Source organism: Fringilla coelebs (assembly GCF_963513975.1).
Source record: "Fringilla coelebs genome assembly, chromosome: 20".
Taxonomy (NCBI): Eukaryota; Metazoa; Chordata; class Aves; order Passeriformes; family Fringillidae; genus Fringilla; species Fringilla coelebs.
Window position 1 is genome coordinate 1,760,896 of NC_140046.1, and position 112,132 is coordinate 1,873,027.

General features: G+C 49.6%; 8 protein-coding genes across 15 annotated transcripts; 2 read left to right on the forward strand and 6 right to left on the reverse strand.

The window, feature by feature from the left end:
* Window positions 1–10,230: 10,230 nt before the first annotated feature.
* On the reverse strand, window positions 10,231–16,460 carry MRM1 (mitochondrial rRNA methyltransferase 1). The gene is made up of 5 exons (XM_084219026.1): window positions 15,740–16,460; window positions 15,239–15,332; window positions 14,594–14,714; window positions 11,079–11,198; window positions 10,231–10,936 (listed from the first exon to the last, which is right to left on the reverse strand). Exons 1-5 carry the CDS (start codon window positions 16,411–16,413, stop codon window positions 10,887–10,889), a joined length of 1,059 nt encoding a protein of 352 aa, XP_084075152.1. The 5' UTR covers window positions 16,414–16,460; the 3' UTR covers window positions 10,231–10,886.
* A 751-nt stretch (window positions 16,461–17,211) lies between these two features.
* Window positions 17,212–36,202, reverse strand: DHRS11 (dehydrogenase/reductase 11). 2 transcript variants are annotated; one of them, XM_084219029.1, is made up of 7 exons: window positions 36,011–36,202; window positions 27,305–27,511; window positions 23,074–23,168; window positions 22,219–22,348; window positions 21,525–21,617; window positions 20,922–20,987; window positions 17,212–19,763 (listed from the first exon to the last, which is right to left on the reverse strand). In XM_084219029.1, the coding sequence occupies exons 1-7, from the start codon at window positions 36,140–36,142 to the stop codon at window positions 19,722–19,724; spliced, it is 765 nt and encodes a 254-aa protein (XP_084075155.1). In that variant the 5' UTR covers window positions 36,143–36,202; the 3' UTR covers window positions 17,212–19,721. The 2 variants fall into 2 exon arrangements, with proteins under 2 accessions (XP_084075155.1, XP_084075154.1); XM_084219028.1 differs by having other exon boundaries at window positions 27,305–27,514.
* Window positions 36,203–36,975: 773 nt separating this feature from the next.
* On the reverse strand, window positions 36,976–54,233 carry GGNBP2 (gametogenetin binding protein 2). Of its 3 annotated transcripts, none has more exons than XM_084219009.1 (14): window positions 54,151–54,233; window positions 53,298–53,425; window positions 49,457–49,537; window positions 47,525–47,778; window positions 46,812–46,910; window positions 44,195–44,308; window positions 42,448–42,651; window positions 41,300–41,474; window positions 40,199–40,393; window positions 39,533–39,683; window positions 39,166–39,291; window positions 38,933–39,084; window positions 38,299–38,547; window positions 36,976–37,626 (listed from the first exon to the last, which is right to left on the reverse strand). In XM_084219009.1, the coding sequence occupies exons 2-14, from the start codon at window positions 53,388–53,390 to the stop codon at window positions 37,423–37,425; spliced, it is 2,097 nt and encodes a 698-aa protein (XP_084075135.1). In that variant the 5' UTR covers window positions 53,391–53,425; window positions 54,151–54,233; the 3' UTR covers window positions 36,976–37,422. The 3 variants fall into 3 exon arrangements, with proteins under 3 accessions (XP_084075135.1, XP_084075133.1, XP_084075134.1); XM_084219007.1 differs by having other exon boundaries at window positions 42,442–42,651; XM_084219008.1 differs by lacking the exon at window positions 54,151–54,233 and adding an exon at window positions 54,030–54,068 and having other exon boundaries at window positions 42,442–42,651.
* Window positions 54,234–58,303: 4,070 nt separating this feature from the next.
* Window positions 58,304–60,429, reverse strand: PIGW (phosphatidylinositol glycan anchor biosynthesis class W; the record flags this gene model as incomplete). 2 transcript variants are annotated; one of them, XM_084219015.1, is made up of 2 exons in its annotated part: window positions 60,311–60,429; window positions 58,304–59,838 (listed from the first exon to the last, which is right to left on the reverse strand). In XM_084219015.1, the coding sequence occupies exon 2, from the start codon at window positions 59,822–59,824 to the stop codon at window positions 58,304–58,306; it is 1,521 nt and encodes a 506-aa protein (XP_084075141.1). In that variant the 5' UTR covers window positions 59,825–59,838; window positions 60,311–60,429. The 2 variants fall into 2 exon arrangements, with proteins under 2 accessions (XP_084075141.1, XP_084075140.1); XM_084219014.1 differs by lacking the exon at window positions 60,311–60,429 and adding an exon at window positions 60,129–60,261.
* A 37-nt stretch (window positions 60,430–60,466) lies between these two features.
* On the forward strand, window positions 60,467–78,334 carry MYO19 (myosin XIX). 4 transcript variants are annotated; one of them, XR_014616649.1, is made up of 26 exons: window positions 60,467–60,627; window positions 61,678–61,768; window positions 63,328–63,472; window positions 63,744–63,892; window positions 64,125–64,238; window positions 64,956–65,088; window positions 65,308–65,377; window positions 65,755–65,857; window positions 66,070–66,166; window positions 66,617–66,693; window positions 67,049–67,139; window positions 68,430–68,601; window positions 68,798–68,871; window positions 68,965–69,086; window positions 70,715–70,828; window positions 71,197–71,373; window positions 72,231–72,377; window positions 72,590–72,697; window positions 73,230–73,300; window positions 73,659–73,768; window positions 75,519–75,679; window positions 76,230–76,359; window positions 76,514–76,599; window positions 76,901–77,185; window positions 77,341–77,536; window positions 77,676–78,334. XR_014616649.1 is itself a non-coding variant. In XM_084219004.1 (25 exons), the coding sequence occupies exons 2-25, from the start codon at window positions 61,757–61,759 to the stop codon at window positions 77,720–77,722; spliced, it is 2,877 nt and encodes a 958-aa protein (XP_084075130.1). In that variant the 5' UTR covers window positions 60,467–60,627; window positions 61,678–61,756; the 3' UTR covers window positions 77,723–78,334. The 4 variants fall into 4 exon arrangements, 3 of the variants coding, with proteins under 3 accessions (XP_084075130.1, XP_084075131.1, XP_084075132.1); XM_084219004.1 differs by lacking the exon at window positions 77,341–77,536 and having other exon boundaries at window positions 77,594–78,334; XM_084219005.1 differs by having other exon boundaries at window positions 77,341–77,716.
* A 96-nt stretch (window positions 78,335–78,430) lies between these two features.
* ZNHIT3 (zinc finger HIT-type containing 3) lies at window positions 78,431–80,129 on the reverse strand. The gene is made up of 4 exons (XM_084219039.1): window positions 80,014–80,129; window positions 79,887–79,918; window positions 79,660–79,809; window positions 78,431–78,871 (listed from the first exon to the last, which is right to left on the reverse strand). Exons 1-4 carry the CDS (start codon window positions 80,091–80,093, stop codon window positions 78,678–78,680), a joined length of 456 nt encoding a protein of 151 aa, XP_084075165.1. The 5' UTR covers window positions 80,094–80,129; the 3' UTR covers window positions 78,431–78,677.
* Window positions 80,130–81,666: 1,537 nt separating this feature from the next.
* LOC311161453 (lysophosphatidic acid receptor 1-B-like) lies at window positions 81,667–82,864 on the reverse strand (the record flags this gene model as incomplete). The annotated part of the gene is made up of 1 exon (XM_084219031.1): window positions 81,667–82,864. Exon 1 carries the CDS (start codon window positions 82,750–82,752, stop codon window positions 81,667–81,669), a length of 1,086 nt encoding a protein of 361 aa, XP_084075157.1. The 5' UTR covers window positions 82,753–82,864.
* A 5,234-nt stretch (window positions 82,865–88,098) lies between these two features.
* Window positions 88,099–102,598, forward strand: CA4 (carbonic anhydrase 4). The gene is made up of 8 exons (XM_084219027.1): window positions 88,099–88,412; window positions 96,602–96,652; window positions 97,077–97,247; window positions 99,103–99,263; window positions 99,402–99,494; window positions 99,785–99,848; window positions 99,946–100,109; window positions 101,040–102,598. Exons 1-8 carry the CDS (start codon window positions 88,355–88,357, stop codon window positions 101,226–101,228), a joined length of 951 nt encoding a protein of 316 aa, XP_084075153.1. The 5' UTR covers window positions 88,099–88,354; the 3' UTR covers window positions 101,229–102,598.
* Window positions 102,599–112,132: the final 9,534 nt, after the last annotated feature.

Sequence of the window (112,132 nt, forward strand, 5' to 3'; positions counted from 1 at the left end):
GCTGCCAGGGGGAGCCAGCAGCAATTTAAAAATCTCCCTAATGTCATAAGCCAAACTGCAGCCCTGGTGCAAACCAGGGGGCTCTGGGCTGTAGCCCCTTGTGCCAGGCTGTGCTGGGCTGGCAGGGAGGCTGGGCTGAGCTCAGCAGAGATTGATCTGCTCCTGTGCCATGTCACCGCTCACAGGCAGCTCTGGGTGAGGAGCACAGTGTGAACATTGCACTGCTGTTCTTGCCTTTCAATGCAAAAAGATAAGAGTGGAAATCTGGCAGACAGGGGAGGTGGCACCGGGGCTGGCCGTGGATGCTCCTCCTCATCCTCCTCCTCCTCCTCCTCTCTCTGCCCTCCCCAGCTCCATGGGGACAATTCCACTGCCCAAATGTGCTCTGATCCTCCTCCAGAAATAAATCCAACACCCCTCATGGTCCAACATCCCTGCAGCCACAAACAGCCTGTCCCCAACTGCTGGCCAGCCCCACGGAACTTATTAACACCTAGTCAAGATTAATCAAGCAGGGAAAGCTAAAGCAGGGCCCTAATTAGTTGCTGATGATAACTATATTTGTCATCCTCCCCCCAATTAGTCTACTGTACGTTTCAGAGTTTAATTGCACCTTGTTCTTCATTTAAATGTCATCATGTGCATATATTCTCCTCCTTCTTTAGCAAATTTGAGAAAAATTTGACATTAAATATAGATTATCTTTAGATTTTCATAATTAACACAACTGAACTGCCATGAGCCTAAATACATCTCCTCTGCTATAAATCTGGCCTCTCTTGGGTGGGTGCTCCGAGGGCTGTGGGTGTGGGATGCCCCCCTGGCACTGGGGGCACTGGGGGCATGTCTGGGTGGCACGGGTGGCCATGCCCAGGACATGGCCTCGGAGGGAAGGGATGGAGCAATCTTTGGGGTTTTCTCTCTCTGGGGTTTCTTTTCCTGCTTGTCACAGCTGATAATGTCTGGGACCGTGGTGAGCAGGCACTGGGTCAGATGGTGCCCGGGGAAGGATGAGGGTGAGGAGACTGCCCCATGTCCCCCAGCCCAGGGACAGCCCTGCCCTGCCTCAGCAGGGCCAGCACAGGGAGCTGTGGCTGTCCCCAGGCACAGGGAGCTCTGGCTGTCCCCAGGCACAGGGAGCTCTGGCTGTCCCCAGGCACAGGGAGCTCTGGCTGTCCCCAGGCACAGGGAGCTGTGGCTGTCCCCAGGCACAGGGAGCTCTGGCTGTCCCCAGGCACAGGGAGCTCTGGCTGTCCCCAGCTCCTCCCCAGTGCCCCTGATGCACATGAGCAGATATTCAATATATTCAATTTATCGATGGACAAGAGAGAGCTGCAGGGAGCGACCTGTGCCTCTGCATCCAGCGCCTTTAACCCTTCAGCTGCTGCCCACAGCTCACACAGGACCCTGTGGCAGCCAGCAGAGCTGTCCCCAGAGCTGGGGACACCCAGCCACCCGGGGGAATGGTTGATCCTGAGCCATTCCCTGCTGCCACCAGGGAGCCTGGAGCTCCTCTCCTGACACACCTGGTGCTGCCCAGCCCCAGCCAGGCCCTGCTGTGCCCCCTGAGCCCCCAGCCCAGCCAGGGCCAGACTCATTCTGAGCCACCCCTGTGCTCCTGCTGGCCAGTGCCCACCCAGCACCCTGCCCACCCTCCTGAGCACCCAGCCAGCTGATGTGGCCAGGGCTGGCACTGAAAACACCAGAGGAGGGGAAGGGGAAAAGCAATGCAGGAGCTGCACGGTCCTACCTGTCCCTCAAGAGGAGGCTCAGCACACAGATCATCCCCAAAAGAGCCAGGACAGCCCCTCTGCTCCCTGCTCTCCTCTGCTCCAGGGTGTCCAGCACAGGGAATGCAGCACTCACTCTCTGGGAGGAGCTGCTGCTGTGTGAGGTGAGGAGAAAGGAAATGTGAAGGAAAAAATTAAAAAAAAAAAAAAAAAAAAGGAGAAGAAAATCAAGGAGTAGTCCAAAAGTGTATTAGAAGCAAATTTGGAAGGAAATCAATGGCATGTAATTAGGTTTGATTTTTCTGCCTGCTCTGTGTGCTGGGGTGGTGTGGGGTCCCCCTGTGAGCACAGGGATTAGCACAGAACAGGTGCTGGAGCAGCAGCCCCTGGCCACCAAAGTGTGACAGCAGGAAGGTGCAAATACAGACAGGGAACCAGGCAGGAATCTGCTTCTGCAGTGCTCTGCCCCCTGCCCAGGCACAAAGCCACCCTGGCAGGGCAGGGACTGCCCCCAGAGCTTCTCCTCCTTCCATGGGGGACCCAGACCAGTCCTGCCTGGTGGAAATGTCCCCAAACCTCTGGGGAGGGACTCCTCTGTCCCCACAGCAGGGATGCTCCTCCCCTCCCTGCATCCCCAGGCACGGATGGTGGGCAGTGGGAAAAGAGGAGAGAGCTCCTGTCCCGGTCCATCCTGCACTGCACACAGCAGCAGCCCCTGCCTGGAAATCCTGGCCTTGGTTCTCCTGCCCTGGACAGGAGAGATCCTCGAGGTGCTCGGGAAGCAGAGCCCAGCCCCTGCCCGCAGGGATGCTCCAGGGACACTCCTTGGGAAAACACAGCCAAAGCTGAGGCAGGAGTGGGCAAAGCCACGCTGATGGTAAACCTCAGCCCTTCCCACAGCCAGCAGCAGGAGCAGAAGCTGCTTTTATGTTATTTTATGTGGTTTCTGCACCTGCTTCATGAGGAACCTTCCCACAGCTGGAGAGTCCAGCTCCACGTCACATTTTCCAGCAAAGCTTGGGAACGGGCCCAGTCTGAAAGGAAAGAGGGTGGGAAGCACTCAGGGGTCTGTGGGGCCCTGTGGGAGCATTCACAAGCACACACAGAGCTTTGGGTGCCTCAGATTAAAACACATTTATCTATAACCAGATTTATTTATCTGTTCATCCCTCCCTGCAGCTCCCACTGTTGAGTTTCCAGCCGTCTCTCCTCGCCTTCCAAAGTTGTTTGGGCTTTTTTTTTTTTTTTTTCCCCTTTAACCTTGAAAATTAACCTAAAACACAGGGTGCTGTACACATGACTTGCTCAAATAAATTGCATCCTTAATTATGAACACCCTGGGCTCCGCTGTGCTCCAGGCCACGCTGCCCCAGCGGACACCCCCCTCCTGATGAGTGGTTATTGAACACGGGAACAACAATCAACACTAATTAAATACTCAGCTGTTGAGAGGAGACAATGTTTATCAAAAAATGCAAGAGGAGGGGAGCCCATCCTCTGTTTGCTATAATTAGTTAGCGCTGCTCCCCAGGCGCTCTCGGAAATCGAACTCGGCTTTGCTCACATCTGCTTGGCACGGGCACACAAAGGCCAGCGCGGCCCTGTCCCCGTGTGTCCCCCCCAGAGTGACACCCCACCCTCCTCAGCCCCTCCCTGGGACATCCCTAGGAGCCCTGCTGGCTGCAGGATGCCAGGCTGGGCACTCCGAGGGATGCGGGCAGGGGGTCCCCGTCCCCAGAGCCAAACCCGGGCACAGGAGCTGCTGGGGTTCAGAGAGGGGGAGAGGGAGGGACAGGGCACGAGGTGCCTGCACAGCGCCCTGCAGCCCCCCCAGCTGAGCCCCTCGCCAGCAGGAGCATCTTTGAATGCAAATTTGAACCTTTTTAAGGCTTGCTGGGAGTTCTGCAGTGGTTCTCAGCCGGGGAAGGGGCAGGACAGGGCCATTCCTTTCCCTCTGTCTCACATCATTACCAGCTGAGGATCTACTCATCAGCAGAGGACAAGAGTTAAAGTTTCCCTGAAGGAGGGAGTCAGGAGATCACTGGGGCTGGGGTGTTGGAGCCTGGGACAGCTCCAGATCAGCAAACCCCAGTTCCAGCTTGTCCACGAATGAAGAGCAGGAAGAAAACCCCTCTCCCTGCCCCTCCCTGTCCCATCCATGCACATCCCAGCACCCCAAGGGTCCCTGTCCCATCCATGCACATCCCAGCACTCCGAGGGTCCCTGTCCCATCCATGCACATCCCAGCACTCCGAGGGTCCCTGTCCTGTCCATGCACATCCCAGCACCCCGAGGGTCCCTGTCCCATCCATGCACAGCCACATTCCCTCCCTGTGTGCTGCTGGGGACACACGAGCTCGTGGGGAAACCCTCACTATTCTTTTCCCAATATCCAGCCTGTACCTTCCCTGCCTTGAGGCTGTGTCCTCTCCTGGAATTAGTCCAGCCTGCCTCCCCAGGAGCCAGAGAAGGACTGGCAGCCTCTGCTGAGGATGGCTGGCAGGGGGTGACACCAGGACAGGGCCACAGCAGAAGCTGCTGCTGCTGTTGATGCCCTTCCCAGCCCAGCTGTGGCCTCAGCACTCCAGGTTAAATAAGCTGGCTCAGGAATCAGAGCATTGCCCTTAGCCTCCCATCCACCCTAAATACCTACAACATTTCTGGTAGCAAACAATCTCCAAGACTCATTTCTTGGAGCAGCAGCAGATGGTCAAGAGCATTTCCTGAAATTGAATATTGTAATGAATTTAGGATCGAGAAAATTTACATAATAATCTGGTTTAGATTCTGATAGTGAAGAGACCTACATAGAAACTGCTTCTTTTCAGCTATTTGAATTAAAGTATAAATCTCCAAGTATTTTAATTATAAACAAACTTTTTGCTCTTCTGGATCCTTGGAAGAAATTGAAAAATTAGCTACCAGGGAGGCTGAAGGCCACACATGAGGTTCAGTTCAGGTTTGCCTCCCATGACCCAGGGGCTGGAGGGGGATGTTTGGGAGCCTGGTGTGCCAGAGGAGACTCAGATTGGGCTGATCCTGTTGATCCCTCCTCAGACTGCACCCCAGACTGGGAACTGTGGAGCTGCTGTGGAGCTCCCCATGGGGAGATGGGGAGATGGGGATGGGGTGATGCCTCCCAGGGAATCAGCCTTTCCCAGATGCCAGTGGAGGATCCAGGATCCCCAGCTCAGGCCCATGCTGGGTGCACACATCCCCTGCCCACCCTGCTCAGGGCACACACAAGGCACAGGCTGAGGCTGGGAGCTCCCTTTTGGGGCCACCTCATCCTCACCACTGGCACAGCCCCGTGCCAATCCCATTCCCAGGACACCAGCACAGCCAGGGCTCCCTCCATCCTCATCCTCCCTCTGGACCACAGGAGAATTCCCCTTCCCAGCCTCGTGCCAGGAGATGCAGAGAGCCCTTTTCTCTTAGAAAAGCAAATATTTAGTCTAGATAAAACCCCCCCGAGCGTTTTCCCCAGGTAATACTGGTAACTAAAATAATCACATTCACTTTGCTGGTTTAATTTTATATTTCCATTCCTACCTTATCTTTTTTCTGCAAGCATCATTAAACCACACCATAACAAAAATACATGAACTGTTATTCTTTCCAGAGAAGCCATAAACCACCTCAAAGCTTTTCAAGTTTATTCTTATCTCGTACATCTTCCTCTGGTTGGGGTTTTTTTTTCCCCTTCATGCATTTCAGAAAGGTAGTTTTCCCTAATGTTAAGAATAGTTGCATTGAAAATGAGATGCTGCCTCTGAAAAGCCCCTCTGGAGGATTAAATAAGTAAAATATAGCCAGAAAATAAACTGGAACCTCATTAAAATAATTTTGCAAGGAGAAATCCTACTCTACAATAGGTTTTCAATATCACTTAGAAAATTCTTCGAGTCATATATATATGTTCTTAATTCAGGACCTTCCATTAAAAAAGACATTACAGAGGGAAGTGAAAGGCCATTTAGTACCCTTGTTTATATAAAAATGCATATTAGGCACAGATGCAATCTGCAGCAGAGGGTTGGGATGCAGCTGGAATGAGCTGTGCCTGGCTGGGAGGTGCTAATGAGGGCTGGCAGAGCTGGGAGGCAGCACCAACACCTCCTCCTTCTGCCAGGGCATTCAGCCACTCCTGCATCCCCCTCTTCTTTACCTGTCCCCACTCCCTGGCCTCCCTGGGCTCTCAGGTGCCCACCCCCAGGTGGGTTTGTGGCACCAGCCTGCTCCATCCTCGGCAGGCAGGGATGAGGCTGTGCCAGGGCTTGGAGCAGGGATGAAAACTGCCCAGTTCACCCCAAAATGCTGCCCTGGGAATGATCCTCAGGGAAAAGGGTGACTGACCCTGCTGTGACTCCTGCCAGGAGTCCCAAACCTGCCTGGGGACAGGGGGCACCCAGGGGATGGGCACATCACTGCTCAGCCCCTAAACCAGGCCAGGTTTCACTCCCCATCGATTCCCAGCACTTTGTTACAGATTTAAAGGGTAAAACTCCTGACCAGGAGCGAGGCACCACTGCTGCTCTGCTCAGAGAAGTGCCCAGGAGCCAGCACTGACCTGGCAGGGAAACGTTCCTGAGGAGGCTCCTCTGAGTGAGGGCCCAGGGCTGGAGCTCTCCAGGTCAGGGTCGAGGTAAAATCATGGAAATTGCCCAGCTGGGAACAGTTTTGGATGTTCTACTTAACAAGAAAGTGTTAATACAGGTAATACAGGTGACCCACAGAGGTACCCACAGTGTACTGAGAAATATTTAATCTCCAAAGGCTCCAAAAAACATCATTAGTGCAATTACTGCTCCCTGCCCGCTGAAAACATGAGAACTTCAAGCTTCCATCATGGTGACCTGGGCCTTGACACAGCTGTAATAATTAGAGGGTTATTAGATTGGTATGATTATTTCTAATCTATAGATATTTGATTATTAATAGCTGCCATTTAGATGGGATGTTGGGAAGGTGGTGACCCTGGCACAGGTGCCCAGAGCAGCTGTGGCTGCCCCTGGATCCCTGGCAGTGCCCAAGGCCAGGCTGGAGCAGCCTGGGACAGTGGGAGGTGGAATGAGATGTCTCTGAGCTCCCTTCCCTACCCAAACCATTCCAGGATTATTTAGGGTGGATAACCCTGAGGCTGAGCCCCGAGGAGGTTAAAGGATCCTGCAGGAACTCCTCTGCACTGACCACCAGATCCCACACAGCATTTGGGCAGGCAGTTTTGTAGAGAATAAATATCACACTTCAATTTCATGGTAACTTAGGAGGGTTTACTGGCAAATACCATGGCTTTTACATGGTTCTACCAATTACTGAGCAATTACATGTAACCTAGATCTGGAGGACACACGGCAGCCTTGTAATATATTCCTCTCTCCTAGAAAAGAAGAAGGCAGTTAATAGAAAACACTCTTTCTTTTTTTATTATTTTAAACTATAAACCCCTCCACAATATTCCTGGGTGACATTATTAAAACTCCACGTCGATATCAAACCCCAAGCAAAGGCTGCCATCCCATTAACACATCAGTTGTGGGATGATCGATAAAAATTTACTTTAAACTGCACCATATGTTGCTCCCCACAAAGTTTTATTATTCAGATTCATCAGTTTGTACCTCAACCCCCGTGCAATTAAATCCCATTTAGCAGCACTGACCTTCTGATTTGAACCCGGCATTCCTGCAGCTGGTTTGGAGTTTTAACAGCACTTTTAAATAAGGAAAATGTAAAATATCTGTGAATTGATGGAGGGCTGGGGGGAGCATTCCATGGGGCAATCCCTCCCGTGCACAGCTCCTGTGCTGGAGCAGGGAGGGAAAAAGAATAAAGGGAAAAAAACCCCCAAAGAGTGCCAGCCCATTTTCCCGTGCTGTAGCGTATTTGTAAACATCGTTAATCACGGATTAGCAGATGGTGATGTTAATTGCACCTGTGGAAGCAACAAGACCTCAAGGTTGATTACATTTACAAACCGGGATCGGGGCTGCGCCTTCCGGAGGTGCCCCGTGGGCAGCAATCCCAGCTCCAGCAGCAATCCCATCTTCAGCATCAATCCAGCTCCTGCAGCAATCCCAGCCCCAGCAGCACCCCAGGCTGCTCCCTTCCCCTGCCACCAGCCTGGCCTTTGCAGAGGGAAAGGTGTCCCCTGTCCCAGAGCCATTCCAGCCTCCAAAACATCACTGGGACCCAGCAGCAAATTGGGTGGAATGGGATTTCTCCAGTAGGATTGGGTGGAATGGGATTTCTCCAGTAGGATTGGGTGGAATGGGATTTCTCCAGTAGGATTGGGTGGAATGGGATTTCTCCAGTAGGATTGGGTGGAATGGGATTTCCCCAGTAGGATTGGGTGGAATGGGATTTCTCCAGTAGGATTGGGTGGACTGGGATTTCTCCAGTAGGATTGGGTGGAATGGCATTTCTCCAGTGGTGGGGATACCCTGGGCACAACAGGGAGCTGAGCTGCTCTCCCAGCCAGAGCTCCCAGGGGAGGATTTTGGGAGATGGGAGATTGGTGCATTCCCCTGGCTGAAGATGAGGCAGTGCTGGTGCTGAACTCATCTTGTGAATCAAGGAGGACAAATATTTTGCCACTGTGCTTAGAGACACTTTGATTACTGAGAAATCATTCTGGAAGGGCAATTAGTAAATTTTAAAATCAATTTGGTAAATAAGCCTCTGAAAGGAATCCATGACAAGCAGCAGGGAGGGAAGAATTGACTTTCAAATTACACACACACACTTTATTCATATCTAAATATCAAAGAGACTCTATGTACAAACAGAAGTAATCAGGAAACGTGTTTTGATCTTGCTGATGTACACAAAAAATGACAATTAATGTCCCCCTTTATGATATAAAGCTGGAAGTTTTTTACAGTTACATTACAGGGATGATTATAGTCAAGCTTAAGGCTAAAAATAATGAAATACTATAAAAACTACATTTTAACATTTAAAAATATCCAGGAAATTAACTGGAGAAGTAGGCAATGATCCAATTAATGGATTGCATTTATTAGATCAGGGGCAAATGGCACAGCACAAAGCTCCAGCACCAAAGGTGGGAGAGTGCAGAGGTCCCCTTGCTCCTCAGAGCCTCAGGATGGGGCTGGGGCAGGAGGACAAAGCATCAACCCCATCCAAAAGTCACTGCAGGTGGATCCCAGTGGGAAAAAGCAGGGCTAAAACTGACCACGGAGGGAAATGGGATCAGAGGGAACAGCAGGGCCATCCAGAGTGGGATTCCGTGCCCTCACAAGCAGAAAAGTCCAACTTATGGACTCAAATCCTAAAATTCAAGCTCAAGCAAGTCCCAAAAAGCCTTGTCTGATGCTCCAAGGATAAAGGAGTGGGGAATTCACAGGAGAGTGGTGATGGCCAAGCAGGAGCTTCTCCTCCCACTCCAGTGCACACAGAGGTTCCAAAGCTTTTTGGGAGCCTTCCAGAAGTAAAGGAGCTGCTGAGGGCTCCTCAGCTGCCTCCTCCTTCGAGGGGCTGAGCAGATGGGCAAGCACAGCCTGACAGAGCCCAGCTTTCCCAGCCACACAAAGCCAGGAAGGGCCTCCCCACTGCTGAGACAAACTTAAAAAAATGGAAACAAAAAGGGAGAAACAGCAGTTCCTATGAGATGGGAGATAAATGTACTTAGCTGTAGGTGGAGGATGAAGAAATGGCTTTACCCTGATCCCTGCTGCTCCAGAGGAAGGATTCAGTTAGCCACGTGCTGAATCCTGGAATCTTTCCTCTGGAAAATGAGCAAGTCTGAGCCACGGGCACCCTCTGCTGGGGCACCCTGGGCTGCTGAGCAGCTCCACAGGGCTGCCAGAGGCCTCAGGGCCTGCAGCCTTTCCCCCTCAGCTTTAAACCAGAAAAAAGGGCAAATTCAGCTCCCAAAATGCACCAGCTCTCAGTGCACAGGGCAGCAGCCCAGGGTCCTCCAGCTCCCGTGGATTTGGGTCACACAGCCCTGTTTGTGTGATGGTGACACTTCAGAGGGATTTGGGATTTGTCCTTTTCCAGGACACAGCTCAGGGGATGTGTCCCCACCCCAGGCACCCTCCTCTCCATCACAGCCACAGAAGGGAGCCCTGGACACCTTTCAGGAGCTCCATGCCCTGTCCCACGTCCCAGGCACCTGGAGTGTCCCCAGTGCCACCAGGGACACACAGGGAACACCCCCACACCCACAGACCAGGGCTTACAGACTTCATTTAGCTCAAAGGAAAGTCCTAATTAGTCACTCAGAGTGATTACTTATTCATTTGGAAGTGGGGAGGGGGCAGACTGAACAGAATTGTTTGAAATTATCCCTAAAGGGCACTGTAAATTAAGTGTTAATGAGGAATCCTATGCAAAGGGCCACGGTAGCTAAATAAAATAATTAAGGTGCTAAGTGATAACATTCTTTTGGCTCTCAATAATTTAGCCAGCCTGGTTTGTCAAGCAGGAGAGCTGCAAAGCCAGTGCCACCAGCAGGACAGTGGTCCTGGGGCACCTCAGCTGCCAGCAGGATCAGCCCAGCTTGGAAAGGAAACTTCCCCAGAAGGAAATGAGCTCTAGATCCCTCTTCCCACCTGAAGGACTAATTGCACTCTGGATTTATATGACACAAAATGGATTAATTTGAGTCTACAACCAATCTTTACAAAAGCTTTATTTCCATTTTCCCCCCACTCCAGATGTTTGCCAGCCCTTGGCAGGGCTGCACACCTGGTTTACAACCAAATAAAAAAAAAAAAAAGAGAAATAAGAGAAACCAGCTCCAGTGGTTCCCAGGCACAGCTGGCACTCAGCAGCTGCTGCCCAGGGGGAGGGCACAGGACACTTTCACCCACAGCCCAAACTGCCCCCACAGTTCAAGTGATGCACAAAGTCCCCAGTGCACAAGTGCTGGCAGCCATCCCTGGGTGTTCTCCTGCCAAAACTGCTCCCAGACCTGCCTGCCTTCCCACAGCTGCTCTCCCAGGTGTTACCCACAACATCGGGGGTCTGCCTTGGGTGTTAAGTCAGGGATCTGGTGGCTTCTGCAGCAGCCAAACTGCAGCTCAGCTCTCTGGGGCTCTCCCTGGAAGTCACAGTGATGCTGGGGACCCTGGGAAGAGCATTTCCATATCCACACTGAGCAGCTTCCTCCACCACATAAAGAGGATTTCAATCTCCCTGCCTCCGTTTCTGGCTGCAGATGGAGTGCAGGAGGATACCTGCAGGAAAGCAAAAATAAATACATATTAAGGGATTTTATTTATTTTTTCAAAACACCATAAAACCATTCAGTGGGCCTGGATGTTTGATGGTTGAATGCAGAAGCTGGGGTTGGTGCCTGGTGCCCAGAACTGCTCTCACCTGCAGCCACAGAGACGTTGAGGGAGTCGATGCCGGGGTGCAGCGCCCTGCCGGGGGGGATGGCCAGCATCCGCTGGCACTGCAGCTGGGTCTCCAGGGAAAGGCCCTCCCCTTCACTGCCTGCAGGACAGACACACTGCTCAGCTCAGCTCAGCTCCCAGCACTGCCACCTCCTTTGCCCCTCCTCAGCGCAGTTCTTGCTGGTGCTCTGTCCCTGTGACACTCTCTCCCCCAGCTCAGCCCCCTCACCAGCTCCAACACAGCAACTGAGCCCAGAGGGGAGCCTGGCACCTTCCTCCCTGCCCTCCCTGCCCTCCCTGGATCTGTTCCCCAGCATCTGAAGCGGTTTTGAGGACTATCCATGCAACACAGCTGCACAGAGACCCCACGGGGAGCAGCCACTGTGCCAGCAGAGAGCTCCCCGTGGGCACAGGCTGCTGGCACGGGGACAAGGCAGCCAAGGGGCCACAGAGCAGCTCTGCTCCAGCAAATCCCACATCCCTGCTGCCAGGGACAGCTCCAGCCTTCCCAGCACACACACACACACCCCACGGGCTGGGTGCAACTTGTGCATGCAGACAGTTTAACCAGAGGCTTCAATTGATTAGTTGTTAAACCAGGCAGCAGCCCTGATATGTTTGGGCTGATACACTGGTGAAACAGAGTTGAAATCTATCCCAGGTCATTAGTAGTTGTTTGACTCACACTGTCACAAAGGGAAATGGAAAGGGAGAGGCTTTAAACAATGCTGTGTGCAGACAGGTGAGAATGCAGAGGGCCCTGGACCTCCCAGCCTGCCTGGCTCCCCAGAGAATTCTTCCACATCGTTATTTAGAGCAGCACAGGCAGCTCCAGGGATGCAAGGATGGCCAGCTCATCCCAAACACCTCTGGCAAACAGGCCCCAGCATGTGGCACCCCTCCAACAGCCGTGCCCTGGCCTGGCTGAGCCCCACACCAGTGTGGGATGGCACTGCCAGGGCACCCTGATCCCTCTGAACACACAGGGATGGGAACTGCCATCATTCCCAGGTGGTTTTTTCTCCCTCATGTTTTACTGGGCTGCACTTTGGGTAAGGAAGAGGATGCTTTGGGTAATGCATCCTGCATCCCCTTCCCAGATGAAATCAGACATGGCAAAAGCCCTCTGGCTGGGGTCAGTGAGCCCTCAGAAGCCCCTAACCCCATCCTGACCAATCTTTCCCTCCTGCTGGGAGCCAGCAGTGCACACAAGGCCTGGGGGACTTATGCAAGGTCACAGGGTGACACCAGCAATCAAAGCCAGGCCTCCCATGGCCCTGCCTGTCTCCTCACCACTACCCCAGCAATGCTCAGGAAACCCAGGAACAGTATCCTGGAAAGGTTTTACACCTTACAGTGGTATTTGCCTCCTGAGCCTCTCAAACCACACTCCCACAGGACTCTCCAGCTGGGACAGCAGCAATGGCTCCTGGAGAAATCCTCTCCTGCTCCTGGTAAGTCTTACAATTCCCAATAAAGGCACCAATTTTGCCTCCAGCTTTTACAAAGCTTTTTATGGCCCTGGCTGCTTAAAATAATTAGGAGAGATAAATTCAGGGCAAAAAGACTTGCACAGTGTGACACCAGGGAGGGAGTATTGACTAAATCAGATTAAATCCTCGTTTAGACTGGTGAACAAAACACTTCCCACTTCAGATCTTTAACTTCCACCTCTCAGCTTCGTCCCTCACTGACGGAGCTCAAAGACCAGAGCTTGGAGAAATGACAAAACACATCTCCTGCCCCATTTACAATTTACACCACTCACAACTGCAGTTCCCAGTGCAGGAAATTCAGATCCAGCAGCAGGAAAATATGCAAAATGAGCATCTCCATAAAACCACCAGCTCTGTGAAGAGCCTTAAACCCCCAGCTAAAGACTGAAGGTCTAAGAAGAACAAATTACCCAGAAACTCTTCTTACTCAGCCATCTAAGTGCTCCCAATCTGTTCCTGTGTGCACCAGGCTCCCAGTCTGGGCTGTCTGTCGCCTCCAGCAATGACTCCAGTGCAGACAACATTAAGCTGGACTGTCCAAATCACTCTCTGCCAAGCCAGCGAGGATGCCAGGAGGGGGAACTGCAGCCTGCAAATGCTTAACTTACAAGACAATCTGTGTGGTGCCAGGGAGCTCAATCCCAGGCTGAATTATCTCTGCTGCTCCCTGCAGCTGCAGGAATGCTCCATATTCACATCCAGGACGTTTCTCCCAACAAGCCCAGCATCAGGCGACCGTAATGTTCAATTTTCTTTTCAGCCAAGAGTTAGTGCTCAGCAGAGAGTTGAAATCATTACTGCTGCAAGGTCCAGGAGCTCTCCTCATGCATCTACCAATCAGCCTCCAATCTCCCCTGACAAAAGGATATTTGGACTTTTTCCTGGAGAAATCTCTCATAACTCAAGGTAACGACACTGCTGCCGCTCCCAGCCCCTGCCTCTCTCCGGGTGCTGTCGCCGTTTGTGGGATGCATTTCTTTGTGGGCAATCAGCAGAGCTGCCAGCCTCCCTGCTCCCCCTGGAATACAGCTCCACACATCTTGTAGAGATGCCAGATTTGCAGCGTTGTCTTGTCAGTGTTTCCAGGAGTTCAATAAACATTTTAATTAAAGGAATATCCTCCGAGCCAAGCCAGCCCCAGCACGGGGCAGGATGACAGCCCCTCCCTGGCTCGTGGCCAGCAGGACTCTACTTCCAAGTGTAAAAGCTCCAGCCAGCTCCTGTGCCAGGTGACAGGGAGTGGGGGACATGGCACGGCCACACACAGGTGCCTGGAGCTGCATTCCTGGGGGAGTTTATTTCTCCAGCTGCCACAAAGCTGCTGCTCCCCTTCCCTTCACCTTCTGGGAGGCTGCACAAGTCCAGACTCTGCCTACAAAAGGTGAGAGAGTGGGCAGAATTCCCTGCAGGAATTGCCCAGTTCAGTGCTTAGGGAAGTGGCAGCCACTGCTCCAACAGGGAGGAGATTCATCTGCTCCTGCTCCACAGCCAGCACCTCCTGCCCTCTCCCAGGTGTGCCCTGAGTGCTCCCAGGGGTGACTGCCAAGCCCAGCCTTGTATCCAGACCATGCCCAGCAACAGCCCCTGCTGGTTCTTCCCAGACCAGACATTCCTGGTTTTTAAGGGGAAATGTGGCACAGCTCTCCCTGAGCAGCTCCGTGCAGAAAGAGCAAACACCTCCAGGGCTCTCCCTCAGCTTGGGGCTCACCACCACAGAAAAACCTGGGGCTCCAGCACAGATCAAAACACAGAACACAATGCAAACGCCAGCCTGTGACTGCCCTGGCACCAAAACTGCCCCCCAGACCCTCCACAGCTGCTGAACTCTGCCTGCATCCACAAACTGTTCCTGCTGGGAGCCCCCTCAGCTCCCCCCGTTCCTCCCAGTCCCTGCTTCATTCACAGCCACACCATTCCATCATTCCCTCTCAGCTTTTCTTTTCCAGACCTGGAAAAACCCCTGGAGTGAAGCATCCCCCAGCTCTGGAAATGGCAGTACCTATCACTACAATAAGGGGTTTGTCCCACCGGAATTCCGAGCAGCTGATGACAGGAACATCTTCCACATCCTCAGGCCTGCTGGCTGTGCCCACCACTTCCCAGCCTTCTGCACTTTTAGCCTAGAAAAGGAAAGAAATCAAGAATTGCCAAATACTTAAGCTTAAAAAAAACCTCATGTATGCAAGCACTCTATTTTTTACATTTTCAGTTAAGCTGTCTAGGGGTTTTTTTGGCATGCCTTAAATTTTTACCTGCAAAGATCTCCCTCTCACACCTCACTGCATAGGGAAAAAAGATTCCCAGCAGCTCCCCCCAGCCCTGGTTCCTCCTCCATTCCCTGCTCCAAAGGCTGCCCAATGCTGCCATCGTGTGCCTGGGCCCCGGGATGCTGCTCTGCCACACATCCCGAGGAGAAGGGAGACAAAGCCCGGCATCCCCAGAGCTGCAGGATTATCCTGGCTCCTCCAGCTCCCAGAAGAAACAGCCACCCTCTCCCCCTACCCGCTGGAATGGGGCTGGGGGTGTCCCAGCACAGACACTGCAAATAACTCAGGGCTCCCCCTGTGCCTCCCCTCCGTGTCATACCTGCAGTGTTGGAGTTTTCTTGAAAAAAGGAAAAAAAAATTAAAGTGTCTCACTGTACCTTCAGAAAGCCCTGCAGATCATCTGTGCTGTACACATCAAAGACCTCCATGGCTCCAGCACTGGCTTTGCTCACTACGGGAGTCAAGGGGCAGCTGCAAGGGGAAAAGAATGGACAAGTGTCACACGAGAGAAGTGCAGGTGAATTTTTAGATCCCACTCACTACATGGATGTGGTTTCCTATGGAGGATAGGAGGGCTCAGGAATTAACCCAGGAAACAGCTCACAGGCGGGACAACAGAAACACAAAATGGGTTAAACAAGGAGAGTCCAGGCAGAGCCTGGAACCCCACATCCCACAGCCTGCCTGCGGAGCAGCAACATCCCAAATCCTACTCCAGAATCAGCCCCAGAAAAATCCCTAAACAACAAACAGCTGAGTGAGGCAGGCTGGAAACGTGTCTGGGAGGAAAGGGGGGCCGGAGGAGCCCGTCCCCGTTTCTGCGGCCCGTACCTGTCTGTGTGTCTCTCTGTCTCGTTTCCTGTCTGTGTGGCTCGTACCTGTTGCTGTGGGTCGCCACCACTCTGTCCACCCCCAGGAAGTACGCGGAGCGCAGCAGGGCCCCCAGGTTCATGGGGTCCTGGATGTGCTCCAGCGCCAGCCACAGCAGCTGCCGGCCCCCGCTCTCTCCATCGCCCGGCCGCGGCTCCTCAGCGTCCCGCAGGCTCCTGAAGGGCAGCGGGGCTGCCTCCAGACACACGCCTTGGTGGGGCCGGCCCCGGCACAGCGTGTCCAGCGCCCGGCCCGGGACGTGCAGCACCGGCACCCCGCGGGCCGCGGCCTGCAGGGCGAGCTCGGCCCTCAGGGGCCGCCCGGGGCCGCCGCGCTGCTCCTTCAGGAAGAGCCGGAACAGCGCCCGGCGCGCCCGGGCCAGCGCCAGCCAGCACGGGGCCACCCCGAACAGGATCTCCGAGCCTTTGGTTCTCTCCAGGGCCGGCGCCTTTCGCTCCAGCCCCTTCCCCTTGCCGGCCCGGGGCGAGTCCTGCTGTGCCCGCCACAGCTCCCGCCCGGTGCGCGACCCCTGCCCGGCCCCCGGGCTCTGCGGGAGGGACGCGGGGGCATCGCGGCCCCGGGGCGCTCCTTGCTCAGCCTCGCGGCTGGAGCGGAACCGGAGCCCGGCCCGGCACAGCCGCAGGGCCCGCGGGCACAGGCGGGGCAGCAGCGCCCGCTCCATGCCGTGGGGGGAACAGACGGTCCCGGTGCGCAGCCGGGGCACGGGCGGGGCCGGGCGGGGATCCCGGCGGGGCACCGGAGCCGCGGGCACGCGCGCGGGCCCCGCTCCCGTTCCGGCGGCGCCGGCACGCCCCGCGCGGCAGCGCCCCCTGGCGGCCGGCGGGGACACCGGGAGCGGGAGCGGAGCGTCCCAGAGCCCCCGGACAGACACCGGGAACGGGAACGGGGAACCCCAGTGACCCCGGACAGACACCGGGAACGGGGAACCCCAGTGACCCCGGACAGACGCCGGAAACGGGAGCGGAGCATCCCAGAGCCCCCGGACAGACACCGGGAACGGGGAACCCCAGTGACCCCCGGTACCGGGAAATGGGGCACCCCAAAGCCCCTGGACAGAGCCTGGGAACGGGGAACCCCAGTGACCCCGGACAGAGCCCGGGAACGGGAGCGGAGCATCCCAGAGGCCCCGAACAGAGCCCGGGCAGACCCCGGGCACCGGGAATAGGGAGCCCCAGTGACCCCGGACACACCCCAGGAACCGGGAACCGCAGTGGCCCCGGGTACCGGGAGCAGCCCAGGAACGGAGCATCCCAGAGCTGCCCCCCCCAGGTCACCCCAGACCCCCCCAGGTCACCCCCAACACAACTGGATGCTGTCCAGCACTGGAAAGAAATTCCCCAAAGAGACCCCAAAAGAGAAGGATTCTGTTTGGATCATTCCCCAAACAAAATTTGGGGTGCAAGCAGCCAAAAGGCTGTTCAGTTTTCACACAAAAATAACAAAACACACCACGACGAGCCACAGTGTGCCTCTCTTTTTATTCTTTATTTTACAGTTCACAATAGAAACCTACTGATAAATTACACAGGTGACCGATCCTGGCGTTTGAGGGGTTTCACTGCCTCGGAGTGGGGTCCCATCTCATCCCGGGAAGGTGGCAGGAGGTGCCACCAAGGCCACCCGAGGAGCCCTCCGTATGGGGGAGGCTAACAGGCAGCAGGGACGATCCCCTAAAACCACACTTCAAATGGAAAAATATACTGCACATCGTCTCCAGGTGACTTCAGAGACTTACACATGTTCTTGGGGGAAAAAAAAAAATAAACAAAACAACTTCCAGGGCTGCAGGGCTGCCAGGCTGTATTTGCAGGGAGCAACTACCCGGACGAGCCCTTTGTCGAGGTTCTGCATCTTGAACAATTCTCTCCAAATGCTCCTTGTTCAGCACAGGGAGATGTAAAGGCCCTCCTCAGCCACACATTTCAACATCTGTGAACTCTGCACACAGTTGCTGCCACAATTCCACGTTTCACCACTGCTGCCCACGTCCCTGCTCAGAAGTTCCTAATTTCTAATTTTTTTCCCTTTTTTTGGCCTCTTTAGTAGTTCAGCCACCTTTTCCTGAAGATGGCACACACTGCCCAGGGCACCTGCTGGGAATCCACACAAAGGCACCACGGGCAGTGCAAGGCTTCCCACGGGGCAGGGATTTCACTCACCATAAATTAAAAACCCAAATCCAGGTGCACTTGTCAGTAAAAACTGGTGAGTGGGCAGAGTGGACAGAACACACCGTGTGTTAATAAAGGGGGAAAAAAGGGGGCAAATTGCCTTTTGCTTTTGCCATCATGAAAGGAACATTTTGCCAGTTTCCTCCTTGTATCCTCCTACAGCTGCTCACCTTTGGCACAAGGAATTCTAGGTTTAATCACGAGGTTTAATTTATAACAATACTTCAATATCAACACTCAGCACTTACACAGCGCCTGTCAAAGTGCTTTACAAAAGCTTGTGAGTCCTCACAACACCCCTGTGAGGTAGGTGAGTGTTATCCCCATTCTCCAGACGGGGAAACTGAGGCAGAGAGGTAAAGTGACTTGCCCAAGGCTGTACAGGGAGCTGAACTCGTGTCTGCAGGGCTAACACAGATGGACTCCCAGGCCTCTCCTGGTGTAAGCCAAACAATCCAACCCCAATTTCCCAGGCTCTCTGTCCTCTGCCCTGACCATCCCTGACCTCCTGGAGCCCAGCAGGAGCTGGACAGGGTCTGCAGTCTTAAGGCAACGTGCCCAAGAGCTCCACGGAGAGCTGGACACACACAGACCTCCCTGCAGAGAGTCTCCAGACAACTCCAGCTCTGCTCTGGGGCCAATTCTCTTCTCCCTCAACTCAGAGTAAACCCAGAGCCAAACACTGGGGCTGCACCAGCACGAGATCTCAGCCAGACCCTTCCCCTGCTGCTTTCTGTGGCCAAAATGCCCCTGCAAATCCCTCCTCAATCCAGACACCTTCGGCACAGCTCCTTCCACTCTCTCTCTCTCTCCCTCTCTCTCTCAGAGTTTGTGTCTCTACATAAAAATAAACTTCCACCATTTCCAGCTCCTCAGCACCAGCATTTCAACAGCACCAGAGCAATCCACATTTCCAGAAAAGTGTCAATGCATGCAAATATCACATACAGAACATCGAGAGTGCTGGGAGATGATACCAAGGATAGAGGTGGTCACAAGACAGCACACGTTTAGTTTTTATTAAAAATACCAAACAACTCACTCTTACTGCAACTATGCCACTGAGATTATCATCCTAACCTGCACAGGGACAGGTGCTTTTCCTCCAACTATTTACCTAGCTAGAAAAAAAAGAGAAATATCAAGCACACACATTTATACTTCCTCAAACTTGGCAGGCATGAGTCATGTGAAGGGGAAAGGAGGGCTGGGGGAGGTTGTACACTGGGGTTAGGGCAGTGGAGTACAAAAGAAATGGAAAATATCACATGCATCACCACCATCAGTAATCAACCTGATGGAAATAAACTCAGAATTTTAGATGGATTCATGTGTGACATCCACTGAAAATCTCACACCCTAAGCACACTGAAGCTGGCAAACATCTTGTGCCACTTCACCTAGGTCCACACACAGCATCAGCAACTGAGATCAAACAAACCTTGAAAAGAAAGCAAAATGAAGAATAAACCAGCCTGGAGACCAACAAACAATCTTCCACAAACCACTTCCCTGCATTATTTTCAAACACATTTGTACTCCTAAGCAGTTTCAGAAAGGAGTTGGGGAGAAAGAGACCCACTACGAGTTTGTGGTTCTTTCTTTTTTTTTCAAACTGGCTCAGCACCAGCACCAGCTCAGAGAGAGGGAGAGAAAAATAATTCTTCAGACATGATCCTTGGTACTTGATTAAAACGCTGCCAGCCAGCTGAGGGAAGCCTGGGCTGCCAGAGGGCTCCAGGTGGAGTGGGCACGGTGCTGCTCATGGTGCTCCTCATCCTCCTCATCCTCTGCCCTGCTACGAGATCTGCTCCGTGGGCCTCATCTGTATATCCCCAATCTGCAAGAGACCAGCATGGGATGGAACAGGAATGCTGCACTGGAGCCCTGGAATGCTGCACTGGAGCCCTGGAATCCTGCACTGGAGCCCTGGAATCCTGCACTGGGCACTTCTCTGCTGCCCCAGGCTGTGACCAGGGATGAGCCTGATGGCCTGAGCTGGGAGGAAAGCAGAGGTGAAGGGACCTGCTCTGCCTTTAGCAGGCAGCAAAAGCTCAGATATACAGAGGGAAGGCGCAGGATGGAGCTGGGTACCGTGCCCAGGGCTCAAGGCTGCAGTTTGGTCTGGCTCACAGAGCTGCCACAGGCAGGGCTTTGATCTTTCTAAGGCAAGGAAAAAAAGCCAGTTGTCCCCAGGGGTGCAGTGTCAGGGCACACGTCCTGCTCCAGGGAGCAGAGTCCACCCCAGACTCTGAGGAAGCTCAAAGTCTGCTCTCACACCAGGAACTCTGCTCCTGCTCCTCCTGCCTGCAGCCCAAAGCTGGCCAATATTCCTGCTTTCTCAGGAGGAGAGTGCCTCTGGCAGCTCACACTGGGGGAACAGGTCCAACACATCACCTGGCAACTGGCAGAAGCCAAGGCTCCCAGCAAACCCCAGATAGCACCAGCCAAAAGGGCAGAGTGCCCCTGTCCCTCACATCCCCCTGCCCTGCACAGCCCTGTTCTGGGATCATGGAAGCACAGAGCCTCCCAAGTTGGAAAGGATGATCATCCAGTCCAGCTCCTGGACTGGATGATCCCAAAATCCCACCCTGAGAGCATTGTCCAAACACTCCTGGAGCTGTGGCAGCCTTGGGAATGTGCCCATTCCCTGGGGAGCCTGGGCAGTGCCCCAGCGTTGTCTGGGGAAAGAATCAGAGCCAGCTCAGCTTTGCTGGATGCACAGGGATGTGAAAAGCCCCAGCAGTGCCATCCCAGAGCCATCCCATACCCTGAGCAGTGCCAGAGCCATCACACACCCTGAATAGTGCCATCCCAGAGCCATCCCACACCCTGAGCAGTGCCAGAGCCCCAGCAGTGCCATCCCAGAGCTGGAAGTGTAAACAAACGTGATCCCTGATAATCCCCAGCACAGGCTCCCTAAGCTCCCAGCTGATCCAGCAGCAGATCAGCCAGGCCAGGGCACCCCTGAGCCCCCCCAGCCCCAGCCCCAGCCTACCTGGACGTGAGGAGGGGCACTGAGGACATAGATGACAGCATTGGCCATGTCTTCAGCCTTGAGACACTGCAACGACAGCAGAGGGGCTCTTGGACCAAGGGCACCCCCAGAGCTCCCCAGGAGATCCCTCCCCTCCTGCCCATCCTTGGTGAGGTCTGGCAGTGTCACTGGGGCATGTCCAGGAGGTGCAAGCAAGCAGGAGATACCCAGTGCAGTGGAAATGTAACACAGGACGTGTCTGGAGCTGATAATCTGCTGTGGGTAATCTCACTGCTGGCACAGGGATTCTGCCAGGTCAGGAATTCCCAAGGAATCCCTTCCCACCTGCAAAACACTTCTCCTTGTGCTGGCACCTCTGCCTGTCCCACCTTCTCTGCCTGCAGAATGGCAAAGGTGACTGACACTTATTTACAGAAGCATCAAAATAAAAGGAAAAATGGGAGCTGGAAACTGAACCCACATGGAAACCTACACAGTGTGTAAATACCAGTGGAAAATCTGAGGTTTGGAGAGCACTGGGCACTCTCTGGAACCATTAGCCAGGAGAAATGTTCAGCCATAACCAGAGCCACTTCCCTCTGCCTCCACTCCTCCAAGGCCTACCCGAATGCTCTCATAGGTGGCAGCAGCTCTCTCAGGGTCGTTATCATGGAGTTTAAAAGCAAATCCTGTTTCCACCAGTCCTGGAGATATACACTGGAAAAAAAGCAGAGCACATCCTAATAGGATTTGTAATTCCCCTTCAGTAAAAGAATTTAAAAAAAAAAATTCTTCTGTTATTCTCCTTTCCCACCCATTTTTAAGGGACCAGTTGAAGTGAGCAGGTCTTACTGATTGTTGTGGCAGGTACCTCTGGTGGGACTTCCCTGCTCACAGCCCAGAGGGACAGAGAAGCAAAGAAAAACACAGAAAAGCTCTGACTGAGCACCCACAGCCCAGCTGAGTGCCTCCCTCTGTAGATATGACCCCCCCAACAAGCAACTTCCCAATCTGCACCTCAAAAATCCCTTCCTGGACCTTCCATGCCCCAGCCTGCTGGGGACAGTTTTCCCCAGGATTTCCTGACCATTCCCAGGGTGCTGAGCCCCATTTCTGCATCCCCTTGGCTGTTCCCCGTGGCTGGCACAGGGCAGGAGCCCTGGCGCTCACCACGGCTCGGATGTGGGTCCTGCCCTTTCACAGCTCCTGATGCTGCCTGGGCCAGTTCCCCCCAGGATTTCCTGACCATTCCCAGGGTGCTGAGCCCCATTTCTGCATGCCCTGGCTGCTCCCCACAGGCAGGGGCCCTGGCACTCACCGTGGCTCGGATGTGGGTCCTGGCCTCGCGCAGCTCCTGCCGCAGCCCCTCGGTCAGCGCCGTCACCGCGTACTTGGTGGCACTGTAGAAGTGCACCACGGACTGGGGCACCACGCTGTGCCCGTTCATGCTGGGGACAGAGCACAGGGCACGCTGCTGGCAGCTGGGGGGGACTCAGGGCACCACAGTGAACCCACTGGGGGCTGGCACGGGGCTGCAGCGGGGCACAGGCACCACCTCTGACACGGCCACACCGCCCTGAGCAGCTCCGGAAACCAAACGTCAGCCCTGCCCCATCAGCAGGGGCTGGCACCATCTTTTCTCCCTGGTTTGGGGCATCCTTATCTCCCTGGTTTGGGGTACCCTTTTCTCCCTGGTTTGGGGCATCCTTATCTCCCTGGTTTGGAGCATCCTTATCTCCCTGGTTTGGAGCATCCTTATCTCCCTGGTTTGGGGTATCCCTTTCTCCCTGGTTTGGGGCACCCTTTTCTCCCTGGTTTGGGGCATCCCTATCTCCCTGGTTTGGGGCATCCCTTTCTCCCTCTTTCGAGGTATCCTTATCTCCCTCTTTCAAGGTATCCTTATCTCCCTCTTTTGGGGCACCCTTTTCTCCCTGGTTTGGTCTTCCTCCCTTTGGACCAGCGAAGATTAAGTTTGAAGCATCAACCCCCACAATCCTCAGGAAACCCCATCAGCACCACAGCAAGCTCGAAGCTCCAGTGCTGGAACCCTTCCTGTAAGGCAGGGAGGAGGAGACAGCCCCAAGGCTGACCCCAGCCGGTGTTTAAATCCTCTCTGTGCTGCAGGGAGGAGCGGGAAGGCCCCCAGGCCGATCCCACAGCCCGCTTTGTTCACCTGTTAATGTTAATTATGTGCCCATCGTCGATGTTTCTCTCCTTCATGGACTGATAGGCCTCCCGGGTGCAGATGCTCACGGCCATCACATTGACCTGAGGGGGGAGAAAAGAAGAAATGAAGGCCAGCAGCCCTGCCTGGCACCCCAAAATCGGGGATATCAGCTCCAGTCCCTGTCCCCAGCAATTCCCAGAAAAACCCAAAGAGGGGATGGCTCATCCTCACACCCCAGGGCTGCAGCCATGGGGGCAGGGGGTGCACAGACACCCAGAGGGAGCAGAAATAAATGGAACTGGTTGTTTGAGGGGCAGGAGTGAGGGTAAATCCCACGGAAGGGAGAGCAAAGCCCTCCCCACAGCAGCACTGCAGGCAGGAGCCCGTGGCTCACTGAGCACTCCGGGCTTGGGGCAGCTGGCAGGGCACTCACAGCAGGTAATTAGGTCAGCTTGTTAACGAGGAAATCCCCAGATCCTGCCTGTCAGAGCCCAGCAGCTCACAGCAGGCACCAGGAGAGATCCCAGGCTCAGGAAGCAAAGCTCACCTGGTGCCACAGGGAAGCCCAGAGTGGGCAACTCAGCCTAGGGCTGTGGGAGCCACCGACCTGTCACTGTCACTGTCACTGCCTGCTGACACTGCCCCAGCCCTGCAGGACCCAGAGCATCCCAGGCTGCTGCTCTCTGCACCAGCACTGCCCTGGCTTGGTTAAACTCAGTCCTGCCCCTCCACAAGCATTAATGCACAGCACTCCTGTCCTGGCCATAAACACAGAGCCAAAGCTGCTGGCAGATGAAGATGAGGAAATTCTCCCAGCTGGAATGCAAAGGGCCCAGAGGTGCTGCAGCAGTCTCAGCAGCAGTGCTAATTGCCCAGGGGGCTCAGATTTGGAAGGGGTTTTGCTGAAGGGCTCCAGAAAGGATGTGAGCATGCCCTGGCAGGTCCTGTGTGACAGCATGTCACTGTGCCAACTAAATGAGCAGCCCAGAAGGGTCTGAACACACTGCAGAGGGTGCAGTCTCCAGGAAGAAGGGATTTTCTGATGAATCAGAAGGCAGGTGGAGCAGCAGGAATGAGGACAGCGAGGGATGGAGATGGGAGAGGGCTGGGGACCACCCCTGGGAAAATAAAGAGCAAGAACGGGGCAGAATAACTGGACTTGCTGGCACAAAAGGACAGGCAGGAGAGGGGCACTTTGGAAAGGGATGGAGCTGGGACAGGCAATTACTGAGCAGCACAAAGAGGAGCAGGGTCAGATCCTTGTCACTGCTTTTGTCTGGTCCTTATTCCCCACTCACTGCCAGAGGCCATCCCTGAGGGGCTTGTCTTAGAGATGAACAGAGATAAAGAGGGCTTTAATCTGAGCCTGGGAGCAGCCAGGCAGCACCAGTGGAGCCATCACCCCCAGCCCAGTGCACTTTGGTCAGGCAGAGGCACTGCTGCTACCTCCCCATCACACCTGGGGCTGCAGAGATAAATCTTTAACCTGGGAATCCACCTGGGCTGTGCCAGGAGGAAAAGGAGCAGAGGAGGCAGCACAAGGGCCCCTCAGCCCTGCAGTGGAGCCCAGAGCAGGGGCAGGACTGGGGATCCCACAGCAAGGTGCTCAGGGAAAGCAGGAGTCACCCTGCAGCCTGACCCAGGGTGTTGGGACAGGGATCCCATGTAAAACCCTCCATGGCAAACAAATCCCTGCCTCCCCCAGCCCACCAGGCAGCTGCTTTGTGGAGCAGCCACTCCCAAGGGCCTCTCCAAAGGCCACTAGAGGGTAACATCATCCCAAAGTGACTGACAGAGCAGCCATCCCCAGCCTGGGCAAGGGTACAGCACTCTGACAGGTCCCAGTCAACAGCTCTGGGATAAAACCCCAGGGTACAACAAAACAGCTGGCTGGAAGGCAGCTGAGCTGGGATGGCCTTTCCCACCAGCACAGACTGGGTTTTGGGGTGAAATCCCATTTCAAAAGGTGCAGCAGGCACTGAGGAGCCCACGAGGAAAATGAGCAGGTCTGTGTGACCCCGAGGCTGTTGGCACAGATACCCACACCAGACATTTCTCTGCCTCCTCCTTATTTTAGGGAGAAAGGGCTGAGAGGTGCCAGCACTCCTGGGCCCAGCTGAGTGCAGAGCACAGCTCAGTGACAGCCACCACGGTGCCACACTGCCCAGCAGGTCAGAGAACACCACAGACCCTGCTCCTAGCTCAGCATTTCCCTTTTCCAGAACCAGCCTCTCCCACGGCGTGCCAGCCCCAGAGCACGTGTGGAAGCAGACACAGCCCTGTCAGATGGCCTGGAGGAGCAAGAAGAGCAGAGCCTGGCTTGTCAGTGAACAATGCCAAGAATCAAACCCACTCCCTGTCCAGAGGAGTCAGAGCAGGTGTGCTGCAGCCCTCGATGCCCTGGGCAGGGAAGATGGGAAGTCCAGCTTGAATTCCTGGCTGGAAAGGTCAGTGGGTAAGAAGGGAAGCAGCCCCAGAGGCTCAGAGTGTGCACAGCAGCTCCTCCTGCACATCAGGACTTTGCTCCAGCCTCAGAAACCAGGGAGAAAATGGGGGAAGCTGGGAGCCAAGGGAGGATGGGCTCAGAACCTGCCTGAGGTGACACCTTCCCTCCTGCACCCAGAGCAGATCTTGGCAGGGCTCTTACAGCAGCACATCCCTCACTCCAAACAGCCTGGGGAGGAATAAATACCAGACAATAAAGGACCAGAACATTAGAAAGGGAGAGGAATAAGTAAATTATACCATGGTTTTGACTGTTAGATGTATAGCAAGAAGGAGGATACTGAGAGGGGAATCTGGAAGGACACAGAGCCTCAAAGCTCATAAAAAATGCATGGAAGCAAAAATCAATTTACCAAAACGGAAAAAAAAAAAAAAAAGCCTTTAATTTAAGGCCCTAATGCCTCCTGAATCAATGGGTTGATGGCTGTTGGGAAACTTTTCCCATCCTGAAGCCCAGAGGTGCAGGGGGGGTTGGCCCTGCAGAGCCCCCAGCCCTGCCACGGCGCCGGGACACAGGGACACTGCCAGGGGACACTGCCAGGGGACACTGCCAGGGCGGGGACCAGGACAGGGAGCTTCCAAGGCCCAGGTGACCCCCAGGGCCTGGCAGTGCCCTGCTGGACAGCAGCTCAGCTCAGCTCAGCTCAGCTCAGCTCATTTTCTTTAAAGCCTCCATGGCAACGGGGCCGGGAGCTGCAGTGACCGGGCTGGGAGCCCACAAAAGCCTCCCTGGGCACACAAAGCTGGGCTCAGCTGGCCTTGGCTGCAGCCACAGCAGCCAGCAGGCAGGCCAAAATCCTAACAAGAACTTAATTAGGCAGGATATGGCAGCTCTTGGCCAGGCAGCAGGAGCCTGAAGTCTCAGTGTGCTTCTCTTTTACACAGAGCACAGGAACAGCCAGGGGAGCTGACACCTCCCAGCTGACTCCACTGCTGGCCCTGAGCCCTCAAACAGCTTCTCAGACATCTCCTTCCCTTCACCAGGACAAGCTCCCAGAGCTGCTGGAGGGGCCACAAGGGCTCCCAGCCATGAGTCCCACTCCTGCTCCCGTGAGGAAAACGTTCCCGTGCACAAGGGAAGGGGGCACAGGAGGGGAAATCACCCCCAAATTCAGCACCTCACTGGCCACAGACATGGCAGGGACACCCAAAGCACCCTGAGGTCCCACTGCTGCGTGCAGAAAAGGCCCCCACATCATGACAAAAAATGGTGAAGCCACAGAAGATGCCCAGCAACACCAGGAGCCAGGGAGAAGCTGTAAATGGGATGGGCCACGTGCACAGCTCCCATTCCAGCACACCAAATACCCTCATTCACACCCAGCCCTAACCAGATTATGGGCAGAAAATTAAGCTATGAAGACAAAAAGCATTACAGCTTTTTAAGCCAAAAAGGATCTGCCCATTTCTACAAACCACTGCCACAACTAACAGGATTAGCTGCAAACCCCAGCGCCTGGCATTTGATTTCCTACTTTATCAAAGGAAAAAAAAATAAAAAATAAAAAATAAATAAATAAAAAGGGAGGCTCTTCACCTTTCAGAAAGAGCCAGTGGGCTAAAGGAAAAATGCTGCTGTGGCTCCATCCTCCAAGGTGAGGGCTCAGCATGTCCTTCCACACCCCAAGCAGCACAACTGGGCTTTGTCAGAGCAGGCTGGGGAGCAAATCCTCAGCTCTGGATGAGGAGATGGTGGCCAGAAGAGACAGAAAAGTGGCCCAGCAATACTCACATCTATCATGGTCCTCCAGCCCTCTGTCTTCCCCGAGAGCAGGGGCTCGGGCCGGGCCAGCCCAGCGTTGTTGATGCAGACATCCACGCCCTGGTGAAGGGTCTTGATGGCAGAGAACATGGACAGGATCTCCTCCTCGTTGGACAGGTCACACTTGTAGGGGATCAGCGTGCCTGGGTAGCCAGCACTCTGGCACTCAGCTGCCAGCTTCTAGGGAGACAGAGGCAGGGGGGAAAAAACAGCCATCAGGAAGGGGAAAAACAGCCAGCAGAGAGGGGAAAACAGCCATCAGGAGGGGGAAAAACAGCCAGCAGAGAGGGGAAAAACAGCCAGCAGAGAGGGGAAAATACAGCCAGAAGGAAGGGGAAAAACAGCCAGCAGGAAGGGGAAAAACAGCCAGCAAGAAGGGGGAAATATAGCCAGCAGAGAGGGAAAATACAGCCAGAAGGAAGGATAGAAAGAGCCATCAGCCCCCTCTCCCCACAGAGCAGCTTCTCCAGGCACTTCCTGAAGCCACACCTCAGGGCTAACACAGCCTGGGAAGCAGGCACTGGGGAAGAATCACTGTGATGCTAATTAAGAAAAAGGAGCCATCAATATCCAGGAGAAGCTGAGAGCTTCAGCCTCTCAGTTATTGAATTTGAGGACATGCCCAGTGCCCATCCATCACCCTGGGCAGTCCTGCTCAAGGTGAGCAGCGCTGGCAAAAAAATACAAATCAAAAATACGAATCAAAAATACAAATCAAAAATACAAATCAAAAATACGAATCAAAAATACAAATCCAAAATACAAATCAAAAATACAAATCAATGCTGCCCTGGCAGCAGGCTGAGAGTCTGCCACACTGGCAAAGGACAATTCCTCGTCAGCCATGGCCAAGGATGACTCCAGCCAGCCCAACCTTTTGTCAGGCTGGGCGATGCACAGCCAGGGAAGGGCCAGGAGCTGCTGCCAGCTGCCAGCACATCCCCGAGGATGCCCTTTACCCCTGACACTAATGGGAAGCAGCATCTCCTCCCTGATGTGTCACAGCAGTGACAGTGACAGTGACAGCTCCCAGTGCCAGCAGGAGCCACATGATGTCTGGCTCCTGAGGGCAGACGGGCTCTGGCTACAAACGCCCCCCAAGTCCCCGGGACACGCGGCCGTGTCACCCACGGTGACATTTCAGAGGGCACACACAGCCCTGCTCCCGCTGCCCCCAGCCCCTCCTGCAGCCCAGCACTGCAATTCCCAGCCTGTCAGGAAAGGAGGAGCGAGGGCCAGCGCAGGAATCTCCTGGAAGTGATGGAGGCAGCTCCGAGCTCCTGCCAGCCCTCCCCACGGTCACTTGGAGCACTCTGGGGCTGTCTGCTGAATTATTTTCAGCCTTTCCCAGCAGCTGAGCTCACAGAGCTGGACCAAGGCCCTGAGCAGGGAGCTGCAGCTTTGCTGCTTTACCTTCCCCAGCCCCCAGCAGCTTTCATGGACCACAAGGCAGAAGCAGCCCAGGGCAGAGCTGTGGTGCAGGAGCTGCTCTCCTGCCTGGTGCCCAGCTCAGGGAAGGCCCTGCAGAACACAGAATGATTATTATTGCTCTCACAGCACAGGCAGGGACGTGCTGAGCTGAGCTGGAATCCATCCCTGCCGGCAGCACCCCCTGAGAGCCCTGCTGGGGCTGGCTGACAGCATCCCTGCTGAACAAAGGTGTCCCTGGCACTGAGTGCCACCTCTGTGTGCCCTCCTGGGCTGCCTGCACCTCGCCATGCAGGTCACCTCGCTGGGGATGTGCTGGTAGGAGTGGCAGAATATATTTGTTCCTTTTCACCACCGGAGCACACGCTTGAAAAAACAGCCGAGGGGAGGGGAACCTGCAAGAGCAGCATTTGGGAAATTCACAGCAGCAGGAAGGGCTGCTGGAAGGTTCTAAACTGCTCCAGGGATGGAGCCTTGCTCCTGGAAATTACAGGAGGGAGAAAGGGGCAAAAGGACCATGGACTGGTGCGAGAGTGAGAACCCAGCAAGGCCAAAGATGTCCAAAAATGAGAAACACGAGCACAGGGGGTTGGGAGGAACCTCCCAGAGCAGGAGCTGTGCCAGGAGAGCTGGCTGGAGGGAACAGGGACCCACCAACACGGACAGGAAAGGACAGACAAGCCCCCTGCCAGCCCAGAGGGACACAGGCTGTGTTTCACTGCTCTGTCTCCATGCCCAGCTCCTCTCCCTGCTCAGGGCAGAGCCAGGTGAAGGAGCAGAGGGAACAAGGGTGGGATTTGCTCTGGGATGAGCCTGCTGGAGCAGGGAGCTTGTACCACATGCCCCACTGGGTCCCTCCAAGCTGAGCATTCTGGCTGGAGCTGCCCCTCCTCTGCTCCCAGCCAGCCCCCAGCTACAGCAGGAGAAAGGATTTTCACCCTGGGAGAAAAGCTTCTCTGCCACAACTGACCAGGGAAATCAAATCTCTCTCAAAACCTTTCTCTCCCTGTCTGGTGTCTGGCTGCCTCCAACACAGATCCTTTCATCTCTCAGGCTGCACTCGTGCTAACAAATTCTCTTTGAAAAGCAAGTGCTGAACACTGCTGACACCCAGGCAGGGCTGGATTGTGCTCCAACCATCTACAGATAAAGAGTCATCACAGGCTCTTCAAAGAAACATCAACTGCAGGCAAGTTTGCAAGAGACTTTTGAAAAGCAACTCTGAGCTACCGAGCTGGTGGAGTTTTGTTTTTTTTTCCAGAGCATCCATTAAGTCACTCAAGTGATGCTCATTCCACTTTGAGCACACCACATGCAGAGGGGGAAAGAAGAAAAGAGAAAAAAGCTGGGTTTTCAGATTTCATCAACAATTTGAGAGTGACCAGGTGATGCAACAGCAACACAGTGCAAGTCCAGCAGGTGGAGATGGAAATCTGAAATAAGAATTGTTTGGGCAGAAAGGGACCTTAAAGATCATTCAGTTCCCAGGCCCTGCCACGGGCAGGGACACCTTCCACTCTCCCAGGTTGCTCCAAAGCCTGGGACACTTCCAGCATCTCTGCAGCACACCATCACCTCTGGGTGCCTGGAAAGGGACAGCCAGTCTGAAAAGCTGCCTCTCACCATGGGATGGGTTTGCTGTGTTCAGACACCTCCAGTTCTCCCCTGAAAGGGTTAATGCTCTGTGGGCACAGGGGCACGGTGCCCTGCACCCACATTCAGCCCTGGTAAAATGGTTTCACAGAGCCAATTGATATAAAAATGTTAGGGGGCTCTAAAGAGGGGGGAAAGGAAGGAAGGAGTCAAGGGGGGCTTTCTTTGGCAAAGCCTCCCATCAACCCCAGACACGGTTAGCCCAGAGAGATGAAAGCCAGAAGGAGCCACGGGGTGATTTCTAATCTCACCTGCCATTCACCACAGGAACTTGTGTCCTACTGACTGAGCTCCTGCCTGAACACAGGACTGCACCAAAATCACCAAAATCCCTTTTGCTCCCTGAAGGAAATGAAGGAGAAAAACTGTAACAAACAGCAGCAGAGCTGTGACAGCAAACTGGGGGCACACAAACCCTTCCATCCCACTGACTGGCAAGTGTGAAGCTGCTTTTCATTAAGATTGAATACCAGAACAACAGCATAATAGAGATGTACAGCGAATAAAGCACCAGGGGGAGGTTTGTTTGTTTGTTTGTTTGTTTGTTTGTTTGTTTCCACAGTGCTCTGTGACCACGAGTGAGATTCAGAGCTGTGTCCCCACTGTCACACAGAGAGAATCACACTCAGACCCGTGGGTACCTTTTGGCCCATATGATCCAAGGATAAACATCACTGCACATCCCTTCCCAGGCACTGCTGAGCTGGGTCTGGCTGAGCCAGGGCTGGCAGCTGTGCTGCTCCAGAGCCACGCTGCTCCTTCCCAAGCCTTCTCTGCTCCCTGCACTTTCCCAGCAGTTAAACATCCCAGGAGATGCTCCTCCTTGGCTCACCCAATTTTCAATTTCCATGGTCACAGATGAGCCAAAGGCCCTGGAGGTCCCAGGCACTCACCCAGCCCCTCCTCACCCATGGCAAGGCACTCTGAGTTTGTCACTGCTTGCTCCGGGCTGGCGTGGGGGAGGAGGTGACACTGCTGTCACCGTGACAGCTCATTAGAGCAATATCCCTGCCTCCCTCTGAGCCCTGCCTGCCCTAAACCCAGCCCTGCAGAGCCCAGCCTGTCCTAAACCCAGCCCAGCCTGCCCTAAACCCAGCCCTGCAGAGCCCAGCCTGCCCTAAACCCAGCCCAGCCTGCCCTAAACCCAGCCCTGCAGAGCCTGCCTGCCCTGAGCTCAGCCTGCCCAGGACAGGCTCTCCTGCTTCCCTTCCCTTCCCCAGCAGCCCCAGCACTGCCCAGGGCTGAAGGATTCCATAATTCTGTTAACCCTGGCTGTGATGCTCTGGCATCACCGGGGCACTGCTGGGACTGGGATCAGTGTCAGGATTGGGATCAGTGTCAGGATTGGGATCAGTGTCAGGTTATTGTTTATTTCTGGGGCTCTCAGCACGGTGCTGCTGCTCTATTGCAAACCCCAGGGAGGAGAAGAGAAGAGCAGCAGAGAAGGGGGGCTGCTGCAGAGTCACAATCTTAAAGCACATTTTGGGGCAGAAAGAGGAGGAATCCAAGCTGGTTTAAACCCCCTGAGTTTCAAGGCTGAGGGAATCCATGAGGAGTATTTGTTCCCCCCACTCTGACAGCAATTATGGGATCTGTGCTGTTTATCAGGAGGATCTGGTCAGGGACAAGTGGCAATAAAAGCACTCCAGAGGCCTTGAGCCCACCATCCCCAAACACAGAACAATCCCTGCCAGGGGCCAAGGAGATGCTGAAGGTCACTCACACATCCTGCCCCAGGATGGGGGAAACCTGTGGGAACAGCCCAGGAAACCCAGCCCAGCTGCTGGGCAGAGGGACAGACCCACCAGGGACAGACAAAATGCCAAAATGGAACCAGGTGGCCTCTAAACCATCAACCTGATCTGCCTGCAGGGAATTAAACACCACACTTAGCAATCAGCTGTTAATTACCCTGTTAATCACCCTCCGGGGTCCAGAGCCCCCCTTGCACCTGAGGGTTCATGGAAGTGACCAAAAAGCCCAAAAATGGATGCTCAGATCCCACGAGGAAGACTCAGCTCCTTCCTCCTCCTCCCAACAGCCTCCTCGGAGCCTGGGCCACTCCAAGCTGCAATCAATGGCTCAGCTTATCAAAGGCTGTTTCCTGAGCCAGATCTAACCTTGACAAAGCAGGCCCTGGTTATAAATGTTACCTTTGATCAATACCTGTCACAAATGTATTGGAATTAATTGGTTAAACCTTGTCTCTTAAGTCACATTTATTGCTTCCTGCACGGCTCTGCTCTCAGCACGCCTGCAAAGACAGGGGAAAAATGGATTTCTTTAGGAGCACGGCATCCATGGTGTCCCTGGGCACACCAGAGCAAGGCAGCCAAGCTGCTGGAAGATTCCCAGTGACCTGGAGCAGGTGGGAGTGTCCCACCTGGAGCATCTCCCAGCAGTGGCAGCCCCAGCCACGCTGCAGCTCCAGGACTCTGACACCACGGATGGACGGAGAGCACCTGCCATTCTCTAGAAATAGAAAATAAATCCATTTTAATTATAAAAAAGCATAGTACCAGCATCACTGCAAACCCCTTGGAGACAGCTCCCTGTCTCCTGCTTTCCTGTGCTGCAAGAGGAAAGCTGCAGAGTCCCTCTGAGCCAGGAAAACCCTCCCAAGTCTTCCCCACGCTGGGGAAAAACCCTGCAAAATAAAACTCACATATCTCCCTGAATGAAAGACCAGAGAGGGCTTTGCCAGCCGGGAGGGCAGGAACATTTTGTCCCATGCATGTGCAAATTCTCCCCTTTTTTGTGCTGCTGCAAGGAGCCAGGCACCAAACACAAATTCCTGGAAAACACCAGGAGGAGCAGGGGGAGGCTGAGGAGCACCCGAGTGCTGTGGCTGTAAATCTCTGCACCCTGGGGACCCCAGGAGCAGCAAGGGGGTCACTGGGAGGGTGATCATCTCCCAAGGAGCATTTTCCCCCAAAAAAGCTGCTCTTCCAAGCTGCTAAAAACACTTGGCTGCCTCAAGAGAGCTGCTGGCTTGGAAGGCGCGGCGGTGTCTGGAGAGCAGCAGCGCTCTCTGAGCACACGCCAGGAAGTCCTTGACAGCTGTTAGTACCTCCAGGCTCTGCATTTAAAACAAGCCTTCAACCTGAATTACCTCCTGGCATGCAGAAGGAAAATACAGCCAGTTTAATTATATTTTATTCCTCGATGTCTGACCGTTTGAGCTCCTGTCTGATGACCCACGTGAAGAGTCTGCAGCAGGAGCGGAGAGCACGGGGCTGCTCGGGAGCAGAGAGGGGAACGTGGCCAGTGGAACCACTGGAAGGAAAAGAAAAAAAGATCCTTCTGCAGTTTTGGGTTTTTTGGGGCTTTTTTTGTGAGCCATTAACATTTTTAGTTCAAAAGGCAAATAAAGACCACTGGAGTTGTGACAGGGGTTTAATGCCAAACACGCAACTTTGCAAATCCTTCGTTATCTTGCCTCAAGCCCTTATCTGATTTTCCAAGAGATTAAGAAATCTTGACATAGCATTTATTGCCCGAGCTAAATCCCCACTAGACAACCTGCTCTTTCAGTTAGCTGGAGGTTACAAAACCACCTTACACAAGGCTTCCAGCATTTCACCTTAAAACCGGTGACCTTCGTGAACTTTGATGACATATGATGTTGTGCTGCAGAGTGAGCTCTGTATTTCAGGTTTTACACCCTGCTGTTTGCCCTCTTTCCATGTCAAGCTTCCTTGGAGCCCCCTGGGATAGTGGAAGGTGTCCCTGCCCACTGGGGTTGGAATGGGATGGTTTATACCCAAACCAGCTGGGATTCCATCATTCTGTTAACTATGGCTGTGATGCTCTGGCACCACCAAACCCTCAGCTCCATCACATTCCCCTTCCCTCCTCCCTCCATCACTGTCTTCCAGCCCTCAGAGCATCCCTCAAATCCCCCCCGGTCAAATCCCCAGCTCAGCACTTCCAAGTCTGGATATCTTCCTATTTTGTTTTAAATTTTTTTTTAAAGGACAAGCCTCAAGGTGAATCTCCTGGAGGACAGCTCCATGAACAGCCCTGCTCTGAAGCACGGCAGGATTGGGCACAAAGTTCTCACAGCATCCCTGGCAGCCAGGAGGTGACAGAGCTGTTCCCACAGTGACCCTGGATCCCCCCACGCTCCAGCACCGCCGGGATTTTCTTCCTCGTTAAGGAAACATGCTCGACAATAAATAAACCCAGAATAGCAGCGGAGCAAAACACAGTCCAGACACCCAGCAAAACAAATGACAGCCCTGCAGACACACTGGGCTCCCAGCGAGGGGACAAACATCAGCTGCTGGGGGAACACGTGTCTGACACAGCACAGGACACCGGGGAGCAGCCCGGCACATCTGCCAACCCAATCAATCAATCAATCAATCAATTAATCGATCATCAATACAGGAGCGATCACCCAGGTGCACATTCAAATGAAAGCACAAAGCCTCACAGCACTGCTGGCTTTTAAAGCCACGCTGCATTTTGGCCAGGAAAGGTCGGGAAAGGAAGGAATCTCACGTGAACACCGAAGGAAAACACAAGTTGCATTGATTTCTTTCCCAAATGAAAAGACTCCAGAACAAAATCCAAGATAAGGGCGCTACTGGAAACAGCAATATTGGAAACAACTTTCTGCAGGGGAATGGGAAGCAACAGCATCCTTTGCAGCATCCTTTGCCAGGCTCCCCGAGGCTGCAGCAGCTCTGGGAAAGCCTTTGGAGAGCTCAGCGCTCCCTGCAAAGGCAGCCCCACAACGCTGGCGACTCAAAACCAGCGGCGGCCCCAAGGACGGGTCACTGAGTCACGCTGGGGCTCGCTGCTCCCTGCAAGCGGAGCCTCCGTGATGCGCAATGGAAAAAGGGAAAAGTTTGGCTTTTCCCGAGCATTTCTTTATCAACCCCGCTCAGCAACGCCACCGATGCCAAGCCTTGGTTTCCATCAGTTTTGGACCATTTACTCCCCGTGCAGTCAGCTGTGCACAGCCCTTATCACCTCGGCTAGGGAAACGCAACCCTGGACACTGCACAGGTCTCCTTTAGCTCCCAACAGCCAGGATGGCAATATTTAAGATGACCAAAACTTATTTCCTCCCTCAGAGGAAACTTCCTAAATGGCAAATAAGCCCCTGCGAGGCACAGCTGACCGACGCACAACAAGGATCCCGAGAAAACACTTCTTTTGAGCATCTTTATTCTCAAGCCAGCGCCATCAGGTTTCTGACGGGGCTGTGGAGATGCTCCTGGCAGGACCGGAGCCGGTTTGAACACCAACACACCAACTCCCAGGCACGCCCTGCCTCCCGAGCAGCCGCATCCCCGAGCGCCCGCAGCCCCATCCCGCTCCCGGGGAGGGAGATGCTATTTTTAACCTCGATAAGAAGCGGCTCCAAAAAAAAAAAAAAAAAAACCAAAAAAAAAACCACAAACCAAAACCGACCCCGCTCCTCGCTCGGGCACCTTCCCCCGCTCCAGGGGCTCGGTGGCCAGGAGCGGCCGGGGCCGGGCATCCCCCGGGCGGTGTCAGCGCCCGGCCGGGCCGGGAGCGGCCCCGCTCCGCCGCGGCCTCGTGGGGAGGCGGCCCCCGCCCCGCCGCCGGTACCGCCGGTACCTCGATCTTGTCGACGCTGCGGGCGCATCCCACCACCTTCATGCCGTGCTGCACCAGCGCCCGCGCCACGGCCGCGCCGATGCCCACGGAGGCGCCGGTGACCAGCGCGACGCGGCCGGTCCAGCGCTCCATGGCCCCGGCCCGGCCCCGCCGCCGCCGCCGCGCACAAAGCGCCGCCCGCCCGCCGGCCACGCCCCGCGGCCACGCCCAGGGACACGCCCAGGACACGCCCCTGGCCCCCGGGGACACGGCGCGCCCACGGGGACACGCCCTCCGTGCGCGGAGTCAGGGGCTCGGCTCCGGGTGGGAGCGCGGTTTGGGGGTGTCACAGCCCAGCGTGGAAAGGCACGGGAGGGACGCGTGGAGCAGGATCCAGCAGCCAAGCAGGGTTTGGAGAGGGGTGAAATGGGGAGAGCAGAGGGGGAGCAGAGCGGGGAAGGGGGTGTTATCCCCCTACCCAGGGCCAAGATGCTCAAATAATTCCCAGAAATGTGTGAGGAAATGGATTAATTGGAACAGAAGAGGCAGAAGGACGGGTAATGAATTGGTGAAAGAAAAGGGTGGGATTTAACAATGCCCCCAAAAAGGCCCAAGTTGCACCCTCCAAATCCAACCCCCTCCCCAAAACGTGCTGCCCTTGGGCACAGCCCTCAGGCCACGAGTTCCAGAGCAGAGCCCCAGCCAGCTCCGTGGCCATCCCTTATCCCAGCTCCTGGAAGCAGAACAGGCACCTGATGCCGAGCAGTGCCAGGTTGGGACTGTGCCACCGACAGAGCTGGGCCCTCTCGGTCCCTGCTGGGCTGGCAGCAACTCCACATCCCCAAACCATCCCTGGAGGAGCAGAGCCTGGTTTTCAAGGCTCTGTCCTTTCCCAGACCAGCCTTCCTCACCTTACCCCCACCTCCACCCACCTGAACCGCAGGAATCGAGCACTCCAAGTACAAACATAGACACTCACCTTTACTATGCATATTAATAAATATTCTTTATTTAAATTTTTGCACATTGCGCTTTAACATATTACATCCAAAACATTTTGCAAATGGATGTCTACTTTGTAAAATCTTATATTCAGCTCCTTGTCATTCTGTACAGAATTATAGGTACAACATTACTTTGCCACTAGTTTGCTTCTTTGTAAGTCTCACAGGAAGAGAAACATTGAATGAAAAGAGATGGCTTAAATTAGAAGAGAGGCTTGCACAGCTACTCAACTAAAGATACAAGCCTGGAGAAAGAACAAAATTAAGGAAATCACCTCCACCAGCCTCCCCCTGAAAAAAAAAAAGAAAAAAAAAAAAGAATCACATTAATTTAAGATAAAATTTTGCCGTAAGTCACTAAATTAAGTTTGGAAGGAGAAGGCGCAGTAGTCATCTCGAGTTTCAGTGACAGACAGAGTTGGATTGGGTTCAGTTGGCTCCAGCTGTTGCCAGCCAGCTGTTGCAGACGGGCCCCTTGTGGTCGTTGAGGCGACAGTACTTGTTGAACTTCTCCTTCAGGTGCTGCCGGTACTGCTCCCGGTTGCTGTAGAAAGACTTGTTGTTTGCCATGAATGATTGGATTTCATCCTGGGAGATGAACAGTTCCTCATCAGAAGTGCACTCTGACTCATCCTGCAATGAGAAGGGACATTTCAGAGCTCCAGCACTGCCCTCCTGTGCAGCACATCTGACCCCGGCCCAAAGCCCGGCTGAGCCGGACACCCTGCTCACACAGGGTGGTTTGGGGTGAGAAGCAGCCAATTCAGTCATTAAATGAATCCAAATCTGCTTCAGTCTTAGCACATTCCCATGGGAAGAAGATGGATTTTATTGGAGGGTTTTGGGAAAAAGGTGGGGAAAGAAAAGGGAAAAAAAGGAGGGCGGCGAGAGAGAAAATTGAGGGGAGGGAAGATGAAAAGAAAGGAAAGGAAAAAGCAGGGAATGAGAACAAAGTATCTAAATAAGTGGAAGGAGGAGGAAAGGAAAGGAGAGAGATGAAAGCTGCCCGAGGAGCCTGCAGTGGGAAGCCACATTTGAGGCCTGAAGGCAGCAATAATGCCCACTTCACGTTACGGAATAATGCAATCCCTGACAATGAGCACTTGCAACACAAGTTCTGTCACCACATTCCAGCGACCATTTCTCCTCCTCTGCAAAGCATTCAATTATAAACTTCTCAGGGAACAATGCACGAGGAACTGAACTGAACACTGGGACTCAACTCCTCACTGGGAGTTGAGTTCTCAGCACCAAAGATTAAAGCGAGATGCTACAACCCAAAACTCAAATGCAGCAGTTACTTACAAGGAGTTCCACTAAGCTTTTGGCACCTTTTCCAGTATCAGGGACAAGTGACATTTCTGTAGGTTCTGCAAACTGTGACACATTTTTCATATGCTCAAACCAAGGCAACTGCTGGCCGCTTTTGTCTGCGCTACAGCAGCTCTCAGCGTGTGTGTCTTTGGTCTTGTCGCGGTGAAACTCTGTGTGCGTGAGATTTCCTGAGCTCTCTCTGCTACCTGCATCTGCCAGACAGCTCCCAAGTTTCTGAATCTGCAATGGAAAAGAGCCTGCAATCAACTGCCAGCAGTGTTTCATGTGGAATATTCCAGCTTGAGACGGAAGCAGAGGAAAAAGAGGAAGGTTCAAAGGTGAGCGTGGGTAGATATTTACACTTAAACACGTGTCTGGGGAGCTGGGGGGTGGCACATTCACTGAGAGTGAGTAAAAGTGCACGTGCTTAGGAACACAGAAGAGACTCCACCATGACCTACTCTAGAGGAAGGATCTCAATTCCAAAACTTGGGATGACAAGGGAACAGGAGATCCCTGCTGTTCCCATTTTCAGCATAAGTCTCAATCAGAATTTAAAATCCTCCTGTAACTACTTTCAAAAGTAAGCACTTAGAGAAGCATCTGGTAGAGCCATGTTCCTTACGTGGTCATTCTCACACTTCAAAGCTTTACTTTTCTTTTTCTTCTTTTTGTTTTTGCCTTTTGTGTTACTCTCCTCTGCATTAGCCCAGCACTCCACACAGCTGTCTCCATCCTCCTCCTTGTCGTCGCAGCGATGGACGCAGGCATCATCCCCTGCAAGACACAGCCAAGTTTCTTTTGAGATGCTGCAGCTCTGGGGATACCAAAGCATCATTATCTTCTTCCCAAACCTACCATTTTCATCATGGTTGCAGATGCCCTCAGTGCAGGCCACGTCCGAGCCCTCCCGGGACCCCGTTTCGCTGCCCTCCATGCTCGAGGAATAGCCACAGTCGCTGCCAGTACAGTGTGGAGATAAACCTGAGACAGAGGCCAAAATTACTGCCATCTGTAGGAACTGCTGCACATTCTTTAGTTATGCCTCTAACAAGAGAGAATTCAGAGAACCCCAAACAGGTTTGGGTTGGAAGTGTCCTTAAAAATCCCCTCATTCCACCTCCCTGCCACGGGCAGGGACTCCTTTTTAAAAACAGGTGACCACTGTTCATCCCATAAATGGCAAATGCTTTTTAAAACTGAAAAATACTGACATTTAACATACCTTTCTTGATTTTAGGTGAGCCTAATAGGGTACCACTACTAGGACAAGTGCAAGAAGTGCTTTCATTAGTAACAATTACTTCTACACAGTTGTTGGCTTCTTCGGTGCTACCACAGGCTTTGCAGCTGCTTTCCGTGAAGTTTGAGTTCTCCTTCAAACAGAAACAAAAAACATTGCAGGCACTGAAGGCAGCTCAGCCAGCACTTTTGCAAGGGATACTCTTTCCATGAGAAAAACCAGCTGCCACTGACTGATAACAGCATTGCTTAGAACTCTTCATGAGTACAACACAACTAAACAAAACCACAAGCAATTTACCTTGACCCACAGTCACAGTCACAGCCCATTAAGGCCAGCCAAGAGGTCCTGAATAATAATTGCACTTAAAGATTCCCCCCCTCTCCAAAAATCCAGTGGTAATTGTCTGCAAGCAGCATTTGAATCCCCAGGTCCTGAGTGACTGGCATAACCTGAACCTCTGATTTATGATTTAAAAAACTCACAAGCTGAGGAGTCCCAGGTAATTACTTTACAAAGACTCTGCTCATCTGAAAGAGCATAAAATTCCACCAAGGACCAAAATACAAGAAAATCCCTCACTAATTCTACCATGGAACAATGAGCTGATGGATGAAGCCCCAAAAAGCCCCAGCTACCCATGTTTACCTTTGCCTGATTGATTTCCTTGTCTTCTGCTGCCTGCAGAGGAGCAGGGATCTCACACACACATTTATTTTTCCTTCTGTTCTTCCGCTTTTGGCGTTTCTTCTCTTGTTTAAGCTCTCTCACTCTCTCTTCTTCTGAAAACTCTTCACAGAGCTGCTCCAATCGACTGATGCCCTGCACCTTTTCCACAGCCATCTGTTTACAAGAAGTTAGATCCAGTTACAGAAGTCATCACAGTTCAAGCTTTTTCATTTATAAAACAGGAGGAGGAAAACAGCCAGGAATGAAACCCCAGTAGCAGAACTATTGACTACAGGAGAAAAATGCCCACCAAGATGCAGCCACTTGGTTTAGACTGCTGAAAACTCATATGTGTGGGGGAGCTCTGGCTTGCACCTACGGCCCAGATTCACATTTCTCAGTGAAGACCTGAAGATTTTAATGCATTGTTGGATCTGTGATCTCTGATCCTGTGAGAGTAAAAAAATTCCAAGAACTGACCAGCTCAAGGTTCCACTATGATCTTTCCCAAACTGATTCTTCTCCTCCTTCTTTGGTGTCTTAGAGGTTTTTAGAGATAACAGCTATTATGAATGAAAGATGAACATAAGAAAGATATCCATGTCATATAGACTGGTGATTAATATTAAGTATTGGTATATGTTACAGGAGTTCTGTCTGAAGCTCAGGATCTCACAGGATCAGACTGCATTCGGAACAAGCTGAACACAAAAGTTTGCACTTTTGTAATTCAAAATCACATCCTCCATTTTTACTCATAAACCAACCAAAAACTGTTGTGGCCTGAGCTACTTTAAATACAATCAGGTAGAAAAACAAAATTAGTAACATAGAAGGTTCAGTGTACTGGAAGGGGCAGCTTGAAAGTAAAAGCAAGCCTCAATCTTTTCTATTCCAGTTGATTCCACATGGGAACACACTCCAGTAGTGCTGTGCATGGATGCCACACAACTCAACCAGGGATTGACTGCAACACCCTTGACACTCCTTCCAGCCCAGTGCTGAAAAGCAGAAAATGAATTACAGTGACAACAGGCCCAGCACCTCAGACACAAGTTGGACAAAACTGGATGTTTTTACCTCAAAGCTCTTGCGTAAAGCATCAACCCCCAGGTAAAAGAGCATCTGCCACGTCTGCTCCTCAGCCCGCAGCTTCTGCCAGATCCGGTGCAACCTCTCGTAGAGGTGGATGCCCAGGCAGGTGAGAACCTCCTCCTGGGCTATGTCTATTGTCTTGGCGTGCCTCTCTCTCCGTCTGGGGGAAAGGGGAACCAAAGCATTGTTAGAGCAGCTAGAAGCCAACCAAGGGATCAAAGCAGGGCTGACGTGTTCTCTGGAGGCACAGCTGCAGCTGTGTTTGCAGGAGCAGCCTGGCAGGGCTCTGCTGTGCTGCATGCAGATGCAAAATAGAAAGGAACAGGTCAAAGCCACCACTGTGAAGCAGCACCGTGCCTTTTCACTATGCCACCTCTGGCTTCAGGTGCCATATCCTGCCCTTCCTAGGAGGGATCAAGAGTTTAAAGGCCAGAGAGGCATTCTTTTTGTCCTAAAATTTCCTGGAGTTCACAGCAATTATTTCACCATCAGTTATCTGAAGCTGAATAAACACGCAGGGAATTTTGTACATTACTTACCGTGCAGAGTAACAACATTTCAGTATTAATCTGTTCATTATCCATCTATAACCTATCAATCTGGTCAATCTGTTAAGAAGAAACTCCTATGAAAGGATTTACCCTCCTCATTAAACAGTTATTCCTGAGCTTTAAAGGTACTGAGGTTGGAACTAGATGATCTTTATTGTCACTTCCAACTCATTCTATGATTCTCCAATACTGAGCTCAGAAATTTCACTGGATGGTTTTAAGACGCTTTAAAAAAGGCTCAGAAATACACAAATGGCAACAAAACTAACTTGAATACTTGGCATTTGGCAAAACTCAACCGAGGCTCTCTTTCTATTTCGCATATTTGAACACCTCAGTGGACAAGCAGGCAGCTCTAGGGAGCGAACAACCAACTGGAAGACATTTGGTCACTCCTTCCTTCCAAAGCACAGCCGAAACCTTCCAAGCGCTCTCTCCGAGCCTACACCGCTACAGATATCCACAACCACGAGTTCATCACACAGCAAAGAGGCAAAAAGCCACTTTGGGCAAAGACATTGGAGAGTCAAATAAAGAAGCAAAGCGCTAGATAGCCCACTCTAGCCAATTACATACTCATACCCTCCTGCGAACTCGGGCTCGGCCCGGCCCAAGAGGTGCGCGATGAAGTCGGTCTCGCAGCACACGTGGATGTGGCGCTCGTGGGGGCAGCAGCGCAGCCCCTCGTACAGGGCAGCACAGTAGCCCTTCTCCTTGCTGCAGTCCAGCTCCCCGATCAGGATGTTGTAGGCACGCAGCACTTTGTTCTTGCAGTCGGTGCAAAATCTGGGGGGGAAAGCGCAGGGTCAGGCTGGGATCGCGGTGATGTGTCGGAGCTGGGCTGTGGGAGGGCTGTGCTGCTTCAAAAATGTAATGATTGTAGTATCCTTATAATAGTAACTAGTGTAGTATGTTCTGGCTATGATCCACCTAAATTGACCATGAATTACCCCATCTACTCTACATTACCAACCTGGATATCAAATTCTGTCCTCCAATCCACGGAGCTGAACCCACCCAGCAAATCCTTGATTTGAAGAAATTCCCATACAGAATTCAACTCAGAGATCAGAAATCTCAGCAGTGAGCAAGTACTGCAAACCAGGGCAAAATCCCTCTCTCAAGTAACACATACCACATCACCTTCTAGCAATTCTTTCAAGTGTACTCAAGTGAGTGATAAGAAACGAGGCAAAGTATCCTCTGGTGCCTGCTGTACAAGAGTGATCCTTGTTTCCACTACAAACATATTCTGAATTATTAGATTGCTGTGCTGATGGCCAAATGAGGGTTATTTATAACACAACGTACTCATTTTAAACATGTGACAGCTCATGTGTGACAGGAGTATACTTATAATTAAAATACAAGCAAATTAAGCTTATTCTGTGTCATAAGAGGAGTAACCTTCAAGAGGCTACAAGATCTCTTGCTGGATGACTCTAAAAATGCAAGTCAGACAAGCTGCTCACATTTCAGCTCAAAGCTGGCTCCCCATGCCAGCTCTGGATGGTGTTTTTCCCTTTCCTAGTGTCTCCAGCCATTTGACAGCATTAAATCAAACATATTTTGCTGTTAGACCTACAATACCTGTCTGCTTTCTGTGGTGGAAGGAGAGAAAACAGCAGTATTATTGCAGGTTAGCACCAGGAAGGCAGCCAAGGCAGTGTTTAATGTCACAGGAGATTAAAGTTATTTTGTTTCCAAAGTGTTATTTCCACAGCACCGCCACCCCCGCGCCCATCTGTGCCCCCACAGTTGATATCAGAACCTTGAGACTGCTGGAAATTAAAACTTTTCAATCTGCACGGCAGGTCCTGTGCACATGCAACTATAATTTAATGGTTTATTTCTGCCCTGCAAGAGAGATTTAACAGCACCAGGCACAAACAAGTGGTTTAAAACAGTGCTTTAAGGGCAACACCGAGCCTAAACTCTGCTTGCACTAGTGCAGCTCACAGGATTCTGAAATGGCACACACTCCCTGAAAGCCTAAAAACAGGCAGAGCCCAAGAGCAGTGAAAGAGTGAATGAGAACACACAGTTTTTAAACATTAAACTGTAAATCATCATTTAATCCTAGTTAAAAAAAAAAAAAAAGACAAGCAGCCATGATTTAATCAGAGGTCTCCACGTCTTCCCTTTCATTGAACACCAAGAATATTCCCCCACCACCTTTGTCTCATCAGCCACATGGCAAAGTCCTAAAGTCCTCCAGCAGCACCCAGCTGAGATGCTCAGTTTGACAAGAACAAGCCCTCTGCATGTGGAACACTGGCCTGACACAGCCATGTGTTTCCCCCAGGAGGGCTGTGCTCCCCTCACGTACCTGTGTTTCCGTAGGTAGGTTTCTAAGGTTTCTAGGAGGCAGCTGGAGTCGATCAGAACCACTTCATCCCTGCACTCCTGGGACATCAGCTCCCACACGTCCATCCAGCAACCCCTGCAAGGAAATGACACCAAACTCTCCCTCACCCTGCTGGGGGGCAGCAAAGAAGCCCAGCAGAGCCTCATTCTTTACCTGACTGCTCCCTGGGAAGGTCCATAGCAGAAAATGATGCTACACTTGTTCTCTTTCCTCTTCCTGTCTTCTCTACTTTTCTTAACTGCTCTTAATTTCTTTGAACTGAGTCTGCTACTGCTCCTTTCACTGTCACATAGTATTACCAAACATTTTTCAGACCTATAACATATATATTATCAGCTAGTTATTCTTCCTAAACAAATCCTATGGAAAATGCTGCTCTGTTCCTTAATTTTATTTGAATTCTTTATAGGTTAAGCCTTAATATCTATGAAAGTTTGGGTCACAACTGAGGTGCAAATTTTGTTGTCCGTGTTTATAACCAAGACTCACCAGGATTTCTAATGTTACAGCTGCAAACCAGTTGTGATTTTCAGAATATTACTTTAAATATAAACAAATACAAGTTTTAATACTTGTCAGATGAAGACAATTTGGTAAAATAACAAAAGAAAAAAGCAAAACAAAAAGACCCAAACAACTGTCACCATAAAACATCCTACCTCAAATTTCAAAAATGTGTTAGAATATCAAAATAACTTTACAACTCACATTTGGATGTGCTAAAAGTGACAAAAAATGGACTTTAAATAACAAGCCATGGTTACTTACAGGCTTGTCTACACTTGACACTTTGTCAGAATGGTCATTTCTGTCTTATGGACACAACAGAGCAGGCAAATGGGAAGAAGCAGCCCTGTTTCCTAATTAGAGGAGCTCTTGTGCCATTTCCCAGTTTGCCAGGTCACAGGGCTTGCATGTAGGAGAGTTTCAAATGCTCCTGAGCCCCAAAGAGAGCTGAGGAGCCAAAAGCCAGGCACAGACTGAGGACATCAAGTAACCCTCGAGTGGCATTAGCTGCTTACATAACTCCTCTAATTAAACACACAGCTCCAGCTCAAAGCCTTTTTTGTGTGGAGGAAATGCCCAACAGATGCAACTCATCTGAAGGAGTTTCTTGTGAAGATGTGGAGCAGGAGCTCTGTGCTGGTAAATGAAGTTTGTTCTGTGACAGCTGGGTGCCTCCAGCCAGAGCCTGTGTCCACTGCAGGCAGAATTATCTGAATTTATATCAATGCTGATACACTTTGGGTTTTAGCTCAGGAGGGGAGTGCAAGTCCTGCTTCTTTAGCAAACTGCTCTGCTTGCCCACAGGCCATGTTCTCTGATAACCCCAAGGTTTTACCTGCAGAGTATAAAATATTGCTCTTCCTCATATTCCCTATAAACCTGCCAACATCCAAAGGGAGCTTATTCCAGCATGAATTGGGGAAATAAAAGCAGCATTTTCCTCTCTGTTCATTCAGCTTCAGAATGGTTCTACCTTGCCCAAGTGCTAACTGCAGGTTCCACAGCATCTGTTCTCACACAGAAAAGATTAAGCTTACTAAATATAAAAAAACCCCAAAACCCACTTTCATGATGCTATGAATTTGCTTTATTTAAAAAAGAAATATATATATCTACACCCCTATATTCTCAGGATCTTGTGTAACACAAGCTTTAAACTAATTTTGTGAAAGGTCTGTAACCAAAATATAATAGAAGATAATGATTAGTTCCCAGTATCCTCAAGCAGCACAAGCAAAAATCAAGTGTCAAATTCCACATGCCTGGTATCCCAGGGGATTTAACTAAACCCAGAGAGACTCCAATCTGCATAGAAAAATACATGTCCTGTAACTGGAAACCATGAGCAAGCTTTCACAGGTTGGAGGCTTAAGCAGCAGCAGAACACAGCTGAGTAAAAAAGGTCCAGACACTCCCATTAAGCCCAAGAGACCAATTTACTGGTCATCATACTAAAAAAAAAAAATAAAATAAAAGGAGCCACCCCACAAACAAGAAACCTCCCCAAAATCCACAACAGATTTACAGGGAGTGTTTTTCTGCTTAACCAGCTGGAATAAATCATTTCAACTTCAAGACAGAGGCATATATGCATATTGTTCAGTGGTGTATTCAAAACATGCTGTCACTTTTGAGAAAATACATTTTATGGGGTTCCAGTTTTAACCCTGCATCCAACCACAATAAAGCCCTTGGTTAACAGTTGTGCAAGGCATTTGCTTGGGATTTTAATAATCCCAAGCAAAATGATGTATATTTATTTAGCATGTACCCTTTGACCTTAATGTGAGAAAATCTGCTGAGCAACCATTTTGGTCTAGAGCACAGAAACCAGTTTGTCTTTCTAATAGCATTGTTTATATCACAGTGCAGAAGCCATCCATGCCCTGAGCATGCCCAAAACTCCTGGGGCTTCTCTTCCTCTCCCCAACAACTACTCAGGTCTGCTACAATCTAACTGCTACTCTGGCAAGCAGAGCATAAAAATTGATCTGAATGCTTAAAAATAAATTAGTCTCAATACTTTGCCTCCTTAAAATATTCCAATTGTGCATGTTAAACACATACTTACCCCAAAGGTTTTGGTTTGTGTGTGTCCAGGGAGTGTAGCTGACACCTCTTGTTCTTCTTACTTTTGGGAATTGCATCAATCATGTCATTCAGTTTGGACCTATGGGGAAAAAAAAAAGTGAGGAACTTTGTATTCTGAAAACCACTGGATCAGGTTACACTACCTCACTCTCCCCATCTCAATCTCAACTCTGCACTAACCTTCCCTACTCTTCCTGCTAACTGGAGCAAGAAGAACAAGCTGAAGCCAACTGGAAGGCCAAGACACACTGTGCTGAGCACTCACTGTTTGCTCTGCTGACAGCTCAGGAACTAATGGCACTGGGCTATTTATTGTGCTCACCAAGCCCAGAAGGTTTCACTTTCTCAGTGTTACCTTTCTACCCAAGAGCAGCAAACTCTGGTGGAAAAAATTAACACTGGTATTTTATTTTTTTACATGCCAGCTAGTGAGGCAAACACTCTTTCTTCCAGAGACCACGAAAACCCCACAGCGCCTGCATCAGGTTAAGGACCAAACATTAAATGCTGGCATCTTCCAACTGCAACCATGGCACTGCAACTGGTGCTATCAAAGATTAGGTTTGCTTCTCCCCCAGTTTAGGCAACAAGCAGCTGTAATTATGGATGTTGAAGAGGAGAATGTGCTGTGAGAGATTAGCATCACCACAAGGGCGACGCAGAGAGCGGGGCGAGCAGCGAGCAGACACTGACCCATGCACGTAGAAGAGCGTGTAAAGCTTCTTGGCATCAGTCATGCAGCTGCGGGTGACTGAGAGCACCCCCTTGGGCCCCACGGTGAGGGGCTCCAGGGCAGGGTTCCCTGACTCCACCAGCTGGGAGAAGAGGCGCTCCACGCTGCGCCGGCAGCCCACGCACGGCACCAGCTGCGACAGCGCGCTCAGCACCTCCCGCGACGTCACCATCATGGCAATGTTCAGGTCCTGCTGCTTCAGCATGCTGTGTCTCTGCAAAAAAAAACCACCTCAAAAATCAAATCATTCAAGGTTTATTCTATGGTTTTTTCTCCTCTTTGCTGCCTCCTTTCACTGCAAATGCTACCTCAGAAAAACCGTCCCGAGAACGGGATGGTCCCAGAATAACCACCCCGTCCCAGTTGGGAAATTCTTTGTCTCCACCTCAGCACAGATGTTGTAGAAAAGGTCTCACACACACCAACTGCAAGTTCTCATCTTCTACTCACACTCATTTTGTCTTTGGCACATGGAAAGGAAATTCACAAAGGCTCATTGGCATTTATGGAAATCTCATTTACAACCAGCTCGTTCTGCTCGGACCATGACAATTTAGCAGTATTTTTCCTGGAAGGCTAAAAGTCATTTCCCGTTACAATCCTACAAGCTGGAATTAAAGAAAGCACACATTACTACTCAGGGTGAAGCCTCTGACTTCAGGAGTGAACATCCAATGTGTGCTATGAATAGAACATTAATGAGAACACCTTCTAATATTGCTTACGTCAATAAACAATTGTAGATGTGTCTCCTGGCCCCTGTGTCAAACACATCCAGGCACACATCCTCACAAAAAGCACACACCCTTCTAGTCCTCACTGGGGAATTACAGCCTTGGCTTTCAGCAGCACTGGAGTGCCACCAGCAGAGCTGTGCAGAGCAGAGAGTCCCTTCCTCACACCCCAACACACAAACCCACACCTGAGCTGTATTTGCACAGGGAATGTCACACCACCAGAGAATTCTCAGTTTTATTGTCACATAACACCACTCAAACACTCCCCATGCACAAAGGACTTGCCACAACTTCTGGGGAAAGGAAGAGGACCACACAACACAGCAGAACTCGCATCCACTGAAAAGAGAAAGCGCTCTCAGCTCCTTCTATGCAATATGGAGAGCAGAGGTACCATCAGGTAACATTTAAGGTTTGTGCTCTTAGAGGAAGGCCCATTAAATCACCTGCCAAGCACTATCACTCTGCAATAACCCTGTTACCTGTAATTAATTGCAGGAGCCACAGCAAAGCAGGAACGAGCTATTTTCACAACCCAGCTGCACTTGGCATGCAGCACGTGTCTGCACTGCTGCTGTCAGCCCTGAGAGAGGCAACCCTGCAACTGCAGAGCAGCAACCTCTGCCCCTCTGGACATCAAGCGGCACCACTCTGCAGCTGCTACAGGTGCCACAGGGCTATTTGTATTTATTTGGCAGAATTTGGCAGGTCAGTTTCTAGGATTAAAGGTTCTAGGGTACCACAAAACCAATTCTCACTACTTATCTCTACAAAATCTACAAATTGGCACACAAATTCTGCCCTGGTATGGGCACTAATCATAAGAACCCAACCTCGAGCAATCCACACTTCCATTTTAAAGGGTGGTTCAAAACTGCTCAGAAAAATAAAAATCAGGATGTATTTAGAAGCTGTAGCTCCCACTGTGAGTTCTGAGCTCTCAGACATGCAGCAATTGCCTCCTGACAAGACAACGTGCAATAACTGCTGAGGAATCCAGAGCACAACTGAGCCCAGTGCACTTTGGTACCAACGTGTGATTGCTCCCAGGTGCTGACGTGTCTGAGGCATTCCAGGAGTCACAACCTCCTGGAGAAGCAAAAAACACAAACCTGAGGAAAGCAAAAATCTCACTTCTTAGGAAACATGATTTACCTGGATGAACTGTTTCAATTGTGTGCTGTTATTCTGATGTCCATCGAGGTTCAGCACATTATCAGGAAATTCCATCACCATCTACACAAGAGAAGAAAAACAATTTAAAGAGGAGCTTTCAGACAAAACAAACAAATGGAAAAAAAAAAGCCAAACAGAGCATTAGTTGTTTTACTTTCTTGGGGGAAATAAAACTGAAATTATGTTAAATGTGCATTCTTTTCACATAATTACTGGAGCTTGGGAAAGGATAAAAGTAACTGTTTCAGATAGTGAATGCCTCAGCAAAGCAATAAATGCTTCATTAATATAATGTTCTAGGGGCAGTTTATAAATGACAACTCTTAAATAGCTGCTAGAAAGCAAAAGTTGCTAAATGGACCATCAGCGTTTATCATCTACATGACTTGAGACCCTGCCTCAGTTTAAAAAAAAAAAACCAAAAACACTTCAACACACTGAGAACCAAATGGACCCAACAGCTTAACTCAATTTATTAAGCTCTGAGGAAACAGTCACAACAGTTTAATGACAGAGTCGACTCCTCCAAAGGCTAATTTCAAACCATATTAACCCAACAAGGTACTCCAAGGCATAGTTTGCTTTGTGTGATTGCAGCTGCAACTCTCAAGAGGCTCAAAGCAAAATGTTAAGCCTACAGAACAATGTGATTACTTGTAAGTAATTAATAACATTTCTTATCAAATTACTGAGAAACAAAGAGGGCAATTTCTTGGGAGGAGGCAGAAATCAGGAAAGCAACTTTCAGTCAAAAATTCAACTGTGCAACCATGGAATAAAATGAAAGCAACTAGAAAAATGTAAAGCCTGGCTGAGTTCTCTTCTCTGTCCAGACTGAGAAACAGGGCATGTGTCAATATGAATACTGAAAGTTCACTTTAAAATCTGAAAGGCAAAATAACAACCTTGGTTAATAACCCAAATGCAAATGAACACCAAATAAAACTGTCTGATTCACCCCTTCTCCTCCTTCCACCTCCCCTCAGCTGTCTAGGGAAGGCAGAATTCCCTGCTGCCTGCCTGATTACCAACACTACCTCCAGAGCACTCACACACTCGCTTCTCCAGGCACTGAGCACCACTCCAAAATAAACAGCATTTCTCTGAGAACAAGGCACTGTTTTGCTGTCCCGTGTGCCCCAATCTGAGCGTTGGCACAGCTGCCTTATCTCTGTGCAGAGCAGGGCCAATCCCAACCCCAGCTCCCTCTCCAGCCTCCCTCACCCCTGAGCCATCCACACCAGTTTCTGCTGCAGATCTGCAGGTTCCCTACACCACTGATGTGGTGTTTCTGAGGGCCAAGAGCTACAAGCAAGAGTAAAAGCTCTATCTGCTAATAACAGGGACAAGAGATAAATCTGCCTATTTCTCCCCCCCTCACCTTCATCTCCCACTATCAGACAACACCCTGAGGTATTTTGTACAACAGAGCAAAAGAATCAAAGACTAAATTAATTCATGTGTCTGATGAGATTTTATTAAGTGGTTAAACATCAACCACCATCACACCCTGAATTGGAAGGAAAAAAAAAAATCCTGTAATACCACATCAAATGGAATGCCTTCTAGAAACCATAAAAGCTGCTTAAGAAATGAAAAGGGTTCAATACTGAAACCTCCTTTAATTTCTGGCTGAGCCAGGAGGAACAGGGAAGTGAGGAGGGGAAGAATCCACCCAGGGCAGCAGCATCTCCCTGCACCTGAGCTGCTTCCCGGGCTACTACAAAGCAACATTCCAGATGAGGAGCACATGGGCCATTCACTCCTAATTTGCAATCACTAATCACTGATTCCACATTTAAGGCACAGATTAACTCTTTCAGCTGACTGGTCCCACTATTTTTAAAATTTGAGTTTTCAAAGAGGTAACAGAAGCCAGTCACTATCAATAACCACCATTAGTTTTTAAAGATAGTGCTGCAGATGTAAAATTCTGTTTCAAAGACAGCTGCATGTCTTGTAATAGCTCTCATTAAGTATTTAAAAAATAAATTATAGATGACAGACAAGGAAGCTCAGAGTTCATTCACTTGCTGCTGCAGAATTTTTTTAGTAAAAGCCTCCAGAAACCACCTAGAAATCCAAATGCTTTGTAACAACAGCAACAGAAGGACAAAAATAAAAAAAATGGACACAAGGTAAGATTTCTTCATGGTGAGGATGACTTGCACTTGCATAAATGCCTTTTCTCCAGATGGATATAAAACTGATTTACAGCCAGAGGACTCTTTCAATCATGAGGATGGTGTAAAAAGCAGAAGGGCAGCAACAACACAGTGCAATTACACAAAGTTTGGGCCTGGTATTAAATTCTGGGACTAAACCACAAATGGCATTTTAGGTTTGCTGAAGTCATCCACCTGGTAGAGCTGAGTTTTCACTCTCAACCTATTACACACAACAAAAATAACAAGAGCATGGCAAGTTTACATGACACAAACTAATGGGTAATTTTTATATGGAGTCCAGGATGGATTAAAAAAAAAATTAAAAAAAAAAAAAAAAGAGAGAAATCCAAAAAACCACATGGAAAATGAATGAGCAAAACAACTTTCAAGGTGTGGCCAAAAACACCAAAAAACTCAAACTTGCACTATTCGTGCACAGTGCTGGGTTTTCCAGGTCATCAGCCCCCTAGGAGAGGCAGATCCTGCTTTGGACAGCTTGAGGAGAAACTCTGCCTAACACCTGAACACAGCTAACCAGAGAGAAGCCAAAACCAGGGATCATATTTGGTAAATTAATACTATGCCACCATTCACATTGATCAAAACAAAAATACAGCAGTAGGATTTCCTTCAAATGCAGCAAAACCAGATGGGGCCTGTCTGAGGACATTCAACTTTTGTTCTGGAAGGTGGAAGAATGGTTTGGGTTGGAAGGGACCTTGAAGATCATCCAGTTCCAACCCCCTGCTATGTGCAGGGACACCTTCCTTAGCTGATAAAACTCAGGGATTCTCCCATCCTAAACATTAGATTAGGAATTTAAATCACTTAAATTTCACATCACTTAAAGTAACAACAGCTACTCTTCCACTATCGTGAGAAATCAAATATGAATCATTAAGATACCATAATAACACTAAGTGCAATATTATTTTCAACGCATTTTCCTGCTTTAAGAATTAAAACAAAGACAAACTGGCTAGTTAGAGAATTTTCTTCCATTTGCTCCGTGTCCTCCTCCAACGCAATTTTTGTGTTCTCCTCCAATGCAATTTTTGAACCTTCCTCTAAACTCACAAGGAGAAGGACCAGAGAACCCCCGAGCTGCATTTAGTTGATTTTTCCACTGAACCTTCTGGAAACGGCCAAACCACGTTTTCCAACTCCCAGCAACACCCTGAAATGGGAACTCTCAGATTTGTTACATTTCTTCAGGCTCGATAAGCCTGACTTCACGCCAAAGCTCTCGGAAACGCCTTTAGCCTTTTCTTGCACATTTGAGAGCAGAACAATCAGCCGAGTTTAAGCCGGGTTTAACGTTAACATGGCTCCCTTCCTTCCCAGCAGAAAAATGGCTTTGCTCCACCCTTGAGCACCGAGCCACGCTCGTGGCTCCGGCACAACTTGTGCACAGGCCCCGGCACGGCGATAACTCCCTCATTACGCGGTTCGCCCGCTTTCAGAGCCGGCCATCAGATAAAAAAAGTTGCCACATTCAGCTCTGGTAACCCCAAGTGTTGCAAAGTCCCAAAGATTAACGCTGCGGGAGCCCGAGGAGGAGCCAGCGAGGCCCGGCGAGGAGGAAAGGCCCGGCCCGGGAATTGCAACACGCGGGAGGCGCGGGCACGGCGGGACGGGCGGCGGGGACTCACCGTGAGGGTGTCATCGATGTAGAGGGGGATCTGCCTCTTCTCGAAGGGGAACTCCTCCTCGCCGTCCCGGCACACCGCCACCAGCCGCGCCATCGCTGCTGCTGCTGCCGCTTCCTCCCCGCTCCAGCCTGCGGGCGGCCCCGGCCGGAGGTAAACACCCGCCGCGCTTCCCCGCCACACTTTCACCAGCAGCCGGCACCCAGCCTGCGCTCCCCATCGCCTGATTCACCACGCCGAGCCCGGCCCACCCACCCCGCCGGGAGGGACCCGCGCGGGCCGGCAACGGGCCGGGAATGCGGCAGCACACGGGCGGGCGGCGAGCGGGCGCGGCGCGGGGGGAGCGCGGGCAGAGCCGCGGGGCTACGGAGAGCCCCCGGGGAGAGGGGGGTTTGGAGACCCGAGCGGGGAGATGGAGCCCCGGGCGGGGACGGAGATGGAGCGCTGGGAGGGGAGATGGAGCCCGCGGGGGAAAATGGAGCCGCCACGGGGAGATGGAGCCGCCACCCCCCGCCCGCCACCGGCCCAGCGCGGCCGCCGGGACCCGCCCAGCCCGGCGCGGCTCTGCGGCTCCGCCGTCGCCCCCGGCCCGCGCGGGGGGAGCCGCCGCCTGCCCGGCGCTGCCCCGGGCGCCCCGCGGAGCGGCCCCAGCGCCCGCCCCGCCGCCTCTCCGCGGGCTGCAGCCCGGCTGCCCCGGCAGACCCACCCCTTCCTCCCGTTGCTGCGCGGCCTCACCCGGCTCCCCACGCGGGGCTGCGCTGGCGGGGAGCCGCCCGGCGCGGCGGGGGGAGCCCCACGCTGCCGCCCCTACCCTGGCCCCCCTGGGAGCGCTGCCCCGCGGCCGGCAGGCCCTTACCGGCTGCTGGCGGCGCTGGGCGGCCCGGGCGCTGTGACAGGCGGGCGGCACCGCGGGTCCCGGAGCCGCCTCCTCCCTGCCCGCCCCGGGGCCGCCCCGCCCCGCTCTCGCGAGAGCCGCGGGCACCGCCCGGCCCGCCCCGGGCACCGGCCTGGCCTCGAGGCCGCGGGGCGCAGCGGCCGCTCCGGGCGGCCGGGAGGGACGCGGGGCTCTGCCCGGGGGCGTCGGGAACGGCTCCCGGCAGTGCCAGGAACGGCCCCCGGGCCGGCGGTTGGGCCGGGAGCGGGTGCCGGCCCCGGGGCGTTGGGGGTTACAACGAGCGGGGCCGGGCCGGGCGTTACCGCGGGTGCGAACGGCCCCGCCGGGAGCGCGGGCTGATAAAACCGCGCCGAGCTCAACGCTCTGAGGCACGGGCAGGGGGAAATTTGGGGTGTCCTGGGCAGGGATAAGCGCGGGCCTCGGTGTCCTTGGGGCTCGCTAAATTCTCCTCCGCCTCAGACGCTGCCCCGGCATCAAACGCGGCTCAGCCCTCGCTGCGCTGGTGGCGGGCCAGGCAGGGCAGGATTTAACAGCTCTGCTTGGCGCCTGCAGCACCCCAGTGCAGCCAGCCCGAAATCCTGTGGCTGCCTAAATTAAGCAGCCAAAAAAAAAAAAAAAAAGAAATTACAAAAACAACAACGAACCCAAAGTCTTTCTTGAACTACTGAATAATACAGCTGACCTGTTCATTCTTGTTGTGTATGGATATAGGCAGTAAAGCCCTCACAAGAAAATGCAGGTAATAAAGGAGCAGGATTCTTGTGTCTGCATAAAAGGGATGTTCAGTGGAGGAGCTCATTTACTGGAGCTCCTCGTGCTGTAACGGGAACAGCAGTCGGTGTGCTCATGGTTTTCTGCAGCAGGAAAGCTGGGGGTTTGTCACGAGGGAGAATTTCTCACACCAGAGCACTCTGACCACGATGAATTTAGGTATTTGCAGGGATATGCTTTCCTGTGTCACTCCTCCCTCCCACATCAACAGCAGCATTGTCCCAGGTTCTGTATTCTTGGGGTGCACATGGATACAAAAAGCACCATTACATTAATACCATTTTTATTCATGGATTTTTAACGTTTTTTTTAAGTCGCTGGAACACGTGGCTTGTTTTGTTATCTCCAAGGCGGTGGAAAGGCAGCCAGCCCCTTCCTGTGCTCATTTGCATGGGCGTCTTTGCCTGGAAGAAATACCTGTTCTCTGGGACAGTGTGGCTTTGAAATAGGATACTGCCTGGAATCTTCGGGGTAACTTCTGACTTCAAAAGAGACATCACTGCAGCCGGCAGAGGAGGCACACTGGAGTTGATCCTTAAAAATAACGTGTTAAGGAGTTAGTGGTGTTTCATAAAAAGTTAAGGATAAATGTAATCAGCTCCACTCTCCCACCATATCCCAGTATTTTTCTACCCTGCAGCGCTACAAAAAGGTCATTTGGTGGAATTATGGCAGCGAAGGCAAAATAATTTGTTTTCCTCTGCTTTACTGTTGCTGAAGTAGGTGACACATGGTTGAACCATCAGTCTTCCTACTTAAAATATCTTGAATTTTACTCATTCTGCAACAACTAAATAAAAGTTTCTGATTTTAAAAATTATACCTTTAATCTGTACAAAGGGTTCTTTGTCTAGAACTGCCCAGAGTGAAGTGAAATGCAGAGTTCCTGTTCCTTCAGCTGTGGAGCTGTGTGGAGAGCAGTGGTGTCCTGGTGTTGTTCCCTTTCCACATCTTTTCAAACCCAAGCAGAGCTGTTTGCTCCTCCTGTGATCAGAGGATGCTCGCTTGCATCTCTGGGCTCTTTCAGAGGCCTGGGCAATTCTCTTGTGTTCACGGGCTGAACACTCAGCATTCAGAACTGCACCAGTGGCTTCAGGGCAGAGCTCACTGCATTTGTTATCCACAGCAGGCAATGAGAGTTGTCTCTCATTAATTCACTGGTGAACAGCCCACAGAATCCCAGAATCATTTAGGTTGGAAAAGATCTCTGAGACCATCAAGCCAAACCTTTGATCCACACTTTGTGAACCAGCCCAGAGCACTGAGTGCCACATCCAGTCATTGCCTGGACACCTTCCAGTGCCTGACCACGCTTCCCATGGAGAAATTCCTCCCGATGTCCAACCTGGACCTCCCCTGGTGCAGCTTGAGGCCATGTCCTCTGCTTGTGTCACCTGCTGCCTGGGAGAAGAGATCAAAGCCACCCGGCTACAGCCTCCAACTTACTCCTCAGGCCAGGAGAAGTCTCAGGATGAGAAGCTGCCCTTGGTGAGGGGCTGCTCTCACTCAGGTGCACACCATTCCCCAGGCTCGCTGCCAGCCACAGCCCTGAACTGGCACCACCAGCCCGTGTGGAGCTCGCCCACCCGGCCTCCCACGTCCTCCCTGCTCCAGCCAGTGCAGCTGGCACCTGGATGCCCTGTGCTTGTCCAGACACAGCTCTGCCTGTCACACCCAACCCGTTCTGAATCACACCACAGGCTTGTGCTCACAGGCAGAACTCGCTGCAGGTCCCGGGCTTTAAATATTTCAAAAATAAATATCCATGAGTAATTTTGCATAAATGAGTAGTGCCAGTTGGTTCACGAGGGAGACCTTTCTTCCCTAGGCAAGTCTAGGAAGTGTTTTAAAATAAACACATCCACCAGTTACCAGAAAACTCTGCTATAAACTGACAACTGTTTCTAAGAGGTTCTTGCCAGTTCTTGCATCTGTCCCCAGGATAATACAGGCTGCTTTGCTTTCATTCTCAAGACTACATGGTTTTAAGTTGGAAGCAAACAAGCATGAACTCAGTGTGGCCACAGCCTGCAATCCTCAGACTTCACCTTGCTGCTGGCCAGGGGCTTGGAGAACTTAATAAATTTATGACTCTTCCACAGCATGTCTGTCTTGAGGAATCTGATTTAGAAGCTTATTCTCCAAAGGTTTGATGATTCATCACTTGTGATAGACAAGGAGAAATATGAAATATGGCCCATGTGTACTGCTGTAACTCCACTGACACTGGACATCTATCATCAACTACCACTGGTATTCTATTCCTAAAGTATTTATATCCCATTATTGAATTCCTCACAATCTTTAAGTGTATTTCTCTTCCCAATGACTTGATGAGGTCAGGATGAACTGTCACAGTCAGGAAAGGGAACACAGAGGGTGTTCTGCTCTGGCCTTGCAAGGAAGATTGACAAACTGAGCAGTTCCCTTCTCAAGCCATTGCCAGAACCCTGACCCAGTGCACTGCACTTCTTTCCATCTGCAGCCTGTTTGTTTGCTAATAAAAATTGATACCAAATGTCCCCCCTTGGAGACATCTCAGCTGGCAAAATACGCTATTCAGTGTGCTGGTCTGCAGGTTGGAGCTGAATCCATTTGCTATCTTTGTATTTTCTTACGAAGTGTTGCTCTTATTATCTGCACCACAACCTCCAACAACTGCTTTATGAATTCATCTGCAGTTGAGTTTATCCTTCAGAGCATCACACTTTATCTCAGGTCTTCATTTATATTCATCAGTGGGGACGGAAGTAAAATTTAGCTTTAATTCAAAGGCTAATTTAGGTTTCAGTATATGATTAACATTCCACAATTACTACCATCAAAGTCAAGCATATGCATAAATCTCTGCAGGACTGGGGCCAAAACATTTTCAAGTATCCACTTATTCAATACATTTTATATAAAGAACTATTCTTATCTATTATTTATGCAAGGGCCTTAACTAGGTAAATCTTGACACAGCTAGGCCTCTCTCTCCATATAATTACTCCTCATCTTACTTTTCATCTGGTTTCTGCTCTACCTTGTTATCTAATTCCTGGGGTATGAGCACAGTTCACTAACTGTAAATAGAATTTACTCTCAGGAGCAGCAGGAATATTCAGCAATATCCAAACCTAAGTTTTCAGGATAATGTGTAACAACTCCCAACAGGTAAGATCATCAACTGTATAATTTGGTAAAATGAAGCATTAAAGAGCAATCAACACTAAATAATAAAAAGCTCTGCTAAATTATAAATTATTGCAACACATCCAGGAAAAGCACTAATTTCTCCATTAAATACCATCATTCAACTACAGCAAACAAAGTCCAGCTAGTCCACTCAGCCAAAGTGGAATCACCAAAACTTTAATACTATATTTCTGGCATGTAATATATACATAATTAAACAGTTAAAAAACATGTACAAGTGCAGTATGCATAATGTAAAGGCAGCCTTGCTGTGGATTGTGTCTATCAGGATGTTCACAGCACCAGTCATAACATTTGCTAGCAAGAAAAACAGTAATTGATTTTTGTTAATAGCACTAATCAGGCATAGCTGTGACAGCTTGTCCTGCCTTCCCACCGGCACGGCCTCCATTCCGTGCTTTCTCCTGGAACCAGGGGGCTGCACAACCTTCCAGCAGCAGGGCACGCTGGACCCCTTGACCATCAGCTTTGTGAACACCAGGATGAGGTCAGTGAGCACAAAGAAGCCCAGCAGCAGCAGGCAGTGGGCGAGCACCCAGGCGCAGAAGGGCAGGTTGGCCACGCGGCGGGACACGGGCTCCGTGCACGCCTGGCACAGCCGCAGCAGCACCGACAGCGCCAGCACGGCCAGGGCCAGCCCCCCGAGGGCTCCCAGCCAGCCCCTCACCGAGCTCCTGCGCTGCTGCAGCCACAGCCCCACCTGCACGCTCGCCAGGTAGATGGCCAGGTAGCCAAAGAGCGAGAAGAGCCCTTCCCGGTTGGCATTGAGGAAGCCGAGCCGGGAGCCCCTGCCGTCGCTCCCGTGCAGGATGAACATCTTCAGAGAGGTCGTGCTGAGGAGCAGCTGGTAGAGCACAGCCACAGCCAGAGCCACAAGCCAAGCCTTATGTTTGGGGAATATGGCTAAAAGCAGAGAGGCCGCAAGTCTCACCAGTGCCAAGGTAAAGAAGAAGTTCCAGTGCACGCCGTACTCCGAGGTGTGCTCGTGGTACTCGATGGATTTAATGCTCAGCAGCCGCCCGACGCCGAGGGCAACCAGCGGCCACACGGAAAACACCTGCCTGGCCAGACCGGAGAACCTGGGCTGTGTCCTCTGAGGCTTCTGCCGAACCTCAGGGCAAACGAGAGCGTTTCCAAAGATGAAGGCTCCCACCCCCAAATCCATGGCTCCGGTGCCGTAGGTCTCGGCCTTGGCGTATCGCCGGGGGTACTGCGGGAAATCCACGGCCAAAATGCTGATGGATGTCAGCACGTTGACGTAAACACGGAACACAGTTATTGCTGGAATGCACTCGGGGTCCAAGCATGCCTTCTGGAATTCTTTTACAATTTGCCCAAAGGGCACTCTGGCCTCCCGTTTTGTCTGGCTGTATATTTTGGAAAATATTCCGGCACAGAAGGCAGCAAGGATAACTGGTATGAAAAAGATGATTGGAGACAAGACAGTGCAGGAGAACACGAGAGGAGACACCAGCACCAGGAAGTCCAGCAGCAGGCTGTACTTCCTTGAGCTTACAGGTTTTCCATGGTGCAGGTAGTAGAGGATCAGGAGGAGCCCTCTGCAGAGCAGGCACAGCGGAGGCAGGGACAAGCCTGCAGAAATTTCCAGCAAACTCGTTCCGTTCAGGTTGCTGATAAAGGCTTCTTTCAGCTGCTTTTGGGACATTCTTCTCCTCTCCTCTGAAAACACAAAACGTGAACTTGAGGTAGCTTTGTAAAACGGGTCTCCGAACTCCTTAAAACTGAATCAGTTCATTAAAACAACATTGATTTCAGAAGTTATTGAGTTGCTTTTCAATTTAAAGAACACTGGAGCTGGCCTGGGAAGCCAAGGACAGGCACAGGCTTGAGGAAGCTCCAGCATTTGGAACACAAGATGCTTCCTACATGTCTGAGGGAGATCTCTAAAACGTCAAATACTCCACTGACTATTCACATGGTTAATAATCTTACTGCTCTGCAGAACATACTTTGCCGTATCCTCTGTGGTCCAAATGGCACAGATATGTAACAACGTGATCCTAGAAAACTTTGTGCTCCCTGGTCAGTACCACCAGCAGCTGCAGCCCCCAGGCGCCTTTTTACAGCAGGAGAGCCCTGCGGGATGGAAAAGGCGTGAATTAGTCCGGGGTTCCCGGGAGCGGGCGCTTACCGGGAGCGGGGGCACGGACGGCGCCGAGGGGCCGGAGCGGCGGGGCCCGCGGCCGCTGGGGCCGGCCCGGGGCCGTGAGGGCGGGACAGGCGGCCGCGGGTGAAGGCGGGCCCGGCAAAGCGGGGCCGCGGTAAAGCCGGGCCCGGGCAGAGCGGGGCCGGGGTGGAGCCGGGCTCGGTAAAGCCGGGCCGCGTTCCCCGCCCGCACTTTCGCCGCTTCCGCAGCGCCCGAGCCCCTCCCCGGTTCCGCCTCCCCGGCCCGCCCGCCCCGCTCCCGCTCCCGCTCCCGGCCCCGCTCCGGCCCCGCTGCCGCCCGCGGTAAGTCCCGAGCCCGCCCTGCCCTCCCGTCCTGCCCGGCAGCCCCGGCACCGCGCGGCCCTGAGGGGACACCGCGGCCGCCGCCCCGCGGAGCGGCACCGCCCGCCCGGTCCGCGTGTGCCCGCGTGTCCTCTGTGCCCGCGTGTCCTCTGTGCCCGCGTGTCCTCGGTGTCCCTCGTGTCCTCTGTGTCCCTCGTGTCCTCTGTGTCCCGCGTGTCCTCTGTGTCCCTCGTGTCCGCTCTGTCCCCCGGGATCTGCCCGCACAAAAGGCTCTGCAGGGATGGATCTGACGGGAGTTTGGGGATGGGATCGCGCCCGGACTCCGAACTGACTCCAAGTGGTGTTTTCATGCCGGGTTAGGAAGGAAATTAGGGATGGAAAAGGAATAACAATGGAAGAGGAACTGAATAGGAATGGAGTGGAATTAGAATAGAATAGAATTAAAACAGTTAGAGTATAATAGAACAAAATTAGAATAGAATTAGAATGGAATAGAATAGAATTAGAATAGAAAAGAATGGAAGTAATGGCAGCCTCAGCTGCAGGAAGGACAGAATTCCTGGCGGCGTGACTGGAACCTCAGCGTTTATCACAGAAATTCAAAGGGCCTGACTCACCTTGGGCTGGCTCCCAGAGATTTTCGGAGGAAACAGGAAGGGGACAACACAAACTTCTCCAAGTCACTCCCCTTCCCAAAGCTCTGGCTTCTCTGGCACTGTCAGACCCTCAGATCTGCCCTGTTTCCCCAAACAGGAGGAATTTGACAAGTAGTTGCAGTTTCTTGCCAATAAAACTTGCTTTGTTAAAGAAAAGCAAAGCATTTTATTCCTGATGGAAGGGAAGATACACAATTCCCTCCAAAAAAGCTTGATTTGCAGGGCAGCAGCACATGACCATCACTCTGGGTAGGATTTCCAGCTCCCATGTTACTTGTGCTCCTCTGGGATCAGTAATTCTGTCTGAAGTCTTTGGGATTTGCTTGTGGAACCCTCTGGAGAATAACATGCCCAGATATTTTTATCTAAATTCCTTTTTATTTTCTTTATTTAGGCATTCTCCAGTGTGATTTGAATGAAGTACCCTAAAGTAAAGGCCCTCTCCAGTGTTCCCATCCACAGGTCTGGACAAGATGCCAAAGCAGGTAAAAAGAAAAGCAGGAATTGTGTGTGCTAATTAAATGTTACTGCCAGGAGAGAATTCTTGGCTTATTTCCACGCAGTCCAGATTAGGTAACTGCTAATGAATATTCACCCCTGCTTCATTAATTGACTGGACCTATTTACTGTGGGCTTCAGCTGGATTAGAGACAGCAGGCAGTGATTTTTGCTGTGCCCTGGGCTCTAGCAGGGCAGGTGTTCATGCAGGCAGCAAGCACATTCTAAGGGTGTTTGTTCAGGAAGCTGAATGGACACAAGATTGGGATTTATTGTCAAATATTCTTTTACTTTTGGCTGAGCAATCATCATCTCAGCTGAGCAGGGCAGCAGAACCAAGCCCTTCCTCAGGCCTTGCAGTCTCACAGTGGGTTTAACTTGCCTGGTGTGACACAGGGGCACGGGGAGAAAGGGGAATGGGCAGGAACTCCTCAGTCCATGCAGTGTTTCCTAATTGTGGTGTCTGTTCTCTGACAGCAGCAAGCTGCTTAATGCTCATTCAGAGGAAAATAACAGAAATCGCTTGGATGGCAGGGCTTTACTGCATTGCTAAGCTTTTTTTTTCCCCTTACTGTGTAAAATTCTGTATGACTGGAAATGAAGTATTTATGCTGTCTGCAAAAGATAAAAATGCTCCTAAATGAGTAGCTTTTTTTTTTTTTTTAGGAACATGCTAAGTGGGGTTTGCAGTGCATTTCCCCTGTATTAATAAGCTCAGCTCATATAGTGGGAATGCTGCTGACTAAATTTAGCATTTTCTGTATAAACAAGGTGATGCTGTCCATGGGTTATCTTGTGGTACAGGAGATAACAAGAGGAGTGTACAGAGTGCAGAAATCAGGACTGGCATCTTTTCCATTCTTCATTTTCTCTTCTAGCCTCTCCTTTCCCCAGCAATGGCAAACAGGTCCTGGAATCTCTCTTCTGGCTGGTTTTCCATTACATACAACAAGTGTGTCCTTCCAAATAATGTTTTCAAGGACATGGGAGCCCAGAGGCTGAGATTTGAATATTTTAAGTGATTCAAAGGGGACCAAACTTCAGCTAAGGCGGGGCAGCTCCTCTGCCAGCACCATTCCTGTGCCCTGGCTGTGATGTGTGCACTCTGCAGCTTTCACCCTGAAAATGAGAGTGTCTGTTAGAAAAGCTGCATTTGTTTTAGCCTGCAGGGGCTTCCAGCTGTACCTGCAGCCAGCCCTTCCTGCCTCCCTGAGCCCAGGGCACTGCTTGGATTGAATGCATGACATGCAGAGGCTTAGAAATGAGCCAGTTGCAAGAGCATGGTGTGTGTGTGTGTATGTGCAGAGCTGCAGTGTGAGCCCAAAGCCACGTTCTCTGAGTGCCTTTGCTCACAGCCAGAACCCTTTTCTAACATCAGAACAGGAGGAGGGCAGCTGGGAGGAGGAGTAGCTCTGACATCCTGGGGTCTGGCTCCTGCTGAGACTGAAATTCAGTGACAGGGAAGCAGCAGAAGAGCTGGAGCAGGGGATGAGGTGAAAGTCCAGCTCTTCACCTTTCACTGGTGCTGATCTGACATCCCCTCCAGGAAAATGGCCAAAGGGAAGATTCTCTCATCCAGAATGACCTCAGTGAATCATTTGAAGAAGAAGTTAGAGCCTTCCTCGGTGATGAAGAGAAACTGCATCTTTTTGATGACCTCACCAAGGTGAACCCGGTAACAACCAGGACAGGTGAGCAGCCAGGCAGTGTCTGCTGAGGGATCCCTTCCCTGCTGACTCCTGACAGCTCCTGCTGCCACTGCTTGAGCACCATCAGCACAGGAGTTGTGTGTATTACACCTGCAGCATGCATACAGTCATGTGTTACACCCACAGCACTCTCTTGGTCACCTCATTCTCTGTTAACCCTGATAGGTAACACACCTGAGACTCTTGGTACCAACAGGCACAGCAAGGGTCAAACACTTTGCAAAAGATGCTGACAGAAGGTGTTGCTTTTCAGTTCTGAAATGTCTTCAAGCAAGATACAGAGTCAACCTGTTCTATACAAATGCTGGCTGCAGCCTGGTGGCTTTAAATCCTTTCCAGCCTTTCTCCTGCCTCTACTCACCTGAGCTCATGAGGGAGTACCACGTTGCACTTTGTCCTCAGGTAACCCTTGTGTTTGAGATCACTGTCCTTCTGCAGAGCCAGTTGTCAAACTGCTCCAAATTTATCTGAGCAAAATACTCCCACAGGATAAACCCCATTTCTTGTGAAATATTAGTTCTGTTAAAAGAGCAGTGCTGTTTTCAGGTGAATGTGAGATGACCCTTGCTATCCATTGCTGTTGAACTCTGTGGTTACTGTATTCTTAAATAGGAATATTCTCTTTCACTGCCAGGATTTAAAACCTCACATCTTTGCAGTGGCTGAGCAAACCTACAGGAATGTCCAAAAGCAGATGGACCCTGTGAACCAGTCCATCATTGTGAGTGGAGAAAGTGGTGCTGGGAAGGTAAGGAAATGTTCTTCTGTGACATTGCTCTCAAGTTTTGAGCGCTGCCAGTGATTTGTAGTGCAGAGTAGTGCAGTGAATGAGCAAAGATGAATTAAACCCCCTCTGACACAGCACGTAGCCAATCTGCCCAGCACGACTCTCTTGAAATGTGTGTGAAGCATTAAGTGATTGCTGCAGTTAAACACACTCTGCTTAATATAGCAGCTCTTCAGGTGACATCTGTCATTTCTGGAGGGCTGGGTTTGAATCATTCAGCAGGAATTGCACCTGAGTTCATGCCTCAGCCTCGTCTGTCAGGGGGCTCTGAGTCTCAGCAAACTCTCTGTACAGACCTAAAGCAGTGGCTTCAGCTCCTGCCCTGGCCCTCCTGTGATGGTCCATCCCTGCTAGGACAATGCTGAGGGGATTTTTGAGCCCAAGAACAAGATGCTTTGCTGAATGTTAATGACTCCAAATCCATTCACATTCATGCTGTTCATTCTGGCTGAGCTTCCAGATGGTGACACCTCAGTGGAGCACTCCCACTGCAGCAGCACTGAAATGTGTGTCTGTGGCACAGAGTTCCACTGAGCCAGAGCTCTGAACGTGACACAGTTCCTCTCTTGAGCCTCCCCTGCACCTGCACACTGAGTTTCCAGAAGGCAGCGGTGCTCCACTGCCACAACTGACAACATGTTAAAGACAAAGAGCTACTGTCACACCTCTCCCTTGCAGACCTGGACCTCTCGCTGCCTTATGAAGTTCTATGCCTCTGTTGCTGCCTCAGTTATCTCCCCAAAAGGCAATGAAACTGTGGAAAGGATAGAGAAGAGAGTGCTGGATTCCAACCCTGTTATGGAGGCTTTTGGTAAATGCGGCTTTTTTAACAACAAACTAAAGTAACGGCCACTGTGGGAATTTCCTTTGTTCCCACACGAGTTTAAGCTATCTCTTGGTCCTCTCCTTACAAACAAACAAACTCTTCAAATACTGGAGCTGTTTACAGAGCACCCTAAATACCTGTTTGTGCTGCCTGGCAGAGTGGGACCACTCTGATTGTCTGTGTCTGCCACTGGCAATTTCACAGGGAACGCCTGCACGCTGCGGAACAACAACAGCAGCAGGTTTGGGAAATACATCCAGCTCCAGCTAGACAGGTAAGAATTACTGGGTAAAACCTTACCTCTTGTCTTGGACCTTTAAATCTTTATCATCTTGTTCCTTCAAAGCTTATTTCTGAAATCTGCCATAGAATATTGTATGTCTTTAGAGCATATTTTGGTTTGCTGGCAGCTTAGACTGTTATTATTTTCTTTTCTGTTTTTTTTTATTTTTCTGCAAGCTCTCACCCTAAAGGTCTCTAAAAAAGTGCAACGGAAAAACAGAGATGTAGTTAAGAACTCTGAATAAAATAAGAACAAAACTGAAGGTGAACTGCAAAGCATTCACAGTCAGTTGGTCTCAGAACAGCACAACCCCTCTTGGATTCTGTGAAGAGGTTTTGTTGAAATCGTTGCTCTTTTTCCCTCTCTAGATTCCATCATCTGACTGGTGCTTCCATCCAGACTTTCCTTCTGGAGAAAACAAGAGTTGCCTATCAGGCCCCCAACGAGAGAAACTTCCATATTTTTTATCAGGTCTGCCTACAGTTAATTTTGCTTGGTATTTCTGACACACAGCAGGGATGGAATCACCAGATTTAGCACAGTTGCAACTTTTAATAATTACCAGTTTCCTTGTCTCCCAGGCTTCCAAATTAAATCATCCTCCCAGTATGTTATTCTTCACTGTCTGGGAGCTGTAAACACCAAAGGCAGAATTCAATTTTTACTTTGTTTTCTGTCTCCAGATCACAAAAGGTGCTACTGCAGAGGAGAGGCTGGAGTGGAACCTTCCAGAAGGAGCTGAGTACCGCTGGCTGCCAAATTCTGAAAGAAACTTAGATGGTAAAGATTACCTTCACTAACTAATTAATCAATCCATTAATAATGGCTGGAACTTGAAAGGGAAGCAGGCAGAAATACTTCCTGGTCCATCCCCTGGTCAGCCAACAGCAGATGTTTTGCAAAGCCACCTGCATTAATGGGGCTCTTTCTAAGTTTCACTTGGCACTATTAAGTCTTAAAGCTTAAAATCAGTCACCTGGCTTAAACCAGCTGGTTCTGGCCTGGCAAATTTGCATCTTTGTGGCTTTGTTTAGAAACTGTCTTGTCCTTGCATGTACTTCACCTGACAGAAAAACCCAGTGGGATGGTTCTGCAGCTTGTGTGTGGGATTTACCCAGACAGCTTCCCTGCTCTGCACTGACCATTCCAGCTGGATTGGGTGTGCTGAGATGTCGTGCTTGCCCCTGTTTGTGTGCTTGGCTGTTTCAAGAGCACTGTTTGGCTTTTCAGAGGACTGCTTCGAGGTGACCAGAGGGGCAATGTTCCACCTGGGCATCGGCCGTGCCACGCAGAGCAATATTTTCAAGGTCAGCCACCCAGCAGGGACAGCAGGAGGCTGCTGAGGGCGGTGGGAACGTGTTCCCAGGGTGGGATTGCTGCTGGGATAAATCCCTGCCACTGGGCAGAGCTGCTGCTCCTCACTGGAGAGCCTCAGCCCCACATCAGGCTGCACAGGTTAGATCTGAGCTAAAAGTGTGCACCTCTGAATTTCAGTCTGCCTTCAGGAACTGCAGCACCAGGGAAACACACACAAGTCTGGGGTCTGTTTGCTGCCTTCTGTGCAGGAATGTGCAGGGGCTGGCCTGTTCCAGGCTGAAGGAAGGCTCAGGGGAGCCTGCCTTGGAGGGAGCTGTCCTGAAAATCTCCCTGGTTGCATTGCAGGTGTTATCAGGCCTTCTGCACCTCGGGAATGTTCAATTCTCCAATCCAGTGGATGAATCTCAGCCTTGTGAGCTGGAAGACAAAACCAAAGGTGAGGCAACAACCATGACATGCTCCAGAGCCTTGTTAGTTCAGTGCAGATGCCCAAGGGAAAGGATTAGAGAAAGAATTCTCTCCATTCTTTCCTTTATTTAGTTAGTTAATTTAGATTTACTTACTTTATTTATTTAATTAATAACATTTCTTAAAATTTATTAAATCTACCAGATTTTTACTTGAGTAATTTTAACTATTACTACTTTTCATTATGAATTCCTTTTAACTACTAATAAGCCTAATTACTTTATTAATAACTTAATTTTGAAAATTAATAAATTTGTTTAAACTGTATTGAATTTATTGCATTTTAATTTGTTTAATTTAAATTCATTTAATTCAGAAAGAATTCCTTATTAAAGAAAAGAATTTGAACAATAATGCTCCTGCTGATAGGAGACAATCAAGGCCATGAGCAACCTAAAATTTAGGTGTGATTTTGTGAGCAAACAAAAACCTAATGCTCCCCTGCCCTGAGGATAATATCCTTCCCTGACAGGTCAGGGCAACTGCAGCATTACCCAGTGATTTCAGGAGGATTATTGGCAGAACTGTGGCTCTTGTTTGTAATCTTACTCTGCCATCACAGGACTGGCAGAAATCTGACCCAGAGGGAGAGCAGGGCTTTTCACATGAAAGCTTGGAAGTTTTCATGATAAAGACCAAAAAGCAGTGACAACAAATCTGTTAAATTGCAGCAGAAATAGAGGTTGTCCTGCCTGTCTTCAGGAGGCTTGTGGATCTGGATTTCCTTCAGAGATAAAACTGCCCTGAATAGGGAAGGTTCCTGCTACAATTTCACATGCTCTGAACACAAACTACTTAATATTCAAATAATTTTGAATGCAGCTCAGCTTAGAAAGATCTTAAATGCTTTGTCAGCAAGTACTCATTCTTCTACACTCCCTTTCTATCCCCAAATCCCTGCTTTTTCCTGGTCATGACTGCTTGATTTGTCTGTCTGGATTTTGAGGTCCCTGCTCAAAAAAGGTGAAAAAGTAACAAAGACATACCTAGAGAGAAAATCAACTTCAGTGTGGCAAACTGCAGCTTTTTCTGGTATTCATTTTAAAGAGAGGACCCAGAATTCTAGGGGCACTCTGCATCCAAATTAAGAGTCTGGTTTTGCAAAACTTAATCCCAAGTTTGGGTAGAAAGATCCAAAATCCACATTTAAGTTGGGGAGCTGATGGAAGTGGCATTTTCACACAGTCTCCAGACCTTCCTTACCTTCAGAGGTATGAGCACACCAGGTAACCTTGCACTGTTTGTTCTCCTGAACAAGAGTTTGTGAAGACCACGGGGGAGCTGCTCCAGATTCCCATTGAGGAACTCCTGGAATCTTTAAGGATTAGAACAATCACTGCTGGAAAACAGCAGCAGGTGTTCAAGAAGCCATGCTCCAGAGCTGAGTGTGAGACCAGGAGGGACTGCCTGGCCAAAGTCATCTATGCCAGGTAAGGATGGCCTCATCCAGGTGACTCTTGGGGGGGAATGGGGAGGCCAGAGGGATTTACTTGCTGCTGTTTTGTGGCAGCACATCAGAAATTCCTCTTCCTTCCAAGTGACACTGATGGAAACAGCAGTAAAAGGAACAATTCTGATTATTGCAAGCAAGCAGCTTCCAGCTAATCCCACTGTTGCTGTCTGCAGGTTGTTTGAGTGGCTGGTTTTGGTCATAAATGAAAACATCTACACAGATCCTTCAGTGTGGACCAGCTTCATAGGTATGGATATCCCACCCTGCTTTAACTCAGGGGCCAGCAGCCCTCCAGGCTGCTCCTAAACTAAAGCTCCCTGTCCTCCCACACTGCTTCCAGGTTTGTTGGACGTTTATGGGTTTGAAGCCTTCCCTGAAAACAACTTGGAGCAGCTCTGCATTAATTATGCCAATGAGAAACTGCAGCAGCACTTTGTAGCTCACTACCTGAAGGCACAGCAGGTAATAGCCCAAACTGAAGATCAGACCTTCAATATCTGATTTAAACCAGCATCTTTTTGTCACTTTAACTGCATTGCTGTGCCCATGCTCAGATGGAACCTCCAGTAGTCAGTACTGGCACAGAAAGCAGTGGGAGGGAGCAGTGCCTTTGGAAAGAGGGGAGTGTGGGGCAGTTGGAATGACACAGCTTTGTCTCCTGGGGACTGGAAATCTGTTCCCAGCCCCACTGGATCTCTGCCTGTCAGACTGCTTGCTTCTCCTCAAAGAGCTGAACACTTGAGACTAAATTCTTGGGGTAAATGCAGCCTGAACTGAGATTCTCTTGGAAGCTTCTGCTTACAGCCATGAAGCATAAAGTCCCTAAAGAGTGGAGCTTCTAGGCTGAGCTTGGTGTGAAGGCAGAGCCCACCAGACCCCTGTCACCCACACCTGAGCACGTGGGACCTGTGGAGCCCTCCTCCCCCAGGGGCACAGCTCCCTGACCCAGCCATGCTGGTGCCTTTAAAGCAATCCCAGTGTGCTCCAGCTGTTATCCTTGAGTCAGGAGGGACACAGATGCTGTTGTTTCACAGCAGAGAAGGTTTTTTTGCCCTGTGCAGTCCCTCACTGGTCACACACTGCTAATTCCAGCTCTGAGTGCCCTGCAAGGTGCAGAATCCCTGCCAGGGCTGCTGCTCTGCCCCTCCCCACTGTAGATCCATTACCAAAATGCTCTTTGCCATTAACTGGAATCAGGGAAATCATTTTCTTTATGGCAGCAGCGTGCTGGCACCTCCTGCCTCACCGCAGGGTTTTGTCAATTTATTCAGGAGTTAAGTATTTCTTTGACTGCCATTTGTGCTTTGCTATTGCCAGGCTGCTTTCCCTGCTGCCCTGGTCAGCATGCCAGGGGTTAATGGTCAGGGAAGATGGAAAGCAAGTTCAGGCACACAATTGCTTTGCTTGAAATGGCTCCATGACCTCTGTTTATAGCACCCCTCCCACTCACTGCCTGCCCTCTTACCTCTGGATCTGGCTGTCCCCCAAACCACTTAAATGCCATTAGTGGCTGTGCTGAGCAAGCTTTTGGCAGGAGGCTTTTCAAATAACTGCCCAGAGCTTGTGCTTGTTAAACACTGCTGACAGTTTGTCCTGTAATTCAGCATAAATATTGGACCAATTATTCCAACCAGTATCTCCCTGCACTTCCTTTCAGATCGGGCTTTGCTTTAAATGGAGCTCAGGCAGTAAAGCCTGGCACACAAAGGTTGGGCTGGGGCTGTGTCCCAGGCCAGGGAAGGAGTTCTGCTTGTTCCTTGTCCTTCAGGGAAAATCTCAGCATAGCCAGGAGAGGCTTTGTGTGACTGTGGCCTTTGTTTGCTCTCTAAAGCAGCCTTGCAGCTTGCTCTGATAAATCCACGGGGTTCCCAAATCCTCAGATAAATTGTTCCAGCAGGTTCTGATCCACACCCAAAAGCTACCTGGGGTAGGATATCCTCATGTGGGTTGTTTTTGTCTCAAGCTTGGTGTTGACCTGGAGCTGAGCTGGGATTAACTCCTCAAACAGGACCTGGATCAGCTGCCCAAGGCAGAGAGCTCTGAGCTCTGGTGCCCTCTGCTGCAGAATAACCCCTTCCCTCTTCCTTCAGGAAGAATATGCAGCTGAGGGCCTGCAGTGGTCATTCATAAACTACCAGGATAACCAGAACTGCCTTGACCTGATAGAGGGAAACCCTCTCAGCATTTTTTCCTTGCTCAATGAGGTAAGTGGGATCCAAACCCTTCATTTTTGGGCCCAGGTTTCTGCCTTTGTCCCACACCACCAAAGAAAACACAAACAGTAAATTAATAGAAAACCTGTCAGCTATAAAATTTCTGCAGGGCTTCAGTTTCACATCATGCCACTGCTTCCTCCTGTTCTGAGCTTTTTCCCTCTGATCCTGGGCGTTCTGATTCAAATATGAAGCCTCAATTACTTCTTTCCCCCCCTTCCTTCCCAATATTTCAGGCCTTTCATACTCAAAGCAGCTCTAAAGGTAATATTGCTACAATTTGAATGTTAAATGTTGTAGCTTTTAGAGTCAGTTCTTTGGGCCAAACAAGAGATGCTGCAGTTGTGTGTCCTTTGCAGGAGTGTCGCCTGAACAGAGCCTCCAACACTGACCTGTTCCAGACCAGGATTGAGAAAGCCTTGTCCAGTAATCAGTGTTTAAGTCGAGATAAATTTAGTAAGAAGCCCAACTTTATCATTTCACATTATGCTGGCAAAGTCTGCTATCAGCTGGCAGCAATGGTGGAGAAAAATAAGGTAGGTGTTTGCAGAAAGAGCTGTCTAAAAAATCTTAAAAGTGTCCTACAGACCTAAAGTGATTTAAGTCAAACAAATATATTCAGTGCTGGGCACTGGACATACCTTGCTGCAAATAAATCCTTCAAGCCATGTGAAACTGGGTGATGTCCTTGGTGTGGTCCTCTGAACCACCACTGGCAGGGGCAGATGCTTTGTTACACCTTTGAGCTGGGGTTGAAGTGAACCATCACCAAACCAGGGCTTCTTCCATTCCTGGGGCGTGCAGAATCGTTAATGGCATCAGGGCATTTTTATAACTGCAAATACAGCACTTAATTCCCAAAAAAATTCTGATACATTTATGAGAAACAAGAGCTGGGCTTAACTGCTGAAAGTGCTCAAAGTACTCAAATTTTGGCCATCAGGGAATAAGTGAAATGTGAAATAGTCTGCAGAGAGCAGGGTCCCTTCTCAGCTCTGACATGCCCAGCAATTATGGCAAGTGCTGTTATTTATTTAGCAATAAAACACCATCTCTTAATTCAAAGGAATATGTCTAATGCCTGCTGCAGTTTGCTCTTCAGGGATTAAACCACTCCTGAGAGCTGGAGCTCACTTAGGCTGTGTAACAAGAGCAGTGATGGGAGCAGTTGTACACTTGCCTGGATTTGCTGAATGTTCAGCCAAACATTGTTTTCTGCTCCTAAATCTGACTGGGAATGAATGCACATCATCAGATTTGAAAGTGCAGCTGTGGTCACATCAACTCTGGCATCAGAAATACTGTTCTGTCTCTATATGTGGAATTCTTAGCTATTTTCAGAGGTGCAGGTGCCTGCCAGGTCCGGGTACTGACAGGTCATGTCTGTTTGCAGGATGCTGTTCCACCAGAGCTGGTCCACGTTTTGCAGAACTCAAAGGATCCTTTGCTTCAAAAATTATTTCCTGGGACAGAAAAGAACCAAAATAACACCAAAACCCAGAACAGAGCAGCTGTTGTTACAGTGGTGTCCAAGTTCAAGGTACATCCTATTCAGGTTTCTGCTGTAATTTTGGAAGCTTTCTGGATTTACCATAACAATTTGATGAAATGCATCCACAGAATGGAGATTGTGCTTAAGCTGTCCTGTAGAAGTGCTCTGTAAAGCCATCCTTGCCCAGAGCAGCTTCCTGGGGTGGATGGGAGATGCCTGAGGAGGAGGAGCCCTGCTGAGCCCTGTGTTTGTTCCTGCAGAGCTCCCTGGAGCATCTGATGGAGATTTTGAGCAGAACCACACCCCATTACATCCGCTGCATCAAGCCCAACGCTGACTGCAAGGCCATGACTTTCAGGAGAGAAGAGGTAACTGCTCCAGAGCCTTTCCCAGGGCTTTGCACTGGCTGCCTCAGGACCTTGAGTCACTTGCAAAGCTCTTTGCACAGCACATTTTGAAACAGCTCTTTCTCCTTTGAGATAAACACCTTCCAGAGTCACTGAGGTGCTTGTCCAGAACAACTCCTAAGCACAGCAGCTCTTCCAGCTGCACCTTGCTTGTGGCTGGGGTGATTTGGGGTGCTGCCCTCACAGCCCTTCAGACAGCAGCCCTGGGCACACAAACCCCTTCCAAACAAAACTGTGCTCACTCCTGGAGTCCAGGAAGCTGAGAAGCTTTGGGAGCAGCAGATGCTGAAGTAACTAGAGAACCTCATCTGATGGGCAATGAGGCTTTAAACACCCCTGGAATCTGCTGAGCATGGAAATACCAACACTGAGCCTGGAAATACCAACACTGGCTTTTCACACCCCGCTGGCTGGGGATGCCCAGGACAGGGCACACAAGGAGCAGCTCCCACAAAAGTCAGCTTTGCCAAAACCATCTCAATTTCTGCCTCAGGTTCTCAGCCAGCTCCAGGCCTGTGGAATAGTGGAAGCCATCACCATCAGTGCAGCAGGTTTCCCAGTCAGGTAAGTCCAGCTTCTTCAGCATAATCCATTTCTATAGCAATTAGTGGCATTTAGTTATTCAGAAGAGCTTATAAGGCAAGAAACCCAAAGATTTTGCACCATCAGCATATCCAAGCACAATTCCTGCCCTGGCTTTGCTACTGTTACTGGGAAATCTGAATTTCTTCACAAGTTCTTTACTTTCTGGCCTGTTTGACCATTCAGGCATCTGTCTGTTAGCATCCCATGCACTGGATCCACAAAGCCATTCTGGAATTTTCCCTCCTCAGACAATGAGTTATTTACCTTTCAGCAAAAAGGATCAGTTATTTACAGTAATGGCTCTTGCCTGGAATTCAGTGCACATTTTGTCTCCCAGGATCCCTTTCCAAAGTTTCACTGAGCGCTATGAACTGCTGAGGAAATCCTGGGGCTCCAGCAAAAAAAGAGTGTGGGATAAAAGCAACTCTCATCCTGCTGAGAAAAAAGGTAAGTTTCTTCAGGTAATCCCTGTGCCATCAAGTAAAATTGTCACTGCAGCCATTTGGTCTCACACAGATCAGGTAATTACTGTATTCACCACTATTCCCAAAATATTTCTTTAACCTATCACCAACCTGAGTTTCTAGTTGCTTAACACTTAAAATCTTACCCCTCACTGCTGGTTTTCTGTGCTCCTCCTGGGTGGAACAATCACAGTTACAGAGGTGTCTGGGGTTCCCCTCACCCAATATAATTTGATTTAAGAGTTGATTCTTTAGTAGACCTGAAAACCACTTACCTTTTGCTTTCTTTTCCTTTTCCTTCCTTTCTCTCCCCCCTCCTTCATTCCTTGCTGAATCACTGACCTTCCAGCTTACCTGGACTCTGCTGCTTCTTCCACCTTTTGCAAACTTCTCTTTTTCTAAGCAAGAGTGAGGATGGACTTTAACAAACAATCCAGCCCACAGGTATGCCTTTGCTATGAACTGCTGAAAGGAGGAGCTCATCACGTGGTTACATTTAATATTAAAGGTTATTGCAGCCCCTTTCTGTGCTCCAAATGAATCCCCTCTTCACCCAGTGGGTCAGTTCAACGAGCAGCAGCTGTGGGAAGCAGGACCAGCCTGTTCAGATGAGTAAAATTGGTGGAAATCTGTTCACCCTGTGGAAATGGGCTGAAGTAAGGAAGTGCAGGCTGGAAAATTACTTACACTGTGGATCTTTTCCCCTCAATTACAAACCCATTAACTGCAAAGCCTCTTTGTGATGGGTTTTTAGTCCTTTTTATCTTGAGGGGGTAATAAGCTGCAGACAAAGCAAAACAATTGCCCAAACACAGGGATAAGCTTTTGGTTCCCTTATCAGCCTAGCCCCATGAACACCATCAGAGCCACCAGATGTCTTCCTGTAAGCAAGAATTGCTTCTATTTGTTTTCAGGACCTTAAAATGCTCTCATCTCCTTAGAAATATTTATAGCAGAAAAGCAAACAGTATCCAGGATGGAATGATACAAAACCCATCCAGCCCTGTGCATGCAGGAACTCCTGCAACAATCTCTTGTTCCAGGTCTGAATTAAGTCTGTCTCTATTTCCAAAGAGATTCATCTGGTGACCTGTTTGTAATGTAAAAAATCGTGCACTGTGTCCCAGAAATGGCTTTAATAACCTGTAATTGCTGCCATAAATTCCTGCTCAGTACAGGACCCCATAGCTGCTCCCAGTGCCCTGTGACAGCTGTACAATTGTGTAGAATTTGCTTCCCCTTCCTGCACTTTTCAGTACATTAAGGCTACAATTCCCTGCCTTTTGTTCTTTGCTCCCACAGCTTTGAGTATTCAATGTGATTTCCTTAGCACTGAGCTGCTCAGTCTGTTCTTTATGGCACTGCTGCTGCTTTCTCCTGCTTCCATGTGGGATGTTTGGGATAGGAGAACACCTGAGCCTCCCTGGTTCAGCCTAGATCTGGCCTCAATGACAGTTTTACCTGTGGAGAACAGAGGTGATGACAGATGAGAAGGCAGCACCCAGCCTCAGCCCAGTTTAAACACCCCACACTGGTTTGCTGCTTGCTGGCACCTGGTGCAATCTGTGCTGTCACATTTTAGCCTTAAACACAGCAAGATCAAGTGCTCTCACCATCCCCTCTTGCTGCAGGTGTTTCCCCTCCAAGTGGCCAGGAAATCTCAGTGCAAAGACAATGCCCTGGCCCCTGTTTCCAAATGTTGTGGTGCCTTCTCCTCAATGTTTCACTTCCAGGTGAGACTCCAGCGATGGGAGATGACAAAGCACCACGTGCTGCTGTTCTGGAGATCCTCCAGGATGCTCTCAGGGGACAAAGCCCTGCTCAGGCAGCAGGGAATGGAGGAATCCCCTCAGTCTTCTGTGGCAAAACCAAAGTGTTCCTGGCCAATTCCCTGGTAAGTGCTGTTCCTTGGCTGATGCCTCTGGAGTGCTCCTGCCTCAGGGCCATTGTGGCACAGACAGAGGCAAAACTCCTGCCAAGCCAGTGTGACCAGAACCGGGCATTTTCCATCCAATTATTAAACTCCATCAAGCACCCATCAGAGTCCAGCTCTGCAAAGCACTTTGTGTAATGGCCTCTGTGTTGGACAAGCAGCTGCACTTGTGTCAGAATTCCAGTAAAGATGGCAACTTTCCTCAGCTCCACGTGACAGATTTGGCTGGGAAAGAGAGGAAGGAGTCAAAGGCACTTCTGCCAAGCTTGCTGCCTAGAAGCAGCCCCTTCAGTGGAGCTGGGTACAACCTGCTGCTGCTGGGACTCTGGGAGGCTCCACTTTCCTCCAAGAACTTCCATTTTCATTTCCACATTACCTGAAAAGCACCAATGAAGTGCTGTCACTTCCCAAGCCTAATCCAGCAGTCACAGGACACTGGAATGAGGCTGTAAAAGGAGGAGCTGTGAGCACAATTCCATCTCTAACTCCAGGCTCTTGTTCCCCACTGCAGCTGGAGCTCCTGGAAGCCAGGAGAGCAGAGGTGTTAAATGAGAAGGCATTTTGCATCCAGTGCTGCTGGAGAAGATTTAAAGAGAAGAAAACAGCAAAGGAGAAACGCTCTGCAACTCTCATCCAAGCAGGTGACTCGTGGGGTGGGGCTGAAACAACAGAGCAAGGGACATTTCCAGTCACTCTGGGGGATTACAGTGGCACGAGTGGCTAAGTGCCATCTCCCAGTGTGTGCAGGAGCTGCTGAGATTCTGTGCACTCAGGTTTCTCTCATCCCATCCCCAGCTGTTCGCTCCTGGCTGGCCAAGAGTCGCTTCCAGAGGCTGCGCAGGGCTGCCCGTGCCATCCAGCGGGGCTGGAGGAGGTGGAAGGTGAGTCTGGGGGACAGGGCAGCACTGAAAGGAGCCTGAGGCTTCTTGGGGTCTGAGAAAGAGTAATAACTCTGAGAACTACAAAGCCAGTGCTCCAGAAAACTCTCCTCCAGCTGAAGAGCAGATGCCAGTCCTGTAGAGCTGCTTCTGGCTCATCCTGCAGAATAAACTCCCTCCTTACCTGCATGGAAACTGGGCTGTGCTGTCCTTCCAGACTCCCCCTTACAGACTCAGCTCTGCAGTGCTGAGTTGTGCCCAGGACATTGGAGAACATTGCTGTTGCTGTTGTTGTGTCTTTCAGGCAAAAGCGGCCGCGCTGGCAGCAGCGGAGCTGGACGAGGGGGAAGGAGAGGAGCTCCCAGGCCCTGGAGCTGCCCTGGCCAAAGCTCCCTGGTCTCTGGGCACAGCGTGGCCCCTGCAGGCACCTGTGCAGTTCTGGCCCCTGGGGCTGGTGCTGGCTGCAGCCCCTGGCAGTGCCACGGGGCCACGGCGGGCGCTGGCGCTGCTGGGCTGCCTCAGGGGGCTGCAGGAGAGCCCCAAGGGACACCTGGGCTGTGGCATCACCTCCATCAGAGCCCTCCCACAGGTACCCACCCCTCCCTCCTGTCTGCAGCTTGGGAACGGGCTGGGGTAGCATCTCCCACTGGCTGGCACTGCCTTTGCTCAGACACTGCACTTACAAATCACCCTCGGGTCTGGGGGTGGGAACATTTTTGTGTTTGCATCAAATTCTGTGTGCAGGAACTGCCACAACTGCAGCAAACGGTGCCAGGGCCGGTGCTGAGCACTCCAACCTCCAGAGGCTGAGCTGATCTCAATCCAATTCAATGCTGGCATTTCTCTAGAAACCATTTCTCTTCAGTCCATCTGTGGGGACTCCTCTGGAGGAGTTCCTCTGTCCTCATCCCCCAGCGGTTCCTACACTCCAGAGCTAAACGTGAGTAACAAAATCAGCTGCACATCTGGCTGAACTCTTCTCCTCTTGTCCCTGCAGGGCCCTGTCAAGTTCCACTGCAGGAGATCCCCCCTGCATTTTGCCAACGTCAGCCCCCACACGGAGGCATTTTCCATCACAGGACTCAACCAGATCCTGCTGGACAGACAGGAACTCCTGCCCACATAGCTCTGGCCCTGGCCTTGGCCTCCAGGGGGGCTCTCTGCAAGCTGCTGCTTCCAAATCACTCAGTGTCCACTTCTGCTGCTACCTCAGAGCTTCCACAGCGCTGCCTTGTATGTACAACGTGAGGGAATGGGACACACCTTATAATGCACATTATAATAACCTTATAATAACATTAAATTACATTTACTGTGGGGGGAGGGCAGCTCCTGCTCCCCCCCACGTTACAGGAAATATCAACACTATGGGAACAAATCAATTCCAGCAGATCAGGTGCTTGAAGCAATGAATACTTGAACTGAACTGCCTGCAGCAGGCAGAGTGAACAAATAATGCCAATAAATGTTCCTGATTCATGCAACCGTCCTGACTGACCACGAGTGTCCCCAGGGGGGTGAGGAGCAGCCAGCTGCAGCACCAGGGGCAGATGTCTCAGGGAAAAGCAAGGCTGGGCTCTTGCTTTTATCTACAGCACCAAAATCTGTGAGCTCTCACAGCTGCCAGGTGCAGAGCTCCCCAGACAGCACCACCCTGCCCAGGGGTGCTCTGAACCCTCCCTTTGTTGCTCGTGGATCTTGAAAATGTTCAGCTGCTCTGTGTACGTCATTTAAAATAAACTGCTCAATGCCTTCTCAAGGTGTTTGATCTTTCCCAACAACCTTTAGTGAACAAAAACATTTCAGAGTACTTGTGGATTAAAATCAATGCAGATATATTTAATATTGTCACTGTGAAGCAGCATTTCCTGTGGCTGCCCAAGAATCCCACAGAGTACCAAGTTCAACCCCCAGGATGTAAAACAGAAAGGGGCAGGGCTGTGCCGGGACTGTTTGTCAGCTCCAGCCTGAACTCGGAGCTCTGACATCCACGGGCACAGGGGCACACGGCAGAGTGCACACCAACCTCACCAAATAAAAGTCTCACCGACAAATCACACGAGCCCCAGTCCCCCAGCAGCTCACTCGGGGAGGACGTTCTCCTTCTCCTCGGGAGGCTCCACGATGCCCAGGCAGCAGTCGGCGAACTCCAGGAACAGCGGCTCCTGCATCAGCCGCCGCAGGAGGGAGCTTTTGTCCCGAGCCTGCTCCAGGGCCAGCAGCAGCTGCCGCAGGTGGGGGTTCCGCAGCAGATCCCGCAGCTCCGCCGACTCTCCTGGGGCAGGAGGGAAAAAAACAGAGTTACAGCCGTGCCTCGGGCCAGCAAACCTAGGGAGGGGAAAAAAACAGAGTTACAGCCCGGCCTGGGGCCAGCAAACCTTCCCGGGGACACAGCAACTGTCAGGGAAACTCAGAGCGCTCTCAGGGAAAGCTCAGCTCCCTGGAAAACCCAGGCACTGGTGTTACAGGGTTAGAAGTTTAAGAGAAGGGAAAAGAGCAAGGGAAATTAGGACAATAAGAATTGGGACAATCAAAGTTAGGACAATAAAAAGCAAAGAACGACAGACCTCCCACTCTGCCCCAAAGCACCCCTTGCTAACAGAGAATTACCCCTTAAATGCAATAGCCTGGTGCATATTCACAGATCTCATACGTGATTCAAACGTTCCTTTCAAACCAGAGTCAAATTCAGCTTCCCCCCTTCATCCTGTAAATCAATTTCCTTGGTTCCTCAAAGTCTGAGCTTTCCTGATAAGGAGGCAATAATTCTTCTCTTGGGATTATGGTGTCTGTTGTTATCTCCATATCCAGAGAGGATAATGTGAAGAATTTCGTGATCATCTTTTTCCATTCTTTGGGCTAGTTACAAAAAGTATCTCACATCACATAGTTTCTATTTTAATATTGTGCTATAGCCTAAAAACCGTATTTACCACACCACCTAAAGGAGATTAATACAGCACTGCTTCGGGGAGATGAATACAAAAGATTAACACAGCACAACTTCCCCACACACCACAGCCAGCATTCATTTCAGTATTTGCCAAGAGCAGCATTTCTTACCCAGGAGTTGCAGTTTCTGCGGCGGGACGCGGTCCTGCTCCTCCTCCTCGCTCAGGATGTCCTCCGGGGCCCCGGGGCTGCCTGCGGGGACCGGGGGGGATCCCTGCCCGGCCGCCTCCTTCTCCCGCCGGGCACCGGGCGCGCAGCGCTCTGCGGACAGAGCCGCGTTAGCCCCGGTGAGCCCCGCTTAGCCCCGGTGAGCCCCGGCCCGCCCGGCCCGCACTCACCGCGGTGGGTCCGGCAGCACGGCACGGAGCAGCTGCGGGGAGAACGGCGTGAGAAACGAGCCCGGTACCGCCGGCCGCACCCCCAGCCCGCGGTACCGCCGAGCCCCCCCGCCCGTCCCTCGCTCACTAGGCGGTTCCGCAGCGCGGACAGCGGTACCGAGCCGCAGCCCCTGCCCCACACTCCGCGCACGGCCCCGGTGCCCTCATGGCCGCTCCCGCCGCTTCCGCTTCCACTTCCGCTTCCGCTCCACCGGCCAGGGCTGCCAATCGAGCGCCGCCAGCCAGGCGTGTTTAATCCACCGCCGAGCGCAGCCGTAGCCAGGGCTTTTATCGAGATATTTCTATCAATAGATAAATATAGAGAAATATATGGCCACAGACATGTAAAGAGATAGCGCTGTATATGGGGAAAGAAGGAGGAGTGGAGAGAGAAATGTATATATCGAAATAGGGGTAGAGGTATAGATATGGGCATACATAAAATATATAAACAGAAAAAATAAATAAATAAAGATTATATCTACATATATATGTGGAAAATGCGTATTTTATGATTGCCTTTCCGCAAATATTAAAATGAATATTATATGTGTTGTGTTAGAAAGTTATGCTGTATTAATTTTCTTAAGCAGTGTGCTAAATATAGTTTTAGGTTATAACAAAACGTTAAAACAGAAACTGTGCTATGTAAGATACTTTTTTTAAAGAAAGGACTCGCAGCGAGACAGCAGCCGTAGGACACCTAAATCTTTCAGGGAAAGAGAATTTATTGCTCCCTTTTCAGAAGAAACAAACTTCTTCCTGCCTCGCTCAGCCCTGAAGGCGCCGTCAGGATTCAGAGGAAGAAGCTGGCACTGCCCAGACAGAATCCTGTGGGAGAATGGAATTGATGCATCATATATGAGGTGTATGAATATGCAACAGGCTGTTGTGTTTAAGGGTTAATCCTCTCTTAACGTGGGTCCTTTTTTGGGTTTATGCTGCCCAGAAAGAGGTACCCGGACTGTCTGTAACTCTTTGTTTCTATTGCCTCATATTGTCCTAATCCAAATTGTCCAAATCATTATTACTCTAATTGATTACTATTTTTATAACTCTTTTATTACTATTAAACTTTTAAAATTTTACAAACAAGTGGCTGGCGTTCTTCACAGTTGTTTTTGGAGCGACGAGGGCAGTCCCTGATAACAAACTCCGGCCGCTCCTCTGCCTCGGCCTCGGAGCCAGCACTGAGGGCACAACATCCAGAATGCACTGCTGGGGACACAGACAGCACCACGTGAGAAGGGGCTGCTCACTTTTCACCCTTTAGGAAGGTTTATTAAACCTTACCAAAAATACAGCCAGAAAAAAGAAGAAAGAAAAAATTGTTATGGCGCCGCCGGGAGCAAAAGATTTTTCCCCGCCATGTGCTCAGCTCCCTCACAATGGAGGTTTTTCCTTTTTAACCCTTTAACCCCTCCCAAAGTTCTTTAACCCTTCCCAAAGCTCTTTAACCCTTTAACCCCTCCCAAAGTTCTTAAATCCCTCCCAAAGTTCTGTCCATCACCCTCTTCTTCGCTGTCCAGCCATGGAGATCTCTTCCCCAAACCCTGCCCGGAGCTCGGTGTCACCACAGCGACACGCCAGCCCTCCCAGCTGTCCCTTGACAACCACGCCGGGGGGCACAACACCAATATAAACCTGTACAACTTTTTTAAGCTATATACATGACATTTATCAGTTGATGGTGAGAGTCAAGCACGGCGCTCCTCATCTCCCACAGGGACAGCCCCTCGGGTCAGACATGGCCGACGGCGCAGGCCCTCACGCGCGAGGCCCAGAGGCCGCGCAGCGCCTTCAGCCGGGCCCGCAGCGCCCGCAGCCTCAGCGTGTACAGCAGCGGGTTGCCCAGGCAGGTGATGGTGATCAGCATGGCCGTGCAGTTCCTAAAGATGTACACCCCCGGGTACAGCTCGCCGTGGCAGCGCTGGTTGGCCGCGTCGAAGACGACGCCGGCCAGGAAGGGCGCGTAGGACACCAGGGCCAGCAGCCAGATGGAGATGCTGGTCCTGGCCACCTGCGTCTCCGCCGACTTGTAGGTGCCCGCGGCTTGGCCGCACGCCTGCATCCTCAGCTTCCTCTTCCTCAGGATGATGATGATCCTCAGGTAGGTGAAGAGGGGCACGAGGAAGGCCGCGGCCACGTTGGGCATGGCGATGAAGACCAGGTAGTTGACGCAGAAGGGGCTGTAGAGCACCGAGACGTTGCCCTCCGCCTGCAGGCAGTTCCAGCCCATCAGGGGCAGGCAGCCCAGGAAGAAGGCCAGGACCCAGTTGATGAAGACCACGGCGATGGAGTGGTTCCTGGCCACCCTGAACCTCGTCCTCATGCTCTCGGCCACGGCCAGGTAGCGCTCGATGGCGATGCTGACCAGGTTGTAGATGGTGGACAGGATGGAGGTGGTGTACAGGGAGTAGGGAGCCAGCATCTCCTGGGAGCCGAAGATGGTGATGTCGGGGTTGGTGATGAACAGCATGGAAATCCAGAAGCCAGAGAAGCTGGTGAAGAGGTCAGAGACAGCCAGGTTGCAGAAGAGAATGGAGATGGGCTTGTGCAGGTCCCTGGTGGCCAGGCGGGTGAAGATGACGGTGCAGTTGAAGACGATGGAGACGACGTTGATGGTCAGCTGGGGGATGCCCAGGGCCAGCACCAAGTAGTGACTCCAGATCTTGGTGTGGTTGGCAGAGCAGTTGAGGAACCCATTCATGGTGGGAAATGCTCCTTTGGGCCGGCTCTGCTCATCCCATTCTCCCCAGGAGCTCCCACCTCGATGCCCGGGCGCGGATCCTCTCCTCACACACGGCTCCTGCTGCCACATCATCATCGTCACGGGGGTTAAACTTTAACCAGGTGTGTTTTTAAATATTTGGGTTGCCAGCTGGGGGCTGTGCCAATCCCTGGGAGTTGCTAGGATAGCCCAAACTGCAGAGCACATTTCCCACATGGATGAGCTGCTGGGAGCAACCTTTGACAAGAACAAAACCTGCCCAGGGCTTAGGGAGATGGGTGGTGACGCCTGCAGTTTAAAATTCTTCAGGGATGTTCTCAAATGGAGTGAAGTGAATCCAGCTGTAACTCACAAATTAATTAGATCATAAAGGATTAGAGAGCCAGGAAAGGGGGAGCAGAGTTTTGTGGGTTTGGAGGGCTGAGGGAGCTGAAACAAAACATCAGCTCTGTGTCTCCAACCTGGACCCCAACAGCCCAGAAAATGCCTTATCCCACTTAATCCTTCCATGATAACACAGCTAAAACCCAGCCAACACCACTACCATGCCTTTGCTACAGGATATTTTGTGTTTATTTCATGTGGCTTGGTCATTAATTAACCAGTACCAACGCCAGTGTAGCTTCTCTTTCTCCACCTTTAAATGCAAATGGTTTTTGAGAACTTAAAATGAAATTCGTGAGACTTGGGGTTGAAAAAAGCTCTGGGGCCACACATTCCATGCTCTCAGCAGAGGGCACTGCTGGAATAAAATACAGGGTACAGAGGCAGCAGGGAGATTTTAACCAGCTGAGCAGTCCAGGTGAGCAGGACAATTATCCAGGTAAATTATCCATTTATCCACGTTATTTATTCTGATTCAATTTGTATTTTATTGTTACCTTAATAAAGGATTCACCTTTGTTGGTCACAATTTTCTACCATGGCCTTGCCAAGCAGCTCAGCTGAATTTATGGGCTCCCACATTCAGCACTGATCATTACAGCAGCAATTCCAGCCCCAGGGGTGGGAGTCTGTGAGCTCTGATAGCTCTGCCAAAGTTAAAATGTCAGAAATTTAGGCTATAATTTTGAGTTTAAAAAGGGGAATTCTAGGGCTTTTTTTTTTCCTATTGAAGTGTATGAAAGTATATTCAGTTTAATGTGCACCCAGTATACACAATTTTTGTGTACCAGGAATATTTTATAATTAATTAATACATTTTTAAGCGTGATTATTATACTTTACACAAGTCTAGGCAAGCAATAAGCATTTCAGATGGTCACAAGGGAATGATAACATAAAAATAAGGGCTGAGAATTGACCAATCAAGCCTGGGGCTGCATTAACACCCTATAAAATATTCCTCTCCCAGTGTCCCAGATAAAACTCCCTTTGTAATCCCAGCCCTGGCAGCCACACCTCAGGTGTGAGGTTGCTGCTGAACAAGGGCCCCACTATTTCTGCCACCCCTGAGCCAGCCCAGCAAATCCTTTCCCTCCCAGCAGAAGTGGCAGCACGGCCCAGGTGGGCACAGGACACCTGTGATGAACACGACACCCACAGAGCAAAAGGGTTTTGAAAATACCCTGGTGGCTAAAAATAACTTCTCCGTGAATTTGGGCTCCAAAGGGCTCTAGATATTCCTGAAAATGCTGCTTGAAGTTGCTCTAATTTGAAAATTTGGTGCTCGAGCACAAAATGCTAAACGTTGTGAGATCAGAATGTAATTAAAGTAATATCAAGTGGTATAAATAGCTCTCCACAAAAGATTTGTAATCTGATTTCCCTAATAGAATTGCATACAAATTACCATCATGTTGCTGGATTAAGGGAGACATTAGTGTGGAAGCTGCTTTTTTAGTGGGCTTTAACACACAGAAACCCCCAGGTTTGTACATTCCAGCCCTCTGTGGTGCAGCTGGGGCTCCCAAAACCAGATGAAAAACACTGGAAATGTAAAGCCCAACCTCTCCATGGAACAACCTCAATCCAAGGGCGTTTTTCTACTCCTGTATTCCAGGAACTGTGCAGCATTCCCTGTGCTTACCTCACCCTACCCTGGTGAGGAATTGTTATCTGCAGCCCTTAAATGGGGAAAGGACAATCCCATTGTTTGTTTAAGGTGACACAGGATTCCAGGGAACTCAATCTAATCTCCAGCATCTCGGCTGACACCTCAAACACTGACTGCACCTTGCTGTGGCCAGCCTTAGATTTATATTTACCGAGATTTCACCTCCTGTAACACTTTGGTTTTACTTCTGTGATTGCTTTTCTTTGGGTTCTGTGACTGTATTGACACGTCTTTATCTGAATGCCCAATTTATTTTGATGTATGTGTAAGAAATGGCCTCATTTTGTGGAGTTATCTGTTGATTGTGCCTGTGGGGAAGACAATAACCACTGACCACACTGGAGAGACTGAGAAAAGAGATACAAGAGGCTTCAGGATGAATTTTTAGTGATGGTTCAGGTGTGGGAAATCCAAGTTCAGCCAGCTGAGCCTCAGAACTGCCCCAGCTGCAGCTCTCAGCCTCCAGTGGGGCCCACAAGGGCTCAGAAGGAGAGGCCCCAGCTGGGAAACACCAAAATTGATCCCAAAACAGGGAATTAATGCAGGAGCTGGGCCCAGCCCTGCCCAGGAGCCCTTGGACAGCTCCCACCCTCACCCTGGGCACTGCAGCCCCGTGTCCTCTGAGCTGGAACTGGAACTGTGCCTGGAGCTCCAGGGAAAAACTGCATCCTTGTGATGAAATAGGAATGCCACAGCTCAGGGAGGAGGAGAGATGCAGCACAAGCCTCAGGCCATGTGCACGCAGGACAATCCAAAAAGGATGAGGGGTTTCAGTGCCCTCCTTTCTGCCCTGTCACATTCCCCATTCCTGACACCACATCCTGGGGATTGGGATGGTTCTGCTCTCTCCCTATTGTCCCTGCACTCAGCTCTGCACTGTCACCTTGCTGCAGACACCAAACCCGGGCCAAAAATTGCCACGGGGCTGGAGCAGCTCAGCAGGATCATTCCATGAATCCCAGTTCCAGTGCCATGGCCCTCAGCAGAGCTGTGGGATCACAGTGACCCTCTGCCCCAGCTCTCCGTGGGCATCACGAGGCCTGCAAGGAAGAAACAGTCAGGAAAGGGAGTGATACAAATAAGAAGCCTATTTATCCAATTTATGTTTCAATTAATGCAGATTAAAGCCTTCCTTTCTGGAGAAGGAGACACAAACGGGGTGTGTGATCTCCGTCCAAGATTTTTTGGAGCTGTTTTGAAAACACAGAGCTCTGCTCCTCCCCCCTCAGCCTCTCTCTTGGAGGAATTTTTGCCTCCCAGGTTTGGAGTGATGGGAGACAAACACCTGGAACCAGGTGTGTGGCAAGGAAAGCCTCTCCAGGACCAGCTGGCTGTGAGGGAGGCAGAACACATCCCATCCCTGCTGCCAGCGTCCCACCTTGTGCTGGGACAGCATTCCCAGGACACTCAGAGCCAGCCCACATCTGCACATGGAAAATGAAGCTGGAATGTTTCTGCTTCACCCAGAGCTCTGAAATTCCAGATTTCCTCTTCAGGGGCGTGGGAACTCTCAGGAATAAAACGGCAGCACACAGTCAGATGAAGAGCACTCAGTGTTTTCTCACCCTGCAGGGTGGGATTCCCAATCACCCACTCGCTAATCCGGGAGCCCATCTGGGTTTTAAATCCCTCGGAAGTGCTTCCCTGTCCCCTGCAGGGCAATCCCTGCGGGGTCAGCTCATCTCTGACCAGGGTTTGCACTCCAGACAGTCTCCCCCCCTCAGCCTTTGCTGCTGTGGTTCTCCAGGCCACAAAATAAGTGCAGTTTTTACTGGATTTGATATTCCCAGCTGTCCTTCCCTTCCCTGTAGCTGCTGGGAAAAACCAGCCTGGAATTCAGAGAGCTGCTTTAGTTTGTGTCATCTCCTCTGACCAAGATGCTCTCACACCTTCAGGCTTGGTATCAAAAAATCCTTGTGTAAAATGCACTGAGTTCTCAATAGCATCCTGGCATCTCAGGTTTGGTTTTGAAAAGGAATCAGAACTACCCCGAAGTGCAGCAATGCCATCAAGAACTGATATCCAAGCACCTGTCAGGGGAGTTTCTTTAGGAAAAAAAATAAAAATAAGGAGATCAAATTATGCCAGCCCTGCTTATTTAGATGACAGGCTTTAGAAGGAAAGGGCCTTTGCCTGAGCGTGCCTTCACTTTTGACCTCAAGTGAAGGCTTAATTAATGTGACTGCAGTGCAGTTTATTACCACTTTGATAATGACAGGCTGGAAGGCTTAGAAACAAAAAGAAGAGGAAAAAAAACCCCAAAAGAACAAAACAAACAAACAAAATAAAAAAAAAAAATCAAGGATCCTGATTATCAGGACCAGAATTTCTAACCCTCAGCTTTTCAGTCTTGAACAGAGGAACTAGAGCAGGAAAACACTCCCGAGGTGCTGGTTCAGCTCCCCGGTGAGGAGCAGCCAGGGGGAATTGTCTCTTGGATGCCCTTGGAGCTGCAGAGCTGCTCTGCGTGCTCAGCATCCCCCCGGCCCCGCAGGGACCTGGCAGGGACAGAACGCCACCAACCCCTCATTGTTCTCCCCTGCAGGAATTATTTACCTCATCACATGTGCGGGGTGGGGAAGCCCTCCCCGGCAGATCTGCACTGTGGGAATGTTATTTCCAGCGTTTTTATCAATAAAGGAGCTGCTCTGGGTGTGCCTGCAGCCCCTGAGACCCCTCTGGGGGAGCAGCAGGGCAGGGAGAGATTTCTCAGCTCCTTTTTGTGGAATGCAGCCTCTGCTGGATGACTCTGCAAGCTCAGCTCGGCTGGGATAACATCACTTCACTCTGCCATCCCTCACGGGCATCCTGCTCTTCCTCCCAGCCCAGCTCTGTACCTCCAGGGACATTTGGGGAAGGAGTTTGCTTCATTTGTATTCCTCAGCCCAGCCCCAAAAATCCCAAAGATGATGCTGTGTCTGTAATAAAAATGTGTCGCTTTTCTTTGTTGAATGTAAGGTCTGTTGCCCCTGAATCATGTTTAATTACAAAAAAAAATTTAGATGGGAAAACAAAGGGGACCAAAACAAAAAAAAATCTGTGTATTAATCATTCTACAGTAGCAGAAGCAGAAAGTTGAGAAAAAGGATTATTAAAAAATGTATTGTTGCTTAATTACCTACGTAAGGTGTTTTATGTCACCTAATTAACATTTCCTGTTGCTGCACATGGAATTCCCATTCTCCAGTCCCACAAATCAACTCCAATCCTGTTTGGAGAGCTGTGGGGTAGAAGTGAGGGGGAGTTGGGGTTTTTTTTAAAGGAAACATTAACACACACATTAATTGAATGTCATGAGGCTGCCAGGAGAAAAACTCCCAGTAAATAAAAATGCAGCATTTTACTCGGGCTGCTGAACCTGTGCAGGTTGCAAAACCTCAGTTATTCACTGAAGGCTCCTTGCTCAGTGCCAGAAAGCCTCACTCCTTTGCCATCCACTTTGGAGAATGAATAAATTCAGGCAAATCAGGAGCAGGGCAAATCTGGAGAAATTACAAAGGGGAGGAGTTCACCTTCCTGCTATGGCTTTCAGGTCTGTCCTGGACTACTTACTCCAGTATAAAACTGAGAGCAGAAATATGATCACATCCTGAGGAGTCCAATCAATTCTGGTTTCAACACTGAGCCTATTTAAACTAGAGAATGGAATTGCTGTTCCTTGCTGTGCTCTGCCTGCACATTCTCAAGACAGAGGCAGTAGGTAAGTCCTTCCCTGCTCTTTCTAACCCCACCTTAAGGTTACTCTTATTTCTGATTTGTTTCTATCAGGACGTGCAGTGCAGGCTCTCTGATTCTTCTCTCTGGTAAATGAAGGATGATTGATTTATTTATTTCTCTGCCTTTTATTATTTGTGTTAAAATATCAAGGACAGGCTTTTCTCATGAATGAATGAGTGCTTTGGGGGTTTCTTTTCACCTTTAGAGATTCTATCTGCCTTCCTCCTCCAAGAAAAATCAATGAGCTTTGACTTGATCTCTGTATTTTATTATGTACGTGCATTTAAAATACCAAAACTTAATTTCTTTATCTTTAAAACCCCTTTAAACTTGAAAGAAATCGCTTGTTTGAAATTTCTACTGCCATTGCTTTGCTGTGTATGATCCAAGATGAAATTCTGCTGAGGGAGAAAGAACAATATGTCTTTGCTGCATCAGCCCCATCTATTTTTGCTCCCTGGGCACTATAAGTACACTGTGCACTTAGGATGGCTCAATTAAATAGTGATCTGTAATTAGTATTGAAAAATGCAGGAGGTATTTTCCCCCCTGCTTCTGTTCAATCAGCAACACTGAATAAGTCCCTTTTCCTATGCAAATACCAGCACGGAGCCTCGAAATTAAACACAGCAGCTCTTCAAAGTGCCGGGGGATCCATTGTTTGCACTAAAATAGAGCAGAGTGCAGCGAGGAGAGAGGGACCCGGCATTATCGGGGAAGTGCTGCCCTGAGCCCTGCCGAAGGGAGATGCTGTTAAAGCAGATCAAGGTTCACAAACTCCTGAAGGCTTTCCCTGCCTTTCTTTCCCCGCTCCTAATGAATTCCCTGTCCCTCAGCACCCGGCTTTGCCAGGTTCTCAACTGACATTCCCAGCCCTTCCCTCCGCTCAGCCCCTGCTGCAGGGGCTGCCACACCTGGGGCAGGTAAACACAAACAGACACAAAAAGCTTTTGCTTTTCCAAAGCCTGCCCCTCGTGCTCGCTTCTGATCGATTCCTGCCTATCACCACTGAGCTGCATTTACTGCCCCATTAGGGGCTTTATTGGGCAAACCTAAACACAACCTAGAAAACTCTCGTGACTTGATTAGATTGGTGTCAATAATTAGGGTTTACCTCTCTATCAGAAGGAAGTAACACAGGGAATACATTAATGATAATTTGCAGGTGTTTTTTGGCCCCCCCTGGTTATTTGCATGTTTTTCTGGAGTTTGGACCAAATTACACAGTCATTAATACACAAGAAACTTGCTCTCTGCTCCTTCTTCTCCAAACTTCCCTCAGGGAGCAGCTCCACAGGATACAGTTAATTCAAGAAACTCCACTTCTGAGAATCAGCTGAAATTCCTTCTTGTCGTATTCCTTCTTGTTATATTCCTTCTTGTTATCTATATTTTTTTTTAACAAATAAACATTTCCTTCCTGTCTTGCCACTTGTCAGAACCAGCCTGGCTCTGATCAGCTCATTGAGCCCAGCTCCACCTGGGCAGCTGATAACTCAGCACACTGAACAGTCAAATGACTGATTGCTGATCTGGAATTGCTGCCAGCCTTGTCTGGACAGCAGAGCACCTGTGGTTCCAGATCACTGTTAACAGTCCTCAGAGGGCTTCCTAAGGAAGGAAGGGGCATTATCCCTGCTGTAGGAGAGGGAAACTGAGGCATGCTGGTGCAGGCACCTGCCCAGGGATGAAACCATCACCCCCAGCCCCTCATCCTCTGCCTCACCCAGGTCTCAGTGTGTTCCATTTACAGCTGCCCTGATCCCCCTCAGGTTTCTTGTCGGGTTCCTTTGAGAGCTCAGGGACCCTCTGATGCTGTTTTGGGGGAAGAGAGAGACAAAGTGTCTGCAATTTCCAGCAGGAATGCTCCAAACCTCGTGAGAATGAGGGACATCCATCCATCCATCCATCCATCCATCCATCCATCCATCCATCCATCCATCCATCCATCCATCCATCCATCCCTCCCTCCAGCAGCTCTGGGGTGGGGTTACAGCAAAGTCACTGAAAATTAATTTTCTTCAGGGGGAATGGAATGAACCCCAGCACGTTTTAACCTTTTGCTTTATCACAGAGCAGGACTCAGCCATGAGGAGACAAATCTCCCACAGTCCATGCTCTGCTGCTCCAAAAGATTGATGCCTGATAGGACATTCCTCTAATTTAGATGAGATTAGATCCCTCCAATTTTCTATATTTCTGCTCACATGCTCTTACCAGTCACAAACATTAAATTTACATAACCATGCGGACATTGGCATCAATTCTCACTCTGGGGTTTCCTCAGGGCCATTCAGGTACAAAGTACCCCTGAGAGCTCCATCAGCAGCTTAAGGAAAAAAAGAAAAAAAACAAAGTTGCTGTGACTTCTTCCCTTTCCAGTTCTAATGGACTGCACACAGATTTATGGTTGGGCTCCAAATCCATTTTAGGGCTGGCAAAGTTGGGATGCTGGCACACTTGGACACACTCTGGGGTGAAAAGTTGCATTTGCAGCTGATTAAAGAAAGGATAATAAATGCAATGACAGACCTGGAACACAGAGAAAAGGCAGTGAGCCACAGGAATTATGGAATTACCCATCTGAGGGGTTTAGGTCTGGAGTCTCCATCAGGTCGGAATCCAAGCTGCCCCTTCCTCAGGGATGAGGATGATCCTGCTCAGTTTTATCCATGATTTCCCCACGGATCCTCCTGGCTCTTCCACTGGATGTTGGAAGCAGAAAAGCCTTTGGCACTTTGAAAAAACCAGCAGGAACCTTGAGGTCTCCTAGAAAAGCTGCACAGCCCAGAGTCTGTCTCTGTGCAGGCTCTTTTCCCTGCTTGTGGCGTTGCAGGAGATGCTTTGTTGTGTTCCAGCATCTATCCAGTGGCCAGTTATTAGATTTTTAGTCATATTTTTAGCCACAGGATCAGCCATCAAAAGCTCAGCATAAAAGGCTGCAAAAGGCCAGCACAGCTACCAAGTGATTTGTTTGAATTAAATTTTAAAAGTGCTTTAAAATAAATAATTCTGAATTGCATTTTTATTACAGAAAGCAAGGCAAAACCTCTCACAGGAGGAAGTCACCTTAGCCCTGGATACTCATTTTTTGTCACAGCCCTGCCTTTGATAGAGGACATTTCTGAGGGCACATTATCTGCAGGAGAGTATCACAGGTCACAGCTGAAAACCTTCCCCTGCTCTCTGACACAGAGGAAGTCCTTTGCAGATGTTAATAGGGCACATCCAGAACCCCTGAGTCCCTTTGGATTTTCCCTGCAGTTTGTGTCTGTTCCAAAGGCCTCATCCAGCTTGTGATTTATGTGTGCAAATGGGAAACATCAGATGGGCTGCCTTGCAAGGCCTCACCACCACAGTAAAGCTGATTTTCAGGGCTACCTCCCCATCATCTCCTGCAGTATGCCTGCACAAACATGTGTGTCCCTGGGGAAAATCAAATTAAGGCTAAAAGTGAAGAGCAATGAATGGCCAGGAATGCTTGCAGAGCCACACAAATCTCGAGGTGAACTTTTGGAACTGGTTTTGTCTGTCAAAGGGGTGGCTGGGGCTTCCTGAGGATGTGTAATGCTTCAGGAGGTATAAATATTCTCATGCCTATATGCTCAGTTTGTGCTCAGCAATCCCATTAATTAGAAAGACAGGCTTAGATAACAATTGCTTTTGTTTTGTCTTTTGCACTAAAAATAGAAAGTTTCACAAAGCCAGCTAAAAATAGGATGGGCCCAACACAAGCCAAACCTAAAAATAGACCCTGTGCAAACCCAGCTTTTGCCATTTTGGTGGAAAAGGATGCAGAGGTGAGAGCAGATTTTGGGGATGCATTTGAGGATGAGGACAGCAGAGCAGGGAGAGCTCTGGGGGCACTGGGACCAGCAGGAGAACAGGGAATGGCCAGGCAGGATGGCTGGAAGGGGGACGGGAGGCTAAAGGGACAAACAGAGGACTCAGGTGAAAGAGAAAAAGGATTTGAATTAAAAATCAACACAGGACATTCCTGGTGTCCTGGGCAAAAAGGTCATTGACACTCCCAGAGGCTCAATATTGTGAATAAAACCAGCAAAAATAATAATAAAACCCGCAAAAATAATAATAAAAATGCAATAATAATAATAAAAAAGGCAAAATAGAAGGTGAATAAACCACAGCCACTGTATCAGCAGCAGGAATTGAGGCAGTTCAGTGGTTTAGTGACTCCTGAGTGCACAGGTTAAATGGCATTTCCAGCACACCAAGCAGCTCCAAGTAGGGCAGCAAGCAGTGCACAGTGGGACAGAGCAGATTTGGGAACTTTTATGGAATTCAGACAATCTGAGTGTGGTCCAAAGAGCCGAAGGGTCTTTTCCCAGATCTCACAATAGCACCTTGGCAGGGCTGCTCCAGCCTGGCCCCCAGCCAGCAGCACCTCCTGCCTCCCTGGGCAGCAGAGGGAGGTCTCAACTGCAGCAATATTTTATTTATTTATTTTGCCTCGAGTTCCAAACGAGGCTTGATAGCTAAAACAATTGAAAACGTTTGCAATAAAATGAAAACAATACGTAATTTGTATTGTTTTTTTGGCCAGCCCCGTGCCAAGAAGCAGCTTTGGCAGGAAGCAGTTGTAAATTCCAGGAGGGACAGGCAGAGATAAGTGGGACTGCTCACGTGCCAAGAGAGACTCCCTAAATTTAACTGTGCTGAACTCTGTGGAGGAAGAGCCAGCCCTGTCCAGCCCTACTCTAAATTAAACCAAATAAAGTCAAGGTGACACCTGTGGGATGGTACAGAACCACTGAATTCAAGGATAAATCCATAATAAAATTGAGGAGAAATATATAATTGATAATACAGTGAGTCCAGGTGTGCATATCTATATCTATATCTATATCTATATCTATATCTATATCTATATCTATATCTATATCTATATCATCTATATCTATATCTATACATTTTTATAACCGTATAGCACAGCAGTGATTTCAGCACCTCAATCACAAAAACAAACCAAAAAAGCCCTCCCTAAAGCACTGAAAACCCCACTTTCTGCTGTGTTTTCCCAGCAATAAAATGAGCTACAGGAGAGGGAGTGTGGGAGCTGAGGTTTGATTGGAAGAGCAGAGCAGGGGGGATCTGGGGGCTCCCAGCCCCCATAAAAAAGGGGGTTCAGAGGGAGATTTTGCAGAGGGGACAGTGGGAAGGTGAAGGGCAGCCTTGTCAGAGGGGACAAAAGATGAATGAAGCCAGGACAGGAATTCCAGATGAAGAGGGAACTGTTTGTATGCTGTAAACACCAGGGAGGGAAAAGAATTGTTTAGGGTGGTTCGGTGATATTTCTAGGAGTGATGGGATGCAGATAAGGAAGTGGAAAATGTAAGCTATTAAATAGGAAACATTTCCTGACAGCGTGGGCTAATGCACTGTGGAAAAGTCTTCCAAGGGAAGTGGCAGGAGCCTCTGGACAATTAAAAGTGGCCTGGACAACGTGCCTGAGGGCATAATCCTGCCTAAAACCAGGGAGAGCTGCCTGGATGTGACAAGGATCTTCCCTCCTTGCTTCGGAAAGAAAGGCCCAAAGCTCAGGGGAAGAAAGAGCCATTGTGATGCACGGTTCCTATAGGGAAGGGAGGCTCTCATCCCACTCAGATCACATCCAAATGCAAATTTTCCTCCTCAGGGACTCTGTGGTTCCTCCTGAGCAGCACCCACACAAAGGCTCCTGTTCCCCAATGTTCCACTGCTGCCAATCAAGAAAAAAACCAAACCAAAAAAACCAGCCCTAACTCACACTAAGCATGAATCCGCTGTTTGCTCAGGCGTTCTGTAATGTTTAATTACCTCGTTCTTTAAGGTTTAACAGCTTCAAGGACACTTTTCTTATGAAATGCTGGATTTATGTGCTGTTCTACTTCACTGATATTTTCCAACCACAAGTGTGGTAAGGACTTGGTAGAAAACACAATTCTGAACCTTGTTCAGAGACACTGGGAATTCGGTGGAAAGATGCAAAAATTAGATATAATTATTAAACACTCCTGAGTGCTGGATGTGAGGCAGCTGTAGCCACTGAGGGCTGGATTTTCAAAATTAAATTTGATTTTATTCAACTTTTTCTCCCCATCATTTTGATGCCCAGGCTGGAAGATCTGTGGTGTGCTCAAGTGTCAGTTTACTGAGAGGTGATTGAATCCCACAAGTTTATTTGCCACAGCTCCCCAGACACCTGTTCAGGGGGTGGAAACTCAGTGATTTCTGTGTTTGAGAAGGGACACAACCCATTTCCATCCCCCCTGGCACACAGACCCTGGCTCAGGACCAGCACCAGCACAATGTGGGGGTAATTCCCCTTCCCTCTGTGGCTCTGTTTGAATTTGGTGGTTCCACCGTAGAGGTTTAAAATCTCCAGAGCCTTGAACCTGCTGCCCTGGCTCCCAGCAGTGCTCAGACTGCCTGGAAAATCGGATTTTCAGCGCAGAAATGCTTTGATGTCCGGGCCATGCTCCCACTCCATTGTGAAACCTCCTGGAATGGCCCAGCCTGGAGCTCTCGCCTTCCCCCTCTGCCTTCCATCCCAAAGATTTGGCAGTAAATCCTTCCAGGTTATTCCTGCTGGTGTTTTCACACCTGAAGGTTCCTTCGTGTGTAAATTGCCAAGAGACTCCCAGTCCCAGCTGGAATTGTTAAAAGTTCACACCGACCCCAGGGCAGCTGCCAGAACTACACCTGGAGTCTTTGATCCGTGTGAAAACCCACGTGGAGGCAGTGGGGAGATCAGCTCAGCTGGCATTCTGCACTAAATTCAAAATAATCATTTTAATTCATCAATTAAAATATCGATTAAGGCACTCGGGGACATCCTGTGCTTGGAACTTCTGCAGTTTCCCAGTGGGGATGAGGAAGAGCTCGGTGCCACTGTCCTGGAAAGATAAAAACAAAGCAACAGTCGGTGCTGGAAAGTGAAGTTTAGTGTGTGTTAGAAATCTGCCAAAAGGATAAAACCTTGTCAAACCCAGTTTTTGGGTAACAACATAGAAATCCCTGCAGTTCTTACCGCACAGAAAAAGCAAAGTTTGTTTTTCTTCCCAGTCTTGCTAAATTACAAAGTGAGGCAACATTGTTTGTAGTTTTCAGCAGAAATTTCGTTTTTGTGAAAGAAAAACCGAAACTGTCATTTTTTTAAAGCTATATTAATTGCCATGGGGTCTCCCTCTGAGCCACAGCTGCTCAGGTTCTACAACAATTCTCTTTTTAGAACTTCTAAATCCTTAATAGATGGATGCATTGTTATGCCACTGATATCAAGATAAAGGTGTTAAAGCCTTCCAGCAGGTGTGTTATAAATTACAAATTAAGGTAATTACCAGTCAAGTGACAGGGCTCCTCCATAATTATCCTTAAAATTGATTAGCCATTTATTAAAATGTCTATAATTTACTAATCCCAAGCAAACAGAAGGTATGGTATTAATCACCATTATAAGAGGGTTTGAATTGTTATGGATTGAAGTTAAATAGCCAAAGAGAACAACCCCTGTCAAAGTCAATTTAAAGTTTAGAATAAATAAAGAACCACTTGGGATAAACAAAACAATCCTACTGTCCTAACTAGATAACCGCAAAAAGTAAATCAGCTCTTGTCCCTTGAATTTTGTATTTCTTTTGACAATGAAAAAGTAAAATTCAGATGTTCTGCTGAAAAATTTTGCATCCATCCCTGTGGGATGAACCCAGCTGAGTTAGACCAAAGATCCTCCAGGTCCTGCAGGAAGTGAGATCCTTCATTGCTCAGAATTCTTCCCCAGGTAACCTTCAAAGGAATTCCTGGAACAGGCTGAGATAAGTCCTCTTGCATAAGTGAATTTACAAGTCTGGAGAGGCTGGCAAGTGCAGAGCTGATAAAGGGAAATTTACTTTAACACTGCATATATTGAAATGTGGAACTTTTGCCTCAAGAAGTTGAGGAAGCCAAGGTTTGAAAATCAAATTCTTTAGGATGGCAACTCATTCAGAATTCTGATGCCATAAAGATTCCAGCCAGCACAGGTTTTGGGGGGATATTAATGGCTATAAAGTGGTTTATGAGAGATCAGGAGGAGATCTAGAGAGGGCAGAGCTGCCAATCCATTTCCCAGCTGCTTTTTGGGGCATAATTTGCCCAGATTTTCATTCACCTGTTTTATTTATTGTTTTTTAGTGGGCCACTGGTGCTATCAGTCCCAGAAGTGTGAGCTGCCGCAGTGTGAAGGTACTGCCAAGCAATTTCTTTTTCCAATCACATTGGTGATTCTTCTGCTTTGCAAAGGGGCTGCTGAGAGAAATAATGCAAAAAATTCCCAGCACTCAGCCTTTAATGCCTCGTGGTCACATTGTTTGTGACCCTGTCAGTGCCAAACAGGGTATTTTGAAGCCCCCGGTGTTTGTGGTAACTGCTCATTTTGTGTCGACCAAGGCTAATGTAGAAATGCACAAATAAATGCAAAAATGTAAATATACAAGGGTAAAAATCAAATACACAGATGTAAAAATCAAATACACAGATGTAAAAATCACCCCAGCAGTTGGGGTGATGCCTCAAATGCCCCTTTTTGGTTGGGTGGTTTGGCTTCCTCGAGGATTTGCTGTCTACAGGGGAAAAAAAAAATAAACCACTTTTCTTCATCCCTGAGCAGGTCCTGCCCAATGGCATCAGATAAACAAGGATTGCAGAGGGGACAGGCAGTCCCCTGTCAACATTGTCACCCGAAATGTGGAGTATGAGAAGAGCCTCAAGCCCCTGACTTTTGAAGGCTACAATGTGAAGGGCTCTGCCAAGTGGGACCTGGAAAACAATGGGCACACAGGCAAGTACAGCCCAGCCTGCTCCTGGGGATGGACTGGGCTTTCCCTGGCTCTGCCAGGCAGGCACAGGTGGGATCCCACCCCTCTGCTTCAGGAGGGAAGCTCCCAGAACCTTTTTGGCATCAATATTTTCTTGGGAGGTTTGTGGGAATGATGAAGTTTTGGAGTTCTGGATGTGGTTGTTGAATATCTCAGCAGGAATTTCTGCGCAGGAACAGAGCTGGAGGTGCCACAGGAGCTCTAAAGCAAAACCCTCCAACCCAAAGAGAGTCCAAGGCTGGGGGCAGGACAACAATTTGGGCAGAATTTTATCATTTTCTGCTGAAGCCAATTCATTCCTGGGCTGGCCCTTTCCAACTCTTGCCTCTGCACAAAGAATCCTGCTGGAAAAAAGCCTGGTGTGGGAAAGTCGTTCTCAGTGCTGTGTGTTATTAGTTCTTTAAATAATGAGCTATAATCTTCTCAGATTCAGACCTGTTTTCTCTGCACACAGAAGTTATCTGATGTTGATCAGCTACTTAGTGAATCGGTAAACCTTGAATCAATTAACAGTAATTTAGAACTGTTCCGCTTCCTCCACCTTCCTTCTCAATACTGAGGATGCTGCTCCAAAAAAATTATGTTCAATTACTTCGACCTTAAAAATAAACCTGTAGTCTTTTTTTTTTTTTTTTTTTTAAGTTACATGTAGGTGTTTTTAAAGTCTTGGATGGGTTGTTTTAACTGACAAATCCTCAAAGCAGAAAAGAGCAAGTGGCAAATATTTCCTGATTTAAAAGGGAAAGGTGGGAAGGCAGCTGGGGAGATTTTAACAGCCAGAAATTCTCATGTCGTGGCAGACCACAAGAAAAAAGAATGTTTTGACTTTTCATTCATATATGGATTAATGACTTTCCCATTACAGGGTGATACTCCAGAATGTCCAATTACAGTCCCTTTAACATCAAAATTAATATTTATAAGGATTGCACCTCATCTTCCCCAGCCATGCATAAGGATTAGGGGTCTAATCTGGGCTTTTAAAATCCCTTCCTTTTGAGGGCAACCAATTCCTGTGCTAAATGAGGAGGTTATTGCTTAAATTACAGCCGCAATTAGAGGCTGCAGGTGAGATTAGACCCTCATTATTTTCCGTGATGGGCACATAGCAAAGGTCGCTGTCTCAAAGGTCTTAAGCTAAATAAACAAAGCCCACAAAGACATCTGACTCATCCATTTACAGATTAAAAAGCAAAGGAACTAAATGACTCATGCACTCTCCAAGTTCATTTGGAATTCAGAACAGGAACGAAATCTCTGGGGCTGCAATCCAGAATTTTCCTCTGGGGCTGCAATCCAGAATTTTCCTATGCAAAGAGAAGTGCTGTGCTTAATGTGGGGGTCGCAAAAAGCAAAAATTTAAAGTATATCTCAAATATGTATGATTTAGGCTTAATTGCAGCACTACCCTAAATTAAAACAGAATATCTTTAAACCCTGCCCAAAGGAACTGTTACAGTGCAGAAAACAGGAGGTTAAAATGATGGTTAAAACCCAAGTAAACTGGGATCAAATTTACTTTGATAGAGGTTTTTTTTTTTTTTTTAGGTAAAAACCTGAAGGAATATAGGGTCTTCTGAGAGGTATAAGAATCTCTGACTCCAGAGGTCCTAGTAGTTAGAATTAATCTCAAATTAAACTCAGCCATGATTTTGTAAGAGTTCAGTTTCTGCAGAGCAGAATTTCTGGAACACTCAGTCTGAAAAACCAAGCGAGAACTTGAAGATAAATTTGAATCTCAAGAAATCTCTGCTCTCACACACTGTTGATGTAGGACCTGCTCTTCTCCTTTAAAACAATTCATGCTTTTTTCCCCAGTTAAAGTGGCACTAGATGCATCCCCTAAAATCGGAGGAGGAGGCCTGGAGAGAAAATACAAGGCAGTAGAATTCCATTTTCACTGGGGAGTCCTGAGTGAGCAACAAATCCTGAGTCCTGGCTCAGAGCACAGCATAGATGGAGAGAAATACCCCATGGAGGTAGGTGGGACTGTGTGTGGAGCATGGGTTTCACTCCAGAGCTCTGGAATTCTGAGGTCCTGCTCAGAAAAACTCCTGGCTAGTTCCCCATGGGAGGGCTGAGGGTGGAAATCATTGTCCTTGGCTGTTGTGTTCCAGTTTCACATCGTCCACATGAGAGAAGATGCTTCAGATATGACAGAAGCCAAGAAAACTCCAGATGGTTTGGCTGTGTTGGCCTTCTTTGTAAAGGTAGGCAGGGAAATTTTCAACTGCCCCTCTTCAAATCTCAGCCAGCAGCTTGGCTGAGGGATTGTTTATGTCAGTATTTTATGATTATGTCAATATTACAGTAGCCCAAGATTTAACCTCCCTATCTTCTGCAGGCCTTCTGCCAGCACTGAGTTAGTTCCTCTCCCCTTTTCTACATCCTGCTTGCTGTTATTTCTTTTTATGGCCCTTTTCTGTTTTATTCACCGCTGATTAAAAGCAACCGCTTGTAGAGAAATACACGATGTGGAATGAAAATATCTCCTTTTCAGGCTGACGAAGAAAATAAAAACTATGAAACTCTATTGAGTGGATTAAAGAATATTAAGTACAAAGGTAAGGGATTTCACAAGCTGTGTGGGGTGAGGATAAATGTGGGCAAAACCTGCAGCCACAAGCATTACAAGGGATTTTCCCCCCGTGGTTTTTCCAGGGCAATCAGCAAAGGTGGATCCTTTGCCACTGAGCTCTCTCCTCCCACCTGAGGAAGACCTTGGGAGGTACTATCGCTATCAGGGGTCCCTCACCACCCCTGACTGCTACCAGGGTGTCATCTGGACCATCTTTGAGACGCCAGTTCAGCTCAGCCTGCTCCAGGTGGGTGGCAGAGGCACAGCCTGGAGGTTGTGTGCCGTGTCCCTGTGCTGCCTGCCCGCAGGGTGACACCTCAGTGCCTTGTTCCCCACACACCCTCACTTGGCAGCAGCCTCAAGGTGCTCCCTGCTGCCAGCTGATTGACCCTGCTAAATCATCCCTCAGAAAATGGCAGGAAAGGGGCAGGAAGGGGAAATGACGGCGTGAGGAGAGAGCCAAGAAACCCCCCAAGCTCAGGGCTTCGTCAGCAGCACTTCCACTGCTGCCACCTTCTCGCTCCCCAGCTCCACAGCTTTCCTCCCGTTGTCAGGGCAGCAGAACACAGTAATTCCAAACCCAAACCTTGGACCCATCAGCATCAAGCAGCCCATTTTTGACCTGCAGACAGGAAGAGGAGATGGAGTTATGAGTGCTTGGAATACCCTTGGTTGTGCAGAGATCACACAGCCTGGCCCAGAGCCAGCTCAGCTCCTCACACACAGCGTGCCCTGCGTGCTGTCACCGTGCCCCCAGCACAGCCCGGGGTCACTCAGAGCAGCCAGGAACCTGACCAAGGACAGAATTCCTGCTGTTCCTGCCTCGTGGCAGCCAGGAACCTGACCAAGGACAGAATTCCCGCTGTTCCTGCCTCGTGTCACCCTGACGTGGTGGCCGGGGCTGGGGCTGTGTGCGTCAGGAGCTCTGGGGGAGCCAGTCCTGGGGCTGCACAGAGCATTTGGCTCCCACTCACGGGAAGTGCCCGTGATTGCCAAGGCTGGAAGGAGCCATCACTCAGTGACCTCTCCTGTGGCCTCTGCCACGGCCTTTCCTGTGAGGTTCAAGGCATCCATTAAACCCTCAGGTTCAAAACCAGAGTGAGGCAGCACGGGTTGGGCTGGCAACACAACTGCCAGAGTAGTTCAAGCAGATTTAACGAGCTGTTGTGTTTTGCAGCTGTCCCAGTTCGCAGCACTGCGCTTTGATGGGAAGAACTCCACTCCCATGATGGAGAATTTCCGGCCAGCACAGCCCCTGAACGGGCGCAAGGTGCTCTGGTCGGGCGCCAGCATCGCCCTGCCCACGGCACAGCCGCTGCTGCTGGCCCTGGCTCTGACCTGCACCCTCAGCTCTCTGTCCCACTGAGCCTTTCCCACCTCACTCAATGTCCTGGGCCTTAATTTCTTGTTATTTTTACTGTTCTTTGTCTCAGCCTCTCATGCATTGTGTCCCAATACAGAATAGCCTTGTCCTCCTCCAGACATTAACCAAGGGCTTCTGTGCTACTCTGGTGAAACCCAAACCACCAGAACTCAAAGGAACTGGGAGATAAAGCAATGAAAATTCAATTTTAAAAGCCAATAGACTCAGAGAAAGCTTAGTCTGGATTATCCTGTAATTTTAAGCCAGCACTGGAAGGAGCTGCACAGAGAACCTCGGAGAGGAATTTGTTCTTAAGTGCCTGCGAAGGGTTGGTTTGGAGCACGTTTACATTCAACACTGCAAATCTGGCAGTGAAATGTGGAGTAATTCCTACAACCCCACACTGTCCTACCTGAAGGTACAACACAGAGCAAAAATCAAATGCACACACGCAAGAGCAGCACCTGGATCGTCCCCTCCAGGGAAGGGCACTCACCCAACACATAAATCCCCCTCCTTCCTTCAGAATATCTCAGTTAATTTCAGATAAGGACACTGGATTCCTTCCACCCCATCTCCTGCTGGGGCTATCAGGTTCCTCGGTTATTTATTCATCCCTCTCGGGGATGCCATGGTCAATGTGATGTGCTGGGGAGCAGCAGGGAGGCTCATCCCCACAGACCAGAGGCACATCTGTGGAAATTCCCTCTCTTTGGAGGGCTGCTTCTGAAGCAGGAGACTCTGATCATCCTTTGTAGTTGTTATTTGCCTAATAAAATAGGACAGCTCAAGAAATGGCTCTTTCTTACATATAAATATATATATATATTTCTTTTATAAATATAATTTTTTATAGTAGCATACCTGCAATATTCGCATATGGTCAAGATTCATAGTTTTTTCCAAGAAGATTGTGGTTTGAGCCAATTCCTTCAGATCTTACCCAATTACTTATAGAAAATATGTGGGGAAATGGGGTTTCCTTGTATTATTCTAGTTCTCCCTCTGAAGAGGGACATTTCTCTTTGGCTACTGCCATATAACATGTTACAGCTTCTTTTAGGATTTTAGATTTTGGCCACACCAAAATAGGATTTCATATTAGCAGATGTGTATTTTTTTTCCTTTAAGGGCAATATTTGCAGAGATGACTTTATATATTTTCAGGAAAATCCTGGCAGTGAGAGCAACCACAGCTCACCAAAAGCAGGGAAATTATTTTCATATTAATCAATCAGTAAAGCTTTAAAAAAAAAAACAAACATGTGAAAGCAAATGAACCTATTTAAGTTTAAAGGAAAGATTAATACTTTAACTGTGTTTTTATGTAACTGAAAATCTTTGGAGAAGTAAACAGAAATGAAATATTAAAGGTGAACAACAAACCTATATTTGAATTGTTCTGAGTTTTTATTTCTTTTGTCCTTGCTGAAGGGGAATCCACAAACTCTTTCAGAAGAGGAAAGTGACTTTACCCCCCCTGTTTTCTTCACAATATTTAGGGTTGGGTTTAGGGCTGGGTTTGCAGTTCTGGGGCAGGGATGTGCAGTGCCTTGGGATGTTTCCAGTGTCAGCAGAGTTGGGGGCTCTGTTTCACAGGGCGCTCTCTGCACTCAGCAGATTCCTGAGTCTGGCACCTTGCCCAGGTGTGCAGAGCCGGTGCCCAACCCCACCCAGCCCCCGGGACAGGGAGCTCCTGCTTTAAAAGCACAAGGGAACACTCCTTGGGATACCTGAGAAATGCTTTTTGCACTGGCCAAGGTGTGCAAGAACCACCATCCCTCTCCTTCAGGTTATTTCCTCAATTCTCATTTAAGAGGCAGCTCTCTAAGGGCTGATTGGAATAAACCCTGCAGGATCTGGCTCAGCTGTCATTTATTGCTAATAATAAATGATAAATCACAGGGCACAGCCTCAATCAAACAGATTAAAACAGAACTACAAGGAAGAAAAAATTCTGCTGAGAAGAGGGCGAGTCTCCTCTAAGAGCTCTTCAGCACCAACCCCAGTGTGAATAAAATCTCTCTGGACAAGGATCAGTGTTTTTACTGAATGGTTCAGGGCTGTGGCAAAGGGAAAGGGAAATTCTCCATCTGCTCACGTCACAGGGATTGAGACCAGTTTGTGGTCTGCCCGAGGCCCCTCTTGGCACCCAGGTTCTGCTCTGGGGCAGGAGGTGACAAGGGCAGGACCAGCAATGCAGGGAATAAACAAAAACCCCAGCAAAAGCTATTCCCAGGAAAAGACAAGAAGGCTTTGAGTGGATATCTGATTTGCTTTGTGAGGATGGTTATGGAAAAGCAATTTGCTGTTCCACAGGTAACCTGAGGTGCTGGTTTTCAGGAATTTTGTCTGGGCTACGTTTGGCATGAAATTCTTTTATTGTGAAGACACCAGGAAATGACAGTCACTCCTGAAGGACAAATAGCCAAGGCATGATACAGGAAAGGGTGGGGGGAGGAACAGAGGCTTTTGGAAGGATCCAGCAAGAACATTATTTTCCCATGTCCATTGGGGTTAGCGCAGAACTGCACTGATACATTTCACATATGTGACATGGAGCCAGAGCTGATGGCTGTGGGGCTGAAAGCTGCAGTCCCAGGGAAAATGAAACAACACTGGCAATTAAAATTGGGGTTAAAACAAATAAAGCAAACAGGGGATTGTACAACCCATCCACAAGTAATCCTTTCCCAGCTTTGGGCTGCACCTTGGTTTGAGAGCAGCTCCAGAGGTGTGAGAGGTGAAGGCACTGCTCCTTCCCAGTCACCAGAGGGGCAGGGGGTGACAGCAGGGGCAGGCACAAAAAAAATCCTAATACAATGTGTTTTCAGCAAAACATTTTTCTCAGGAAGCACAGAGAGACAAGGAAACCAAATCATTACTCACTAGAAATGTATTTACATTATCCACAAAGAATTCTGACGAATTTGGCAACTCCACTTACAGTCAGCTCCTCCTGTGACAAAACACCAGCTCAAAATGAACTTGTCTGGACAAAATTAGTTTTCTGTGACTGCTGGGAGAGAAGGACAAAGGTTTTTCCTTCATCCTTTCCTTCCCTGCCCAGCCAGATGTGGATTCCACAAGGAAAACAGCACTTGCCAGCACCCTCCCCATTAAAAAGATGCCACACAGCAAATTGACATAAAAAATCCATTTATTCACCTGTAGTCAAAAAAAAAAAAAAAAAAAAAAAAAAGCAAACAGAGAAGCCTGTCAAACTTCCCAGGCTGGCTTTAGAGTTTAAGAAGTGTGGAGTTTAATAAATACCAGGTGTAACATCAACCCCCTCTGCTCCAGGGACAGGGATCCCATTGCACAGGAGAAACACCCCAAAATTACAGCTGGACTCGATGATCTTAAAGGCCTCTTCCAACTTAAATGGTTCTATTTTTTGATAAATTATTCTACAAAAAAATCATTACTCTTGGAGATGGGAGGCTCTTTTTGATAGAGTTGAAAGTGGACTTGGTGATTTTTTTCCATGAAGCACTAAAATGAGATGGGATTTAAAAACTCTGCAATGACAGAAAAACAAATTACCTGGGAACTGAGGTGGCTGTAGAAAATGCTTTGTGTGGGAGAAATTCATATGTAAATTGGATTTTTAAAGAAAGGAAATGTAGGATTTACTGGTAAATTATGTGTACCTGTGGAAAAGGCAATGAAACTCCAGCTGAAAGCACAGCAGGGCCACAGTGACCCCAGCCAGGACACTTTTCCTTCCTGATCTCCTCCAAACTCCTCCTCAACAGACAGAGCTCCTTCAAGACAACTGCTGAGAATGAGAACATGCAGTTTTCATTACAAGGTTTAAATGCATTTCCTAAAAATAACCTGCTGTTTGGGGCTTTCAGTATCAGAAATAAATCCATATACACCACTAAAAGCTGATTATAATTAGTCACACAAGTAAAATTACGAGTGTAATTAACTACAGCAATTAATTGAAATGCCTTTGGCACATTATTTCCCGTCTTGCAGTTGAATGCAATTTGCATTTAAAGCTATATCATAAAGGGTATAAGATGGTAATCAATTTGGGTTATTTTATTACCTTTTACCTGTTAATACATTCTGAAGTGATTTAGACAGCCAGTACTCAAATACAATTTGATATAAAAGAAAACCCAAACAGCTGACACTGTTCTAATGACTTTTGTTTCCCCGTAATCCACTCCAAGCCATCTAAACTTTTCCCTGCCCTTCCTTTTTATTGCTTCACAAAAATACACTGGTTTCCATCGAGTGGAATCACCTTTAGAATGTCACCACCCTTCCCCTCCCCACCAGGGCTGCTCCTTGTTCCAAGCATTGAGAGATCTTGATGGATGAGTTTGCAGATTGGAGGTGGTTATGAAGAATTTATGAGAGAGAAAGAAAGGCAGAGGACTTTTACATTTTGCTGATTGTGCTCATGTCGAGATTAAACTCCAAATAAATCATAGACAATCCCTATCAAGAGTGCAGTATCTTTGTAAGCCTCCAGTCATTGGAGTTTGTGGTACACAAAGCTCTCAGCTTTACACAAAATGCTTTTCTTACAGGCAGTAAAACACAATGGCTCATGTCCTGGAGCCCAGCAGCCACTGGGAAACACAAGAATAATCCTGGTGGAGCAGCAGTGACCTCCCTGAGGAAAACAAAAGGAGTTTAAGTCTTAAAAGAGAAGGATAAAGACAAAAAAAATCAACTGTGGAGGTGCTGAAGCTTCTCTGTGAAGCTGAGACCCTCTGGGACTGACGATGCCCCATGTTCCCTTCCTGCCAAACACATCTAAAGAGAGGAGGATTCACCTCTCATTTCCACCTCCTCATGGAATTCCAGGGCTCCCAATCCTTGGTACAGCTCAGACATTTTGGGGAGGATTCACCTCTCATTTCCACCTCCTCATGGAATTCCAGGGCTCCAATCCTTGGTACAACTCAGACATTTTGGGGAGGATTCACCTCTCATTTCCACCTCCTCATGGAATTCCAGGGCTCCAATCCTTGGTACAGCTCAGACATTTTGGGGAAGATTCACCTCTCATTTCCACCTCCTCATGGAATTCCAGGGCTCCAAGCCCTTGGTACAGCTCAGACATTTTGGGCACTGGGAGCTGGGACAGTCCCAGCAACGTGGAGAGAGCTCAGCCCACAGAATAAGCAGAAAAATTGCCAAGGCTCCATTTCCTCCAAGGCTTTTATAAACCTTTTTTTAAACAATTTTTTTTTTTTTTTGATTGGCAGGAACACGGTGTCTTATCGAGCCCTGCAAAAGGGCTCTGGTGTCACCTCACCCCCCGGGCCGGGTTCCTGCTGTCCCTTTGTTCGTGTGGCAGTGCCAGGCCATAAACGGGATGTTGGGGTTTATGATCCCACAGATAGGAGCGCACATGTGACAGAACCCGATGGATTTATTCTAAAAAAAAAAAGGGCATTAAAGCTCTTAAAGCACAAACACTCCCTTTAAAATCACCCTTTAAGATCCGGTGCAGTTCCCGCGGCAGCCTCGGGGTTGCGGCAGTGAAGGCCCGGCGGGACCGCGGGCAGTGCCGGGGCCGCGATTTCCAAATGCCTGAGGTAAAAAGTTTCCAAATGCCTCAGGTGAAGTTTGCAAATGCCTCAGGTGAAGTTTATCAAACACCAAAATCCTGCCTGTGTGCTACTGAGCAGAGCTCGGCAAGGATTCAGCCTCGGGACAGAGGGGAAAGCACAGGAGGGGATCCCTCACGGCACCGGGAGGCAGCGCCCCTCACAGAGCTCAGGTCATTTCCCGCAGAAAACCAGCAAGATATAGAAAATGAAATTCATTTCTTCTCCTGCCACCCCTTGCTCCTTTTTTCCCCTTTTGTTTAAAAAAGAATCCCCACCAATGACTGCGAAATCTCAGCTGCTCATAGGAGCAAACCAGGGATGCAGCACAGGCTGGAATGCACAGCCAGGGAAAAGCCAGGCACAGGAGGGAACTGCAAAGATTAGGTGGAAACAGCAAAATTCTGAAAGAAAAATTCAAATAAGGCCCCACCAACAGAAATAAAATAAATTCCCTGACAGGGCACTGCCCAACTCCAGAAATTAAAGATAATACAATGACCTGGCCACAACACACTGGGATTTTGGTGTTCCAGGTATTTGGGGAATCCTAAGCAGTAAAATTGCTGGGAAGTTTTTAGTACAGCTTGCAAAGGATTGTCAGCATCGGTCAGCTGAGCTCCAGCAGGGAAATTATTGTGCCAAAGGCAGCTGAGAGGGGTTGAAGGACTGGGAATGGTGCAGGTTGTTGTCCAGCTGACAGGACAGCACAGCCAGCCAAAATAAATCTGGCCCCTCTCTGCAAGCATCTTCCTCAAATGCCTTCCTTTGGAGTAATCTTTTATTTTAAGCAAAATACATAAACAAAAGAAAATAGTGTCAGTTTTACTATTGTACACATGAATCAAAAATATCCACTATAATCATCACCAAAATAAATTATTGTCCCGGTCTGGAATGGTGGGAAACTTCAGTTTTCCTTTCATTCAAGTGGAGGACATTTTATGGAAAGATATTCCTCAGGGATAACTTACATTTTCATGGACTTGAGTAAGAGTTATCAGACATTTATTCATATTGTGGCTGTGCAAATTAAATTTAGTACTGTGGGAAACAGAAAAAGAGCCTGATGAGGATCTTAAATGGTCACTTTTATGCAAGAGAAATGAAGGATGACACTTCCAAAGGAGCAGAAGCACCTTAAAACAGCAGCTTTCCATGAAAATGAAATAGCAGAATATATTTTTGATATTTGGGCGACTGCACCCTTGTTCTTTAGGCAGGTAACTCCATGCAGCATTTCCCCAGTGAAGCACTTTCCAGCTGCATTTTAAGACAGAGAACCCAGCTAAGAGAACCCTTCCCTGTCCCCCTTTTCTCTCTTTTATTTTTTTTTTTTTTTCTTTAAAGCACAAAGCAAAAGAAGTTTTGTTTAAAGGGCTGGAGCAATCAGAGGGATCAGAGCTCAGGTTGCGGACGTGTCAGCTTTTCCACCACTGATCCTGTTCCCCTCAGCCATCCTGCATTTATTTTTAAAAGGTCATTAAGCAAGACACAAAAGGTGAAGTGCAACGTTACAGATTTATAACCTGGCTGGGCTCTGCCTGGAACACAGAGCTCAGGTACAGGAGGAGGCTCTTTGTGCTGTGCAACATCAAAGCCCAGCAGCCAAAGGCAGGGGAAGATATTCAGAAGGGAAATTCACATCTGTGTTCTATCCCCCACCTCCCTTTAGTCATCCCTTAGTGTATTTTATTTGAACTCTACCCTTCCTCACACTCAACTTGGCTTTTGCTGTGTGGCAGCACCTGCCACTCTCATGGAAGAAAACCTCAAATTCTAGCCAGAAGTTTGGGCCCAGTTAAATCAGTTAAACAAGAGATTTCGTGCTAAAAGCTGATCATTCCTTAGGTCACTCTTAATTCTTCCTACTTAAACTGCAGTTAGAGCAGCCAGATCTCTGGATTATGTCAAAATCCAAAGTTAATGTCTTTTTTAACTGAGCCACTATCTGAACACATACACGCTGAAAACAATCACTGTCCCTCTTATAATTCATTCATAATCACTTAAAGAAAAAAAACAAAAAGGAATTGGAAGGAAAGGTAAGAAGTTTAAACACCCAGTGCGACATCCTTGCTCACATCTCGTGGCCAAGCTGCTCCTCTGATACGCTGCCAACTCTTTATCAAAAAGCTTCCACTCCAACTCTCTTTGTTACCAGTTAAATGCTGGGGCTGCCTGTGCTCAAAGAGTCTGTGGGCCCAGAGATTTATTCCCTGGTGTGTCTCTCTTAAACAGGAACATTTATATAATCAAAACTGCAGATAAAATGGCACAGCCACATGGCAAGCAAACATTTCCAACATGCTAGCTCCTGAGCAAGGCCCCAGACACGAGCGTGTGTTCACAGCCAGTGTGCAGGGTGGAATCCTAGCCTGCCCTTCGAGGAGAGCTTGGGTACAACAGGAGTGGCTTTGATTTAAAGGGGTTTTTATTCCTATCAGAAGGAAAGCACCACGGAACAAAAATTCATCCACATTTGTGTTCTGCTTGCTGGGGGCTCTCAGCACAAACCTCCAGCACTGAGCTGTGGTTGAAGTCATCCCAGCAGGAACTGCTGAGCCCAGAGCTCCAAGTGCAGCCAGCTCAGCCCTGATCTCTGCAATTCCCCGAGGCTGGTTTGAGCTGGGGGGGCTGGGCCTGTGCCCCAGCTGTGTCCTGGCAGTGCTGAGCTGAGGAATATCATCACAGCCCACATTTAATGGCTCTGCTCCTGCCAAGTATTCCTAAATATTTGAGTCTGCAGCACATTGGGGTATGTTCATCCTGCCCCATTGCTGAGCCATTCCTCCCTCTCTTGGAATGCCAGGATGGTTTGGGTTGGAAGGGACATGAAACATCCTCATCCCACCCCTGCCATGGCAGGGACCCCTTCCACCATCCCAGGCTGCTCCAAGCCCCATCCAGCATGGCCTGGGGCACTGCCAGGGATCCAGGCGCAGCCACAGCTGCTCTGGACAAGCCCCCACATCCTCTGCCCTCTCCAGGCACCAGGGGACAGCTGTCACCCTGTCACCGGGGCCCTGGAGGAGGGATCTGCCTCACAATGTCCGGGCTGAGCTCTGTAATCACCCTGTTCCTTGCATTGTCTCCCTACTCCAAACATCACAGTACAAACACCATTTGTAAGGGTTTTGATTTGTCAGTGCTGGTGTTGGATCCTTTTTCTGGCCCTGCTGCAGCAGCAGCAGCTTCCCTTTGTTTTCTCCAGCTCCCAACCAACACCCACGCTCCAGCTTTCCTGCAGCTTCTCCTAGGGAGACCAAGGTTTATTTATAAGACACATAAATATTTTCCCCAACAAAATGCTGCGTTAGGTGAAGGCACAATTTCATTGCATGCTAAACATGCAGGAGATTTAACCTAAAACTCTGCTTTCTATATCACATTTCAGCAAACTTTAAACCAGATTACCCAGAGATGCAGCAATTCCCGGACAATTCTGTGGGTTGTAAAGACTGAGCCAAACCTGTTGCCTCAAACCTTTTCATTGACTCTAAACATAGCATATAATCCACCACCTATTTGTTGGTTTAGTTCCTTCTTTCAACCTCAGTTTGACCAAAACCTCTCAAATTCATGGTGTAAAGGCAATGTAATTTGCAAGGTACTGTGAGGGAATAAGAAGCTGGAGAAGAGTCAGAAAATACTTGGGATTTAATAGCTCAATGCAAAATGATACCTTGGTAAGGGCCCCAGGAGCTCCCTGTGCTTCCCCTGTTCAGGATCAGGGAAAACCTGAGGATTTTAACCTCACACAGAGCTGAGGAACAACGCTGAGAATGTTCACAGCTGTTTAGAGACACTCTTTCCAAAATCCAAAAGAAGTCATCACACACCACAGCTCTCCCAGCCACTTCATTCGGACTTTGCACCCAATAAAAACCTAATGGTGAAAAAAATTTCACCAGCACTGAGATAAAAAATATCAGAGTACAGGGAGTGCTGCATGGCCAGCTCTCACAAACACTCTGACAAAGGCTCTGAAGCATCTGCTGCTGTTTATGTTTTTTGCAGGGAAGTGCATGAACTCTGGCCACCCAAAGCAGCTTGTGACCCACCTGGGGACATCTCTGTGTTCTCACCACGAGTTTTAAATGCACTGGTAAAAGTTGGGTGAGGTTCAGTCCTCAGGTGTGTCTGAAATGACCCTAAATATAAATAAAACCTGCATTTTGCCATAAGATTTCCTCATTGGTTTTCTATGCTCACAACTCCCAGCGAAATTTAATTTCTATCAAATCTAGAAGCATCCTTAATCTATTTTCTCCTTTGTGACTCATTTTGCTGAAGGGACCTTATCAAACATTGCTTTTCATTTTCACAAACAGGAAATCTTTTACACACGATCAAGGAAGCCAGAGGCTTGTCCCAAACAAAAGGCACAATCTCCCCAGCTCCTGACAGGTTTTTATTTTCCTGAAATAATAAATCAGCAAGCATGGATGACTACATTTTACTCACTTCTTGCTTCAATTTACTGGACCTGAGGGAAAAAGGGGAACAAAAGGTATAATTAATATCATTAATATCTACGTGGATGCTCCGGGCCCTGGGCCAGCAGCTCTGCCTGGAGCCCAGCACGTTCTCAGGACATGATCACAGATAAATCTGGGATATTTTGATATTTAGATACAGGGAAAAGCAGGGATAAAGCCTCCTGTGCCAGCCCAGGGGAGGACAGGGAGCAGGGCTGGAACAGCAGATCCAGAACAGATCCAGCACTTGGATGAGGATGGAAAATGCCTTTGGATTTGGGATTCAGGGGGGAAGGGACAGTGGTCACTCCTGTGGGCAACAGGGCCCTGCAGCGTTGGTGCATCCATCCCTTCCCTCTCTCTGGGGGGAATAAGAGTGTTTGGCACAAGAGGTGCTGTCCCTGCTGTGTCCTTCCCCTCCCTCCCAGGAGAAGCACCAAAAGCCACCCCAGGTTTGCAGAAGTCTGGCTGACCCACCCACTTCCAGCACTCCACACACACAGAGGGAGCAGGGAAACCCAGCAGAGCCCATTTCCCACTGCTCCCACCTCCCAAAAGGGGCTCTGCTCACTTCTGAGCCCTCCTGCACGACCTGCACAGGTCTGATCTGGGAAGTCAGAGGGATTCAGCAACAGCACATGGCTGCAGGTTGGGCAGGGATGTGACACCTTCATCTCTTCAATGTCCCCTGCTGCACTGAATCAATAAAAGCTTTACCACTGCCAGCAGCATGTATGAACATCCTCAGGAATTAGAGTTTTTCATCCTTTTAAATTCCCTGTTCAATACTTCAAAGTAACAGAGGGAAATTCATGACAGGAACTCCTTTATACTGAAATGAAATTTT

Coding starts and splice junctions, on each gene's coding strand:
- MYO19 (XM_084219004.1), top strand. Junction 65,858..66,069: donor ACTTCCATATTTTTTATCAG/GTCTGCCTACAG, acceptor TTCTGTCTCCAG/ATCACAAAAGGTGCTACTGC. Junction 68,872..68,964: donor AGTGTGGACCAGCTTCATAG/GTATGGATATCC, acceptor CACTGCTTCCAG/GTTTGTTGGACGTTTATGGG.
- DHRS11 (XM_084219028.1), bottom strand. CDS start 36,142: ATGGAGCGCTGGACCGGCCGCGTCGCGCTGGTCACCGGCGCCTCCGTG. Junction 22,349..23,073: donor CACATAATTAACATTAACAG/GTGAACAAAGCG, acceptor CTCTGTCCCCAG/CATGAACGGGCACAGCGTGG. Junction 19,764..20,921: donor GTGCCCCTCCTCACGTCCAG/GTAGGCTGGGGC, acceptor GGTCTCTTGCAG/ATTGGGGATATACAGATGAG.
- MRM1 (XM_084219026.1), bottom strand. CDS start 16,413: ATGGAGCGGGCGCTGCTGCCCCGCCTGTGCCCGCGGGCCCTGCGGCTG. Junction 15,333..15,739: donor GTGGCGACCCACAGCAACAG/GTACGAGCCACA, acceptor TTCCCCTTGCAG/CTGCCCCTTGACTCCCGTAG. Junction 10,937..11,078: donor CAACGTCTCTGTGGCTGCAG/GTGAGAGCAGTT, acceptor GCTTTCCTGCAG/GTATCCTCCTGCACTCCATC.
- GGNBP2 (XM_084219007.1), bottom strand. CDS start 53,390: ATGGCGCGGCTGGTGGCGGTGTGCCGGGACGGCGAGGAGGAGTTCCCC. Junction 44,309..46,811: donor CACAAACCAAAACCTTTGGG/GTAAGTATGTGT, acceptor ATTTCCTTGCAG/GGGTTGCTGGATGGACGTGT. Junction 37,627..38,298: donor AAAGCTTAGTGGAACTCCTT/GTAAGTAACTGC, acceptor TTCTCATTGCAG/GATGAGTCAGAGTGCACTTC.
- CA4 (XM_084219027.1), top strand. CDS start 88,355: ATGGAATTGCTGTTCCTTGCTGTGCTCTGCCTGCACATTCTCAAGACA. Junction 88,413..96,601: donor TCTCAAGACAGAGGCAGTAG/GTAAGTCCTTCC, acceptor ATTGTTTTTTAG/TGGGCCACTGGTGCTATCAG. Junction 99,495..99,784: donor TGTTGGCCTTCTTTGTAAAG/GTAGGCAGGGAA, acceptor TCTCCTTTTCAG/GCTGACGAAGAAAATAAAAA.
- ZNHIT3 (XM_084219039.1), bottom strand. CDS start 80,093: ATGAGGGCACCGGGGCCGTGCGCGGAGTGTGGGGCAGGGGCTGCGGCT. Junction 79,919..80,013: donor CCGCGCTGCGGAACCGCCTA/GTGAGCGAGGGA, acceptor TTCTCCCCGCAG/CTGCTCCGTGCCGTGCTGCC. Junction 79,810..79,886: donor GTGCTGCCGGACCCACCGCG/GTGAGTGCGGGC, acceptor CTCTGTCCGCAG/AGCGCTGCGCGCCCGGTGCC.